This window comes from Chaetodon trifascialis, chromosome 17 (genome assembly GCF_039877785.1).
Source record: "Chaetodon trifascialis isolate fChaTrf1 chromosome 17, fChaTrf1.hap1, whole genome shotgun sequence".
Classification (NCBI taxonomy): Eukaryota; Metazoa; Chordata; class Actinopteri; order Chaetodontiformes; family Chaetodontidae; genus Chaetodon; species Chaetodon trifascialis.
Genome location: NC_092072.1, coordinates 21810108 through 21953501, shown reverse-complemented (window position 1 = coordinate 21953501; position 143394 = coordinate 21810108). Strand labels below are relative to the sequence as shown.

Here is a 143394-nt window from a genome sequence, read left to right as displayed (position 1 = left end):
AGAATGGTGTGAGTACAATGGGAACAAGCAAATCCTTCCTTATTGTGGCCGCAATATTACTAATTCAGTTCAATGTGTTATTTACATCAGTGGTTAAGGGAGAGTGGCAAATTGGCAGGAGCGCGCTATTTCACAGGGTTTAATTAATTGACAGCCACAGATGATTTTGTCACTGTTTTTGCTTTTCTTTTGAACATCGGACCACATTAATTTGTCAGTGAGGAAGGTGGTCCAGAGAGGAGAGGGAAAGCGATAAGAAGTGCAGAGCAAAAAGGAATGAGGAGGAGGGGATTTTCCTTTTTCTCTGTCAGGGTTTTTTTTGTCTAAATTAGTCACCCACTCAGTGATGCAACACAGCACAGCATAAGTAAGTATACATCTAATTTATTCCTCTTATGCAGGCATGACTACAAGTCACTCATCATTATGGGGAGGGAGTGTGCTGGGATCAATGTCCCAAGGACATCTGAGAGTTAAATTGGATTGTTTACGCTTGTGATGGATAAAGGGAGTTATGCATTTCACCCTTCACTTATAACGAGGATGCCTTCAGCCCTCACGCTCTGACACAATTTTCTTACACAGAGGTTCAAATCAGTCAAGGGACAAAAAGAGCAAGACAAGGCAAGACAATATTTAGTCACTCCTCCAGAAGGTTCAACATTCAGTTCTGAGTGATGAGGTCATATTTTATTTATTTACCATTAATTCTCATCAGTCTAATGCAAATATTGATGTTTGTAATGTAAGATATTCCCTGAGGGCTCTCTATAGTGTTATAACACCCCAATCCAATACACCCCCCCCCCCCACCCCCCCACCCCCCTTCCCCATGATCATATTATAGTCCATTACTGTGATTGACAGGGGCCCCAGACAGTGCGTGATGCAACTGTCTGTCGCATTTACATGACTGCAAACCTGACAAGAGTTAAGTTTGGGTGTGAACAGACCTGGTCTGGATTCATTAAACTGAAGTTAAAGCAAACAGGGCCATAGCTTCCACTGAAGACACCAAGGTCACGACATAATTCCAAAAAAGTATCAAGAAAAAGAAAAAGAAATAAATAAAATCAAACAGAAATGATCAAAAATCTTTTTTTCTGAGGGGAACAAGGATCATTTGAACTTTTGACCTCAGTATTTCTAGAATTCTGAGTAAGGCGAAGTGGTACTGATGCTGTTCAGTGGATAGATGAGCTGGTCTAAGAGGAGATTCAAACCCACATCTTTTCTTTGAAGGGCATAAAGTCAACTCATTCGTTGGACTGATGGGGAAAAGGAGCCAAGAGGAGCCAGGTGAGTTCAATTCAAGAAAAGCCACACCTTGTAGTTCTTACTTTATTCACAAAAGTAACAAAAGGACTAAATGTGTGCTAAAGCTAACAGACCTTCTCCCTCTGCAGACTCCTATGAGTGGAACACACTACAGACGTACAACAAGCGCCGCTAATCAGCCATCTCTTCTCCGGCCTGCCTCTCATCTAGCCATTCCTCATCCACAGGAGGGGATTCTTGATGTTGGTTTTGTTTTCTCCAAACTGTGTGTAGCTGTTAGTCAAATAAAATGATTCTGTTTCCACATTGTAGTGATTTAGCAGTGCTGTGCCTGTGCCAGTTTCATTTGTCCCGGCAGAAGCTGGATCAGGGGAGGGGAAATGGTGTCATTATCAATGTTAGTGTTTTCTGTGAGCGTTTCCAACCATCTGCCATGCTACAAAGACTAAATGTTGTTGTGGACCATCAAAGCAAGGCTATACTCGAGGGTATGCTGAAAATTGCACTGCCAAAGTCACTGTATAGTGCCTCATAACTGTTTAATTGCAACTGATTGTTCTATAAATAACATACTGGGACAGGTTCTCATTTTAGATTTCAAGTGAATTTAGATGAGCTGTCATGTCCTCAACCTGACAGGATACATGTGTGTTATAGTGGTTTATCAAATATTAAAATTATTTTCTTTACTGGTTCAACTTCAGCTTGCAAGTTGTGAATTCCTTGTGATGTTTCAGTGATCAGAGCGTCTTAAAAGGTGAGGTCAGGGCGAACTCTGGTGGACAGCAAAGGTACTACACAAAACGTTTCAGTGCCAAGAGGGGATTTTATTTTAGCAGCAGTTAGTATGAATAAATGACAGTAAGGAAAAAGCAAGTAAGACAGATAATGTAAATGAGAGGAGGTGGACAAAAGTACCAAATGAAAAATCAAATGCAATCCAATGAAATGGCCTTCCAGTAATTTATTTTCAGAACTGCAAAGTTTACAATGTTCAAGTTATCCTCGGGGTGTTGGGGGTTGCTGCTGTAGCTGGGGGCTACTGAATTGCAGTATATTGCCAGGCATTATTTTGTCCATTTCCTTTCATACACTCTCATATCTCAGCATCAAACTAGGGACAGGCGATATGGAAAATAATCTTCTGATTTGCGATCGTTAATTCTCCTCAAACTCAACTTTCTTCGTGTGTGTGTGTGTGTGTGTGTGTGTGTGTGTATATATATATATATATATATATATATATATATGCAACTTTAATACACTTGCAACAAATGTGTTTACATAGCCAGTGCTACCCAAACACCAACACAGAACAGCATTCTGTGGTGGCATTAATCAGTGTGAAAAGCCATGTCAGCTTCACTGACAATGTTCACACTTGAGTCACCTCAACCCATGACAAACTGTAAAGATGTTCTTCACACAAATTGTATAATCTACAAGTCAGCAAGCTGGAGCATCAGCCTCCTTGGTGTTTGCACTTTGAAATCCAGTCATTAGAGGTTCAGCTTCAAGCCAGCATAGATCCTTTTCCAAGAAATGAAGAGAGGCTGAATGATTAGGATGAAGTCAAGATAGTCTGAAGCTATTAAAATACATTTATCATCATGTCTATGGTCATTCATGAGGCCACAGTATCAGCAGGAAAATGCTACAGAACCTGACTGTTTAGTTGCAGTATAAAGACTGCAGAAGAACACACCACACTTGGAAGTCACAGGACTCGGACAGGACTGATGTAGTGTTGTCTTTAGATCCAGGATGTTGATATGGTAGCTTAGAATTATTCTTTTGCCCCTGAAAATAAAAATTAGAAAAATAAATACATTCTTGACACAACGAAAAAGCCGCTGTAACGTCATGTATCCCATGAGGCTGCAACTCAGACTCATGCTACTCAGAAGGCTTCTCTTTGGTGAGCAGCTCCTCAACGCAGCTGCTCCCTTAAATTTAGTACCATAATATATCTCATGGCACCCAAAAGATGAGGAGGTGTTTGCTGTGATAGATGATCTCCAGCTAGTTTCAAATCTCTGCCACTTCATATTCTCTACAGTAATGATGTGAACAGAAACCGATGGCTGCCCGGAAGGTTAGAAGTAGAACTCGTCATACACTGTATGATTTGGTAAATGGTTGACTAGAAAATACATTTGCAGTAAACGGGCTAAAACAACAACAACAACAAAAAAGGGATGGTCTTTTAAATACACTGCAAACAGTCAAACCCTCACTTTCAGTGAGTGTTAACTGGTCTTTGTCAAACTTTGATGGAGTTTGTCAGATTTAGCTGAAGGTTTGTGAAGAGCCAAATGTTTTCAAGTTACACTGATCTTTTGGCCACCTCACTGGCTACACTCTCACATACTGTAGATGGCACATGCTGCACCGTCTGTTTGTCCCGTTTAAACCTGGTATTCCAGCACAGTTGCAGATAAAGATGAAGCTGTAATAATGTTATCAGTATGGTACTACTTGTAGAATTAGATTGCAGTGGTGGCCGTGTAGGACTCTTCCTGACTCATGTGATCCAATTCAAAACTGAATGCCTACATGTTTATATGTTGACAGAAGTGACAAGTTAGATTAATGAAAGTTGACTGAATAAAAAAAGACTAACCCATTTTAAAATGATGATTCACTTATTCAACTTAAGCATTTTGTTTGAGGATTTTTTTTTAGGGTGATGACATCATAAATATGATGACAGACATTAATAGGAGCTGCAAATGTATAAAAAAAAATGGCATTCAGTACAGGCCTGCAGCCAACTGCACAAAGCGAGCAGCGTGTCCAATCATACTCGCTTGAATGTTTCTAAGCATCAGCCATACCTGACAGCGTTTGGCCGGAGGTGCAGCTCCTCTCATTCTGACATACAGAACGATGTGAAGCAGCAGTAACATAAGCTGACCCTCAGCTGCTTTGTCAAAGCAGCTGAACTCCCTGAACAGCTCTGACACGTCCTGTCAGCAGCTCTGACTAACTCCTTCACAGTGTGACTTCATGGAGGGTATGAAAAGATGAGTATGATTAATTCCAAATGAGTTCAGTCTGAGTTGACCGCAGGAAAGCTAATTAAGATGCATGTAGAGTGTTCTAAAAATCCCAACATATTTCTGACAGGCAGACAGAGACACACAGCTGTTCAGGAGCTGCTCACTGATCTTTCTCAGGTTTGTAGATGGACAGGGTCCGGGCCGATGGGTCAGTGGCGTTGATCCAGCGTGGCATCCAGTAATGGGAGAGCCACTTAGCTCGGCCTGGGTAGTGCTTCTCAAACACCTGCCGGTAGTAGTAGGCCTCTTTGGAGCATGGAGGGTTGAAAGGGAACGTCTTGTGAGCCTTCTCCATCTGGTCATCATTGACCTAAGAGAAGACACAGGGCAGGTCAGTGAGCTGATGGCGCTTTACCTGCTGGGCAGTGCAGAGGTGTCCCTCAGTGTGTACATAGAAAATGTCAACCAAGTGAAAAAAACGAATTTCCCCAAGAGGATGAATAAAGTAGTTCTACTTGATCCTATTCTATATATTATTGCTTTAAGTGGAAATTAAATAAAATCAGTAACGCCTCAGTGAAGAGATGACCTTAATTAAATGTGTCAACGTCCACATCCTCAGACTCGTAACGGGCACTTGGGCACTGTGGCAGTTACTGAAGCACAGCAGTAGCAGTAGCAGTAGCAGTAGTAGTAGTAGTAGTAGTGGTAGTAGTGGTAGCACACAAGTGGCACCCAAATACTCACAAACAGTACAAGTGAGAGTACTGGCACAGATCCGAAATGTGGAAACCTTCAGACAGGTTCAGACGTCATGTGTGTAGGGCTGTCCAAAGCCACGATTCATTAAGTCCAAGGGGACTTGATAGAGCCTCATGTGACTTTATCTGGTTTTATCTCAATCTTAGTCAGGATTCATATGACACACAAACTGTCAATGTGAATTCTGTATAAAAAAACACTACTAAACCATTGTATGTATAATAAACATGACAGTAGGATTTTCTAATGAACAAAGACCAGTTAGAAAACATTGATGATCATTTTGGTTTTCTTCCAACTTAACCTTCCTTCAGTTTGGGCCATTATTCCAATCTGTTAAGACAACACTGTATTCACCAAGAAAGAGAGCCAGACAACCAGACAACGGCATGTATCATTAAAATGGCTTTTGTGTTTGAGTGTTCATTGAATTGAGTCAATTTAACTGAACACTCGTTAAAAACAGACGAGTCACGGGTCGTTTCAGGTCTTGGTCGTACAGTGACATACCATAGACTCGAGGTGCTCCTGCAGGCAGGTGTACCAGGACTTCTTCACAGACATCACACCATCACTGAAGGCCTCTTTACGTCTCCACAGGATCTCATCAGGGATCAAGTTGAGACCTTTGAAGGAGTCCCTCAGAAGGTGCTTCTCCACTCCATTCTGTTCACACAGGACATACAGAACAAACCATCAGTACAAAGACCACTGCCTCCAAAGAGCCCTCCATGCTTTGGACAGTGAAGTGAACACTGGCTGTACAAGATCAAGAGACCTTGGGGACCCTCATCTCCTCGGGCAGAGAAAGGTAGTATGCTGTAAATCTGTGGTCCAGGAAAGGCACTCTGAGCTCCAGGCTGAAAGATAAGAAGGCACATCAGATCAGCTGAGACACATATACAACATGACAGTCCTCAATTCTTCATGTGATCACGGCAGAGGAAGAGGCGGGTTGAGTGCAGGACTTCCTGGAACAGACTAAAGCAAATGTTTGTTTCCCCCAGCGCTTCACTACCTATGATTCATCCACGGCTCTGTCTATAATGGTTAATAACTCCACTACCATCAATTATCAGTGTTCATCATTAGGGTAGTGCCTTGTACTACTAATACTTGCTCTAATTATAATGCATTATTTATTTTACCTCTGATGCTTCTCCATTATGTTGCTGTTGACCTCTTTATCTCTTTCCCTTTGTTACCTTAATGGTTAAAGACGAGATCTGAACAGCCTTCGGGCCTTTCATCAAGCCCACTGATAATTAACATTCCTAATAGCTGTTGCGCAATATTAATTAGTCTAATTTCAAATGTCAGTTCATTATGTCACTGTTTTTCTTCCCAATTCATAAACTGACTGGGTAAATAAAATCAAAACCAAAAAACAGAAAGTGCACTGAAAACTGGCATGATGGAGATATTCTACAGTTGCTGCTCGCATTCAAAGACAGAAAGCATCAGAGCTGAAACAATTTGGAGATCAATTATTCAACAGAACCTCCTCAACAGAAAAATAAAAAATTATTGAATTTTTAATTAATTGTTTTTTTTATGAGGAAATAATAATTGCTGTTTCCAGCTTCTGAAATTTGCACAGAAGGGAGGCGACATTTTCTTGTTGATGATGTTTGATGTTGATGTTGATGTTTATGTTTATGTTTCCGGTGTGACTCCGTTAGTGAGGGCGGTGGTGGATAATGAGGTGAGAGGTGTTACCCATGTGCAGCAGTGGTGCGATCAGCACGCAGGACATCAAACAGGTAGAGTTCCTTCATTAGTCGAACACTGTCCTCTGCAGCGGCTTTGGGAGTTGGAGCCTAGAGGAAGAACGTATGGAGAACACAGTCATCAAATCCTTTCACACGTGCACCCCTTTACATTCATCTGATGCCATTTAACATGTTCATGTCTCTCCTCAGATCACAGCCGATAATCAGATCACATGCATCCCCCATGGTGACTTGCACAAGAACACTTCTACATGTGGACAGGAGGAGGTGGGGATCCAACCACCAACCCTGTAGTCAGTGGACGGGCTGCTCTACGCCCTTCACAGAAGCTATACGAACTATTTAAAGACCAACTGTCTCTCCCAGTATTTTTCATGTTCACCCATGCTAACTGTATGGATGAATAAATGAATATCCAGCAAAACACCCTGCATGCAGCATGAAAGCTAATGGGAATAAAAGAGTCCAACTCAACAACCTGTCATTGTTGCTCTCTCTCTCTGTCATGTCTGATTAAAGCAGTGAGAACTATTAATGTAAAAGCCAGCAATGTTTCATATTCCAGGTCTGAAAAGCTAAACATATGGTTATTCTCACTGCACGTTAAACGCAGTGATTTGGTCAGGCCAACATGATAAAGTCCTTTATTAAAAATAAACTCCAACTGTGTCGTAGTGGCAGTCTAAAGAACAGACATGTACCTGCTCCGTCCCCAGACCAAACACCAGTGAAGTAAAAAAGCCTTCAGCCACTGGAGGTCAACAAACACAAGCTGAATAACCTTCAATACATTGCTACCTACTAAATATAAACATGATACACACATTACTCAAACATTAGTGTGACTGCTCTCGGGAAGACTTGCCTTGTGGAAGTAAATGTATCCCTGAGTCAGCTCATCAGAACCCTCTCCAGAGAAGATCACCACGCTGTCTGACTTCTCCCTGATGTACTTTGAAACCAGGTACATCCCTACAGGGGAAGAACAAGTGTTTAATTACACAGCAACAATCAAAAAAAATCACAACATGAATTTCTATAACTGAATAACGAAGGTGCCCAAATACAAACACACCACAGTGCTGTGCAGTTCTGAGGCTGATCTGAGCAGCTCAGACCAGGCTGACAGCTATTTGCTGTTGGGCTCATTTGTTAATGATTTGATATTATCGGCGCTTATTAGATTGTGGACTTTTAGCACTCATATGATGGGATGATTTCTGCAGCGCTGGGCTGCGGGACAGTAAATGTACTATATGTTGCCCCACCTGACCTCTTTGACCATTTATCTAATCTCACTGGCTTCCACTGTGATTCAAACAAGCCGGTCAGGTGGAAAAGGAATGCAGTTATGCAGCATATTCAGACACAGCTCTGTCACATCAGTGAGTCCATCAATCAGCAGAAACGTGGGGCCTTTGAGAGAGAGACCGCAGATGGACGTATTATTTCATGCCATTCTGCGAGTTCACTGGATTTTGGATCAGTGGTGTGCACGGATCCTGATTACTGAAACTTTTGGTTTGGTGAGCTGAATTAGCTGTCACGTCAAGGCTACAACTACCCTTATTTCTGCATGTTCAGCTAACTACTGTGCACCAAGAAAAAGGCTCTCTAGGCTTACACCAGCAAATAAAACCAATGAATTAACTCCAATGTAGAAAATGAATGAAACAAATAACATGCTATCAGTCAAATTCTAAGAGAATTACACACCTAGAAAACAGTGATTTGTATAATCAACCTGAAATAAATCATTAAAGTGAAGCAGTCTGTATGTATTCAACACGTTTCTAACACAAATGAACATTTGTTTATTCTGTGAAACAGGTGGAATTTTCACTTGTTATGTAAAACCTAAATGAGTCTGTTGAGGGAAATCAGGTTCCATATATTCCATTTTTATACGTCAAGAAAGATGAAATCTGGAACTTAGTGGTGTTTGTTTGTATTACTTTAAAAATGTACAGCAAATGTACTGTCATTAATAGAGAGAACATTTCATGACTTTCATCTGACCTCAGTGAGGTCAAACCACAACCTCCATCTCTGAACTTCCTGCTCCAGCCCACACTCACCCACAGAGGCACGAATGGTGGTGATGTCATAGGTCTCCAGGTGAAAGATGACTTCCTCTACAGCTTGGATGCCTTCTTCTGCTGTGAAGTTCACCTCGTGGTGTTCACAGCCAATGTGAGTTGCAACCTGACAAACACAAACCAAGTTCCTGAAAACTCACCAAACTGCATGTTTTCTTCCTCTCAGCACTGCTGACAGGGGAAACGTTATGGAGAACCTACCTTGCGAGCAGCTATGATGTCTGGACTGTCATCTGACCCGATCGAAAATGTCTGAATGGGATACTGCAGCTTCTCCTCCTTGGCCAGCTTCACCAGTGTAGCAGCAACCAAACTGGAGTCCAAACCACCTGAGGTTGACCAATACAAACCACATTCACTCCAACTGCTTTCAGTAAGGACACTTTCCAGAAAACACCTTCAGCTCAGGCTCAGCTGATGAAAACATGCACACTGATGATATGTTTACTGCACATGTTTAACATTAGCATGAGCCTGTCACAGTGTTGGACCTTCACAGTTAGCCGTACGGTAGGTCACACCAGCCTTTTAAACTGTGAGTGAAACTTTTGACCAAAAACAAACCGGCCAATGGGAATGCGAGAATGAGTGGATGTGTATTTTGACCACTTTTATTTGCCGTCACTGTCTTGTCATCACAGGAGATGCATAGACGGCAGAACGTTAGCTTACCTGACAGAAGACAGCCAATTCTCCTGTGAGCCATGAGACGTTTCCTGACAGCATTCTCAAACAGGGTTCTGATGTTGGCTTTCACTGTTTCCTCCTCAAAACCTGTGGGATGTCAGTGTTAGAGAACGCCAAACTAAATGCTTCCAAAAGGTGTCATGAACACAAGTTCAGAGTGAACAGCTTCTTACTCGTCGGCAGACTCTCCACAGTGTCGTAGATGGCATGAGCAGGCTCTTTTGTGCAGCAGTGAAACTGATCCATTTGAATGGACTGAACTTTGCCGTTCTGCTTCAAATCGAACACCTCAAAGTACCCAGGGGGGAATGGGACAATGTTGGGAGGGCTGTCCATGGTATGAGTAAGGTCTGTAAGGCCTTTGATCAGAAGAACAACAAATCAAGCAATGCTAAAAAGCTGGGAAACATTTCTCACAAGCGTATAAAAGAGGCAGATTCAGGGAGGGGTAATAAACTATCCCACTACCTTTGGCTTCTGAGCAGATTGCAAGGAATCCATTCTCTGTGAGGAACTTGAACAAAGGCCGAACACCATATGTGTCTCTTCCCAGAAAGACTTTCCTGTTGGCAGTGTCCAGCAGAATAAAAGCAAAGACACCATCCAGTAGAGACGCCATCTTCTGGATGCCAAAGCGGTCATACAGATGGAGCAAAATCTCCCCGTCCACTTTAGTCTGATAGTCAAACTCAAACTGCGTCCTCAGCTGGAAAAAAAATGGAGAAATAGCACAGACAGGGTTACACAGGTTTAATCCACACATTGGATTAAAAATGAACATAATTCTGAATTATATTATAAAATAATGTGACATAATTAAAGCTGAATGAAGAAAGGAATGTTTTTATCATAAAGTCTGCAGCCATGCTAACAGCGCTGAGAGGATGTACCTTTGCACAGTGGTGCTAATGCAACTGACACCGCTCACAGTGACAGTGTTAACACGCTGATGTTTGGAAGGTATCGTAATAGTTACCATCTTTACAATGTAAATTGTTAGCATACCAACACTGGTGCAGCTGAGGCTGATGGGAATATTTTTATTTTGCAGTTATTTGGTCATAACCAAATTTTAGTTCACATGTTCCCTTCAGGCACGGTAGCGCAGCAGGTAGTGCGCGTGCCTCACAGCAAGAAGGTTGCCGGTTCGATCCCCAGGTCAGGCGGGGCCTTTCTGTGTGAAGTTTGCATGTTCTTCCCGTGCATGCGTGGGTTCTCTCCGGGTACTCCGGCTTCCTCCCACAGACCAAAAACATGCTCATTAGGTTAATTGATGACTCTAAATTGTCCGTAGGTGTGAGTGTGAGTGTGAATGTTTGTTTGTTTGCATGTGGCCCTGCAATCGGCTGGCGACCGGTTCAGGGTGTACCCCGCCTCTCGCCCATTGTAGCTGGGATAGGCTCCAGCCCCCCGCAACCGAAAGGGATAGGCGGTATAGATAATGGATGGATGGATGTTCCCTTCAGGATGAAGTCTAGTCCCTTTGGTCACCTCTTTGCTGCCATCTTCTGGTCACATTCTCAATTTGTCCAATGCTTTGGTTTATGACCAAATACCAGCAAAACCAATGCCGTTCCCATCAGCCTCAGCTGTAGTTTGTGTTCAGAGCTACTTAAGAAATGTTAGAATGCTAACACACTAAACTAATATGCTGTAGTTCAGCCACTCCACAGCAAGTCAGGTCTTGATTCAGCCATCCCAAATAACTTAGGGCCAATTTCTAAGCTTTCTTTTTTTTTTCTAACATTTTAGATAAATACTTGTTTTTAACCAGACTTTGACATTTTTAAACCAAAACAATATTTCTGAGAGGTTTCAGAGTTCTGTGACTGTCACAGCACAAAGACAGCTCCTGAAGCTGCCCATTCACTGTGCAATTTCAGTCCATTTCAGATCCGATTTTCGAGCCTCACAGCTCATTCAGGACCGAATTTCAGCTTTGCTGGTCATTGTTTGTCGTGCAATGTACAGAGGGGAGTGAGGACGATCATAGGCCAATCCACTGCTTTAGACTGGCCCTCTGACATTCTGATGATTCCAAAATGCTAATTAAAAGGCAGGGCTTTTTCTGTGACAGCTCCTACGCCCTGCAATAAACTGCCGGAGGCCACTAAACAGGCTGAGTGAGTTCAATCTGTTTTTGTTTTCATCTGATTTTTTTGGTTTTAAGTCAAGTTTAAACTTATTTCTATTTTAATCTTGCTTTATTTCCACAACTTCTGTTATGCACACGCAGTATATGTCTTGTACATACATACACATATGTCTGCCTTTGTGAAGCACTTTGGTTAGCTTTTTAAAGTGCTATAAAAGCTTGAATTTGCTGAGAGGCCAGTGTGAGAAAGGTGTCCAAAATTTGTGAGACCCGTAGCAGATGCTGGCAGCATAGATTTTATCTTCAAGGTTTTTCAAGGCAGAGGTGATAACACAATATGTAGTCTAAATGCAGGCTGTAGAGTCTGTTTCAATGTGAGTCCATCCAAAACCAAACTAACCTGATGATCGTTAATCATGCTGGACGAAATCGTTCCAAAATCTATTCATTCGACCCATGACAGGAATTATGGGTGACAGTGTTCTCCTTGTGCCTGCACTGGTGACTCTAATTTGCCAGTAGGTCAAGTGATGTCAAGTTTACAACCAGAGCTGACCAAAGTTCTGTACAAATTAAACTGCACAACAAAGCAAATAAATTTCAATCAGTAAGTAGCAAAAAAGGCATAAGTTGATTGTCTTTCTTTATGTTTCAGCCCTGTGATACTGATGACCTGCTGCTCCCTGCAGCTTGCCCAGTCTGTGATGGTTTAGACTCCGTCCCCCGGCCTTATTTGTAAGCGTGCATGAAAAAACTGAATTACAGAATAGTGTTCTGTCTAACTTGATGCTCAGTGTCATTGACTCCAATTTGTTCCCGGAGATCTAGTTTATACCAGAGGCTTTTTACTTTAATGTCTTTTATATCTTTAACGCTGATGTGTCCTGTGGAGAACTGAACTTTGATCAACCTATAGTTTCCAGTGATATGACAACTGTTTAGATGTTTGAGAATTATAAAACAGAACAAAGGGATTGTGGATGTCCTCTTGAGACATTCACTCTATCCTTACCGTCTGATGGTTGTAAATCTCTCCATTGTAGCAGAGCCACAAGAAAGGAAACTTCTTGATACGCAAGGGCTGCATGCCATACAGCTGGTCCACAATAGCCAACCGGTGGAAGCCAAAACAGCAGTTGGTGAAGCCATTGACGTTCTCAAATCGAAAGGCATCAGGGCCCCTGTGAGCAATCTTCATGGCACTGGTGCACTGAACGGACAGGCACTCATCGCTGCCAAACAAAGCCCAGATCCCACACATTTTACAACTGTGGAAGCTGGATGGAAAAAAGAGAGACATGTACAGAGTTGAGTGCTATGCAGTTTATAACTATGCATTGAAATACTAGAGATTTGAAATGTAAAATCACTCTGTCATAACAACTAAATGGAGTCAAAGAACTGTTTGTTTTTATCATTTTATTTCCTAATCTGTCTGAAAATTTTGGATTTCTGTGAAACACCTGTTAAGTGAAACACAAAGTGTTCCATAGTGTGGCTGTTTAACCTGTTTACAATTGGTGGCTTACAGAGGATCAATTACACATTCTGTATAGACAGAACCTAAGGCATCCTGTTCCCTCTGGCTACAGTGAGGTGGAGGATTTATGTGTCCAAGGAAGAGAAAAGACTGGTATTGTTGACATACATAGCTACATTACTATTGTACAAGACACCCTGTGAAAAACTAAAAGCATTAACTGGTACTATAGATTTGTAAGAAATTCCTGCTGTCCGTGAAGGCAGCACTGCTAATAGGCTCCATTTGACGTCAAACCTGACTTCCTGATCATTGCAGGCAGGCAAACTTTTGAATTGGGGACAGGCCACGTGCGAAACCAAGCCTAACTTATAAGGCAAATCTAAACGTACCATATAACTACTGTCAATTAAGTTTTGTTTTACTTTTTTCCGTTCATATTCTAAACCAAGTTTTATTCAGTTAATAATGTCCTAAAGTTAATTCTTGATAAATGACGAAACAAACTGATGGGGTTGACTCATACTTTGTACCGCTAACGTTACCCCTCTGTCCACTGAAAGAATGAACGACCAAGTTTAACTTGGCTATTAATATTCATTCATTGTACACAATGCATTAAAGCTCAGTAACAACTTCGAACACTTGAATATGAGTTTTACCGTTAAAAAGGTAGAGCTGCCCAAATGTAACAACAGCTTTTCAGGTGCAGACTTTTCATTTAGCTAACATTTTCTCGTGTAATGAGTACCCAATACCAAACCGTATTTAAAATCCTACCAATTAAAATTGTGCTTAGCTAAGATCAAAATCTCGAACAGCGAACAACATGGTCAACACGGCTCTCATAAATTATTAGGCGGTATTGTTAAACTCGGTAAACGTTAGAGACCAAGAAGGACTCATTTTCTATAATGTCATACTGGCTTCATTCCCATCATCTTTTTTCTATTCCAGTCCGGGTCAGGCGAAGGCACTGTGTAGTGAAAATATCCCGCGAGAATTTCTGAACTGAGATGCTGTTGTAGTGGCTCACATATACGCCGAATTTTCGGAAACAACCTACTAATTCATAATTAGTCAATAGTAATGTTCTATGTGTGTGTATACGTTACTTTTCTGTAATAACCTATTCAATGGGTTTCAAAATTAAGGAGTTTTCGAAGCCGAATTCGTTAAAAAAAAACTCCATTCAAGTGAGAGCCAATATTTCTGTCCATTCCACGAAAATCTAAACCGATGAATGACATGTTTAGTCGTAGCCAAGCCGCTTACCTTGTTCCTCAAATGATTCCTGTGAAGATGATGACTGAGAGGGCACTGTCACTTCACTATACTGATGATACTGCAATGACAGACGTTAGGAAATACAAACGTGCCACCGGAATTAGTTTGTCTTCAAAATAAGAGCCTGCTGATGTACATCGTAGCCTAGCACTCAAGAAGAAAAAGCAACAATGTTGTAGCTAAAACTTGCTTTAAAACGCATTGTAAAATCGACAGAATATATTAAATAACAGTTCTTAAACAAAGACTCGGTAAAGATACAACAGTAGTTGTAGTTTGTCGTATGGCATCAGCTCAAATGTTGAAACTTGGCATGACATCCTATGACTATATATATAGAAGTATTTTCATGGCATATATAGTTACATTTCAATTAAATTCTATATATGGATGCGTTTAATTTTTGTCAACACACATTTTAATATGTAAATATAAAAAAAGCTTGAAATTATTCGATAAAATTGTTTTATTTTGAAGGTTACATTCACCAATTGTTATTTTAATTTTGCCTACTTGACGGTTCACATTCAACTGCAACATTAAGAACTGTTGCATCACCTATAGAGGTTTCATTACAGAATGTAGTTTTTTGATGTAAACATAGACACAAAGGCAATAGCCTAACCATGTTCCATTGAGTCATGTGTTTGGAGATGCCCAGTGGCCTCTCTGATAAACTGAACAGCTTTTTTATTTTAGATTTGTTCTACAAACTCTATATCAAACTATTTATTTTTACACATTTTCTTTATCAAATCTGGTAGAAAGTGTTTTGTTGTTAAGTTTATGTCCACATGCCCATGATTTTATCCCTGCCAACCTGACACTGAAAACCACCACGTGCAATGTTGCATCACCAGACGATATTGCATCATAGTGAAGCAAACTGTCGGTACAGAATCACTCACCAGTGATCTCTACACAGCATATGGTTATAATTGTCCTACTTGTTCCTTAATCATTCACCAATTCTTTCAGCCAAAAGGTGATAAGACCGTGGACATATGCTGGATTGTGTTTGAAGATGGTGTCCCTTCATTCTAATAGAAGTTTGCTACCCAGTACGTATGTACAGAGTGTTTTTCTTCCTGGTTGGCTCCAGCATTGTGCATGACATGCCGCATTTATTGATGCGCTATTGTCCCTTTTCCAGGTCCTGGCCCTGCCAACTCATATACTTACACTGTGATATTGTCTGATAAATAGTTTTCCTTCGCTCTGACAGTGTTTTAAATATATAAAATTTTCATGGTTTAGACATTCACAATACCAAAAATAATATTTTACAGTGTGAGCCATTTAAGGTGTCCTGTCAACAGTTTCATAGATATTTCTTTATAGTAATGGTCTATGACAAAAAATGTATTTTGGGTTGTATGGATTTTTTGGTTGCAGTACCACAACTGACAGTTGGAAAAAATGTCAGCAAGAGTGACTCTGCGGCACCGCAATTTTCTTAGTAGAGCCATGGTCAAGACTTTCACTTTCATTGTCTTAGTTCATATAGATAAAGTTTAGTTAACACAACCAAGAGACCAAAGAGACAGGCAGGAGGCAAATAATATGGTGTGATTTGCATAAAAACTACATTACAATGAATTGCACAGATTATATTATTTATGTATATACTGAAAAGAGAGGACCAAGAATGGATCCATGTGGGACACCTCTTCTAAACTCTTGACTTGGATTCATTAGTGCTTGAGTTCTTCCTGAGAGATAGCCCTAAAATCGCTTAATGGACCTGTCTTCTAATCCTAAAATGGATTCTAAACAAGGCATCAAAATGTTTATTACAAATAATGCAGCTGCTGTGCTGTGATGGTTTAAAGCTTGACTGCTGAGGATGTAAGGCATTATTTTGATTTGAGTGCACACACATTATACAAGGGACTTAATTTGTAGTTCAACAGAACCCTTTTGGGCAGCACTAACTAATAACTAAGTTATAAAGTTGTAATGGCAAACATGTTAGCAACAATTGCCCATTTACACTACCTGCTAAGGAGCAATATCAGCATTCATTTGGTGCCATATTTCTGACCACCTGACAAATGTAAGTCCAATCTTATCTCTTCTTTTTGTTTTTCATAACTCCTGAAATGCTGACATGTCTGTCTGCTCTGGTGCTGGGTGGATTTTGTGGTGTCCATTTGGAAGAGTTTTTTGTTTAAAACAGGTGCCTGATGCTGCAGGAAAAACATTGATGAGTGGTGGGACTGAACAAAACAGTAATGTTGAAGCCGGTAAAATCAAAACAATGGGAGGAACTGCAGAGTCAGTGGATTATTGTGTGAGAGTCACTGAGCGACCTCTTTCACATTGCATGCTGTCATTTGATCCATTGTCTATATGAAAATATTGGTAAGTGCAGCTTTAAGTAACCCTAGCAGCAACGACTTCTGAAAAGCCTGAAAGCTCTGCATGTAAAAACCAAAGCCTAATAAAGAACTCAGGACAAAGAACAAAGAAATAGTGCTAATATCCTGACAGCCCTTGCAAAGCACTCCTGAGTGTAAGACTCGGTTTGAAACCAAATCCTGGTTTCCCAGGAGGGTCATTGGCTTCCCTTTGAGAATCTCTCTCTCTCTCTCTCTCTCTCTCTCTTTTACTAACCCACACACACATTTACACAACTTTACAGGCATTGTCACACACACCTTAAAGGTGCAGATAGTGGCAGTATAACTCAGCTCGCCACCATCTTGTTGTCAGAGATGTGTATACATGTCCTCCATTGTGCTTCTCACATAAGAGTACATTATGTTACTTAAAATAGGTCAAACATGATTTTTGCTTCACATGGAACATGAACAGTGGTCTCCTGTGTGAAAGTCCTGTGTTTGTTTGACCCATCCATCCACCCCACCTTCCTCCATATGCAGACTGTCTTAGTCTTTATGCTACATCAACTGACTTCCTCCTTTGCTTCCGTTATAATTAGTACTTAGTAATTTATTAGTAATTAGATTAGATTCAGCTTTATTGTCTTCGTCAGAGTGCAGCAGGGAGACAACGAAATGCAGTTTAGCATCTAACTAGAAGTGCAAACAGTCATAATATTCAAAATATAAATACATACAGGTAGTGTGATTGGCATGAGGTATAAACAGTATGAGGTATGTGCAGGTGGTGCAAGTAATTTCTATGAAACTATCAAACATGACCAACATGGCATGTAAGCAAAACATAAGTGAACAGTATATACTGCCACTAGATGTCACAGCCTAACATAAATAACATAAATGTGGGTTGCAATAGTATATAAATAGTAATAATATAATCAGAATGTGGAATATTGGTTCAGGAGAAGATATTTTAATCCTGTGTAATCACTAAGATTTTGGTTAAAATTTGCTGCCAAAAAAAGATAACAAGCCTCAGTAATAACTATTACTGGCTGCTCTAATCAGAACACAGAACAACCTCTGCAAATACTGCAATATTGTTTTGTGCTATCACTGAAGTGGTTTTATTGTCTTTGATATTAGGATGTTGTCACCGTTTTTCTCTCTGGTCGTCTGTCTCTCAGTCTCACCAATTTGGCCTATCCAGTCTTTACCAGCGAGGGTAGAATGGAGTGTGAGATGGACAGACACAGTGGTGCAGTGTCAGCAGTAATGCATGCATTGCACTGGACTATCAGAATCAGAATCAGAAATACTTTATTGATCCCGGAGGGGAAAATGTCCTTTGTTTTGAACAATAGTAACATGATTATTGTATCAAGGCAACAGTGAACTGCAGTATAAATATGAATGATCTGACAGGGAGTGAAAAAGTGCAAGGGCCATTCAGAGGGAGGAGTTGTACAGGTTGATGGCCACAGGCAGGAAGATTTCCTGTGGCGTTCAGTCGTGCATTTTGGTTGGATGAGTCTCTCGCTGAAAGTACCCTTGTGCCTGACCAGCACATCATGAAGTGGGTGTGAGACACTGTCCAAGATAGTCCGTAGCTTAGTCAGCATCCTCCTTTCTGACACCACTATCAGTCACACTGCATTCTGTTGTGGTAGAAAGAATTCAATTTATTTTTGTATAGCGCCAAATCACAACAGAAGTTGTCTCAGGACACTTTCCATATAGAGCTGGTACAGACCAAGCTCTTTTATGAATCAGAATCAGAATCAGAATCAGAATTACTTTATTTATCCCCGAGGGGAAATTGTTTTTAGCACAATTTCCCCTCCCACAAGAAACCGAAGTTTCAAGCCACAAAGGACCAAAAATCAAAATTCAACAGTGACCAATGGTTCAAGGAAAAATCTTCTTGAGAGAGTTCAAAAATGATTAGCTGGAGACAGGATTCTGAAGAGCAAAAAAAGGCTTTATTGCCAGCAATAAGGAGAATAGTTCAGATAAGCACAAGGTACAAACCCAAAGGATTCTGAATTCCACTGGTCAATGCTCTCTTATATCTTATATCCAGTTGGTAAGGATCTGTTCCCGCCTCTGGGACCTCAATGTGTCTATGACCCTTAACATGTTTACTACAGCTTCATATTCACTACTACAGCTATTGATGACCATTAAGTACAGCTTTCCTTAAATCATCACATTTCTGTTAGGAAAAAATTATACTACAATTCCCGATTGACTATTATGGTGAAGAGGAAGCTCAGCTGGAGTATCTCCCAGGAGGAGTTGAAAAAAGTTCATCCCAGTCTGAGATTCCAAGCACTCTGGAAACTGCTTTTTACTCAGCATACTGTTCAACATCCACCTATCTCTCAATCCCAACTAGCCTCCCAGTGCGTCCCACGGCATGATGCTGCCACCGCTGTCCTCCTGTAAGGTTCACCTGTCTCCACAAAGGAATTCTGGATCTCATTCATAGTGAGCGTCTTGGACATTTTTAATGCTGCAGAAACTTTCTTGACATAATCCTGTCTCACAGTTTGCAATTCTTGCACTTTGCAAGTTGATAAGAACTAACCACAGTTTGCCCTTAATCTTGAATAATAAGACAAAATCATAAGTTAATCAAATGCAGCATCACATTCATTAGTTCCCTTTTTATTTATCATGAGAGTATTGTGTATTGGTTCTACACATTGGCTGCTTATGTCTGCTGTCAGTTTTCCATCCATCCATCCGCTTATCCCTTTCGGGTTCGCGGGGGGGCCAGAGCCTATCTCAGCTGTCAACGGGCGGGAGGCGGGGTACACCCTGGACCGGTCGTCAATCAATCACAGGGCAACATATACAGACATACAACCATTCACACTCACACTCAGGGGCAATTTTACAGTCACCAATCAACCTAACGAGCATGTTTTTGGTCTGTGGGAGGAAGCTGGAGTGCCCGGAGAGAACCCACGCATGCACGGGAAGAACATGCAAACTTCACACAGAAAGGCCTGACCCGGGAATCGAACCGGCGACCTTCTTGCAGTGCAGTTTTCTTTTGTCTCAATTTACTAAAGAATTCCTGTTCAAGACAACTCTGTACTTTATAATAAATGGTTGACAAAGACCTGTCTTTCAGGCTCTTCTATTTAAATTGATTGTGCTGCCAAAACCTGAAATTATATATAAACCAAAAGCATGGCAGATTAGTTTATATATAACATACATCTCATTGGTTCCTGTGTTCTTCCATACATGTATGCAACAGCCTATAATAATAATAACGATACATTATACTTATATAGCGGATTTCAGGACACTCAAAGATGCTTCACAAAGAGACCAAGAAAGGACAAAATAGACAGAACCCCACATACCATCTCCTATGCTGATCTGGATCAACAGCCTATATTCAGCCTATTCCACGTCTTGTATGGCTGTCCAAAAGGAAAGGGAGTGTACCATGTACCATGTACTGTATTAGTAAATGAACATTCATTTTGATTAAAGCCCAATAGTCACTCTCCTTTTAGTTGGGGTCGGGTCTCCACCAACTCCTATATAAAAAATAAAAATATCTGGCTCTTTAGTTGCTAAATCCTCCACTACTTTCACCAGCTAGTCCATGTCTGCTGTTTGGTGCTGACCCCAGAGTGTCCAGTGGGTTTATCAGAGCTTTTCCACTGAAAACAGCTGCCTGATGGTGCTCCTGGGATGAAGGCAATGAGAATGAACCAAAACAGTGAAGTTGTGGACTTTAAAGCCAAAGCAATGAGATAATAGACACTAACAAACTCTGAGGGGAACTGCAGATGGTGAGAATTCTTCTCGGTGAGCATCTATTTTCACAGTACATCTAACCATCTAATTTATTGTTGATATAAAATCATTGATGGATGCAGCTTTAATTTGGCGAGTGATAACTGCATAGATTGCATGATAGACAATAGCTGGATCTATATTACCCGCTGTTCTGTGAGAACTAGTTGAGTATTTTATAGACATACCTGCCTCTTCATGCACCCCCTGCACTACATTTATGTTGAATTCCTGATCCTTGCATCAGTCTGTGTCTCCTGGAACACCGCCCTCTGTGGTTGGAGCCAGGGAAAACAGACTTTGACAGAACACCAAGTGGCTCCACGTGCAGGAGTCCTGTTACTTTGACTGTCAGATGTACTGTAAGGCAGGTCCACGTCAGAATCACCTGCCACAGCAGCAACCTCTGCAACGTGTTTGTGATACTAGAGGTTTTGATAAAGCTCCATTCCTATACTCCTAATATTACAAATAAACAGAAATCATTACTTTGACTTGCTAGTATATAAAATTATGTTAAAATATCTAATAGCTTTCATTGTAAATCATTGTACATTCAATATGGCATTTCAATAAAATGACAGAGTACTTAGCATTAGTAACCTAATGCAGGCATTTATTGAAGTCTCGTTGATCTGCAAACACCTGACAAGCTGAAGAATTAAGTATCTGTTGAAACCACCCACATATTTCCTGCTCACTCATATTCTTCATAATGAAAATCTATGAAGAAACAATATGCCTTGTGAAGTTTTGTAAGTTTGTATTCATTATCACCATAAGTCATCTTTAACCGAAAAGAGGAACTCTGTCAAACTGAAACTTGCCAACACCCACCGGGTCACAGTAAAGTCTGTTACATGCTCTCAATAAGCAACACAAGGGGTGACATATCAGACTTCATATGTACAGCACCAGTCACTGTTTGGACACCTCCTCATCCAATGGTTCTTCTTTACCATTTTCTACATTGTAGATCAAAACTATGAAAGAACACGTGTGGAATTATGAAGAAAACAAAGTGTTAGAACTAAAATAGGTTTTATAAGAGAAACAACCCATCATTACCTTAACACACGACAGTCAGTTGAGCTGCAAAAACCATCAAATGTATGATGAAACTGGCTCTCATGAAGACTGCCCAGGAGAGGACGGACCAACAGTTACCTCTGCTGCCTCAGACACGACCCATTAACAGCACCTGAGATTAGAGCCTACAGAAATGTTTCACACAGTTCAAACAGCAGATACAGCTCATCAACTGTTCCAACAAGTGCTCAGCATATGTGGAAACTCTCTCAAGACGTTGGAAAAGCATTCCAGGTGAGGACCTCAAGAAGACGGTCGAGAGGATACCAACAGCGTAAGTGTTATATAATTTCAAATGTGTTCTTTCATAGTTTTCATGTCATTAGTATTAATATACAATATAGAAAATAAGAGATTCAGAAGAAACATTGAATGAGGAGAAGCAACTGAAATGTTGACTGGCACTGTTGTAATACCACATATTATGATATTAACACTTCAAGAGCAGCTACAAAACACAAAACAAAAACAACACACAAACACTACATCAACAAAGCAAATGCAATGCTCGATCCAAACAGCTTCCTTTGTGTAGACGAGGCACGTTTGTTTTAATCTTTTTTTCATCACACATAAATGCTGCCTGATAATCATAAATGCCAAACTGTGGCAAACAAAGCCAAAAGGTGTGTTCAAGGTGATTTACAGTGTTATTGTTACATAGTTTGTCAATCAGAGAGCACTGACAACTTTATTTTCCACCGTAAAATGTTCTGACGTGTACATACATAGGTCACAGGTCTAATAACAAAAATGGAACTCTTATCAAAAATGTTTGTTTGCATTTACATAAAATAATATACGCCAATATGTTGTTGGATTTTTAACTCTCAAATATCACTGTCTGTATAGCTTAGAACATGTAACAGACTTTACGCCGCACTGCTTCAACTTCCACACTCAAACAATTACAACAAACATTACAAACAGAATAAAACCTGGGGTATAACTAGTATCAAAAATCTGTGCAAGGCAATGAAGAAAAACCAGGTGAAAGTCATGCCACAAGTTAGAAAAGCTAATATATATGTAGAGAGAGTAAAAACTTACCAAAGGCATCAATCAGTATAGTTCTGTGCTGTCATGCAGGATAAGTGTGATAAAACTTTGGTGCTGTAAAATCAATCATTTTAACACCATTTATATACTGATTTCAGCACTGAAACCAAATAATTTAAAGCCATGCATTGTATGTGAAGGACACTAAATATTTGCATTGGCATAATAAAACAACAGCTCAACAAAATAACAGAGTATCAGACCAGTCTGGAAATGTATAAATGTAGTGCCAAACCCCAACTCCTACACAAAATACTGTACTGAAATGTTTCAAATGTATGGCTTTACGTACTTTCCTCTGATCTACAACTTGTGTTTGCTTACTTATCTCCTGTAAAACATCCACAAGTGGAAATATTTAACAATTCTTATATTGTATTGCACTTAGTGATTGCATGTGTCACTGATAATGACAGTCCAAAGATAGAAGGGCTGGTTGTGACGTAGTGCAGTAATTACAGCGGCCTGTGACAGGCGTCTGGCTGCCACATACGCAGATCCACCAGAATCTGGTTCAGTTTCTTCATCCACAGATTCCTCTCGTCCTTGGTGTCTGCACTCAGCCAGTTTCTGCACAGAAAAAACACTGTGTCCAGCAGTGCGGCAATATTTCTCAGCAAACTTTTCAAACTGACATACAAGGATATATGGACACATAAATGAAAGGGACTCACTTGGTGACACACATAGTGTTCTGACACTGACTGACGAGCGTCTCTTTGTCATCCTCTCTTTGGGGTCTGACTGTGATGAGCTCAAATGTGTTGGGTCTGGCACAGAACTCTCTGTTGACTGGTTCCACCTTTTTACTGGTGCAGTTAGACAGGTTGATGCGACCAATGGGATTCTGATAGAAGAGCCAAAGAAGAGGAGAAGTGAAGGGGAAGAAGAGGATGATGATTATTATCAACACAGTGTACCATGGCATTCCCCCTGACCCCATGCACATTCTCTAACAGACAGTGTACTGCTGCAGTATCTGGCTTGGCTGTCACAGCACAGCAGTTAGTCCAACATTACAGATGTGTTCTGCATGTGAAACAAATAAACTGATGGAACCATCATGAGCAATTTCAGCACAAATCCCGCCCGCCGTTACAATGGAGGGGGCGGGATTGTTTTTCCGGTGTTGGACGTCGCAGACCAGTGACGACACTCTCTGGCCAATCAGTGGCCGACAGGCTGTTGACGTCACACATATAGTATCGCTTCTACTTGCTTGGAACCTCGCCAGAGCAGGTACTAAAAATAGTATCGGGTACCAGGTACTATCCCTAATGGAAACACAAAACAACCGGGTAGAGTAGAGTCGAGTCAAGCCGTGCTAGTGGAGATGTGGCAATAGTCCACCAGAGATATTTTGGTTACAATTGCTTAAGAAGCAAGTTAAAGGAATTGTCATCAAAATGTTTCTATTAGGAATTGCACAGCAAACAGCCAAAGCTACAAGCTGCGTTTCCATTACCCCTAGAAATGCGCAAAACCTAAATATCGCAATAAAATACTGGTAATGGAAACACCTATATTCCGAAAATCCTCTCAAATATCGCAAAAACATTTTTACGCTCTCATGAGGTGGTTTTTCAGACGTGTTGATATAAAAGTGTATCGCAAAAGTGTAATGGAAACACTTTTTTCGCATTTACATGCGCTTCCGAGTAGGAACAGCCTCCCGGGGGCATGACACATCTGGTGCCACAAGAGGTTCAAGAACACCGCAAAGCTCGTTGAACGTGGCCCGGGTCATCCGAAAATGTTGTATCCACAGTTCGTCTGTGAATTCCTCATTTACAGTCTTCTCCCAGAAATCCCTTATTCTTGGCCGCTGCCACACATAAGGGCTTCGCCTTTGAACAGTTATACGTTGCCTCCGCCTTCTGTTCATAATAAGTACAGCAACAGCCGTAGCGGCTCCTGAGATCAGTGTACCGAGACGCATAACGCTTTCGGCCATCTTCCAGTCTCGCGGGACGGCCGAGAATTTACGAGAATTTCGGTTAGTTCGCAAAACACCGTTCAATGGAAACACCTGCAAGTAGCACTTGAACTTTGTCGAAATTTCAGAAATATCGCTTTTATTTTGCGAACAACTGTAATGGAAACGCAGCTACAGTCTCTCTTTAATGTCCTGCCATAGTCTATGAAAACTAATGAATAAAGTGAAATGAAATAAAGTGGTTTGCTGTAGAACAGCTCAGTTACCTTGCGTTTCTCATCGTCTGGGTAGGTCCAGTAGGAGATGCAGTACCCTGACAACACACACCACCTCCTGTGCCATGCTCCAAATCCACTAACATCCTCAAACATGGTCTAAGGAGGAGATTAAAATGACAACATCAGCAAACTGGCTGCCTCAGTGTTAATCTGTGGCGATGACGTGATCCGCTGCCACTCACCAGGAAGCCTTTCTCTTCCACCTTTGAGCCAACTTCACACTGCATCTTGAGATAGATGTGGCCCTCCAGAGGGCACAAGAACGGCACCTTGAATTCAAAGTACAGACACTTTATGAAAGAGTCACACGTTATAAAGTCACCAGATACGGTTAAACAAATGAAGGCTCCAATGCAAGCTGCCCTAAGATGTTAACTACTGTTGGTTAAAAACAGCTGACAATCCTAGACAGATGAAAGCAACTCACATTCCCTTTAGAGGACAGCTTTGTGATCAGATGAAGCTGACAATGTTAGTGGAACAACGCAGTGCAGAGTATTACTTGTTACAGTGTGTTCACCCTCCTTGCCACACAAACAGCACACAAGAAACATGCAATAGGACAAGTAGTAACCTTGGAATGAAACATGCCACTGAGTAGTTCTCCTTCATATTTGATCTAAAAGAAACATAGCAAGGCAGGTGAGTGAGTGCACAGGCAGAACATATGTTCCACGAGAACAAACAGGGTTACTGTGAGTCTCTGTAAAGCCTGCACACAAGCATATTATGATCCAAGTGAGGTATTTGTCAGTGTCGTACATACAGCAGACAAAGGCCAGGCACATACGAAACACAGAATAAAGAAGGAAACTAAAGTGCTCTAGAAGCATGTGTGTGTGGAAGAAAGATGAGGAGGATATGAAAAGGTGACATCTGCAGCTTTCTTTACCTTCTCCAAAGGAAATTTGGCCTTCCCAATAGAGGAGAGCGTGAGCTTGTGTGATCCGACCAGGATGAAATTACTGGTGCGAATAGCATTGGGGCCACCTGGACTGGCCACAACTACACGCAGAAAGAAAGACATCATCAATATCTCATATGGGGAAAACAGCACCCCATGGTTTACATTTACCACGTCCCTGAAGCTGTCTGTGAGATGCAAAAGCTTTCCATTGACTTGATGATGATTTCATATCTTTACATACCTGGTGTCTGAACACTCTTCTGCAAAACAAAAGATGAAAGGAACAAATTCAAAAACAAATTTAAGGAAGATGTGAAGTTACCTTAGATATAAAATTTATGAAGAAAATCTGAAATGATTGTTCAGCAGCAGAAAATACTTTTGAAATACTTACAGTGATGGCGAGGAATCTCTTTGGCGTGATAGCCTACAAAGATAAACGTACAGATTTTTGCCCAAAAAGGAAAGATGTGACAGTACAGTGTGTCTGAGGGATGTGTTTGTTGCTGCCCGGTTAGCATTCTTCTCCTCTAAATGAAATGAGCACCCAAAGCTCTGTACAGAAGCAGTTTCATAGTCGTGATATTCTTTAAAAGTAAATCTGCCCGCACAGTGCACACCCACCGACATGTGAGGGATCTGATACAGAAACTGTTCATACCGACATACACAGATCATGGGCCTCATGAACCTGTCTCCATATTATCTGGACACACACAGATGCACACTTTTTGAGTATTGACACATGCTCTGTCATTGTTTGGCAACGTGTTCTCCATTTGGTGTGGAGCTTTACCTTTGACTTGCTGGGTTTCTTCTTCTTGTCACTGCAGACCTCACGTTTCTGCACCTGAGGATGTCAGCAGTTAGGCATGTGTTAGGAATGAACCAGTAGTCAGTATTTCTAGATTACAACTCAAAGCATCAAGAATCATAGTTCCATTGTCATCTTAAGAAAAGTGCACAGGAAGAAATCAACATTAAACTGGAAAAAACAAGTATCTGTAATTTCTACTGGATGATGGTCCAAAATCTAGATCTGCAGAGATATAATTTTCCTAGACTTTCATTCATACTTCAACATTCATTCAAACGCAAGACGCAAAATCAGAAAATACTGTACAGTGCATACAGGATGTGTACAGAGCATCATTATTTTGGTATGTGTGAACCATGATGTCAGACACTCACCAGGCCATACACCTCAATGTCAACTTCAAAGTTACTGGAGACGTCAGAGCTGAAAGTGAAGAGGTGAGACGGGTAGTTTTTGTTAATATTCCGTAATGATCAACAGAAATCAGTTTGACCTATTCCCTGTTCAATACAGATGGTTAAAAACTTGCATTTTGGACTAAACTTTAGCAAACAACCACACTAAACACTATCATGTCAAAGGGAAATAACCATGTCTGAATCTCAATCAAATCATAATAAGTCATCATCATTATCATGTCGTGCATTTGTTTCTCGGAGCAGGAGAAGGAGCATGTGATTTACATGGTGAACTTTGTAGGGAAGGTGAGGGTGTCCCCACTGAGGCCGCGGTGGGTGCTGGCCAATGGTGTGGCCACAGTGTGCTCTGCTCCAGCACGAATCATGACAAAGAAGGAATATTTGGTTGCTTCTGAAATAATCAAAAGACAGAATGATGTTAACCATCAGTACAATAAATACTCAACAATACTGAGTGACAACTGATGTCTGTAGAAAACGTTGAACAGTGGAGTGCTTCTTTAAAATGATTGCACTGTGAGTCTACCTGGCTTGTTGGCAGTGGAGCAAGCAAAGTCTGCCTTGAGAGGCAGGCGTAACTCCTGCAGGGTGATGGAGCCCTTGGAGGCAGAAACGCTCAGAGGTTCTGGGGCTGCAGGGGCCTTTTTCTGGCCTGCTGGGTCTCCTTTCAGACGATCCAGCTCTGCCTTCAATGCTTCCCTCCTCTCAGCTTACAATGTTGAAAGAAAAGAAAGTCAAGCTTTGATACTTCCACTGGGAATCACCAAATCCTACAGAGAGAGGCCTTCAAAATAAATATGGACAAACTGAGGCAGTGCTGTGGCTTTATTATTTATGCAAAGCAGATGTCTAAAAGCCAGGTTTACACACAGTCTTGAAACGGCTTGTGTGTGTTGGCAAGTGTTGTGAAGCTGTGCACCAGAATCAAGGAGTAAAAACAAGACAGACGCTGCTATTGTGGCTGTTCTTCACCCAACATCATAGTTTTTACTGTTACTGTTTTTACTTCCACTCCACTCTTAAAAGCCTGACCAAACCAGTATGTTGGCATAGCAACGCATCAGTGTTGACTTAGAATGACATTAGACTCAAGTGAATACGCTGGTCTCTAGAGACCAGTTAGTGAAAAACGAATCCCCCTCCCCATGAAACCAGTTAGAGTGGAAGCAACTTCAGACTGAAGATGGAAACAGTGACATGAGATGACAAGTCTGTCTGATATCAGGCAAACATTTTATAAATGAAGCTGAATAACTTCTAAAACCACATGTAAGTGTGCCAAGCATGCGTCATGTATCGTCTGAAGAAACTCACTTGCCACCAACAGCAGCCTCTGTGCCTCAGCTTCCACCTGGGATCCTTTGCCGTGCTCTTCATCTGTGCAGCAGTTCAGGGCCTGACTGGCCTGATGAATAACGGTCTGCTGCAGGTTCATCTCATTCGTCAGAAACTACGGACACATACAGAGTGATAGAAACCTTGTCCTCCTTATGGTAAACTAAGCGGTTTGAAACTTGTTTTTGACACTCACAATGTGCATTTTCAGCAAATGTGTGATGTTTTTTTAATGTATAACCCCAATTCCCAAAAAGCTAGCATGCTGTGTAAATGCAGATAAAAACAGAATGCAGTGATTTGTAAATGTTTTTCAGCCTAAATTCAATTAAAAACAGTACAAAGACAAAGAGAGATATTTAATGTTCAAACCAATGACATTGGTGAGGTAAAACAGAATAAAAGTATTCTGATCTTGAACTGTTTTCAAATGAGTACATGTCAAAAAGGATCATCAAATCATCACATTCGATTTTATTTATGATTTCCACAACATCCCAACTTTTTGGAATCAGGGTTGGATGTGCAACATTATGCTTTACTGACATCTTCTGTTTACTCCGAAAAATGCAGGCTGAGAATTCACTTCTTTTTCAGCAAGTGGATCTTAATCTCCACTTGACAATGAGGAAAATGTAAATTCAATTTTTATTTCTGACATTTGGTAGGACTTAAATATAAGGTCTCTGTAGCATTTTCAATTGAAAATCAAGTCTATTTTTTTAAGTTCTTAATCTGGGTTGTGCATAAATCAAGTGAATAACAGAGTACATATAAAAACTTTACACTCATATGTAACCTGGCAAGAATCAAATTAAAGTATTTATTCCAAACCTTCATTTTCTGTTTGACATTGAAGAGACTGGACCCTCTAGGCTCCTCCGCTCTGTGAGAAACGTCCTCTTTTCTCACAATCACCTGTTTGACGTTGGGTCTCTCAGTCTCTTTCACCCTGGTGGACCTATATGCATCAATGCTAACACACACACCCACATAGAAGTTACACATTTACTGAAACAAGAACGACGGCAAGCTTTAATACATCCGAGTACTACATATAGAGCATATAGTAAGTTCTCCACTCACCTATATGGCAATTTGAGGTCCTCATTTGAGGCCTCAACACTGTCTGGGGAGCCGGTCCGTATCATGTTAGCACTCTGGAACTTGCTCGGTTTGGAAACACTGTCTGGAGTGTTGTTCTTTGTCAGGAATGAGCTGGCTGGAGTTGACGTCTGCAAAAAGACATGAAGAAAATGTTTTTGTCCAGCAGCTTCTGGCCATTTTGGCCTCACCAAGAAAGGTCCAACACTAACTCTTATAAAAGTGCATGTAAGTGGCAGAAAGACACATCATGTTGTTGCCTACCATCATTCTGCGTTCTGGACTCTTCACTACAGCTGCCACAGTCTCTGCTAGTGGAGCGAGGAGGGACATGGAGGAGATATTCAAAGCATCTTCCTCCTCGTCATCACTCTCATCTGCACTCTGCTCCAGGACACCGTCAAACAGCTCATTGATCACTGCAGAGTTGATGGACTGGTCCACATTCATCTCGATCTCCTTGACCACCTCCTTGTCTTCTGGGGTTTCCTCAGTAGTCTTCTCTATAGCATGGGTGAGCACCCTGAGAGGACTGGATGTTGAGGCTGGAGGGGAGACCATCAATCCATGACCTGTTATTAAAAAAAAAAAAAAAAAAAAAAAATATATATAAATATATAAATATATATATATATATATATATATATATATATATATATATATATGTGTGTGTGTGTGTGTGTGTGTGTGTGTGTGTGTGTGTGTGTGTGTGTGTGTGTATGTATGTATATGTATATATATGTGTGTGTGTGTGTGTGTGTGTGTGTGTTAGAAAATAACACATTTTCCCACTTCACTGACATTCAGCACCTCTATCCATTACAACTGAGGCTCACCTTTACCAGTGTTTGTAAACTCTCAAACCTGCTGCAACAGTCAAAGCCATCTGTTGCAATCAAGTTCAATTAAATTACTGATGCAGTTCAGCAGCAATGCAATTAACATCTTGCGGTTGTATTCACCTTCCAACCAAGATGCAGTGTACATCACTCTCCAGATTCATATATTATGTCGTAAAAACTTTGAGGGGAATTTAATAAAAGGTATTAAGTGTATTTTTTTGGTGAAACTGAAGTTCTCACGTTACTGACGTGTGAATAATTTCCATGTAGAAACATGCTGTCTTCACCTAGAGACTGTTTTTCCAGAGGAGAACAGAGGACTGATAGGGAGCTTCATCACATGGAGCAACAACAATCACCTGAAGCTCAATATCAGCAGAACCAATGAGTTTGTGTTTGACTACAATGCTTCAAAGAAGCTACAAATTCTAAAATGTGGATGCTTCACACACATCTTCAACTCAGCAGCAAAGAAAATCTAAACAATCAGCACAGTTTGAAGGCGGACACCCAAGATTAGAGTCCCCAGTTCAGCATCTGACCAAATATGAAACATGGTCACAGTCTCTCCTTCTGTTCCTGAGTTATGGAGCTGAATAATGGCCAGAATTATGGTTTATATATGCTCAAAAACTATAGATCCTCTTTGCACATAAATGACATTGATTCATTCTACACCTCATTACTTAAACATAATGTGTTATAATAGCCAGAAAGCCATTACACTAGAGTATTGTATTCAACAAAGAAATTCAAACGTTTTACTGTGGAGAAGGTTTGATAATGAACCTCAGAGATGCTGAGCTGAGCTAAAAATCAATTTGTAATCCTCATGCAGGAATCATCATCCCAAAAGTTCTTCAATTTGTAATCATGTTACTTTGCAAAACAGAGAGCATTGTATCTGTTGATCTATTATTGTAACTGATCACTCAAACATCTGGAAACAACCAAACAAAAGTGTTTAATCACCACTCTGAAACACTGTTGAATACCTGGAGACATGCACGTTACGGGTGGATCTGTGCTCTCAGTAGAGGGCGCTGTGGGTTCATCCTGCGGTTCAAGTGGGGCAACTTCAGCCTCCACAGGCTTGTGAAGCTGTTCCTAAAAAGCACATTATTTATTAGAATTTTGCACATTCTATGAAAACATGCCTATTTTGCGAGATGCTTTTTGACCAACCTTGATGTCCGTGGTTTTATTGGTTGCTACCACTTCATCTTTGTTTTTCCACATATTGTTCCCCTTCTGAAAGCGATTGCGAATCTGAGCCAGCTCAGACTCTCTCTCCTGAAATTAAGGGATTTTTTTTTTAAATCCCATTTTGGTTTTGTGATATCACACAAAATGATTGCAACAATAAGATGATGCACTATAGAATCTCTGACATCAACCTACCAGCTTCTGTCTTTGTGTGAGATCAGCACAGGTTGTGGTGGCAGCCTGAGCAGCTCTGAGCCTCTCCTGTACCAGCCTGGTGTTTGGTGTGACCGGTAATGGAGTTACAGAGGGTGTCTTGGCATGGTTAACACCCCCTGCTGGGGAGCTGTGGGTGGCACGCTCCTGGCACCTCTCTCCAAAGCGCTCAAGGAAAGATTTTACTCCTACAGTATAGAGGAATATACCATATACTCTGTCACACATTAGGAGGAAACTGATCAACATCAAACACTTAACAAAACCAGCTGTATTAAAAATACAAGGTTAAGTATAAATCTAAAATGAGGATAATTTTCAGCATATTTGGCCACAAAACCAAAGAGGACATATAGTTAATACATATTTTCTATAAACAGGCCAGAGTAAAACACAGCAAAGGAAGAGCTCAGGAAGGTGCTCCTGGTACATGTAATATATAGCATAACACCTTACGTTATACAACCTAATGTATTTACCCAAGTAATTCAGTTACTCTGATGGAGCACATCTAAATAACTAGGACATCACCCCTTATCCAATTTTCTAAAATATTTCCAAACTGAACTGTAACATGACTCACCGGGTGTTCCAGCAGTAGCCTTTTCCTGGTGGACAGGGGGGCCAGCAGTGGTGGGTTTGGCACGTAGTTCTGGTTTCTGTGGGCTGGAGGTGGGTTTGAGGTCCCGGGAGAGGCCCTGATTCTTCAGGGGACTTTGAAGCAATGATGTTGAGGAGGAAGGGCTGGCCTTCTGGGGACTAGAAGGCAAGGTCATCCCCTGGTTAGAACTCTTCTGAGGACTGGACTGGGGTGCTGGCCTGGTTGCAGGAATGTCAGCCTTCTGAGGGCTTGGGAGAACCACTCGGCTAGACTTCACTGGAGAATATGCAGCCTGCTAAAAAGACATACAATAGTTCCTTGATTAACAAAGAATGGACAAAAAATATATAAACTGGGGCATCCTGTTGGTCTAGAGGTCAAACTAAAAAGCTCTGTGTTAAAAGTGCAAGTTTGCAACTATCGCACTGAAAACCAGTAAGCTCCCACATTTGAGGACTTGGAACAAGCATGTGCTGCTTGAATGCTGCTGGAATGGTACACGTTGGATAAAATGAAAAGAGTAGGTAAATTCACCAAAGCAGACAATTCATATAATATCAGCTGGACAAAAAATGGTTAAGCTGAAGAATAAGACCATTTCAGATGAACATACCTGATGAGAGCTGGATGTGTTCTTGCTGCTTACAGCTGAACTGGCCACCACATGGCCTGCAGCACTTGATTTAGTGCTGGTAGCCACTGCAGCATCTCTGACTGCAAACTTGGGAACAGCTAAACCAGGCTTCGCTTTTGCATCCTCGCGGGGAATGTTAGCATGGCTTAGGTCGTCTTCCCAGGATCCAATGGTGGCAGCGAGGTTGGCCAGTCTGCCTTTCCTCCCCACAGGAGTTTGTGAGGACACAGTGGGGACGGTGGCTGGTGGGACCTCCGCATGTTTCTTCAACAGGGACAAAGGAGTGCAGTCTGACTCTGGATATGCATCAGAGGTGCCTGAAAAGGTAGTCATATGTTTGTCCAGGGGCAAACTATATTTGACATTTGTGAGAGTGAACATTGCACTCTTGACAATTAGCAATCTCAAATTTTGAATTCCTGAAACACCAAATGAGTGGCCCACAGTAAAATCAGAAACCCTTTCTGCTGCAGGAACAGACAGTACAACTACAGAAAAACAGGTGAAGCATTGTGGCCTTTTCTGTCTTTGGCACCTGACTCTTACTAGGATCATAATTAAAGATGTCAATGGTTAACCGTTAATTGGGTAACCACAGAGAATATTTTTGATGGGTTGTGCATGTTGGTCTGTGGGTTTAGTTATACACACCCACCTGTTAAGTTTTCATCATTTTTGGGGACAATACATAGACTTACATGCATTTCCTGGAGAGTTACCCTGACCATTACCATAACCACTACTTGCCTAACCCTAACCCTAACCCTTACTCTAACCTAACCTAATCCTTGCCTTAACCCAAGTCTTCATCTTAAAATTAACAATTTACTCATGCATGCGCCCGCATCCGCCCGCATGCACACCCACCCACCACCCTTTATCTGATAATAAAATTACTGCTTCTATGAATGGAGTCTAGTGGCTTTAGCGTGAGTAACATAGCTGCCGTTTCTGGTTAAACAAAAAAGAATCTTACTCTTTGACAAAAATATATCTCTGTTGAGATCCTTTCCATCATGTGATCAGACAGTTAGAATAACAGCCTGACCCTGTCAGTGGCAAAAACAGACACTTTCAGTGGAAGTATATTTAATGCACAGAGGGATTACTGCAGCCCGCTTAGTGGCTCGCTCAATACTCTACCAATTTCAAAAACAGAATGCAGAATTCCCCCCATTTGTCCAGGACACTGAAATCTTTCAGGACATGACTGACTGAGAAATCCCGTCCCACATGCTCCTCAACGCAAAATTAACTGGTTAGTTACCATTTAATGGCTGTCAGTCTATTAAAAGCAACATTAACTGAAAGTGACATGTTCTGACCCCATGTTTTGGTGTGAAGATTGTCCTTTGTTTAAAATGTGATCATGGATTATCTAAATATTGATTACTTACTTAAAATTATTTTATCTTAAAAGCTAAACAAATGAAATAAAATCTCACCAATCAGCACAAAGAAAATATTCTTACCACTCTCATCCCAATACTTTCTCTGCTCTGCTAGCCTCTGCAGACGAGACTTCATGCCAGCAGCAGATGGAGCTGGATCTTCCTCCAGGTCCTTCTTGTCCCTCTGCAGGACTGAACTGGCAGTCACCATGTCTGCTTCTCTGCTGTTTGGAGGATCAGGAGCAGGGGTGACAGCCATCTTCTCTGGCTCAGGCTGTGCAGTTTTCAGCTGTCCTGGCTGAGACTGGACAGCAGGCCGGGCAGCAGTCTTCTCCAGGGAGGAAGAATGTCGGATGCTGGCGGGGCCCACCGGGGGTTTCTTGTCTGTCAGAGGATCTGAGAGCATGGGTACCACAGGACATGTCAACACTGGCTCCTGGTTCTCCTCGCCAGCTGCAGGCTGAATATTTTCCCCTGAGCACCTGCGCTTGGACGGAGAAGGCTTGGATGACACCTGTGGAACTGGGAGGAAGTGGGGAAATGTAAGAAAAGAGTAGAACTGCAACTCGTTGGTCAAACTGAGAGGACAAGTCTCAGCACACAGCAATCCCACAGATATGTTTATACCTTTGTCAATGACAGGCTCACTGATCATAGTGTTGGTGTCAGCCAGTGGCTCTCTGGCCCTTTTGACCATTGGTCTGTTTGCTGCATTTGGTCTATCTGCCATTTTCTTCTGCAGGTTTTCTCTGCGAGCCCGAGTCCGCTCCAGCAGTTTCTGGTTTGATGAAAAACAGTTAAATTGTTACTCCAGCACCTGCTTTATACATATGGACAGAATAAAGCCATCGTGTGAGGAATGTTCTATTGCACAGTATCAGGTACAATACAACAGGGCTGCAACTGACGATTACTCTCATTGATTAATCTGCCAATTATTTTCACTAGTAACTGATTAGTCTATAAAATGTAAAAAAGAAAATGGTGAAAAATGCTTGCTCTTCAAATTGCTTCTTTTATCCAACCAACAGTCCAAAACTCAAAGACTCTTCATTTTCTATCATAAATGACAAAGAAAAGCAGCAAATCATTACATTTAAGAGACTGGAACCTGCAAATGTTTGACATTTTTGCTTGAACAATGACATTTTATCCATTATCAAAATAATTGGTAATTAATTTTCTTGCAATCGACTTCTCACTGCAGCTCTATAATACAATACCAAAGAATTTTAAATCTTGTCACCTTACATTATAAGTTGGAGAAAAGTGTTATTATAGCAGGATGATTGCATCGGATTACATTATTTTGTTGAACAGTGGGGTGTACTACAAAACAAGATCAATTGGTTAGCAAGGTATGTTGAGTCTATGGCCAGAGTTTCCAATGCCGTGAAGGTGGCTCTCTTTTAACCTGGCTAGATCACTATGGTAACTTATGCTACACATCTGTTCATAAAAAGTGTAAACTGTATGCATTGCACTTAAGAATTTACACATTTTTTTAACCAGGATTCCTCTCCTGCTTTACTTGCTGCAACAGTGTTGCCTTTTACTGCAATTTTATTTATGTTCTTCACAGCAGAAATGTTTTTATCCAAGCCAAGCTAAGGACTGTGCTCCCACAGCGAGTCAATACTATCACAGCAATTCAAAGCACCTGCTATTATGCTACAGGAATAACTAAAGGAGTCAGTTCAAAGCAACAAGTATGTATCCATGAATATGGAATTTCCTGTAGGCTTTAGTCGGTCTTCATGTCCTTTAAGGAATTGTTCAACATGTAGGGAAATATGGTTATTCACTTTCTTTTCTTGAGTGAGATGAGAAGATCGATACCAATGTTATGTTTCTGTGTTAAAGCTGGAAACTAAGTTGTACTTAATGCAAAGGGTTAGTAGCAGTAATAGTTCAGTGCTGGACTTGACCCACAAATACAACCACTGCAAAACAAGACAAAAAATTATAAAGCTATAATTATATTCCCACAGTAAGTGACTGTGTATACCATTCTTTATTTTCTATGTAATGTAGAGTGAGTGGGCTAAAGGCACACATACAGAAATGGAGCTGCATACACGTAACTTGTATTTATTTCATCATTTCTCATTCTTCTGAAGAGAAGACTACTCCTGTGCAGTCCCTGTTTTTAATGTCCATTCATTCACTGCGATGAAAGTAGTGAGCAGGACGTCTGCAGTGGAGACAGCTTTTCAAGATGTTGGTTAATGAAAAATGCCGAGCATTGCTTACCCCTACAGCAGCTCCATGTGTAGGCACAGAAGCTACTGTGCAGTGTAACCCTTATGCACAACCATAAATCAGAGAGTTTCACAGAGCTGGAGCCAGGAGGTGAATAGCCAGGCTGAGCATAAACACTGGAAGCAGGGGTAACGGCTATCATGGCTCTGGCCAAAGTTCAAAATACACCTTCCAACATCTAAAGTTAACTGGCAACCTTTCATGTTGTTGTTTAATCTATGCACAAACAGAATTATAAAAACAACAACTTAGGCTTTTAGGGGGAGCTGCATGCTCAAACTATTTCTTTGCAAACAACAGCATGTGCACTAATATTCCTGTCACCAGCTGGATTAAGAGCATCAGACAATTCCTCTAACTTTCCACAGCAGACAAATTGACATTCACATATGATTGGCCCACTGTGCTGAGATAAGGAGCCTGGGAGTCAGGGTGTGAACCTATCTCTAGCTCTCTTAATTCACTCTTGACACAACTATTTTTGTCACAGAAACAAAAACAAACAGATAAATAAATCACACAATGTTTTGCAATGGCAGAATCACAAATCCCCCCACAAATCCCAGACAGCTTCTAACTTTCCATAGATTTTGGTTCTGCAGCATAGCCTGTGACTTGAGATTTGTCCATGTTGTGACAACGAATCTGAGAGTCAAACCTATTTAGAATTACACTCCTGTTGTTGTGAGACTTGCAATTAGTCTGTGGCTTTTTCCAAATGGGCCAAAATGTGATGATTCGTTGCTGGATAATCTTCTGGAACAAGGCACGGCATATTGTCTGTCTTCATAATGGCTATTAACAAATAACGTAACAGCCTAAGACACACAAAGCAGCCCTTCTCCACCAGAGATAAAAAAGGGATGTGTCTGCTTGCCCTCTTTCCTTCCTCTTTCTTTTCACGACATTCCTCTGCCTTGGCCTCACACAATCTGATTTACTGTGCAGTGCGTTAACTTTGCAAGCTCCAACACATTCCTGCAGCTGTACCGCACCGCCTGCACCATTTCTCCAGGCGTTGTGGAAAACCTGAAGTCACATTTAGCAGCATTCCTGTGGAATGAGCCACTCCTGCTTGTAGTTCCTGGATTTGAAATTTCAAACTCTAACGTTATTGGCTCAGATACTGGAATTACAAAAACAGTTTTTAGGAATAAATCATTTCTAATTTCATTCCTTACATTAAGGCAAGGAGAGAAAATTAAGCAAAGAGGACCTAGTGTTGGACAAATTCCAGTGCTGACACGTATCATTTCCTTAAATGGAGATAAAGCTGTTTCAGTTGAATAGCGTTATGCTAAACAAATTTTGGTGTATTGAAACAGTGAACGGATGAAGTACAAGAATATCGATGCTATAATACTGTATAGGAAGCTGGTCAGTCAGCACTCTGAATAAATTACTTACCAACTGGTCAAACACGTAGTAGTTAACACACATAAGTTATATAACTTATATATATAAGTTAACCTTAGCCGTCAGATCTTTAAAATTCTACCTAAGCTAGTTGTTATTTCTGTTGCAGATTTGTGCTTGCTGACGACTGAAAAGACAAAGACACAACACGTGATATATTTTCATTGGTCTTGTATGAATGTCTTACCATACATTTCTGTATGCTAACGTTAGCTTACACTAAAGTACAACGGAAGTAAACAAGTGCGTCTGCTGGTGCATCTAACGTCTGTCTAATGACATTATAAAAATACTAAATGTTATGTTAGGTAGCTTAGCATTAGCAGATAACATTTAGCACTATTTTGACTCAACCCCCCATTAGCTACCATACCAGTGCGGACGATAGCAAACTAGCTAGTTGAGTTAGCTCACCCACTCACCTCAGTAAATGGATCCATTTTTGACAGTTTATCCGTAGACGCGCACTATTTTAAAAACTGGGTTTTTTAAAAGTCTTATACACCACTGTGTGTACACAAACAGGGTGTAATGAGGGGAGCTGAACGGCTCTCAGCTTCTGTTGTCCTCTTCTCGACTCTTCTCTCTGCACATAACAACTGCTGTTCAAATTTGAATTTCAGCGCTGCGCCTACTGCGCAGACTCCAACAGTTGAGCGAGTGCTTGAGATCCAATCAGAATCAACGAGCCGTGCTTACACTCGTTGAGCCAATCAAAACCTGGGCGTGTAGAAAGTGCTGTCACTTTACGAGGCACCAACTAGACCACAGACTACAATACACATCACTGTGTCAAGTGCTCCACATTTCTTTATGAATCAGACATCTGTGGATTCAGAAACAAGCGGTTAAAGCGTACACTGAGCTAATACACACATTCACTTTCCATTCATTACAATGAAAACCTGCATTTTTTCATTCTCAGTTCTGATTATTTGCCTTTCTATTAACCTATGAATTACATTGATTTATATCTCCGCCTTTTTACTGCAATCACTGTAATCATTCAATAATTTTGGAATTTCTCCTTGTGGAACAAATAAAGGTATATTGAACTGAAATTATTTTGAACCAAATTCATTTTGTTTCACACTCAATCCAGAAAGTAATACAATGGAAAAAAAAAATACAGGCTGAAATCTTATTGATACATGAATTATGGATCCAGAAATACATGCCTACAAAGACTACATCATCTATTAGTACAACAGGATTCAGAGACCTGTTTCTGACTCTCATCCTCTCAGGCTGCTATAGATTAGTTATCAATCACCCTATTACTATTGTCTCAGTTGTTGTGATTTACTATTTTACACATGGCCTAAAGAGTGTCCAGGTAGAGTGGTGACTGCTGATATTCTCTAACTTTTTCTATGGTACTATCTCATCCTCATCTGTAATGTGACCTGCAACTTTCACAGCACATACATTTCGTGGTGACTCTGTCAGTCATAATGCTAAAATATGCTAAAATTGTGAACCAAATACGGTTTCGCAGACGTGCCAAAAAAGATAGGACTTTATTGATCCCACACCGGGCAATTAAGTCATTACAGCCAGTAAGTATTACAAAAAGCAAAAACAGTGACACAATAATACTAATACAATAATACATAATAGAAAAACAACTATGTATACATTATGCACAGATTATACAAATACTGAATGCCATAAAAATCCTACTGCCATAGCAATTATTATTCTTATGAGAAAAAATTCTAATGTTATATGTTGTATTGCGCTTGGTAAAAGGGCTGTATTTTATTTATTTATTTATTTATTTATTTATTTATTTATTTATTTATTTATTTATTTATTTTAAGTTAATTGACCTAAAAGGTTTTCTCACATATTTCAATTATTAGAAGTGTATATGAATGACCTCAAATAAATACTTACTTGGATTATCATAGGTCATTTTACAAATGCCAGCAGGACAAAACTACTGGTTAGATATTCAGTTTATTGCTGACATAACACTGAATTGCTGCGGAGCATGGCTTCTTTACGGGTGGGTTGTGAACTCAAGACAGACGGTGCAACCAGTCCACAGAAAACTACAACCATGGCGTCTTATAGACCTTATTCACACAGCGGCGGTCATTTTCCTCTGACGTCACGCTCAGGGTGGGAGGCTCAAGTGCTGTTATCTAAAAATGTTGTACTGCCATGTATCAGGTTGTGAGTCAAATAAACGTAGGGAATCTGACAAATCTTTATCATTTCACCGCTCCCCGATTGATCAGCAACTGAAAAGACAATAGGTATAGAATATCCGGTGGGACATAGGGCCATGTTTCAAGGTAAAACAGCATATTTGATAACCCATTAGCTATACCGTTGGACAACAGCTAACCTTAGGATTTAACAACTTCCTAGCTAACATTACCATTTCATAGACGACACGATATGAAAGGCGTAAAATAACACTAGTTCTGAAATAGCTAAGCACATCTTGTACCCATTTTTTTTAAGACGGAAGTAAAACGCACGTAATCGAACTTGATGTAGTTAACGAAGAAGGCATGTCTCATGACACTTCATGCCACACAAAACGCTACACTGCTCGGAACACACTTCTATGTTGTATGTAATCCGTGTGAACATTACACAGAATTGTGTTCCAGTGAACACAATGTCATGACATAACGTTACTGATGAGATCTTTTCCGAGGTCAGCTAGAGAGACATTTAACATTACATTGAAAGTTTGATTACACCTGAATCCAAAGTTAGTGCATTTTAATTTAACGCTTAAAAAGTGTCAAAGATGTGCGTTGATATATCAGAATTAATGTATGCCTTTCCTACTGTATCGTGTAACTCTATCAAACGGTAACGTTAACCACGAAGCGGCTGAATGCTAAGGTTAGCTGCTCCAACAGTAGCTAACCGGTTATCGGATATGTTGTGTTACCTTGAAATATTGCCCAACCCCTCCGTATTTTTTCTATCAATAGGCTTTTCAGTTGCTCATCAATCGGGAAGCGGTGACATGATGACCATTTGTCAGACTCCGTTCGTTAATATGACTTTCATCCTGGAACACAGCAGTACGACGTTTTCATTTTGATAGAGCTGCACCTGAGCTTCCCACATTGAGTGTGACGTCAGAGGAAAATGACAGCTCTGTGAATATGATCTAATATATGAGCACTAAATTCAGTCCACTAACCATGTATATAAATGCTGAATTACAAATTATATATGATTCTCCAACCATTAAAAGACAAACCCTGATATTTTATACGGTGTCTCAACCTATTCTCAGAGGGACTGCATTTCCCATGAGCATCCATGTGTATTGCGTATTTGCCAATGAAACCATGGAAACAAATCAGTCAATGCACAGCCCGTTCCACCCGGACAGCTCAGCGCTTTGTCGTCAGTTTGGCAGAGGTTCAGTGTAGATGGGACGGATACCTCGGCTGTTATCCATTAAATTGTTTTTTTTGTTTTTGAAATTTTTCTACATGTTGTAATACGTAGCCACGACAGGTATCTCGCTTTCTCTTTTCTATTTGGTCAACATTAGCCGGCTAATTTAGCTAGGTTTACTTGTTTAGTAACGTTTGTATTGTTTGAACGCTGGTGTTTCAGGTTCAGCGTTACAGAGACCTTAACAGAGGATGCTGGAGTCCATAAAAGTAACAGGTAAAGTTAATGTTGGATTTCTGTTTCTCTTATTTTCCTGTGACTAGGTTGGAGCTCGTCTAACTTACTTAGCGGATTAATAGCATCAGGAACCTAACGTAACGTTAATAAGCACTTCATGTTAATATGATAATAACAGTAAGAATGGAAGCTTTCCTTAAAAGCACTGACGTGACACCACTTATCCCAGGTGGGAACTAGCTCAGCGTTAGCTCGGTTAAAGTTGGGCAAGGTGAAATTTAAAGTACAGTTAGCTGTAAAATTAACTCAATATTACGAGAGAAATATCAACGTAGACAAAAATCGAATATATTTTGGGAGAGCAGGAATTTGCTCATTATTCTCCGTTTATGTTTCGTTATTGTTGCCTACATCGTGTCTCATAATAGTCAACTTCCTGTGTCCTACGCATTTGCTTTGGAAAGACTCATGGCAGTGTGAAAAGCAGATATCTGGTGAACGTATTCTGTGCTGAATCATGCTCGTTATTGCCAATCGTATGGTTTAAATTAACATCAGTGCTTGATATTTTTATTAACATGATGGATGAGGTGGAGACGTTGAGCACTGATTAATTTTGTCTTGCAGCTGAATCAGTTTCTGGACTGGCTCCTAAACTAATTTTGTAAAACTTTAACACACCATGGTTCAGTAGACACTGGGGTTGATAACTTTTTTTTTATTTTTTATTTTTTTTGCTTACAGTATGATGTGATAGTAACCTCAGATGATGAGATATCCAGCTGATGTGTTAGGTAATAGTATTTGATTTGGTGGCTGAGCAAGCCAATGAAGCTCCAATTTGTACTTTCCCTCTTCCAATCATTGCTGTGCTGCTAAGGTCATTAATTTGTGCTGTCTGTCATTGCATGGATTCTGCCTCAGTGCTCCTGTCTGAACAGAGAGCCTGCTTGAGCTGTGATGATGATCCAGGTCTTCTTACAGGAAATCACAGAGCCCTGCACTCTGACTCCTTTGCTGTATTGCCAGTCTCTGGAGACATGAGAATAATATCCTGTGTGATAGCAGGATACTGACTCATTAAAGTGAATGGGTCATAGCCATGGACTGCTGACATAACAGAAGTTCAAGACAAGTGAAATAGCATCTATTTGAGACATATCACACTATTATGGTTGTAGAAATACAGATTGTGTTCCACTCATTTAGTACCTTTTTTTTTTTTTTTAGCTTGGCATTGGAATAGATCTAATTTTATCCTGCCTTGATAAGAGGATTAGTCTATGAAGTCTATCTATAAAAGGTCTGCACGTGAAGAGGAGTCTAAAGTAAACAGCAAACAGATTCACTGTCCTCCCTTACTGGTCTCTCATCTTCCTTCTTACAGAAAGACTCCACTGGCCAGAGGTAGAAATGTCCAAAAAGTATATCTTAAACTCTGCTGACAGGGCACTGAGTCCAAGCCAAGTATATCTGGACAAGATTTCTTCAGGTGTTCTCAAAGACCTCTTTAGCACTGACTCCAGCAGCTACAATGTCCTGCTGCAAGCTGAGGAAGAGGAGAAGAAGAGCCCCAAGCAGTCCCCCTACAGGAGGCCAAAAACATCAGTGAAATGTGGCACCACATTTAGTAAAAGAAACCGTCCAGGATTGGCTCCTAAAAAGGTGCGCACTCCAGAAGGCAGCAGTAAACCTGCACAGACGAATCGTGTCCTCTCAGGCAGCAACCCCAATCTCCCTAAACCAGCACGGAACATCGCAGTAGTGGGCAGCACCATCGGCCTGGCCCCTCGTACAGTTCCACATCACAGGAAGATATGCATCCCCAATTCCCCTCGCACTAAACTTCCTTCATTGCACAAAGCAGCAATAACGCGGGAAGTGGAAAATGCCAAGAAGCTCTGCATCCTTACGGCCATCAAGCCATCTAATGTTGAGCGAGAGAAGGCCAAGTTTTTTAAGTCTGACTTCAACTACAATCCCCAGTTTGAGTACAGCAACCCTGCCTCTGCACTTGTCCTGGCAAGGCATAACAATGCCTCAGACCGTTTTCTGACACAGGTAAGGGTGTGTTTGTGTTTGAAACAACAATTTAATTCTCATGGTTTGCTTCATTTGCCCAGGTGAGAGTAATAACATCTGCAGTGAATAACCTTCAGTGAAATGTGCTTGTTAGCTGTCTTGTTAGCTGCTATGTGATCAATCCAAACAATTATAACAAGGAAACTCAAAGCATAAAGGGTGTTAGGGTCCTATAAGCAGTGACTAATCCTTTGAAAACCTGGTAGAATATGGCTAGTGAAGGTAAGACTGACTAAACAAATTGTACATGCATCACACCAAAAATCTATCCTATATACACCTATATACACATATACATTCCTATATAAATTTTTAACATAGAGGATGCTGACAAAGTCATGTTTTCCTACAGCGAGTATATCTGCAACAGAGCTGTAGCTGTCATTAAGGACACTGACCAAATGTCTTATTTATTAAGTTTTTTCAGGGAACTTTACTAGCCTGTAGAAAATGTATATAATATGATTAAAACATCACACGTGGAATTTTTATAGGCTGAGTTTAGTATTTTTTTCATTTTTGTCTTTTTAATTTTAGTACTTTTATCAGTCAGTCCAAAAGCACAGACAGGTCATTCATCACGGCTGCAGCAGTGTCTTAAGTACACAAGCTTTGTGCTGAGCTGGCTGGTTTGGGATCAACAGCCTCATGCCAACAGTCAAGGTGGATGCTGTGATCAAGGACACCTGCTGACAAGGTTGTTTAGTGTCAGAGACACTCAGAGCTGAAGCAAGGTGAGTCTGCTGTCTCACTGCAAGTGGAAAGTGGCTGGGACTAAATAGTTAAGGAGACAAATGCACAAGACTTTGTTTAGCAAACACTAATGGATTAGTTTAAAACTGCCTCAGTCTGTCTGAAGTCAACATCAACAGTGTGAGGACATGTCCAGTGAGCATCACTGAAGCTGTAGAATAATCATACAGTATTGTAAGTTTTTGTTTTGTAAGAAGACAAGAATTCCAATTCATGTTTCCAACCAATCACCCCAGAAATGAGTAAATAAGGATATGAGGTCAGACATGTTTCAAGTGAACAGGACAGCATCCCTGTGGTGTTCTGTTCAGGTAATACAAGTATACAGATACTCAGGCAAGGAAAGAGTGAGTGAGCTCAACAGGAAATGCAGTAAAATGATCCTGTGTAGGTTGCCCTGGTTTGTTTTCTTTCTCTGTGATGAACTTTGAAAGTGGACCGTCACTTGATTCACATTTGTCTCACAGTATGACGTTTATGACATTTGTCTGGGAAAATGAAGGACGGTAGTATTAAGTAATATTTTGTTTGTTTTGTTTTGGTTTTGCTTTTTATCATTGCCACCTCTATAAGCTGAGAAGACTGGTCGTTAGCAAAGTGCACAGTTTACTGATAAGATGTTAGATGGTTTGTGGGTAATGAATTTGTCTGCCTGTCCAAAGCCTCAACAACAGAAGATGTCAAAGACAGTCATTAGTCATGGGCAGCCTTTGCATTATGAATTTCACGTCTCTTGCAGGCAGTGCATATCATGGAGCTTGCCCTGCAGCGATATGGCAGCTATGAGAAGTTTGAACAAGCCACCGGGGGCAACCTCCTCACCAAGAGTCGTATCTGGCACAATGTCAAGAAATACATGGAGAAGGAAGGCTGCTTGGGTGAGGTAAGAAGACAGAGGACTCAGGTTTATTTGCAGATGAAGAGGTTCATTGCTTTGTATGTGCACACTGTCATGATGTTGTAGTTGTAGATTTTTTCATCATTTGTTTCAAATACGGGCTGCACGGTGGCGCAGCAGGTAGTGCGGGTGCCTCACAGCAAGAAGGTTGCCGGTTCGATCCCCGGGTCAGGCGGGGCCTTTCTGTGTGAAGTTTGCATGTTCTTCCCGTGCATGCGTGGGTTCTCTCCGGGTACTCCGGCTTCCTCCCACAGACCAAAAACATGCTCATTAGGTTAATTGATGACTCTAAATTGTCCGTAGGTGTGAGTGTGAGTGTGAATGTTTGTTTGTCCTTACATGTGGCCCTGCAATCGGCTGGCGACCGGTTCAGGGTGTACCCCGCCTCTCGCCCATTGAAGCTGGGATAGGCTCCAGCCCCCCGCAACCCCGAAAGGGATAGGCGGTATAGATAATGGATGGATGGATGTTTCAAATACAACATAGTTGTTAGAGGTGAGGCAGAGCAGCCAGAGGAAATCAGAGGGAAAACCAGAAAATATTTCCCTCATAAAGTGTGATCCAATATCAGCCAAATCAGTGAATAAAGTTCCAAAGTAGTGTTTTTGTACAGTAATCAGTGAGGCCTAGCTCACCAAAACACTCTCCACTGTCCTATCTAAATCTTGTCTCATTTTTGGTCTGATAAACAGTAAACGTGAGAAAGTGTTTAATTGAGTCCAGAATTATTCTACACCCCCAAGTGCAGGATCAGTCAACACTTCTCTCGTTTTTCCAGGAAATTACAAACTCTTAAATACAATTAAGAATACCTATAAAACAATGTTTTTTTCATAATTGTTGAGCTTGATAGTGACATATAGGTAACAATCAGTGCAAGATATATGCCAAGGAAAAATGTAAACATCTGGTTTGATTTCATGGGAATTTCAAGCGCCTGGAGCCTTTTTTTGGAGGCTGGTATTTTTCTGTGGCTGCACTCTGCAGTGTGTGTCACATTGGATTTCTGCATCATCATTACAGAGCACCAGACAACAGGGCAACAAAGTGAGCGAGCTCCAGGGAAATAAGACCTTGAAAAAAGCCACCACTTCACTGAAGTCATCCTGCAGTTTGCTTGTGTGCTGCTGCGATTATGTAACCATCAACAAATACATGTTACATCATCAAGTTATTAATGTTCCACTGAACACATTACACCACTTATACATGCACCTTGCGTATGCTTGGTGAAGTCCTAATGGGTTTAGACATACAAGTGGAAAGAAAATACATGGGAGGGAAATTAAGGAGAAATCCACCCATAAACGGAGGTGGCCAGACAAGTATTAACCAGGCAAAATGTTCTCTTTTCACTCTTGCTATTGGACAGGAAGCAGTATGGGCAGAGTGATATAAGTGGCTGGATACACCAGGGTTAGCAGTCTTGTTAATGGTTAAAAAGAATGCATCTTTACGAACGATACACACCTAATGCTTTGATGGCATTCTGCCCCTTGAATGTCCTTGGATTCCCCTCCTGCCATGCAGCCTTGCTTGTTAATTGTCACTGTAATTATGTAAAAAACAATATAAATGATCAATACTTTCTGAAAAACAGGTCGTTCACACCATAAAGTCTGCTGCAACGTGACTTTCTTTCATTGAAAGTAATGGGGAGTCCCTTGCTTTTGATGCAGTTACCAAGGCTAGTGTTTTTGTTTTTGTTGTCACCAATTTCTTGGATTAGACAGGTGAAAGGAAAATACCCTGAAGATGTAAACAGCCAAAAAATAACACTGAGTTTTACCTGTACTGATAGATTGTAGTCCAGGTGACAGACGACCTCCTGTCCAGAGCGTCCATGACGGTGGTGAACAGCAGGCCCACACTGACCATCAATATCTCCACTGCCCGAGAGCACTGGCTCGAAGGCATGCTGAGGCATGAGATTGGTGGGTACAGTAGCTGTTGTGTTTTATTCTAAATGTGGGGATTTGGAGGTCACCAGCTAAATGTCATTTAAATTCAACTACAATGCAGTTTATCGGAAGATGGCATTGACTTTCAATGCCAACATTTACAGTCACTGTTTTAGCTCCATATCATCCAGTATCTACTAAGAGACTGAGAGTGTTATTGGTATCGATGCACCGATCAGTGAATCATTGCATGGATCTAGTTGATGGTGCTAATAAGGTTTGCATTTGGAACTCAAATACAACTATATAAATGGTCCTTGTCTCTGTTCGCCAGGCACACACTATTTCCGTGGCATCAACAACTGCCACCAACCATGGAGCAGCAGCATTGGCAGGAAGAAGCACAACCTGAAGCCTCTGAACCCTACAGAGGAAGGCCTGGCCAGCATCCATAGTGTCCTGTTCAGAAAAGACCCCACACTGTGGCGTGCCGCCCTACTCTACTACACTGTCTACCAAGCCAGTCACATGTCCTTCTCTCAGCTCTTCCACAACCTGGGACGCTTCGTCCAGGACCCCAACACCCGCTGGGACTACTGCGTCCGAGCCAAGAGAGGCCAGACTGATACCGCACAGCCAGGTCACTATGTCCTCAGACAGGGGTTAACATTCGAAAGAGAGTTTGCTGATATATGCAGCCAATGTTGGGATTACACATTTAATGGAGAATCAAAAATCCATCACTGGTTGGCTTAACCCGAATTGATACACATGTGATACGATCAAATTAGCATTTAAAATATTAAAACCAGCCTTGTAAAATTCATACTTCAGCTTCTTTTCTGACCTCTCTCATTGCAGGGTGCTTCAGTAAAGACCAGGTGTACCTGGATGGTATCCTGAAGATCCTGAGATACAGAGACAAAATCAACTTCCCACTACTGATGGCTCTAGGAAAGGTGATGCTGCTCAGCTGTCTCTGTTTGTTGGTATTGGTCAATTTACTGATTCACTAAGCAGTAGATGAATGACTACTTCCTTGATTATCCACGTGCTGTGAGGTACTGACATTTGGATTCAGCCACAATGTCCCATTCTTGGGACCACCTTCATACAAAGGTGTGCTCTTCTGAAGACTGATGACTAGTGGGCTAAGCTGATGCCTCCAAGTTTCACTGCCTAGAGACCAAAACAGATGCTGACCTGACCCGGATGGTGCTCACCTCCTGTTCTTTTTCCACCACGTATCCTGGTCTCAGTGGCGGCAGGCTAAGTAAGGTAGCACAGTCATCCTTCTCTCTAGGCACATCCTCGAGCTCTTCCTGTGGGATTCCAAGGTCTCCCCAGGGCCTCTTCCGGGGTCTCTCCCCAGTTGGACATGCTCAGAAAAAACACAAGTGTCTGCATAACTGCTGACATTAGGCTGACCAGTCTCACACTACATTCCCCTTTCTGAGCAAGTTCTGAATTTACCACCACAGCACTGCACACAACAGCCTGCAAGGTTGGAAATACTAGTAGTGAAGTTGTTCTCTTGATACCCTCCACTGCAAGACCTTTCTCTTTCCATCTTTTCTGGATGCAACCAGAGACTGATATTTGTACAGCTTCCCTTTTGAATGTGTTCAGCTCCAACATACGACAGTGATGATGGGTTCTCTGTATCAGAGGAGCAGATTAAGCTTCAGTGTTCGATGACTGTTCCGTTAGAATTTTCTCTATCTGACTTCTCAATCAGGTACGTTCCCTTTAAAAGCTATGTTCCTAGTTGTTTTTCTCGCTGCGTCAGACAAATAGTCCAGATGTCAGGGTCAGCGTCATGTTTCTAATGATGTCTCTGCTCTGCCAGTGTCTCTGCGATACCACTATTGTAGAAAGTAACAGCAATCATTTGTGACGTTCAGTCTCATGAAATGAAAGTTTAACTACACCAACGATGGCTACAGTTCAGACAGAGTGAAATGAATGGAAAGCAGGGCTGAATGCGGCTTATATAATAACCTCTCTAAGGAGTGAACAGACCGTGTTCTGCTTCACAGGAGCCGAAGGCACTGATGATTAGACAAGGTTCTCGTTCTCGCTCTAGATGCTGAACATGATGTAAGAAAGGATGTTTTTTTAATCTCACCAGTGGTTTGAAGGCAGAACATACAGATTGACTGTCATCAGATGATGAAATTAAACGAAAACCTACTAATGAGCAAAGTGTGACAATCCATGTTATTGCTCACTTTTTCACATAACACAAATTCATTTTATTTTGAACTGAAGGTACTTTAGCCATGACTCCTCTGTGCATCTAGGGATGACAACAATCAGGCATTTCTCCATTTTGGTTCAGACTTTTTTGATTTTTTTGATTTGCAGTGCAGCAGGTTGCTAATTCTTCCTCTTCTGTTTTTCTGTGGGCTCAGGTGTCATTTGAAGATGTTGACCGCCTGAAAGCACTGGCTCAGATGGAGCACGTCCGCATCCCACACTTCATGCAGGACCAGGCGAGGTACGCCGAGCAGCTGACAAAAATTATGGCAGTCAACCAGCTTACTGACGAGGAGCTTAAGACCATCATCTGAGTCTACTGCACAAACCTGACCACGCCTGAATAAAACCTGTCACACCACTGCCAGCCAGGCCTGCACGCCTCAACGGCATCTTTGTGCATAGTAACAGAGTGTGTGACTAGTGCAGCGAGCTGTATTGCATGTCGTGTAGAGTTGTGTTAGACAGAATTAGTTAGAATAGTTTAATCTGATATTGGCTTTCAGTACAGCGCCTGTTATTTTACCTGGTCGTTTCTCCACTGATAGAGAAGCAATCACCCAGAGAATCATTGCAGTGTGTTGTGTTCAGGGCTGGGTTTGTTTGGTTTTTTTGGATTAGTGCCAATACAATACCTGGATTGCTGTATCACTAAACTGACACTTTTTCATTACCTTGCTTTACTTTTCTGTAACATTTACCAAGCACTTGGTGCCAACTGTTTTTTTTTTTTACTTGTTTCTGATGCTCAGTTTAATTTGTCGTAGTTTGGGAGGATTTTCAGTAATAGCTACATTAGCATGGTTTTCAAAACATCCCAGGATTAACATCCCATTATGACCTAAATTCGAGCCTGAATGATATTGGATGTTTTAGGTTTATATTGAAATTTGATACTTAAAAATCTGATACATGTATGTCCACTGATATTTGTTTATTTCAAGGGAAACATATCACATAAACAAACGATGATGATTGATGAGGATCCCTTAAATTGTGACCAAGATATACACTGAATGGAGATTTTACAGTTGAAAAATAGACTTGCCAGTGCTTTGTGGTGGACAAACTATGTTTTAACTGACTTCTAACATACCGTAGAGATTTGTGTGATCCTGTTTCTTGTTATTTATCAGCCATCATACACTGATAAGACTGTCACTTTCAATTCAAAATTCAAACCATCCTTCAAATGTGGGGAAAAAAGCATAAAGACTAATACTAATTGTAGAAGACGCTGTGATTTTGACCCATTGCATGCTGTTACCTATTGTTCTCTTTGCTAACATAAAATACAGAAAACTAATGAGCCGTGCAGAACAGATAGTCACACCAAAGCATCTGAGACATAGTGTGACAAAACATTTTGCGATTAACATGGTGAAGGTGAAGCTGTTTGCTGACTTTTCAAAGGCAACTGACTTACAGTAGCATTAGCTTGTTACTTAGTGAGGCAGCAGAGGCACCGTGAAGGAACTGAACATGAATTCGTGTGTTTTAGCATTAGGCTAAGTGGGTTGCATTCAGTGTATCTGTGATAAGCTAAAGCAGCAGGTGAAAGTGGACGTGAGCATGCATCCGTCAGGCTCTAATCTAAATGCTGCCCCAGCGCAGTTTCAACCTGACAATGAAATTCTTGGAGAATACCTGAATGCATTTTGTTGTGGGCTTTTGTGCATGAATAGAGTTAAATTTAGATGTGGAATATCCATTAGTTTTAGCATAAGCCATCAAAAAGTTATTGATCTAGTTCTAATATAAGGATGTTTTTCTCATGCACCGGTGATCTAAGTGTACTTACCCAGTGTTTTATACGTGTCACATTCTTGCACTTTGTTTCCTCCTGATACTACTAAAAGTTAATATTCTTGTAGTACAGATTTCAGGCATTAGAGATGAGAGTTGTTCATGAGAAAGATGGTGAGAGCCGGATGGTTCAGGGCAGCTCTGTCTTACGAGAGGGAGATGGACAGATAACTGTAGAAGTGCTACATCAGCGTTGTCACACACAGGCTAATTAAAGCTGAGCCTGTCAGCTTTGTTCTACATTGCCTGAAAACTGACTTGAAGCCCTGTTAGACTGTTTGCACTTTGTTACCTTCGATCTACCTTTTCAGCTGCACTGATATGGGCAGTTACTGTGTTGATGTCATTTATACAGTTTGGTGTATTTACGTTTTACAAACCAAATCAAATGCCTCGTGGTTTTACGGTGATACTTGATGAGTTTCTGTGTTGTTAATACCAAGAATGACCTAATATCAGGAGCATGCGTGCTGCTCTGTGTCCTCAAAGAGCCCTTAAATGGTACAGTTTAATAACATGGCATTTCTATGCGATGTTTTCTATTTGAATGACTTTGTGATATTCATAGATACAATCTTCAATAAAAGTAAATAAAGTAATAAAGTGTACTCCCTGAAAATGAGTTATGTGCTTTGTATCTCCCTATGTGTTGGATGTGCATGTTCAAACTATAAGCCTTAATGTTCATGTTTTTGAACCTAAATCTCGTTCCCAAGCACACTAAAATCCTCCAGCAGTTTCATTCCCCCATGATCCAACAATGATTAGTGGGTTTCTTGTTCTTTTGCATGAAAATTGCCTAATGTAGAGCAGATTTTTCTGTGGTGCTTTTTTATACGTGTCTAATTTCCCAACAATTTCCTGGAAGTTCCCTGAAAAGAGCTATGTAATTTAGAGGTGTCCTGTGGCCTCCTGCTTTAAGACATATAACATTTAACTGCAACAAACCTGGTGGGATTCTTCTAATATGTCCTCCCTCTCTCTCCTGTCTGCTTCTCCACTGTAAACTCTAGAGTCAGTATTACACTTGGAATTAATTAGTTACAATTAATTTCCAGCTTTATCTGCAGAGTCTTTTGGTCTGTGGTCAGCAGAAGATAAGCTGAACACACAAAAATAACATTTGAAAAATAAATAGAGGGAAGAAGTCATTAGACACTTTTCTTTTAGTTCTGGTTTAGTCTCCACCACACACACACACACACACGTGTGTGAGTGTGTGTGTGTGTGTGTATATATATATATATATATATATATATATATATAAGATTATTATTTATTTATTTATTTATTTATTTATTTTTTGGACCTTTACTTGCTTATGAGCTAGTTGTCTGCTAACTGCTGTCGGTGCTGAGCAGGTGGTGAAACACTGAAAACAGCTGCTTGCTGCTGCTGGAAACAAGGCTGTCGAGAGTATGCAGGTCAGAAATCTATCCGATGCTGAGGCCAGACCCAGTTTCTGAAGGATTACGGTACAGTACCAAATGGATAAAAACGCTAGCTGATATCAGAGAGTTACAAAGCCTATAATGCTAACAGAATACAGGCTTAGTATTTGGAGCTCTTCTCAGTGTCACACATCAACGAGGAGAGTTTCCTGAGCTGAATGAGCTGACCCACAATCTGAGTGAACTCAGTAACCAAATCTGTCGAACACACACTGCTGGCCTCTCCAAACCCTGTCCAGAGGTGTCACACGTCCCATTCACCAGCATCTTGTTTCACTGGGAAACTGGAAACCATTGAGGGTTCGAGTGGTGACTGACAGCTACAAGCAGTGACATGCTGGACAATAGCGATCAGTCTACAGTACACAGCAGTCACACACAGACAGTCTGGCCTGGAGACCTGGCTGTGCTATGATGAGCACAAAACACAGTCCAATGCACTCTCCTTAGGATCTTTGTTGGACATGCTTGTCCCCACTGCACTCATTTACTTTTTGACAAATAGATCTCTGTATGTTGAAGCAAACTCTATTGTTAAGTCAGATACAATAGTCACTAAGGCTAAATAGTCAAACTTGCAGATGACACAGCCCTGATAGCAGTGATCGTTAATGACCATAGAAGTTATAATTATCAAGAAATTAACTCATTCGTAATGTATTGTGACACAAACTTCCAACAGTTGATGACTGGCGAGACAAAAGATGGTCGCTGATTTCTGTAAACAACAATAATGCTGAGCCCTGTCAAGTGTTGATAGAGGACATGGAGCGATCACATGGATCATGTGTTAGAAACCACATTCAAACACCCCCAAACTGCTGTATTGGACGTAGCAGCAGGGTCAGACCATTTAAACCACACACTAAACTATCCTCTGTCTCTTTCATCTCTCAGGGGATTGATAAGCAAGCAGTCAACTTTAAGCTTGTTATTTAGACAACCTGTCCAGCTGAATTAAGATGAGGAAACAGCTGAAATGGTTGTTGTGAAAAGGGGTCTTGTGTCCACTAGAGGTCAGTAGCACACAAAGCATTTACAGGAGGTGACCCACAGCAGCAGAGCCAATCCAGAGCGATCCTGCACACCTGTGGGTCAAAGACAGTCAAAATCTGCCATGTACAACTGATGATTGTAAACATCAGATGACATTTCACTCCCAGCTGAGAGCAGGACACATAAAATACGTGTCAATAATGGACTATAAATGTTAATATAGACTATATGACCAAATGTGTGTGTGGCTGTGTGAAGAGTGGGGGGGGGGGGGGGGGATAAAAAGGGTGCCAGCTGCATGTGGTGGCCTTAGTATGACTACTACACCTGTGTAATAAAAAGACAGGGAAGCATGAACTATTCAAGCATTTAGGGGCATGTAGAGGCCAACTCATCTTCTTTTTATAATGTGTGCTGCAGACTGCAACATCTGTATGTTTTGAATAATGGTGAATGACATACATTGACAAATATACTCTGTGCAGATCATTTACATATACAGCCATATGTCAGATGTTTTTGAGACAATAGTGTGTTTTCAAATTTGGGTTTGTACAAAGTCCTTTCCATAAAGAAACGGTTATGTGGACAGAGCCACAGAGCCCTGACTCAACCCCATCCATCACCTTAACTGGACTGGAGCAGTGACTGAGAGCCGAACCATCACCCAGCTTCAGTGTTGGACCTCACTAATACTCTTGTGGCTAAATGGGAGTAAATTCATATAGACCACCTCACCACCTTTACAACATGTCAGAGTTGTCAGGTATTCTGCATATTGTAGTACCAACAAGAGGACTTTGAATAATTTAGCACTGCATTGTTTTGGCCTTGTGATGATTTTCAAAAGCATTCAAAGCTGCGCTGCTGCTTGAATACATGTACTGCACATTTTATTAATGTGAACATTAAAAAATACATCTACCAGCACCTTTAAACCTTTAAAGTGACAAGCAGCAGTTTATCCATCTGCCCAGTGTTTCTGTGCTGCAACTCCACTAACTCCTGACCTCGAGCCCTGACACCATACTTAACACACTGGTGAGAGATTAACATTGACATCAGTGTCTACCACAAGCAGGAAAGCATCATGGAGACAAAAAAACCTCGAAGGAAGCTCAAAAAAATGCTGATTTTGTTTAATGTTCCAGCACAAATAATATCTCAAGACTCCTCCCAGAGACAAATCCTGAACTACACATTGAATTGTATAAAATATGTTAACACTTTAAGTAATGAATTGTAGAGTCTGCTGACCTGTTGATGTCACACAGACATTTACACACAGATAAACAGACACACGTGTCAGCAGATACTCGGTACTTTTTAGTAGCCTAACACATTCACAGCTTTTTATCCATGCAATGTAAAAATAGCTCTGCTTTGTCACCAGAGGGCGTATTTCTGTTTTCCTTTTAAAGAAAAGTATGTCTGGGCTGCACGGTGGGAACAGATCAGACAAGACAAGTGAACTTTTTTTTTTTTTTTTTCAATTCTGTCAATCACCCAGCAGAGTTCATGGCAAATTCGGAGCAGTTTTGGTTTATGCGATGTCTTGTGGTTCAGTTGCCTTGGGGTCAGTGAATAAGGCTATGTTGTGAACAGTTACTTAGAATATAATGTAAAGCCAGAGACATATATCATTAAACAGACACACAGGTCAGCACATATCTGGATAGTTGCTTCCATTCTGCAGCACTGTGACAGTTCATCAGGTTCATCAGTGTTATTTACTTACATGCATTTGCAATTGGCGGAGAAAATAAATATTGCACAATGGTATTCAAACAGATGTTTGACAAAGTATCATAGGGCTTATTAAGATTTTTTATTTAAAACTTCTTTTAGAGTTTAATACAAATGGTCCTAACATGTGTCCAAATACTATGTGTTTTGCTATTTTGAGATGAGGATGAGTCTGTAAGGAGCTCACAGTTCACATGGCCAATCTGTCCATCAGAGGACAAACTCATCCTCCTTGGCCTGTTTTTTGCACAGTTTATTAATCTATACTGTAATAATAATAATAGCTGTGGATGAATGTGTCCTCCATGTGGGCCATTTCCCCTCATTTTCTATAAAATGAATGAATAATAAAGAATTATCAATATATTGGTTGTGGTACATTTATTAAAATGTTATTTGTTTGGAAAACATGTCAATATATAGCCTATTCTGTCACCTGAAAACATATTTCTATTTTATTTGAAAGAAAAGTATGTTTATCCAAATGAAGAACGTAAGTACACAATTAAAATGCGTCAACAATACCTGAAATGTTTGCAGGCTACTAAAAGGAGCATGACTAAGCCACTCAGGGGCCTCATGCGCTGCACCATGGGTAACAGATCATGGGCAGGTTCTTAGAACAGGGACTTGAGAACTGCCCTGTGTACTGTTGGGGTAAATGAGCAAAAGACCAAAGGACATGTGGGGTGTGCAGGGGCGAGCAGGATTAGATGACTGGTAAAGGGCAGGGAACTCTGAGGGCATCTGGTGGAGAGATGGGATATGATCACAATGAGACAACTAAGAATAGAGGCACTAGAGGGAGGAAGATAGAGGCAGAGCAGGTGTCACCATGACACGAATAATCATGCTCCCAATGCAGCACTGAGCAGGTATTCACAGTGTATCAAACACCCCGTCACTGTATGGAACCTTTTAGCCTCTACCAGCTCATTGGTTAAGTTTCATGGCTCTGGACTCTGCTCTCATCAGCCCTCCAGCAGCAACAGTCATCTGATTTCTGTGGATAAACCCGCTGTGCACTGCCTGCCCAGCACCAAACAGCACACAGACTAACCATGTGGTGAACAGTGGAGCATTTAGCAGATAAAGAGACAGATATGTTTTAGTCAGTAGAGACCAAAGCATTGATAAAATGAGAGATAATGTTGGACTTACAATTATCAGTTACACTTTAAATAAATGCTAATGCTGCTCAGATGTAAAAATGGGCAATTGCTTGCTAACATGTTTGCCAAATCCATTCTACAAGGTGATGTTTTCATCTTGTTCCACAGCTCCAAGTGGCCAAAAACTGTGAATGTGGGGCCCCAGGGCTGGTGCCTGTTTTGCCTGGTTCATAAACCAGCCAAGGGAAGAACAGAGGTCTGTATATTCACAGTATGTCTGCAGTCAAACGCAATGATCAGCTCTCCATCCACCAAAAGTGAAGTCAGCTGCACTCAGTTAATTATACCCTGCCCATTGGATATCTCTATTCCCTTCCAGTTCAAGACGGCCAACAGATTATGAATATTCTCTGACAGGTTTTCTTTTCCATTGGTTGTCTTTGTTGTAATGTGTATCTATCAATGATTGAGTGATAAGCTCAGTTTTTGTCCCTTTAAAAGCATCACTGCGGAGCTGCTTGATGAGCAGCTGAGGCAGCAGCACTGTCCTCTGGTGGCACTCTGCCGTGGACCTCTTTTCCATAACACAGGAAGATGGCAGCACACACGTGCACACAGAGGCCGGCTTACATAATTTAAGAGCTCTACAGCTAAGATATTATGATCCTTTCAACTGAGCAGTACAGCACAGCCTGTGGAGAGCTGGGTCGCTCACATGACTCTGATTAGATACAGCACTTCTTTGCATAAATAAGAGTTCAAACACAGCTGCAACATTTATTAATTTCTCTTTATTTTATGTACATATAGAAAATGTTTGGCACATTTCTTTTTAAAGAACATTATATATATTTTATCTGAACATTTTTATGGCTCTATGACTTACCAGCTAGTATTATACATTGATAAATTGAAACCCGAAAGGCAATCTTGGCACTTCTTCACATTCATCAGGAAACTCTTTGCTCCATGGCTAACCAAGACAAAGCAGCATCCAGGCAGGAAAAAGTCTGATGTCTTTTCTGTGACTGTGGATGTCGTCACCGCTCATGTTTGGGCATAATGTCTCCTCTGTCCACCACTGCCATACCAGGCCTGCTTAGCTCCTTTGGGGAAACATCTGCATAAAATTCAGCCACCACGGGGCAGTGATCTGATGCCACGCCACCCCATGACCAGTTGTCAGGGATCCAGGGGTTGGTCAAACCCTCCCGCACTACCACACAGTGACCTGTTGGGTGAGAAGACACAACGAGATGGGAAGGCAGCAGACATGAAGACTGCATGCAACTTAGACATGTATCAATAGATAATATCCATATAGACAATAAAAAAGGAATGAAAGCAACGAGCAGATCTTGAATGTTTAATTATCAGGCTGATGCACTGAGGATGCTCGGTCTCAGTTATGTAAGAAACTCATACCTATGAAATGATTCAAATGCCCTGTCATTGTCATTTTCACAGTCCTGAAAGACTCCTCTCCACTTGACTTCAGAGTCGTTTTAGACTGGACTTGTTCTTGTCTCAAATAACTTGAGCCTCAACATTCACTTGTCTGGACTAACTTGAGACTTGATTTTAAGTAATCTTGAGTCAACCAAAACTTGGCTTGGAGTTAATAATCTGACACCTCACTGAGACTAGTGTGAACTGACTTCAACTTCAGCATTGACTTGGACTTGTCTCAAATGACTCAAGTCTCAGTGTTGGAAGTGAACCTTTCCTACTCACCACCATATTGTAATCACACTTTTGTGTGTTCAATTTTGTGTGACATTAGTCTTGCTTGGTTGCATTTGGCCGATGGTGGGTGGACTAGTCGTGAATGACGTGAGACTGGACTTGGATTTTACTTGAATAATTCAAGACTGGACTTGGATTACCTTGAATAACTCGAGACTCCACTAAAACTTGTTTCAACTGACTTTGCCTTGTCCAGACTCATTTCAAGGTTTAACTTGGACTTCCCTCAGATAACTTGAGAATTGACTTGGCTTGTCTCTACTGAGTTTGAATTGACTTAGACTTGTCCAAATGTCTCAAGACTTGACTTTTCTTGATTTGTCCTGATTGATTGACTTGAGACCACTGTCCAAAAGCCCCCATGCAGTGCACTTACCAGAATAGATCTTCTTGAGGGAGCGGCTGAGCCAGATGTTGTCCAGACATCGGGTGCCCTGTGGTGAGCGTGTGCTGATGTTGGTGAACTGGGTGGATGGTAACAGAGCACAGAGCTTTTCCTTTCTCAGTATGTCCAGGTCTGAGCTCTGAGGGGGGGAGCCAAAGTCTCCCAGCACCACCAACTCCTTCTCACCTGCAGAGAAGCATATGGAGAAAACAGGTGAGAATGGAATAATCCACCTTTAGGCAGAGGACACACGGACATGATGTCAGTCTGCCATCACTTAGTGCCCGCCACATGACGTGATGTGTAGAGGAGGTGACTCACTGGTCTAACCTGATGGACTGACCTTTGAGTGTTTCCTGGATACTGGGGGGGAGACGCTGACACTTGGCTTCATCTGTGTTGTGGTTCTTGCCGTTGGACTCTGATGCAGCTGTGGCCTGAATGTGGACGTTTACCACCGTCAGCTCGTATGAACCAACCTAATGGGAAAAGTCAGTCATTTGATTCTGCTCAGAATCCAGTTAGCAACAAAACAAAACTCGCTGAGCTATCTGTTAGCATTGTACGAACACGAGTTAAGAAATCTGCCGTTGTTGTGCAGTGACCATAGGTTTGTAGTTTCATATGAGATATGGAGGGAGATTAAAGGATAATCACAGATTATTATAATTTGGGTCTTACTTTGATTGTTTTTTGCCATCATTCCTATCAATAGTGAAACCATTTACAATCTGTCTGCCCTATACTGCTCGCCTGACTTCTTTTTTGCAATGTCTCCATATTCCCAGATTTAAGTGATTGCTTTGGTTGGTTCAATGTTATCATAATAGAAATAATCACCAAAACTACAAAAAATAAGAAAAATAAAAAGTGTTGGGCAAAATTAGAAGAGGTGACCTATTAAGGTCAAATGAATGCAGCTTTGTCTGAGAAAAGAACTATTGGTTTAGTGGAAGCTACATTTACACATAAGAACAACAGAAAGCCTTCACTAAAATGTATAATGTCAGCAGAGGTCAGCCTATGTCCGGTTACATATCTGGATCTGAGATTTCCACCTCCACCTCCACAATGGAGGTGAAAATATCTGCCCATCTCTTTTCATCAGGACTTCTTCAAAAGAAACTCTTTCCATTAAAATTGTTGAAAGTTAATTTTGTTGTGGATTATATATTCACTTCAATTCTATTTGGCACTGGTTTAGGAAAGATGTCCTGAATTTTAAATGGTTTATCTAAATGCTTTGAGCTCCACAAGAGAAATTCTGTATGGACAGATGCCACTAGAGGCTATTTCAAAAATAGTCATTTTAGCAGTAATCTTAGCAAAGTGACCCTTTAAATAACCTGGCAGGAGAGAGGCTTTGGTGTATTTAAGGGAAGAAAAATTAACCTCCGTGAAGCATAAAGTCCAACAACACAACTGGTGTGTTTCCATCAACCCATTTTTACACATATTGTGATATTTTGCTATTTACTTTAATTATTAGAGGCCATGTCCTGTATATGGCAATGCATCCTTGCACACAATAATGGTACTACTACACTACTACAAATACTGTGCACATTCTGTGACAGGATAGGAAACTATTTTCCAAACAGTGGGAACGCTGCAGTCTGTTTTGGGAATCAATCAGTACTTACAGAAAAGTGAGCCAGGTACAGTCGAGGGTAGGTATGATTCCCATTGCCATTGACAACAGGAGACTCCAGCACTGCAGCATCCCTCAAGTCAATACCACACGAACTGTCCCACAGGAAGCCAGAGTAGCTTGTTCCCTGAGAAGAACAGGATCATGGGTAATGGAGTCAAGGCATTTTTAAGATTTTCATACCCACTACTTAAATAGCCTCAAACCCATTACTAATGAATATGTTATGACCACTTCTTGCATTACAATATTTCAATATGAACTATCTGTAGGCATATTAAACGACAACATTTAATCGTTTACAGCACGGTAAGCAGCACCCATGAACATTGATGATGGTATATGATCACCTGTAATTTAAGGCTGAATTATGATTAATTATCAGTCCATTATAGAGACAGCAGGAAGCACATTCATTAATCTCTATTAACAATTTGAATGTGAATGCAGAACCTTTAGGCATGGGACAAGATTCTGGTACCAGAAGCATTCTGCTTTCTGTTTGCAGTCCGTTCGTCATCCAAATAGTAGTGGCCAATCATGTTTAATTGAGAGCAAAAGAGGTGGAACTCACTGGCAAAAGTGCAATCTCGGAACAGATTTATGTCACTATGTTTTCTTTATTTATCTGCAATCACATTCAGATATGTGTTTATATAGATGAGCCATTTAAAGTGTCTAATTGGACAGATTGGGACCTGTTGGCCTGGATATCCATTATCTGGATATCTGCTGGCCTCATCGTCAGACGGTAGCTGATGGGTTCTGAAACTGCACATTCGTTGAAATGCAAATGTTACATGGATTTCCTGATCATGGCTTAATTGGATTCTTTTCTACAGTACCGAATGAGCCTTGAGATAATTCTTGGCTGGGTAACAGCAGTATGCTGTGACAGAAGGCCTAATTTCAGACCTAGCGATTCAAGTATTATAAGATGAAAGATCAGCCAACAAGGCTTAGTCACAGTTATCAAACTGCTTTATTTTCTGCTAATTAAAAAGACAGTTTGGTAACCGAAAATATTCAGACATAAAATGAAGCTTTAGTGATCTCTGTGGGGAAACCTCTGCTTTGCATTAGTAAGGAAGAATAGAACATGAGTTTGAATAAGACAGAGAATGAAGACAGAGTAACTTTTCAAGAACACTGCTGTGTTCATGAATAATATGAGTGTTCAACATAACAGCACACGGCGCACTGAGCACAAGACTGTAAAACGTTTTCATTATTTGAATTTTATTTCTTTCTATTTATTCAGTTGTGTTATATTATAGGTGCCAGAATGCTTATTGGATGGTGAAAAAAGCTTCGTAAGGCCCCGACCCCGGCACCTTTCCACTGTCGGATTGATTTCTGACACAACACACAAACCAACATTTCAAGCTATTAGATCTAGTTCCAAAGTCCTCAAAACACTGTCTAGAAAAAAAAATGGTGAGAGAATTCTGAATCCAGCAGTTCTGAAAGATGACAGACAGTTTAAAAAAAGAGCATCTTTTGGGACTTCAATGGTTCTCTAAATGGTTATTTTTGTTGGTCTGAAAGTAGTCAAACTTAATCATACAAAATCTAAAAAAAACCTATAATTGCAGAATATATGTAAACTCCCCCTGATGATAAACTACCGTACAAACGAACCCTGCTGTCACGCTGTCAGAACGCTGCGCCGTCAGAGGTGGCAGGGTGTTTTAAAAGCTTGCTGTTATTTCAACCATCCGTCTTACGTGACTGAGGCCACTGACATGCAGCTGACCCTGCTCAAGCTTCTATCAGGCGTTCATCTACTGGCTGGTCTCCACTGAGAACAAACAGCACTGCTGTGTGCTCAGCGTGTTCCTGATGTCAGAGCTGATACCGCACAGGAGACACAACCTCTATGAGCTGAAGAAATCCACCAGGCTTAGTTTTACTGGGTGGCCCATGTCTTTGAAAGCAACACCAAACTGCCTTTTTATCGTGAGAGAGGGAATAAACCTGCTGTCAGGTTTGAAGTTAAACATTTGGAGATGAGAAGGTGGATTTGGGTACTTGAGGACTGCTGATATCGTTGCTTGTGAAATGAAGTTGTATCAGCTGATGGTCAATACAGCAATGCATCAGCAGTTTGACGTCCGAAGCCGCTCAACCTTATTTAAAGATCAACGAAAGCAAAGATACCCATGCTGGTAAAGATGGCGGCCATACCTTGGTGGAGTGTCCAGTGGGTTTTTCAGACACAACACTCTTCCACAGCCCTCGAGGCCATTTCCACTTGCGTACGCTGGCCAGCGTTCCCTGGTTTAGCTCCACACAGAACTGCAACACACAACAGACGGAGGACATGCTGTCAGCGCTGTGCACATGATTTTTGTTACTTTCACTTCTTCATTCGGCTGTGATGTAAATGTTGATTGTAATGTTAGTCCTGCTGACACCTCTGACAGGGAGATCCACAGTCTTTTGAAAAAAACAAACAAACAAACAAAAAAACCCCGCATAATTTGTGTAAATACCTGAATTGTAGCTAGTATGTAAAATGTTGAAGCTTTAATAAAATCACTCATACAGTCAGTACAGGCTGTGGCAAAGTGGCATATTAACCAAACAGCTTCAGTATAACATAGCTAGACCTTCCAACTTAAGCTAGCCATGCTAACGTACAAGTAGAGAGTCATTCCTGACTTTCGCTGCTTTCATCAATCTTTCTGAAAAGCTAAAGTTAATATTGAGATATTCTGGTCAAATGATTTGCTAAATGGAATGACTCATGCACTTATTCAAACATTTAAGCAGTTACTTCGTTAGCAAAAGCTAAAGTCAGTGGTCCTTAAGTGAAAATTTTGCCAGATTTTCCCAACAATTCTGTGAGCATTTCCATAAATACAGCTGAAGGTTTGTCTGGAGGTGGGTTTCAACTTTTAACAACACAGGCTGCAACGTGTGCATTCAGGGATGAGTTATTATTGTGTGTGTGTGTGTATATATATGTATGTATGTATGTATGTATGTATGTATGTATGTATGTATGTATGTATGTATGTATGTATGTATATGTGTATGTGTGTGTGTGTGTGTGTGTGTGTATTATATATATATATATATATATATATGTGTGTGTGTGTGTGTGTGTGTGTGTGTGTATATATATTTTTTTTTTAATACACACACACACACACACACACACACACACACACACACACACACACACACATATATACATACATACATACATACATATATAAACATCAGCAACAGTGTTGTGTATGGCTACAACTCGGAACTGTGTATTATACAACATCATAAGTACCTCGTCTCACACACTGAACATAAAAGGACTAAGTATTAAGTTTGAAAACATCTCCTGATGTTTATCTGATAATTAAATGCCAGCATCACTTTATCTTTGTCTCCATCTGAACTTCTAATCTCAAAATGTCTCAAATACATGAAACAGCTCAGTTCACATGGAGCCATGTGCTTTGTTCCAACACTTAGGGGCAGATTAACTGGTTGTCAGCAAAAAGGTTTCGCTTAACAGTCACAGAGAAACAATACAGGGTTCAGTGAACTCAAATAGCCTCATCTCATCTCTCAGAGGAAATACAGTGAGAAAGAGGAAGCCTCCTCTGTCGACATCACAGAGAGGGGGCGAAGCGAGTGGAGGGGTAATGCTCTCTCCAGAGTCTGGAGAACAGGCAAAGTTAACTTGGTGAGGAAATAAAAGAAGTGGGAAAAAAAAAAAAAAAGAAAGAAATAGAGCAGGGCTGCCCAAAGTGGGACCCCTGGGCCAAACTTGGCCCCCCCAGATGTTTCTAGTGTCTACTGTTTATGATGTTTTGTTTTTCTGAGGTTAAAATGCTCTTTGAATACGCAGGATGCCTAATTATTAATTCTTTTTCATAATATAAGTGAAGGAGGCAGACTGACACTTTGAAATCAGTCACTTAAGGGAACTTGGGATCCTTGTCCCATTTAGGATCTTAACAGTACAATAGGTGTTTGCTTTTGGCCCGTGGCCCACCATTATGTTTGGCCGCACAGGGGAAAAAGTTTGGGCACTCGTGAAGTAGAGGGAGCTGTACAGAGGAACATGCTCATGAAGGCTCAGGTTGCTGCTCTGGCTGACCTGCCACTGACTCTAAATTTAACCTGAGAGGCTCCCTGTGGGACACCGGGAGAGTCAGAGGAAGCCCACCTAGTACACACACACGACCTCTCCATGACCACGCTGACGTGACATCCACTCAACAATCTGCAGCAATTTCATAAGAAACAGAATAATATTTAGAACTTTGACTTATATGGTTACTACAGTAGCCATATATTTACAAAATCAACGAAGCTGATGAGTAAAACATCAAATACATTGTCTTTGAACTGTTTTCAATATGAGTCAAAAAGGATTCCAAAATCCCAAATGTCATGCATAATCAGTTACCATATGGTAGTAATTCTATAACTTCAATGCTTGGCATCCATCAAGAGGTTGTTTTAACCTCCTGTCTCAGAAACGAATGCAAGGCAATGCACCGTTTTGAACAGAGGAATGAAAATATGGACTAGTTTGCAATCAGACATCCTATTAAACAATGTTGTGACATCTTAGTTTGATATCCCTTAAACACATTAAGAGATTATTTTAAGGGGGGGGGCTTTTCATTTTTCCTTGGACCTGGGCTCGAAGGACTGTTGTACCAGTCTGTAATGCTTTTAGAAAAATAATCTCTAATTTGTGGTAAGGCTATTTGACTGAACACAACTTTATTGAGGAATAAACACCACGTGAGCACAAGATAAACTGAAATAACTGCCATCTTAAAACTGCATTTTCACACAGGGCATTTTTCCTAGAAACAGCTGCAAGATCGGTGGATGATACAGGACGTCCCTTGGTTGATAGTGTGCTTTACCAGAGCAAAGTCCTTTGCACATAATCAAATTAGGGGCTACTAAGTGACGCACTTGAACTTTGCACCTGAATGCAACCACTGTGTGAGCAAAAAAACGATCATCTGTTTGAGATATTTCTGTTGGAATTTAAGAAAAGAGATGGATGAAAATTAAAATGAAATGTATGACAAGAAAGTTACAGACATCAGTCTCAGGTACTTGTAACATATTGTGAAACATAGACTGCAAAGTTTTGGGGGACACTGTTGGACAGATCTCTGGAGGCTACTTGATATATATTGTCCTCACAGGGACTGAAGCATAAACCATTGCGGTTTAACAAGAGCAGCACAATACTAGAAACATTAATTAACACTGAAGAAGTGTTAGAAAGGCTATCAGGTCACCTCACAGTGCTACCACAGCTCCATCAGACTGCAGTGAGACACCCATTCACTGTGACCTGTGCTGTGCTTTCACTGGCTCACTGCTGACTACGTAATAATATTATTAATAAAGCAATTTCTGACTGTCTGAAGATTCACTTTACGTTGTAGTCCCCAAGGGCCACTGACGCTGTGAAGTGTACAAGGATGAATGGCTCGCAAGTATAACTTTGCCAAAACACAAATCACCCTCATAATTCAGCCTGTGAGGACCAAAGTGTGGGGCCCAGCATGAAGTCAAAGCCCTGGCAAGGAGCCCAGGCTGGAAGGAATCACCTGGCAGAGCCGGAGAGTCTGACTGTGACACCTGGTTTAGACCAGGTAGAAGAAAAACACTGAAGCACAGGCCCATTTCTCACTGCCAAGGGTTTAATGATGTGATCAGTAGATGGAGTGTTAATCAGCAGTCCAGGCAGAGGATGTAAAACCCTCTCACTGTGCTCTCTCATGTAGAACACAGAGTTTCTACTAAAGCCTGAGAAAATGAACTTGTCAGCAGGGTTATCTTACTTTGAGCTTGAAGACGAAACGTTTACAGAAAGCCTGTGTTTCAAACTGCAGGCGAGCAGTAAAGTCAGGGTGTCTCAGCTTCTGCTGCATCGATTTGGACTATCCACTTTGAAATCTGTTTTTCACAGGCCTTCCAATCTCAGGGAAGCGTAATTCCAAATCTCAGGAAAGCTCTTTTCTAAATCATTGTTCACTGGCTCTGTATCTTTAACTCCATTAAGCGCCAAATCACAAGTTGGTTGATTGGTTTTTACTGGTTACAACTGGCTTGTGCCTCTAATGGGACAAACTACCATGCAAATGAGTCAGTAAATAGGCTACTTGCTGAGTTACACACCCAGCAGACTCAGAGCAACATTAGCATTCATCATGTTTCCGTCCATCTCATGAATGTCTCTCACAAAGAAATCTGAATCTCATCAGGCTGGAATTAGCAAGCTGTGTGCCTGAAGCTTCTTTCACTTCCTCAGGTGAAAACCAGCCACGGTCACTCTGACCAAAATATGAGCTACAACTGCAAAGTGAACTAGAATAGCTTACGGTTGTGTGCCTCCAATAAACAGTCAAGTTGCAGTTTCCATCCACGTCTGTCCAGACTCATGTAAAGTATGTAGTGAAGACTTTGAAAGAACTGAATATAAGGTCTTAAGTGAACCTTTTGGTTAAATGGAAGTTCTCACTATATTGACACATGTGATTCAGTGTTTCTGACGACCGTTATGATGTCACAGTGAAGTTGGCATTTGACCTTTTGGTTATAAAGTGTCATCACTTCAGCATTTTATCCTATGAGACATTTGTGTGAAATTCTGTCATAATCAGCAAATGAATTCTTGTGTTATGGCAAGATTTGGAGGTCACAGCAACCTTTTACCACCTAAATCTAATCAGTTCATCCTCAAGTCCAAGTGGATGATTGTGCCAGGTGTAGTAAAATTCCCTGAAGGTGTCGGTGACATATCGCCTTCATGAGAATGGGACAGATGGATGGACAGACAACGTGAAGACATAACAGCTCCGTTCACGGCTGTCGACAGCACAGAGGCATAAAAACTGAACTGCCTCTTCAAAGCAGGATGGACAAAGGAAGAAATTTAGGAGCAAACAACAGTGAACTCACTGAACCTTCAGAGGGGTGCCAGATGACGGTCTGGGGCTGCCAGTATCCACACAACACAGAACAACAAGAAGTGTGTGTGTGTGTGTGTGTGTGTGTGTGTGTGTTTGAAGTGTTTAGCCAGGATGAGTTTGAAGCGGACCCACAGACAGAGGGTTCCTTCATGACAAAACAGAGGGCAACAGTCTAAAAACTGGCCCACGCTCTATGTGTGACTAATCACAATACACATCCACTAAAAGGTGCAGTGGAACGCTGTCACAGACATTTAAACTTCCTCACATTTAACAGAGGGATGCAGTGGAGGGTATGTCCACCAAAGGTCAGGATGTATCTGTGCATCTTTATGTCAAACTTATGACAGGATCTTCTGACAGGCTCTTCAGCCATGGTGGCTGCAGCCTGCGCGTCCCAGCTCAGCTCCACTGCCTCCTTTCCAAATTTGAATTTCATAGCTTCAGCAACTACAAGATAAAGGCTAACTTCAAGCTTAAGACTGTAGGCGACGGACTGGAGAAGAGACTATGCAAAACTGCAATGCTGTATTCAGCTTCAGGTGAAGGAAGGCCATTGTATGGCTGATAGAACACCATGACAGAGTGCAGTCTCTAACTATAGCCAAGCATAAACCTGTGGAATATTCATTTTGGAATACAGCCCATTTGCATTAATAAAACATGTCTCCCTCTGTTCTTCAGACTCCTCTGTTTATGTGGTAGGATTTGACACATCCCCCGTCCATAATTTCAATGGGAACTGCTGAATTTGTTGTATGAAATCACTGGTAGACTGTTTTAGATTACAGCAACAGATGGATATCCATTTGCAAATACATGCAGAAGCATGAACAATAGTCAAACTGATGTTCAATACAATAAAATGCCTTCCACTGTTTCTCATTATGAAACCAAACTCATATGTTCATATTTAAAGCAGGAATTTTATAAAACTAGACATTTGACTACAGTACATTATCACTAAATGATTCCAGTCAATGTTGCTTAATGCTCATACTGAATTATGGCTAATAATTCAATCATCACATCATGCTATCTTTAGATATGACATTTGAATGCAGACAGAGGTATACGTAAGAGTTCCTGTGCACAGTGTAAAGTCCCACTAAACATCATTTAGCTCATCATCTGTCCATAAACTCTGCAGTGAAACATTCTTGGTATTCTTTTCATGTTGGCAGCTCTTTAATGTCGAGTTAGCCAGTACTCACACTCTACTACAGCCAAAGTAATGCAAAGCAGGTTAAAGACTTTCATTTGAAAATGTGCCTTTTCAAGGCCTCAAACAGAAAGCTTGAGTTTTGAACAAAATGCAAAAACTAAGGCATAGAATGTAGTTTGGCGAGCTGCAGCGCACCGAGTGAAGTGAAAGATCTGAGAGAGAATGAGGAACATTTCTCATTCACTCTGCAGGAAGAGACTCTGCAGGCAGAGCAGATGAAAAGAGAGGCTGCTAATGACTCAGACAAGACAGAAGAGATTGGAAACCAGGCAGAAAATCAGTGTGGGAGGCTGGCAGGAGTGAAAACACTGCAATGTGGGCTAGCACTGTCCAGAGGTAACTCATCTTCCCACCACCTCCCTCTCTCTGTCCAAAATACTCTGCAGCTGACCTACTTCCCTTTCCACAGAGCTCTGATTCCTCTGCCCAGGATCCATCTGGCAGCCAATACCGAAAGTGACATTGCGCGTATGCAAAGAAGTGTAGGCTGAACAGGAACACATCACACTGCTCAGAGCACGCTGCTGAACTCTGACATTTCATGGATACACTGACACCTGTGCGTTAACGCAGGCGACCTACATCGCTGCTCAGGAGGAAGAGGCTGATCTCACTCAACAGCACACTTCCTGTGTTAGTGCTTCTGTTTGTGAGTTTATCCAGTGTTTTCCTCTGCGATCACATGGGCTGGCTGACTTCCCAAAATTCCATGTCCCCAATTTCACAGCAAGATCAGTTCATTTCAATAGAATGGTTGCAGTCAGAGCTGTTGCTCTCGGGGGCAATCTTGAGACAGTGTCGACCTTCAAGGGAACACAGGGTCGGAGAGCTCGATGCTATCGTAGCATGTTAGCTGTTGCATTACTCACTTTTATTTAACATCTGTTGCAGCAGTCATTGATTTATATACAATTAGGAGACAGAGGTCAACGCCACACATGCATCTTTTAAACAAATGGTGTGAATTTATTGTCTCATTAGTGACCAAGCTAATAAATTTGCTAACTGACTGACAAAGCTAGTCACTTCATCCCACCACACTGCTAGCAGGGTTTATTTCATGAGGAGGTGTGGAGCAGCTTTTTCCAACAACACTCCATGTACAACAAGAGACAATGATCTATGCACGAGATGAAAAAAGTGGTTGATCGAAAAATAAGTTCTTGACTTGCTTTTGATCTTGACTTAAACTGGGATATAATGAATATGGATTACCACTGATATTGTGAGATAAGAACTAGTGTACTTAAAGTGACAGTGGTGAGTGCAATGCTTTTTCTTTAAGATGTAACACTGACACAAGGACTTAATGCTGGAATTCTGAACATCAGTCCACCAGATCAGCCGAGTATAACGTCATGTAATGATGTAACTGAATATTTCAAGACAGATCTTGATCTAAATATGCAGTAGATATGTGAAGAAGCTTAAGTTTATTAACTGTAGTATATTTAATATAATATCAGAGCAAATCATGGAGTGATCAGGTTTAACACGATGAACTAGAAGGCCGTCCAACACAAATATCCTTGAGTGCTAAAAACGTGGAAAGCTACAGGTTTATGTTTCTGTGTAGTTTGCTCTCTGGGAAATCAGTCAGAGCTCCCAGATGACAGCCAAAATGCATCTTTTTGCTAAAATGTTTCGTACTTTTAAAAAAGAATGTGAATCAAAGATGAATGTATCCTGATTACTGACGCTGCTGCAGAGGACACCCTCTAACCCATAGCAACCACTGTCATATTTATAGTCATGAAAGCACAGGAGAGCGCTAACACAGTTCAAACCCAAATGCGAGCCTAGAAATAGAAGACATTTACACTCTGGAGACAGGCAGAGAGAGCGAGAGAGAGAGTGGAAGAAAAGAGGGAACATTTGCATAACAGCAACACATTAAATAAATGGGAAACACTGAGTGAGACTTTCTGAGTGCTTTTCCCTGAGAAGAGTCATCTCATTTACAGAGCTGCGAATCAAAACAGCTTTCCACACGTACAGTAACGATGCTCTCAATCAACCAGTGTGACTCCAGCAGATTTTACCTTATCAAGAGCCTCCCGCTCCAGCAGGTCCTGCACTGCCAGTAACTTGATGCTGGAAACAGAAAGAGAGGATGAGTTTACATTTACATGTTCACATTTTGACTGTATGTATACCAACGTTTCCACATCAAGCAGCTGACCTCCACACAACACAACCTGCTTCACTGGCTGGATGTTACTGACTGCTGTGACCACCATTGAGCTTAAGTAAAACTGGTTAAAGTCACTACTGCCATTTTTCTGTACTTATAGCATCTGATGGATGCTAGATAAATGTTTGCAGAACAATGAGACAGTCCTGCCGCAGCTGGCACAGTCTATGTTTGTGGGATAGCTGTGTGCATCGCTGGCGAAAACATGGTCTTATTTGATGACACCACTGGGGGATGCCAAAGCCAGAAATCTAAAAATCTTCACGTGGTCACTTTAAAAGGACACTATGCGACTTTTGAACAGCTCCCAGCTTCCACATTTACCTTTTACATGCTAAAACAGTAAACCAAGTATAAGTTAGCTTTAAAGTCTTTGAGTGTGGTGAAGACAGCAAGGGTGTGTTTTGTTGCTTATAAAATGTTAAGAGGTTGAGTCATTTCCTGTTTCAAAAAATTACAGTCTTACTTTATATCCAGCTATTTTAGTGCAAATACTTTGTGAAAACATCCTGTTTTGCATTTGTTCAAGCTTCAATAAATCCATCAATATCCAACTGAATTGCCAAAATGTTAACTTTCTGAACAAACTGAAAACCTGTCCTTCAGCATTTAGATCTCAGCAATACAAAGAACCAGAAAAAAATTGTATTATCTAAATAAACTCATATTAAAATTCACACAATCCACAGAGAAGATGTGTCAGTACTGCCCACGCTGTTTGATTCATGGATGGTTTCTAGGACACAACAGCACTGAGTGCTCAGCATCAAAGATGGAGACTAGAAGCAATCAGGATCTTTTGGATCAACACTCTAAAGACATTTTCTCAATTTATTCTAGTGGTATCCAGACATACAGATACGATAGCTGTGGTATTATTGAATTTAACATGTCTGTTACGGGGATTTCTGCCTATACTCCAACACACTGAGAAGAATAGAATTTTCTCAGTGGTGCTCACTGCAATGAAAATTTAGATTTACAAATTCAACGGCAGCATTAGTCCAAAGTGCTCACTGTGAATGGTCTTCAGAGGAGCTACTGAAGAAATAGCGTTCTGCAAGTTGAGTCGACTGAACTGTTAGAACTGGAGTAAGTAGTTTATTTTAGAAGCACGTTCTCTGTATTTGTCAAAATTCTCTTCACATCCTGACAGCAATCAATAAATCAAATGCTGTGACAAAAAAGGACAAAAAAAAAAACAAAACTGGAGTCTGTCGCTGTTGCAGGCCTGTAATGAACCTAGCCAATCATTTCATTTGGGCATATTGAAATGATTGGATGGTTTACCTGTCTACCTGCATACACACCTGCCTACCTGCATGCACTGTGCCGTGCACTCATTTTGCATTGCTGGAGTCTTCCACAAGGCTATCGCTGTAGTGAGCTAATCCCACAGGAATGGCAGAGACAGAGCAGCCCAAATGCGCAAAAGCTAACATGTTAGCTTGACAGCTGTGAGCATTAACTTTAGTCATGTTTGTCGTTCTTTATGATAATGTCAGCTGTTTTCTTACATGGAAATAAGATGTGGGGTAGTTGGATTCAGTACACACCCACTGTGCCAACAGACTGCGGTTCAGCAGCTAACCCATTAGCACAAAGCAAACACCCACACGTTCATGTGTTTTGAGGGAGTGGCATTGGAGAGAGGCATGATGGGATTTTTGGCGTACTTTTGAAATCTATCTTATTCTTGCTGGTTTCTCCAACTGATACAAAGACAGAAAGTGAACAATTGAGGCCACTAGTTTTAATAGCAATTTTTAATCAATCCTCACAATAAAGTGACCTAAATGTTTGCCAGACCTTCCACATTCCATCCAAATGTTGGATTTCTATAGTGTTTCACATAAACAGTAATGTTTTGTAATGTTAAAACCAGGGCTTTATTCTATTATCATGCACACAGTAATGAGTCAGATAGTGTTGACACAACAGATAAAAGTGGCACTACCCAAACTGGATCCTCAACATAATAAACAGCACAGTTCCTCAGGGCAAATTCAATGTTTTTTTTTTAACTGGCAGAGAGCTGAGAAAATCTGACTAACTCTTAGCGAGGGAGTTTGGACTGGTGTCCTAAATTCTATCTGCCAACACGTTATTGCGCTGTGAAGGATCGGCCTTTACAGCCCAATAAGCATTTATCTGTTTACTTTTTAAATGATTTTCCAGACCAACAGTCAGCACAATAAAAAGCAATAGATTTCTGAGAGGCACCAGCGCTTTTCCTCCAGCCTCCATTTGGCTCCGGAGAGGAACTGCTTTGCAATGTAATTAGCGACAGAGGCGAGGAAAGCATTCCTCACTATTTCATTTGGATTAACGTCTTTTACTAATGGCCTCTGCACATGAAGAAAATCTGGTGTAGTAATAAGAAGGAAATCAAATAAGTTCCTGAAATCCTGCTAGTTGACACCCACAGTCTTCACGAGCTCAGTCTGAGCGGCTTATTATATTAGAGCAAGAGGTGAAAAACTGCTGCCTCACCGAGTTACACGAGGCATGATTCTAATACACACACTCTCAGCTCAGTCTGCAGGACCATATGCTAAACTGATTCACTGTGGTGCAACACAATGAAATGAAGTTGGTGGCAATGCTTTGACCTCATTCACCTCTAACCTACTGTACCAATCTGAAAACAGCCGCACAGAAAATCACATTGCATAACAGTCTTTTTCTATTTGTGAAGTGCTGCTGATGCTGCTGTTACAGGAGCTCTGTTAGCACTCCAGACTGACTCGCATTCACTGAGCGGTGTTCCGCTGAGGCTCAGTGACCAGCACCAGCAGCACGTGTAATCCAGGCAGTCAGCACTAGAAGAGTTACAACACAAATCCTCTACGTGGTCACACACATGCTGCAAAGGCTGTGAAGCCGTCAAGGGTAAATTCAGCCATGAGGAGACTGGCGGACCAACCGCCATGTTGATTCTGTTGTGCAGCATTCAGGTCATACGGGAAAGATGGCAGACACCTCTCTGTCTGAGGATATCATTCACCTCATCTTCAAGGTTTTACAGAAAGTGGAAACAACTTCTTCAGTGCAACATGGCATCATGTCATTTGATAGCTATGAGAGCCAAGAAGAGTCAATCCATGGAGCAAATAGGCTCCAGCAAGTAACAGTGGCTTTGACTTATGCTTGTGGTGCAAATTTCTAAATGTAGGGTAACTAGAAGTGCAGGTGAATTTTGATTCTGTTTAAGAAGTTTTGTGTGTGTAGTTACACTCGCCTAACATACAGCAGCAGGACAACATTAAGCCTTATCAAGTCTACAGCAAATCATGACACATGGAAACAGGACAGTAGTGTATCCTGATGTGTCAGTGTGACTCATCTTGTGATGATTTTTGATAAGATGTCACCTCAGAAGACTGTAGGTGTGGTTGTTTTCATACAGCACCAGTCTCTGTTGCTCTTTGGATTTCTGGCTAAACACCAGTACGCACTGCATGGTGTAATTAGGACTTGTAAGAAAGCTTACTACAATCACATATTTGACTTTGGACTCTAGGTATGTCAACCTTAATCCTAAACACATCCACTCCCCCATTCACTGTGACTGGAATTGGAATCAATTAAAGCAGCTGCTGATGCATATTCAGCACACAGCTAGTCCAAAAAGTGAAGGATACAGGGATGTGGAGGTGAAGTGAAGGGAAAAGATGTGTGAAAAGTCTATTTAGACACCTCTTGAAGGTGAACAGGCTGAGCCTTACACATCCTGTGCTGGGCCTGGCTGATATGCTGGTGTGCAAGTCAGTGGATTTAATGCTGTAGTCATGAGAAAAGGGAACGTCCAGCTTTCAAGTAGTCATAAATTCCAATTAGTTTGTTCTTACTCAACATGCATGTACTTTATAAATGACGTTTGACTTCAGATTTTCCAGCAAATCCCAAACTAAATCATACAAATAAAGCCTGCTAGTCAAGACACTAATGTTCAGCACAGCCCACATTACAAGACAAACAGCATACTGACGACTTTGCAGGTCTTCCTCATCAGCAGTCGGGCAACAAAGGTTTGTCTTGAAGGTGGTGATGCAGGTAATGCAGTCATTAAAATCAAGGTTCATCCTTCGGGGAACATGAATGAGCTCAGTGAAATTAAATTCTGGTAAGAAGGTCAGGGGATATCTTGGAAGCATTGAGGACTTTCTGAAAAAAGGATGGCGCTAACTGTCCAAAATAGAGGTTGATCCTCTGGGAACCATAAAGGTTTCATGGTAACATGCAAGTTAAGATTTTTATTTTACGGAACTACAGCCATCCACCAATAATCAAATAGAAAAACTGTGTGCAACTTCATTGCATTAAGTCTAAAGAGGTTTTCAACCAACAACTACTCAAAATGAACTGTTACAATGGAAGCAGCAACAATGGATGGCCAGCAAAGACCAAGTGTCTTCAGGTTTTAGGAGCAGTGTATAAATCTTGCTATGCATTGGGGAGCTTTGATAATTAAAGGTACCCTGTGAACTTTTTGGTCACTAGCAAATGTCTGTTAGGCCTCAAGGCAACACTGAATATAAACATTATTGTGTTTGTTTACAAAAAAACTAACACAGCTTTATTTCCTAGTTAACTTGTCAATGGACATTAGCTAATGTTAGCTAACCGTTACAATTAACTGTGTACATTTGATTTCTATTAGCAGATATGTGTTTGAAATGTACTGCTGGCCACAAGGTAGTCATCACTGATTCGAGAGAAATAAAAAGCCTTGCGAGGCTGAGGCACTTCTCACAGAGCTGGAAAACACTACCATGTCCAGCAGTGAGGCTAACCTCATGTTTCTGCATGTGCTGTTAGTACTGTAATGTTCTGATTGTGTTTAAAAAGTTTGGTGTAAGAACAAAATTGTGTGAAGCTAAGGTGGTTATATAGTTTCTGTCTGTAATGCTGATGTAAGACACATCCAGACTTGATTATCTACAGTATCCAGAAAAGCCAAAGTCATATCAAGCCCACAGCAAATGGTACAGCAACTCTTTACATAACAATACCATTGAAACTCTATTTACAAATGGACCTCTAGTATCAATAATCCACATTTCAGTTTTCCTACAAATCCACATTTCTCCTGCTTGACCATGCTGCTCCACAACAGCTTCACATTACATAACACTGACAGTCGGTGAAATCACAAGCAGAAACTTTGTCGCCTTTGCAATCAGCGAGACCGCAGATCCTGTTTTCAGAACAAACAGGCCTGCAGTCACAGAGACAATACCCCTTTCCTCTCCCGTAGGTGTGATCACTCTGCACAATGAGAGAAACCCTCACAGACTCCCCGCTGGCTAAGATCCTGATCCTCCTGTTTCTACTGGCAGAGATTCAATCCCAGCACACCCTGAGCTGACCTGAGGTTCAGCCATGTCATCAGGACATGGAGGATAATGCCAAGTCAATGATGAAGCTAGTGCTGATTGTTCTTTCAGGTCTTCAGAGGCCTTACAGGACATAAGACTGATGTAAGTGATCATTAAGAAGTGATGGGACTTGGCAAAGACACACATAAGTCAGGAATACAACCAAAGGTTGCAGAAACACAGTGTGACATCAAGGCTTATTCTACAGTGTCACCGTGACAACAGAGGCTGACATTGATGCAGTGAATTTCTAGGCTCCATATCAGCTTCTGCTTTGCAGACATGAACAGAACGTGATGGAACAAAACCGAGTGTCTGCTTCAGCATTTGTCAGATTAAGGCAAATCTGAGGGCAGACACAAGGTTGCATAATCAGAAGCGATGAGCAGCAGCAGCGCAGATGACCTTGAACATAAATAACGCCTCTGTGGAATTTTCTAGCCCTGAATGAGAAAAAGGCTCCAGGCTGCAGTTCGCCTCAGCACATATAAAGAGCACACAGCCTGATGGGGTGCTGACGGTGGTGATACATGCACTTGTGTTTTGGGTGGTTCATTTCAGACCACTGCTGTTCCGTGGAAATTGTCACTTTGGTTTTGGTTCTTCTATCGGCTGTGCAACCCATAGCTTTGGTCGTTGTAAGGTGAAAATCTTTTGTATTTAACATCAATCAGTGACAAAGATATACAGCTACGAACATACAGAAATGAAAGGATTTAATGAACTCATCCTTAGATCAAGTATTCAGCATGGCAATCTCTGTATTTCACACTGACCCATAAATCTCCAGTCTCTCCGGTGTTTCATGCATCTTTTGTTTCAATCTCACTGATTAAAGTGAAGTTGCATTTAGCTTACAAGTGACCACAGTAAGTCAGTTTGATTAACTGCTGCAGGACACAAACAAGCCCAAATCAGCTTCGCTTAGCAAAAGAAACAGTGCTGGGAGCACTGTATTGGCCCGAGTGACTCCTGGCTGGCAGGACTTGCTGGGCAATGCCCCTAACTCACTGTCCACCCACAATAAAATGCTGCGCCAATGGAAATTTCCACATGAGCACCCAACACCCTGCGTCAGCTCAGCACAGACCTCCTTTCCTGCACCCTGTCCTCGTGACCTCAGCATCCACACTGGTCTCAACCTCACTGGATGCCTTCAGCGAATCAGATTGTCTCAGTGAGCTTCAAGCACTGTGCTCTAACTTCACTGAAAATGTGAATAGCCATCATGTTTATGATAGTTCTGTCAGTCTGCGAAGGGATTAAAAGAGTGTGTGACGCTGCTGCCAAACTCTGTGCCTGCCTTATCTCATAATCCAGGCCTGTTGTATAAACCACAGATGTTGGGTAAATCATCTCAACAGCTGCACTGGGCTTGAGTACGCTGCAGTCAACGGGCAGATTTGGAACCTCAGACATGCAAACATAGACGTACACAGTCTTGTTCAGTTCTAAAGCCTTGGAGAGGCACTGCGGTGGGTGAAAATGGATTTTGTGCTATGAAACAATTCCTGTTAAGATGTGAGACAGTGGTTAATGAAGACCAGCCATTTAAAGATATTTTGTGAAATGCATTAACTGCTTCCTTCCACTTCCAGCTCCATACTAAAAAAAACAGACATGAGATTAGAGTCTATCTTCTCTTCTCACATCTCAGCATCTAAGCATGTTTGCAAAAATGCTGAATTATTCCTTCAAGGTGACAGTTAAGACCTATGGGGTGAGTGGACATTTCAAAGCTCAAAAAACTATAAAATCACAGAGGCCATTCATCTTCAAGCAGGAACCAACCTGCCTCTATGTTTCTCCACTGATGTTCTGCATACAGTACAGCAGTGCATTTAACAACCTCTGAACAGCTGAAAGAAACTGTAGATGTAATAAAATCTTTATCTATTATGCATTATCAAATCATGGCTCATTAATCATTAGATTTTGAAACTATAAATGTAACAGTTCAAATGAACCAGAACTGGACAGCATGTATGATGTCCAAATTGTGTTGTTGGCATGTTAGATTTTCTTCCATCCTCTATGGCTTTATGGTGTGTTCACGAGCCAAATGCTTTTCATTTCTGAGAAGCTGGCCTGCACTGGATGCCACCATTGTTAGTTTAATGCTGACATTTCTACTGAAGAGCTGTTCAGACCTTTATGCAGTCAAAAACAATGTCAACGTGACTTTCAAATGTAGTCTTTAATGAAGACATTTAATGAAGAACAAAAGTTCTTGGGGATTCACTGGAAGTGCTTCTTTCCTCTCAATCCTCTACGTGGGCCTGTCAGTGTGTAGTGGGACATGGAAAACAAAGAAAGCATATTTGTGCTGGTCACTAACTTACAGGCCAGACTGGATTTTGTTCGCAGTGGTATCAAACCATTAGGACCACAGCATTCAGAATATCCACTGAGAGGTCCAGCAGGTATGTTTTTCAGCTGTTCAATGTGCTACAGCTGGCTGGCAAGCTAATTAGCTACATACCTGCACACTGGTGCTGGAGGTGCACCTTTCCCTCTAAACCAAGAGCAGACGCAGATCTGATTAGGCAATATAATTGACAAGAGTGATGACAGCAGCTGCCATCTGTATGCCTGTCACTCAAAGAGCAAGCAACTCATTATCATATTATTGGCTTTCTGGCTGCCTTGTAAACACAGCACGCTGGACTATCCTCTGTTAGCCACCTCTGCTAAATGAAGAAATGGTGCAGATATGAAACAGGACAGGCAGGAGAGCATTTTAAAGGCTTTCCTCATCTGTGCTTAAATACATGGTTTGATAGCATGTACTCTGCAAACACGATTACTAATCTGTCAGATACACAACTGAGTTATCATTAAGCAAATAAAACCTAACGCAGAGCCAACGAACCCACAGCCTGCTGTGAGGCTGCACTGGCTGACTCTATGAGGATGTAGATTTCTCGTGTCTCGTGTTTCTTGCCTTCTCACTCTGTGCTGTTCTGAGGAACTACTGCTAGCTTTTGGTAGGAACTCTGCTCTCTGTGTGTGATGTCAGCTGGCCATCCCCTACCATCATCAGCACTGTCAGCAAGGTCAGGGGTTGACCACAGACACAGAACTGCTGAAAACAAACCCCTGTGACTTGACATTGTGCTGAAAAACGTAAAAACAGCCTTGAGTTACCTTGTGCCTTTAAGGTTGAGCTCCAGAAACTGAGCGTTCCACCTACATGATCTAAATGCAAGCTTGCTTCTCCTTAACTCACTTTTCAATGAGGCAAAATCAGCTATTCTCACAGTACATCACATAGCAAGAAGAGGAAGCTGAACGTGTTAAAGTTGGAAAATTTGTGGGAGCCATTTTTGTCTAATTAATTGTATTAGCTGCCAGGTTTTTGGTAAATGACACTAGCAGACTTTGTCAGGATCTTAATTTTAGCAAGACTTCCTCATTTTTCTGTTTTAATTATTCATTTCCTGTGTGCATTTAAGTGTCAGGTCGGCAGAATTGTAAACTGGATGAATTGAAGCTGTCACACTGTGGGGATGCTCTCTCTTACTGTCCTGCTTTACAATTTGGACAATGACGATGGGTGTTGTTTCTTGCATAAAACTCTTGCTTAATGCGGCTTCTAAGTTGCATAGCGCTGCAAAACACATTAGGTGCCATGTAAATGTTTCAACATTGCGAGAGCCAAATTCTTCTGTGTGACACAAGACAAGAAGCAGACTGGCGAAGCACTAAAAAACCTGAGCGAACGCTCCAGAAACAGAAACGTTCTCCTGCAAACTGTCATGAGGAAAGAGAGGATCCCTGGAGCAGATCTGACAGCAACACAGCTTTTCACTACTGCCACCACATTTGCCAGCTCACACCTACACCCTGATCCATATTAACCCCGCTGTTGAGAGCGAATGGCGGCTCTTTCGCTTCCTGTCAGTCCCGTGTGTGAGGCTGACTAATGGCTGGCTGATGACTAACATCAGCAGGCCCAGGAGGCTGTGGTGGCTGAGCGCAGTTTGCTGTGTAACCTTTGGTAAGTGGGAGTTCATTGAACTCTAGTAGCTCTCTGCTTGTGCCTGGAGGAAAGCCAGGAAGTGTGTAAGCTCAGCCTGGATCTTGTGATTGCTCAAACAGCGGCACCCAAGCACTGTGCAAACACATCGTATCTCCTCCACAGCCTCCTCCACCATAACAATGATCCCTCCAATATCACCATTAAGGCTGTTACCCATAGCTTGGGAACACAGGAAGCCGGAGGCATGAGTGAGGGAAGCGGTGGAGATTTATTAGAGGGTGGGTGGGTTTGGTGGGAGATGGAAGGGAGGCAGATCTAAGATGGAGTCAGAGATAACCAAAAGCTCTAATCAGAACAATCACTCCTTGATCAAATGAATCTGTCATGTGAGGCTCCAGCCCGACTGCACTGGGTGTGGTGAAACTTTATGGGTGGCTTAATAAATACTGATGATTACAATCATGTTATATGTATAAAGGAAATGTCACACACCAAACTCTTCAGTAAATTCAACATTTTGTGTGCCTTCGCTATCAGCACGTCTGCAGCTGGCCAGAGGCATAAAGGCCTCAGTATGCGTCAAAGGCCCTGTTTACACCTGGGATTAACATGCGTTTGGGTGATCCAATCAGAGGTGGACGGCTCTAAATACGTCAGTTATCATTTCTGTTTGCCAAGACAACATGCATTGTTGTTTTTAAGAGATGGGAGGCAGCAATGCACTTCCTGTGCCTAGTCTGCCGGAAATTAAAAGAAGAAGTAGTTGCGATATGAATCATACAGTTTCTGGTTTCCAAACAGAAATCAGACAGTGTCTTTTGTGTGTCCACAACAATCTATTTTGCCTGTTGCTGCGGCCTCTTCTTGTTTCGCACTTTAATACGACGGCGCTGGTGGGCAAATGAGTACGTACCTCCACTTACACAAAGGACCTCAGTGGAGAAGGTTGTCCTTCAGCGTGGCCCAGGACACAATCTGAGGTCTGAGTGATCTGCTCCTTGATGCGCCTTCGGTACATTCACACCTTTACTATTGTCCCACTTGTGATTGGCTCTCCTAAGACACCTTTTAATGCCGGTGTAAACAGGGCTAAAGAAAGGGCTGGTTGAATTGTTTATCAGCATCCGGCGATTTTTGTACCTCTCAGAAACAGATAACATGTCAGTTACGTCCACCTCACTCAGTCCCAGGTGTGTGGAGGTATGGAAGTAGTCAGGGTTTGAACTTCTCTCTCAAGCTTTCTTTTTTATTCATCACACACCACTTCTGTCACTTTCACAAGCAAACCCATGTGCAACACCGTTTGCAGGAGGAACAGACTTTTCACCAACTGAAGCATACCGGACCCTTAACGGTCCTGCATAAAAAGCCAGCTTGTTGTGCACTCCACAGCTGGATGAAGGAAGCCTGCTCTCCTAGAGACATGAAAGGCACACTGAATTCTCTCCTCAGAAACATTCTTGGTGTTACACTTAGTTAGTATGAGAATAAAAAAGCTCGAAAGGGAAGTTCACAGCCCGCCGTGTTTCATGTGACCCTGCACCTGACCAATCACATTGGGACATGGTTGAATGATCTGGTTGGTGAAGTTACACAAACTGTCAGAAAAGAGACTATAAGGAAATCTCACAAGCAGTTTGTTCAAAGACCACAAAGACCTTTAGGTTGCATCATATCACCTCTTGTTACCTCAAACAGTCTGTTAAAGTTGCATGTGAACACACCACCAAGACTCCAACCACCTGCTAAGCTGCACGTCAACATGCATCTATGTTCTGTGCCTGCATCAAAGAAAATAACTAGTATTATTCTGTATTTTTACTCCAAGACAAAAAGAAGATAAAAATACTGAGAGTGTCCTAAATGGGTGAAATCAGTGTCTTACAGGCTGAACTGCCGCTCAGGCATCTTCCTCTCATCGATTCAATGTGTTGAATCTGCAGGGCAGCCCCTGATGAGGGCAAACAAGAGCAGCACCTCAGGGCTCCACAGTGACCAGGAGGCCCCACAAACATGCATGAAAAAGATAGTTTGGATGTATTTTTTTGTGCAGATGCCTGACAGAAGTGATTTGTAATATCTCCAAAGAAGGATATCAAAATTACCTGAAGAGCACTGAAACATTCAACTTCAGCCATTAAGAACAAGGAGGATGTTATAATCACGTGTTGGCTGTAGCTACCAAGCTAACTTCATGTCAGTTGGTGATCTGATGATATGTTGGAGAATGTGGCTCTAAGCAGAATCACAGGTACAGACACTGAAGTCACAATAAGGTCGACTTAGTGTCTTTGACATATGAACTGATGATCAACTGATGATGACAGCAGACGATTTGACAAAGACCTTCAGTCTTATCCAGTAAAGCATATTTTCCTTTCAGCAAAGTAACATTAAAATCACAGATTTTACCGGCGGTGATACCTTCAGATGTAACAGCATTTCAACACTTCCTGCAGGAATGCCCTCCCATGGCCCCCGCCTCGCCTTCCAAGCAGGTCAGGGCTCACCATGCAAGCAGGGCACTGCACAGCTTCAGGCGGCTCATCTGGCAAACCCAGCAAGTATAACCTGGTGCCAACAGACACTCAGAGAGTCTGGTTACACCTTGCTCAAGAAGTGTGTGTTCTGAACAAAGATTCACGAAAGGACATGGCGGCCATGTGAGCAGTCATGTGAGCAGAACAAAGTAAGCATCTTGTATGTTATGTCATACTGAGCTATCTCGAGCCTGAGCTAATAGAGCTTTTAGGCAAGGTGAGCTGAGCAGCTTGTTGTCAAGCAAACACATGTCAAATCCATTTGAAGTAATCTCGTTATTTATTGACAGTGAAGCCGGACACTGAAACTCTGTTCTCTGAGTTTATCTGGGCAGATTAACCTGGATTCACAGAGGCCTATTTTTCTGTTATCTGTGCAAATATTGCACTCGGGGCAAAGGAGCAGGGTCGGTGCTCTCACTGCTCTTCATCCATTTCATTACAAGTGTCAAAAACAATGCGGTAGATCAAAGAATCGGAAATGCTGCATCAGACTCAAAGCTTGTCCCTGTTACTTCAAATCAGGTTTGGCCCAGAAACCTGCTGGTTTCATATCTGTGGACAGTTGCCTTGTGAGCTTATAATGGAAATTTCACTCTGTTCTACTACATTAACGTCACCTTTTCTTGCTTTTTGTGCGTGTTAGATTAAATTATACTGGCTTTATACACTATTTATTGTCATGATGATGGTTTCATGACCAGGTCTGATTGGAAATACTACTTCTCAAACAGCCGTGCATGGACCAGTTAGGTCTGAGTAAAATATATGTAGGAGACACTTGTGCCATGTTTAGGGTGTAGCTTACTGGATTTTAAAAAGGATCAGTTCACTGAACCCACAGCCAGTCTGAACGCTTTGAGCCCCAGTTACAACCAGAGGGTCTGGTCCCCTAACGAGAATTTCAAGTCTCTTTGGATTTTCCTGTTCATTTTTTGACATTAAAATGAAAAAGATGAGTAACGTGGTTTCCATTAGGGTTTTGGTTATTTTTACTTTTTCTAAAAACGATTTCACTGATTTTTTTTGTTGTTGGATATTTTAAAAAGTTATTTTCTTTTCTTTCTTCCAGTAACTTCATTTGAACTTGTATTTTTTTAACACAGTTTTTTTTATTTGTTTTAAAAATTCTTGCTGCAAAGTCGATTTAGAACAGCGAAAAGCCACTGCCCTCCGACAGTTAGTGCTGTGTGTACATACTCTGTCATGTCAAAGTTCTCATAAAGTACGGTACACACAAACCAACAAGTACTCATATCAGCTGAAGTAAAACTGCTGACAGGTTTTCTCAGCATTAGTTACTTTGTATTTAATGATATACACCTTTATGTAGGAATTGGCACCATGTGAGCAGAATATCAACTAAAAAAGGTCTTAAAAGGATTTAGACACAGGGGCCCTCTGCAACACAGGGCCCACAAGATTAACTAATAATCTTGGACCTTTAGGTAATGTTGTACTTTAATTGATTAATCAATTAAAGTCACCCTTGGTCAAACATTTAGATTTCTCCTTGCTCCTGCAGTTTAATGTTGGTGCTTCACTGTGCTGAATGATGTCAGTGCTAAGTCTGACACTAGAAGACTGTTTTCACATTCACTGCTGAAAGTGTGAATGTTCTCTGTGCTAACTGAAAAAAAAATCAGATTTTTGCCAGTTTATGAAGAGTCTTAAAACGTGAACAACTAGTAGTTGGAAGTCACTATGCTATCAGTTGACAACACAAATAAGGATTGCTTTAGTATGTATTACACTTATTTTCCACGTGCATCAGCAGACTGAACTGGTTCCCATATGGCTTCTAGATGGCACTGCCTACACTGTCACACTGTTTACACTGGCATCTGTGCCAGGAATGGACCAAGAATGGCCCTTAAGGAACCATATGAAAGATGGCAAGCACAACATGAAGTGTTAGCTGATGGGCCGCAACATCAAATTTGACCAGTTTGCCATGTAAGCTTATATTTTAGATCAATTTTCTGAATCTGTATGGAATTGAATCAGCACAAACTCCAAACATCTGTACTGTTGGTCTACAATCAGCACATTTTAGAAATAGAATCAGTTCTGTGGGCAATACTGACAATGAATACTATGTTTTTAATGTGTGTGCACAGTGTTTTTAGTAGACTGTAAATTCCTAAGGTGTAAACCAGAAGTGTCTCCAATACATCACCAGCACTGGATTAAAAGGACGTACAGGCGTACTGCTGTCTCATTGTTTTCACACTTACTGAGCTGTTTTATTAAATACTTTGGTCATCCATGACATATCAGTAAAAGAGAATTGAAATGATTTCCTCATATTAATGAATGGCTTTTACTCACTCATTCTCCAGCAGGGTCATGCACACCACCTCTTTGACCCCCGGGTTGTTGGCCTTATCGCAGGAGCAGCCCTGCAGGCTCCAGGTGGCCAGGCGCACCACGGGCTTCCCGTCCCGCAGGCCCGGCGGGGGCTCCATGTTGGGCCGCACGGAGATGATCTGGGTCGGTCCACCGGGCGGGAGGTCCAGGTCGTCGCTCATGAGACTGAATGAAGTCGGGCTGGGGTGGGACTTGGTGGTGCAGGTCAACCCTCCATTGGTGTTGGTGGACGGCGCCCTGGAGCGCTCCACGAACACCTGGAAGCGGATTTTGTCCAGCAGGGAGCTGTTGATGTGGTTGACCCTCACCAGGTCTTCGATGCTTTTGAACGGGCCGTGCTCCGCCCGGTACGCAACGATGTTTTTGGCTATTTTCTCCGTGATGCCTCGGATGCTCATGAGCTGCGCCGGGGTGGCGGTGTTAATGTTCATCCCGGTGCACGACTGGTGATCCAGATCTTTGCGCAGGGAGGACGGGGAGTGCTGGGACGAACTGGTCCTGCTGGAGACGCATATTTCCAGTTTGATCACCTCCAGTTTGGTGGCCCCGATCCCGCTCACCAGAGCCAGATCCTCCACCTTTTTAAACCCCCCGATACAGTCCCGGTACTCCACGATATTCTGCGCAACAGTGCGGTTGACTCCCGGTAGAGTCATGAGTTCTTCCTCGGTGGCTGTGTTGATGTTCAGCCGCTCCTGGTTCACCAGAATGTGGCCGAAGTTACACGCAGCGCTGAATTTGCGCTTGCCACAGCTGAAGTCCGTGGGGTCCTTGGGGATGGAGCGGTGGCAGCCCAGACTCCCACCCATGACTCCAGCCGGTGACCGGGGCTCGGATCAGTGCAGCGGGCGGCAGCAGACGGTGGGCCACGGCAGAGAGAACAGGCTGAAACACCAACCACCACAGAGAGTGACAGTCACACACATTTACACGTCCGAACACACAAATATCTCCCTTTCATCACACGCTGCTTCGTTTAACATGACATTAGACATACGCACCACACAGCGGTCGTCCTCAGTGCGGGCTACATGCTGCGTGTGTCCCGCACACCGGCTGTCCGTGCAGCTGCAGCCTGTCTGTGGCTCGTCTGTGGCAGGTAAGAGCTGGATAAACAGGCTTCACTGTCAACTTTGCCGTGACTGGCCACAGGTCGGCCTCCACACACACTCTACTGACGGGGACACGCCAGCGCTCACACCAATACAAACCAATGCTCCCAGCGCGCGTCAAGTTACACAGGTTCAGACAGGCACCGGAAGATTGAGAATTAGGCTTCAAAATAAAAGTAGAATGAGTTAAAGGACGAAGAATGCCAGTAAGATAAACTGAGTAATGTCAACTGTTATTTATTTTCATGTGTTCATTTTAAAATGTATTGAATTCCACATATTCCACATATATTTTTAATGTTAGATTTGTGTTTCTATTTTTATATACAATAAATGGGAAAACAGTAGTATTTCTTAATTGAACTTAAAATGCATCTGTTTTTTGTTTTTTTTTTAATTTAAATTAATTCATACATTTTTGACATATAACCCACATGATTACAATGGATATATTTATTTACTTCCGGTGTACCATTTGGGACCCGGTGATAGACGAATATAGTCTTCATGTACGTATAATATCGCCATAAAATGTAGATTTTACTTATCTTGTTTAAAAACAAGAAGTGTCTTTTATTTTGAAACCAAACACTCTCCTCTCTTGTCACGCGCGCTGCTTCCTCCTTTATGACTGGAGGCGTGGCTCTAAAAATAACAACCAAATGAGGAGCTGCTCATGTGTAATCCAAATGTAGTTTTTGTTTTACTTTTGGTTAGCAATTAATCGCTCATGGTTGATGACTGATGTTCTGATGTAACAACAAGCATAAACCAGGATAACAAGGCTATGAAATTTAATTTCATTCATGTCCAGTTTGCTTATCAGTATTTGACCTTTCACACTAAAACTTAAGGTGTTGTGGACTGCACTCTAATCTATATTAAGTTTTCAGTTTTAAATGGAGTCGGAATAGCAGACAGTGACATGCAGTTTCTCCACTCACCCATTCTGTAAATTAAAAGCGTGGTTTTTGCAGAGGTTAGGAAGAAGGGAATTTCCACCAATATATCTGTAACTAAGAGCTTCTGGGGGTTCAAGGAACTAACAAAGATGCTTTATATAAATACAGATATTTTAAAATGAATTTCTGAACTGAACAAAGCTGTGAAATGTAGGACTAGTATGTAAAAAGTGGTCAAAGCATGCAGTGTTTGCCTGTGGCCTCCATCAATGGAAGGATGTAATTATCACTGTGGCTCCTTCTGCTCTGATCCTACCTCATTGAATTATCATAGCATTATAATTTCAGATAAGACACATGCTTTGGTTTCATTCTTTATGACAAAGCCCGTGATTATCCATTGATCTTACACTTTCTCTCTTCTGTAATGGTGTTGAAAAGCTCCTCATTCATTAAATGTGTTCTTTCCAAATGGAAATAAGAAGCACAGTCTCAGAGGTCATTTATATGGACACCCACTCCAGGACTAATAAATATCGGCATCATCATTGATGTCAGTGCAAAGAGAGCATTATAGCATAAGTATTAATAGTTATAATACACTGCATATATAATATGCCACACCAGGAATTTTCAAAGAGGGATACAGAGACCACTAGGAGTTCTTGATGTGGTTCCAGTGGTTGTTTAGTGAATTTTAAGGGGTACTATGGGGCCACAAGAAGATTGAAAGAGCTCCATGTTTTTTTTCCCCAAAGTTCTTTAAGGGGTTCTATGGATCCTGTGAGATCACAGTAACACAGTAATGGGGGGATTCTTGATGGAGCTCTGTGCAATGTTATATGAATCTCTGTATGGTCTTGGGTTGCTCCACGGATTGTTGAGGGTCTCCAGCGATGCGAGAGGGCTTTTAGGAGGTGATTTAAAAGGAGTTCTAGAAATTCTTGTTTGGGGTCACAAGGGTTTCTGATGGGGGAATTCTTGAATGAACACAAACACTACTTGATAGTGTTTTGGGGGGTTCCATAATAAAGGGTGCTCTAAGGATTCTCGGGGGAGTCATGGGTTGATTCCACAAGTTCTTAGAAAGATTCCAAGATTGTAGAAGTTGCTAAAGATCTTTGAGGTGTTTTCTGGGATCCTTCTCCTGGTCTTACCTAGCATGGCGTGTGTGCATGTTGTGTAGTGTGTAATGAATAAAGGATGTTTTTCTTTCTTTCTTTCTTTCTTTCTTTCTTTCTTTCTTTCTTTCTTTCTTTCTTTCTTTCTTTCTTTCTTTCTTTCTTTCTTTCTTTCTTTCTTTAAATGGTTCTGCACCGGGGTCTTAAAAGGTTCCAGGTTATCCTTAGGGTTCTCGGGCCCTTGGTAAGGTTCCAGCGATTCTTGATACACTCATGTGGGTTCTTGAGAGGGTTTCAGGGAGTCTAAACCAGACTTAATCTGACAGCTGTATAATTATATATCTTTTCCACCACAAGAGTATGTAGGATTATTATTTTGATCATAGGTATCATGGTTAGCACTGTGTTCTCCACAGACAGTTATGGTTGAAAAATGCAAATTCTCTCACATGGTGCTCTGTTTGCTCTGTCAAAAGTGTTTAATATTCATTGAGTAACCACTGACATGGATCTCTGGCCCTGACAGACAGTGTGGTGCAGACAGTCAGCTGTATGCCAGGATCCTCTGGTAGTGAAAGGATAAGCCACTGTTCACATCACAGCTCTATTTACAGCCAGGTTGCCCCATGGCATAAATACTGGACAGGGTCACCTCTTCTTGACCTCAGCTCTTATGCAACATGGATAAAACGGAAGATCCCAAGCACCATTACGATCCAATAAGATAATACAAGAAAGGATTCCAACCTGAAGGCATCAACATCCCTAAAAAAGGCAAATGGAAGGCAGGAATGATTCTGGAGTCTGATCCAAATCAGTTATGAGGATTTTTATGAGGATTTAGATTTCACAGTGATATGACTTTGAAAAACAAGACAGTGGCATAGGATTCATGTTCTCTGATGATATCTTCCCAAGTCTGTTATCTAAGAGTACTAATCCAGGGGTTCTTCGCAGTCTCAGTTCTTGACTATTGACCTGGTAACTGAAGCCTCATGTTAGTCTATGGAGCGAGGCCAGAGATCAGATGTTGCGCATTGACCGGTCAGTCGATTTGTATTTCATAATAAATACGTGTCCCTGTTGACATGTCCTTGTTTTATCTCCATATCCTCTTCAGTCTTCACACTTTTACAGAGGCCACGCTTGTACATGGATCGAGGTACGGTAATATTTGTCTGTCAGTCGGTTCACCACTTTGGTCCAGACCAAAATATTTCAGATATTGAATGAATTGCCATGAAATTTTGGATGAACAGTGATGATTCCAGAGGATGAATTCCAATGGTGTCGTGATCCTCTGATGTTTCCTCCAGCACCACCATGATCTTTGGTGAAAATGTCCTGACAAGGCCCCACATGCTCCCCATAAATATATACACAATAAATAGCATGCTTTGTCTGAAGTATATGAAAACAGATTCAGACAGCATGTTCACAGCCTCAGTGACATATTTGCTACAGTCTTGTGATTTTGCCCAGGGCTGAAGCTAACCCAGAAACACTGCGATGCTCAGTGAACCGGGTCAATGTCATTGTCATAACAGCATTTAAACTACAGGGAAGTATGGTGAGTTATTCACCTTCCATTGACATTATTGTAATGCAGTCATGTCTGGTCCCAGTCTTTCTAGGGGGGCCATAGGCATAATTAGATTTCTGACCAGTTCTTGTCTTGTCATGGGCTGACACATGGGATTTCAGTGTAGACCTCTGTAACTGGCTGAGGGTGTTTTCCCCTGGGTGACCCAAAGGCACAGCCAGCCAATCAGCAAGGGGAGAGGTCGAAGCTGGCTAGTTGTCAGACTGGGAAGGTTGTGGCGTGATGCTGGACAACAGCAGGATGTGTGTTTTGTACTCTACATAATGACTGGGAGTCCAAAGTGTCCAGGTTTTGTTTGAATAAGCCAGAGGAAAAGACCAGTTTAAGGTTACGTCAATAATTGGGGCTAATACATTTTTTTTTTTTTTACTGAAAACCTTTTGACCATATCTATTATGGACATAATACAGGTTGACTAATTTATTGTGGAATGGATAGATATGTTGGCTGTCTGTGGGAAAGTCTCACTCAATGGGCTTACACTCATGTTTTCTTGCAGTGCTGGCTTAAGTCAACAGTGGACAGGAAGTAAATCTAGACCCAATCTATTTAATAGCAATATAATTCATGAGACACTCCTTGTCCATTTCACAGGTTTAAGCAGGGAGTGTCCATGAACAGCCTAGATGCAGTTAAACCTTTCCTTCCCCACAAGAACAATACACTGACAGATACTGATGATGAGCAATATTAATCACATTTTTGTGAGGTGAAATTTAGAATATTATGCATTTTTTTAATTTAGTCCTTTCAGTTGGCTATCAAAAGACGGCTAACTTCTGCAATCTAATATATAATATGAGCATGTGTCTGGAAACTGTAAAAGTTAGTGCTTTTATAAAATGGTTGCCACATATTAAAGCAGTTGAACAACAACAACAACTTTATGTGAAGAGGAAGAAAGTTTGACACTTGGAGGTTTATGCGCATCTGTAAGGAAGGCCTAATTGCAAATAGCTATGGGATCATTCATGATAGAAAGAAAAGAAAATGACACATACTATGGTCTAGAAAAATTCTTATTGTTAAATTATTTTATGTATGTTTGGAAATGATTCACTGTTATCTTTTAAAGTGATCTTAAGAACCCCAGAAACTCCTTAAGGTCTGCTGGACTCTTCTCAGTAATACCTGAAACATCCTTATAATCCCTGGGATCCTTCAAGAAATCAAGAGGCCCCTTAAGAACCTCCAGAACCCCTTTGAGAACTCAAGAAGCTCCATCAAGAAGACAACATTACCCATGTGGTAATCTCATAAGAATCCCGATCAAAAATCCCACAATTCTCTTAGGCATCCTTTAGATTCCTAAAAAGAACCTCTATAATCCTTTCAAGATACATTAGAACCCACTTAATAAGCCTTGGAATCTCTTCAGTGACCTCTGAAACCTCTTCAAGAATCCCTGGAATGCCTCAAGATTCACACAGATTCCTGTCAAGAACCCCTGTAATTCTATTAAGTGCACCTGGAATCATGTCATCAATCCAAGGAGGCCTGATGCCACAAAAAGAACCCAGAGATCTGCATCAAAACTTTGAATAGAATCTTTTCAATGACTACACAACTCCCGAAGAATTCACCCCCTAAGAATCTAAAAAGAGAGCTTAAGAGTTCAATGGCCATCAAGAATCCTCTGTTACCCCTGTAATGCTAACAAGACCTGAAGAATTACAAGAATAATAATTACTCCAAGAGCTCCTTCAAGAATGCTCTATTACTCATGTGACCCTTACAGGGAACCCAGGAACTACCCCAAGAACCACGTGCATCTGGAATCCTCTCATGAGCCCCCAAAACATACTTAAGTTGTCCTGACATCCTCAAAAGAACCCTCCCAACCCCTTAGACTAAGAACCCCTGGAATGTCATCAGTGATTCCAGAAATCTCCTCAAAATTCCCTGGGCCTCATCACAAATTTGAACAATGCATCAAGGACATCTAGAGTCTCCCAAAGAGCCCCTGAAACTCCCATAATAACCCAAGGAGCTCCTTCAGGAACCCCCTGTAAACCACATGTGCCTCAAAAGGATGTCCTCCTGTATCTCAGGAATCCTCTAGTAGGCCCCCAAGGAAACCTGGAAAACCATCAACAACTGCTGGCAACCCCTCAAAAGCCCACAGTGGTCCTAGAATTCCACAAACAACCCACCAACATTAATGCTGAAAGCATAAAAAACAAAAAACAAGCTTACTTCAAACTAAAAATCAGGCAGCTGTGACCAAAATGGCTGTCAGACTGAGGTGCACTGTATTCCTGATAGTCTCTAATCTAACTGGTCAAGGCAGAACACAGGAGGTAAGAGAGAAAAATCTTTTCAGTGGGTGAAAGGCTATGACAACACAATCTAGCAGTGAATCCTTTACTAAGCACAATTAGGGCTTTAAATACATCAAGACAAAAACAGCTGGGTCATGGTGAAAGTCCAGAGAGACACCGATAAGGCTGATCAAAAGCATGCGAAGTCTCTGAACCTGTCAGCAAGAGGCACTTCAGTATAGTCTTTTGCTGCCACCTATTGGAAGTAAACATCATTAAGGATCAATTCAAACTTGAGAATTCTTCACTGAAATGTTGTCAAAGTTGAACTTTGAAATTCCAAATGATCACATTTATAATTGTCTCCCTGTTGCACATCCTGTTTCTTGAACACTTCAAGAAATCTTAGTACTTCTAAGACTAACTGCTGCCTTCTTACATGACATGACAAATATGTGGACATCCTAATCTAATACCTTTGGTCTGGGGCTGACTTTCTCATGCTTAATGTGCTAGACACGTATCCTTATATACCATTTTTTCACTTACTAAACAAGAAACCAACATACTTTACTGTTTTATACTAACTGCAACATGTTTTTTCCAAAATTTTTTGTTTGTTTTTTAGATGTTTGTGAGAATATTTCACAACCATCAATTCTTTTCCAGCTGTAAGCAACTCTGCCAAGTCCTTTGTGCTTTGCATTGCTGTGGATTAGTGTACACTAGCATTTGATAATGCACAGCTGGGTCAAAGATATTTTTTGGACCCTTAACTCCAATAAAGGTAAACCTTCATGCTACAGCACACAGTAATATAGTTTACTTCAAACTTTATGGCAACAATTTGGTGGTGGAAAGCCTGAAACCAGAAAAGCGGTGAATGCAGCAGATTGATGCCCAAGTTCACCAGTAACATACAGGTGCAACGTTCAGGTATCCCCATGCTTCATCACATAGTATTTGTTTTTCAAACATCTAGACAAGATCATCTGTGTCTTTCCCCATCACAATTTTATTGTGTGATTTTGTACAATAAAAACAAGACATTACAAAATACAGATGCAGTACACCAACAGTGCTAAATGTGATGTAAAGAAAGCCAGCTTGGCACAGTTATTGGGTTGGCTGCTGTTTAACTGACTGAAGCATCTCAGCTCCAGCAACCAACATCCAACACAAGCATTCTACATCCTGCCCTCAGAAAGGTTTGATTCTGTTGGAAAACATTTTTATATAGAATCTGCACAAGAAGTTAAAATAGACTCACCTAAAAGCACTTCAAGAGCAGTTTCTTTACATTGTTACACTCAGCATGAGTGAAGTCAGGAATACATGTTTGGTTTCCAAGAGCAGGGCTAGAAAACACTGGCTATGATACACTAAATGAACACAATTCGTATGCCAGTGCCAATACAAAAAACCAAAACTGAACAAAAAGTAAGAAAATGTTACACATGACTGAAGTTAAACACTGCAGTTCGTTGTTATACAATTTACATTACAGGAGATGGAAGAGCATAACATTTTGGGAGGAAATTAAATGTGATACCTAAATAAGTCAACCGAAAGATGCATATACATAAAAAAACAACAACAACAAAAAAACAAAAAACAGTGCCTGAGGTGAGCTTCAGCCTGACGCCGTCTGCCAGTGTGCAGGAAGTGAAAGGCTGACCCCTTTGTTTGTTTTTTGGCATTAAAAGGATGAGCACAGAGCACTGCAGCATCCAACATTCCCAAAGTAGAAGAAGAAAAGAGGAAAGAATGTCTGAACTCTGAACGCTGCCCTCCAGTTTGTCCTGAAGGAACATCACGTTTTCTTTGTGAATATACATGTTTTTCTGAGCGCTGACTCAAAACAGGACAGTACACTGAATCCACACAGAGATGTTAACAGGAGGAACATGAGGACGAGCAGAGAGCAGGCGGTTAAATTCAGATTCCAGACAATACTGCCCCCTGGCTTTCACTTGATTATTACACAGTAATATGGTCAAACAGCGGATGAAGGTGACTGACAGATGTCCTGACAATCAAGGCTGGCAGGCTGGCAAAAAATAATACACTGTAAGATCAGGAAAGTCATCCAGAGTTATTAAAATATCTTCTTCTTTTTGTTCTTTTCCAAGGTCCTGTAAACACAAGAGGACAGAGTCAAAAAATGGTCTCCATGACAACTTAAAATTGTCTCTTTCAATTTGCATGAGAGATAAAAAATGAGATAGAAACACGTTTAAGTGATCTTAGAGGGCAGAACATGACGAGCATCTCTCCATGTGTTTAACCTGACACCTGACACATTTGAAGGTGATATGGAAATGTTGCTATCTTCAGACTGCCATGGTAACTTTTATGTAAAAGCGGTTTGGGCACTTATTCAGACAAGAAACCACTATGTGAAATCATACCATCATATTTATACACTGTACTAGTTACTGTGCATCAACACGCTGCTTTCTGTTGCCATAAAAGAGCATGAATACTCAGCCAAGCTACCCTTTAAATAAAGATTACACAAAGGTGTTGCCTCTGAAAGAATCTCTTAATCAGCCCTCTGTAAAAAAGGATCCAGAGGATGATCAGAACTCTAATATGCCTCTATCAGTCCTGAAGAGTGTTTCCTATTATGGGAGCAGACCAGTCAAAGCCTAGGAAGAAATCTTAACTACAGCCAAAGACGTCATGAAGAGAAAGAAAGACCTCTTCAATTTAGCCTTTAATTAGCTACAACTTGCCTGATACAGGCCTGAATCTTTTGTTTATTCTTTGTCTCGCACTGCTGCACCTCTTTTCAAATTTCATGTATTCTATTTTAACTTCATCTTTATTGTTATAATTCAGTGGGTTTTGTTTTCTGTCTGATTTTATGCATTCTCTCTATTCTATGTTCACCCTTATTTTTTTAATCAAATTTCTACTTTATTATCACCAAGTGTGTTTTATTCTCCATCTTACTGTACATTCATTTTTTTATCCCTGCTTTTATGTTCATTCTGTGTCTCTTTTATGTGAAGCTCGATGTGTGTAATTTCTACTTTGAGCTTGTATTAGAGGTACATAAAGCTTATTATTATTATAATTATAATAATAACATATTATCATTATTATTTTCTTTATATTCTGAGTAGTGTTCATGAAAAGGTACAATTTAAAACAATGAAATATTATAAAAGTACTAGAACAGTTAGAAATATTGTAATGAAAAGAAAAAAGTCCCCTCAGGAGCAGCAGTGGACATCATGTCCAGGCCATGAAACTGTCCACACACTGATGTGTTGTGCTTTTGACTTGCCCACACCATAAAATGACCACAGTGTAAGAGCTGTGAAGAAAGACAATCCACTGAGAACTTGTGTGTGATGGTTAGCGAAGGCACTACAACCAGTGTTATATCACCCCTCTGCCAAGAAATCCATTCCCAAGTCATGAAAGAGAGGAAATCAAAGAAGTAGCACTGTGGAATACTGAAGGGGCTTCTGTTTTTATTATTTATGTTGGATCTTTGTCTTATTACTCCCTATTGTACTGAGGGAATTCAATCAGAATTGTCAGTTTTTAATGTTCACAATGTTCACACATCACATTTTCTAGTTGCTGATACACAGTCTATAGTCAAGTTTTCCTCCACAGTTGTCAGTAAGCAATGCTAAGATTTAAGCTGCAAGTCTACAGTCTGTATTTCCTTCTCTTCAACTCTGAGACCCATAATTGACCATTGTGTGATGGTGTGTTTACCTGGAGGCATCTAGTTTCTGTTGTTCCAGAATCCTCTGCTGGGCCTCCCAGTTGGCCTTCTCCTCCTCATGTTGGCGACGCTTCTCTTCCAGTTCTTTGTGCTGGGCCTCCAGGTTCTTTTTCATTTGCTCGTGACGCCTCTGGAGCTGCAGGGACAGCAGGGTACAGTACCGGGTTAACCAAGCATTCACAATGGAACACAGACTAAGAAACAACAAAGAGCCCCTCATTAGCTCACCTCTGTCTCAGAGTCTCTGAGCTTCTGGAGCTTCTCTTTGACCTTCATCTCAAACACTTGTTCCATTTCTTGCTCCATCTTCTTCATCTTGGACACGTGCTCCCGTCGCTCCTCCTCCATCTGGGCCAGAGGACTCCTGGAAACACAAGGCAGTGTTCATACAGACAACACACTGTGGAGGGTATGTGGATAGTCACACATCCGTGACACCCCAAGTTGGACATTACTCGAGCAGACATGTGCTTCCAACCCCCCCGACCCTCCCCCCAGGTCTTTGTGATGAAAAGGAGAGGAGGCAGGATGAGGGAAGGAGGACAGGCCGGGCTTGCTTGCCGTCCCTGGAAGCCTTCTGTAATCGACGGCTTCCAGTGAGGGTTGTCGCTGGGAGGTGACAGCGGCTTGTCAGGAGAACAGTTAAAGAGAAGAAACCCTGATTGTGATACCAACCCTGACCTGTAAAATGATGTCCTAACAAGCTAGACAAGCTGTCCAGCTGAAAAACAAACTTTACTGAGCCATGTTGGAGCTCTGCAGCTCATCTTTTATGTGAATATAACCTTTCCTGATATGCTAATGAGAAATGTAAGTGAGGACTAATAAAAGCAAACTAACTTAGCCTTTTGGCAAGTTAGCTGGCTTAATTAGCTCATCAGCTGTGTAGAGGTGAGGGCGACTGGCAGCTCAGCGTACAGCTTCCCAAACACAAATGAACCTTATCAGACCGTTTACCATGATCTTTTATCTACTGTAGTGGCAGGACTTAAGCAGCCTTTCGGGAAAAAAAAAAAAAATTATCATATGACATTTTTGTTGTGGTTAGTTAAAAAGTGAATTTAATTTTAATCAGCTGAATTGATTGTATTGGTGTATTATGTTTAGTTACAGTATAACTGCAAGCAATGGACGCTTTGCTGCTATTTTGCAGCATGTTAGCTGACGTTCTTTTGGCCAAGTGAAAGCTGCCCCTTTAACACCAATCATGATCCTATCACCTGCTACCAATGAACCTGTTTACCTGTGGAATGTTAGGAAAAAGAAACAACTCTCCCAGTCTTTAGTTGCTCCTGTCCAAACTTGTTTGAAAGGTGTTGCTGCATCAAATTCAAAATAAGCAGATATTTACTAAAATTGGTGAAGTTGGTGAGTAAAACATTAGATATATTGTATTTGCACTGTTTTCAATTGACTATATGCCAAAAAGGATTAGGAAATGATCACATTCTGTTTTATTCACGTTTTACACAGAGTGACAGCGTCGACTCTGGGTTGCAGTGTTTAGCTGTTAGTTGCACAGGAGCAGCTCTGGAAGTGCTTAAAGGTGTTTAAGACATGTGTAACGAAACTGCAAAGCAAGCAGCCAAGCCAGCTGATAAATTATGATATTTTTGATGGTACTAGCAGTCTCTAGGATATGATGTAAGATGTGGCCAAACAGGATCACTAAATGTAACATAATTCTTTAATGATTCAAGTACACACAGGGGGTGCAGGTGGAAAAAATAAATCCTATGAGGCAGGGAAACTGGAAAAGGTCAGAGACAGGAGAGAAAATGAATTGTTTGGAGAGGTTTTAAAGAAGTGAAGTAACACTTACATGCCGTCAGCCGTCTCAGGTCTAAAAACAAACAAATGCAGACACTTAGCATGCTTCCATGAATCATGCATTAGTTTGTGAGAGTGCTGGTGATTACTGACAGCTGCAGCCGGTGGATTAGAAGTCAGATGGTGCCTCAGTTAGTATGGTCGGAGTAGACACCAATGATACTGGTGGTCAGTTAGTTGGGGGGTTAGTTTGGCTTGTTTGGGCCAGGAATGGGTTGGACTGCCTAAAAGACAGCTTCCCAACTTTAATGTGTAGGTCAATCGCCACAGACTTTGACCTCTGAACTGTTGTAGTTTCCTCCATGGTGACACAGTGAAAGAGCTGCTGGAGGGTCCTGATGGAGCCAGCAGCCAAATCAGCAACATTGTCCCATCTGTTCAAACTGTTTAAAGTTCATTTCAGCAGCATGAACACCACTGTTGTGTGCATACCGTGCAGGTGAACTTACTTGGTTAGCTGTCCCTTGTTCTTGTTGTTGTCCACACCATTGTAGGTGACCGCAGCAAGTTTCCTGCTCCGGTAGTTTTCATAGTGAACATTGTTTGTCACATCCTTCAGGTCCTGCATGTGTGTCCTGGAAAAGAGTCAAGTGAAACAGCACTTTTACTCTCAGCGGATGTATGAATGAGCAAGAAACACACACTTATCTTTGTGAGGTGCTGGCTCATAGATAGACATGATAGCAGACATAGATTCATAAATCTGATGTAGCTTTTTCTATTTTCAACTTTAGTGGAGTCAATGGGAAAGCACTACAGATAACAGGGATTCATTCTCCACATGGTCATGCCAGGCATCAGGCACTGATGAAGAAGAGACGAAGTGCTTTTGCTCACCTGATGAGCATGTTACGGAGGATTGTGAAATCACAGTGCTCTCCATTTTCCACTGTAACAAGAGACAAACAGAGCAGTTTAAATACAATGAGCATAACTGACAATATAGCGACATACTAAAACTCTTCTTATAACAACTGCGTTTGTATTTTCACAGCTCTACGCACCGGTTTAATCAGTTATAATAATTATGACATTAAGTGATTGTTCTTGGAATATGGCTCTATTACTAAAAATAGGTCTGATGGGGCAACACACACAGACAGTCACATCCACAAAGCTGACTCACTCTGAAATTTTTCTCCAGCCTGTCTGATCCTTTTACTGCTCTATTTCATGCCCCACTGAACTTCTTTTTAGTGACACTGCAAGATTCTGAGGTCTCAGCAGTTCAGTACAGTGTTATCAAAACCAAAAGAACCAATGACCAGAGCTCAAAAAACAGAACCTGAGCTGTAAAGACCACAGAATTCATTTCATTTAAACTATAATGACTTCAAACTGTTTGTCTTCTCTTTTTATCTTTCACTAGCTGTTTTTTTGTTTGTTTGTTTCAGCACACACTGAATCATTTATCTATTCCCTATTTTACCCAGGCGACATTACTTAATATCCTCACAATGTTTCCAATTCTCCTTAACAGTTTCTTTTATTTGACTAACTGGATTATTTATTGATGCATTTGGTCTCATTGATCACTTCTGGTCTTTTGTTGGTTTTGGTGGCTCCACAGCTAATTTGTCTCGACTCCATCATGCATTTCAGATCCCTGCAGGCGCCCAGCAGCAGCACTGATGTGGACGGCTGTCGTACCAGAAGCCACCAGCAGATGGCATCATGCCTCCCTCCTGCAGTAAAGCTCACCACAGTCCCCTGAGGTTTCTCTGGACTGCTGTGGCAGAGAGGCTCGCATAGCTTCTCAGGGACCTTGCCCTCTCTCTTTCCCGCCCTCTCTCCATATTTATGCTGACATGGAGCCAAAAACATTTGCGGTATTCCAAAACTCACTCCCCATGGATGGCAACCACCGGTGGCAAACGACTTTCATAGTAGCACTCCTCCAAGTCATCCACCAGGCTGTACAGTCCTCAGTCCTTTGGCTGTTGTTTTTCTCTGAGAGGTGGAATGTTCCCCTCACTGTCTCCAATTCATTAGCTACAGCAAAAACCTCTGAGCTCAGTCACATTCACACTGCGGCTTTGTCCTCATCGCTTTAATCTGCTGTCATGTTTCATACATCTCGCCACACTTTGACAGCAACTTCCTGTCAGGTCAAACAGGACTCTCATATCCTGTGCTCAACACTGTTTTTTGTTTTGTATGATCAGTTTTGCTTGCTTGTGTTTTCTTCATTGAGGTTTATTTCGTTCGTGAGAAGTCGTTCAACTGGCAGAGGAAGAAACAGAAGCCAGTTCACACAAATATGACTGAAGAGTGCATGAACTGTGTTTATAATGAGGCGTTTCATCAGTCATTTAGGAGTTAAGCAGATTAGATACACGTGTATTAAAGGTACCTTGTGGAGTAATCTTATAATCTTCTTGTGATTCAAACACAGTTCTGTTTACATTCAGTGTTGCTCACGGAAACACTGACAGTATCCTTGAGGCCTATCAAATGTGTTCAGTGCATCCATTGAATCCTCGTTCTGAGTGGCAAGCGGACAACGAATTGACCCCACACTGCTAAAAGTCGAGCGATCTGCCAACACAGAGCTGATGGTGAGCTGCTGCCCGCCTGCTCGATGGGGGCTCTCCTATGTTTCATGTTATCTTGTTATTCTGGAAATTCTATATACATTCTTAAAGTAAATATAAAATTGGTGAGCTCCCATTTTCTCCTCCTAGATATGAACTTTATTTTGAAAAATGTAATTGCCATATTTCAGAATTAGTAGAACTTGTGCACAGTTTGTTTGGTGCATGCTTCATACTTTCTTTGTGTTTATTTGTTCTTCATTCATATGTAAGCTTCATGTGAGATGTGTATTTTATGTCATATGTCACACTAATAGCATCAGCATTCAATGCACTTTGATACAGAGAATAAATAAAGAGCTATCTCTAAAATGTTTTGGTCTCTTGTCTAGTATCACAGTGTGCGCTGTGCTTACACAATAACACAGTTCCACTGTGTGTGTGTGTGTGTGTGCGTGTGCATTGAATATTGGAATGACAGCAAAACAGGAGCACATGGATTGTGTTACTGCTTTGCAAATCATCTCCACGTGACGCCTGCTCAACAATTCAATAACTGTGGTAATATTGTGTGTTCGCATGTGCGTCTCAGAGAGCAAGAGATTTCACTTAGCCGATCAATTCACAGGCTGGGATCAGTTGACCTTCGACCTCTCACCTTCAGCCACACCCCAGGGGTACTGTCTCCCGCGCACTCGCTTTCCATTGACCTCGATAATGGTGTTGCTACCGACTACAGCCAAGGGTAAACGATCCTGCAGAGAGGAGGGAGGGGACACAACTGTTGCATTGCTCACGCACAATGGCTAAAAATATACTGTGGGCTGAGGCTGTGTCCTAGAGTGTGTGTGTGTGCGTACGCACGCACGCACACACACACAGTATGAGCATCAACCAAAAGAGCACAAAAACCCACAACGACCATTTCATTTAGCGCTTCATGGAGTGCTGCTTTAGCAGAACAGACCTTGATTTTCCTGACCATCTTCATCTCCTCCTCATCATCTGTCTCCGGGAACTCGTAGATTTTGATTTTGTGCTCCTGGATTTCTTTCATGATCTGCACACAGCACAGAGGAAACAGGAAGAGGCAAATGGAAAACCAGCATGAGAGGTGATGCAGTAGAGTGAGCTGTATGTGGGACAAACAGGACCAGAAGCATCAATAGTCACACTGGAGGTTAGTCGATAACACACAGGAGGAACCTACTGACAGTATACATTAAACACATGCACACACACACACACACACACACACACACACACACACACACACACACACACACACACACACACACACACACACACACACACACACACACACACACACACACACACACACACACACACACACACACACACACACACACACACACACACACACACACACAGTATGACTGTATTGATGCACTATCAATAGTGTGCTATACTTACACAGCTCTCTGAAATCAAACATTTGTCTTCAACAACACTAAATATTCTAAATGGTGTCTACACACAAACAGCTTTACAAGAACTTTGCCTCCATAAAATTAGGATTTCATAAATCAAACACCAGATCAATGTTCAGACAGACATGAGCAGTGCATGAAATACACCACAGCTCACTAAGTCATCATCATCAACATCATCCAGCTGAACGCTGTGGTAGCAAATCACACGTGTACAGGCAGGGACTGTACTGTTTGTCGTTGAAACAGAGGATGTCCCAAGAATTATTTGGGCAGTATTTTGGTGTCTGACAAGCCTTCAAACTCATGGATCTGTTTCTCAAACTGAACTTCTGGACTGCATTTCATCATTTCACCAAAACCTAAAACAACAGGCCTCCACAAACCTGAGGTTTTCTTTTAACCCAGCACTGCTTTTGGTCTGAATACCCATTAAGTCTTTGATCCAGTGTTCAATGGCAATTTTAGATACCTGACAGCATTCAGTATTCAGATTTTATACCTAGCAAAACCCAGTAGTGGTAATTAGCAGTAAAAAAAGCAAGTAAGTACATAAAGCCATCATAGAGGCTGTAAGTAAGCACGGGTTCATAGTCAATACTGATTAAATATTAAGGCTGTTTTGAGGGCAGTGGATAGCAAAACAGTAGACTCCAACTACAAATAGAGCCCCAACAATATGAATAAGAAATGAACTGTATTCAATGAAGCAGACAGGACGCCGACTGTACTTTACAGTGGGTATGCACTGAAAAGGACCCCTGTCATTGAGTCATCTAGCCACATGAACAGAATACTCTGATCAAGCAACATCTGAACACATCGTGCTTGATATGTGTGGATACATATCCATTCAGTTAGAAGTGACACACACCTGTTTCTTGAACTGCTGGCACTCCTCAGGAGTCAGTGTGTCAGCTTTGGCGATGAGGGGGATGATGTTTACTTTTTCATGTAACCGTTTCATGAACTCAATGTCGAGGGGCTTCAGTCTGGGGAAGAAGCACAGAGAAGCGGCAGCTGAAAGGTCAGAGTGTCGGTGTGAGGCTCTGGTGTAAGAGGAGCTGCAGGGCTGGGTGAAGCAGAGAGCTGCTAGCACACACAGCTGAAGGTCATGTTTCATGGCTTGGCTGACCTCCGACTGAACATCTGGACGGACCAGACAGCATTATAAATCTGTTTGGACTCAGAAAATCCTCTTTCAAATTATGATTTACAATGCTTTACTACTTGTGTGTGACTGAAAAGGTTTTTGAGGTCTGATACAAACAGCTTTCACATTTAACCTGCTGGTAGTTGATATTGGTGCCATTACATATGTAAAGGAATAGAATACACAAATTTGCCATGTCAACAGAGCTGGTGACAGACCGTGGTTAGCTTAGCTTAGCATAATGACTGGAAGTAGGGGAAAACCACTAGCCTGGCTCTGTCCAAATTCAAAAAATGGCTAAAATAAAGAGGGTCTGTTGTTTTGTAATTACTGCAATTTTCCACAATAATCCAGGACACCAGTGATAACAAAACCAACCCTTGACCACCAACAATTTGTGGGATATTGTTTCCCCATGAGTTGCCTTCTAAGACAAAGCTTGGTGTGTATGTTACATACACATGTGTATGTTAAAGTAAGTCTTTAAGCTCCACACAAATGTAATCCAATGCACACGCATTAGGTGTATACTTTGTGCGGAATGGACCCCTACACACTAAAGAGACGAGTTTATCAAAGATTTATTAAAAGATTTATTTATTAAAAGAGAAAAGCAGAAGAAAATGTGATTAGATGATAATGTACCTGATCCATACACATAATAAAATACATATATTGAAAGTCTTAAAATGTTGCAAGGGCCCGGATTAAAGTAATAACCCCCTGCAGTGTGTACTGTTAATTTCACACATGTTAAAATGCCAGTGCTGGTCGCTGACACGCTTACAAATACACACAGCTCCAGGCTAGGTGTTGAAAATGAATGGGTCCATATAGTGCTTTTCATCTGCCAAGAGAGACATCAAAGCTGCGATCAGTAATCCACACTGGGTCACTGTGGGCCAACAGGCTCAATAGCAAAAACCAGGTTTTTTTGTAGGCAGCACAGTGTGGCCTAGAGTGTGAAAGCAGCCAGGCCAACTGTGTGTGTGTGTGTGTGTGTGTGTGTGTGTGTGTGTGTGTATGCTTGGCAGTGGCCAGAGCCAAGACACAGATGGGAGGAATGGGGTCTCCAGGTCAACAAGCTCAGGACAGATTACTCCAGTGTTATTCCTGCTTGGTAGCCTGGTAGGAGGCCACAGGCAGAGCTGGCTGGGTCTGGACTGCTTAACTGCTGGCCAGACAATGAGGCAGCAGGGGAGCAAGACTGAAACACAACAGCTGAAATCAGCAGGTCTGTTGTTTATTTCTTCCCATGTGTGAGGTGAGAGGGAAGCCACAGCCTCATAATGAAAGTCCCTGATCTCTTTATCTTTCTGACAGATAATTTGGCCAATTTCTCAGCCTCAATAGCTGGTATGTCCTGTGGGGTTCTCCAAAGATCTATCCTGGGCCCTGCTGTCGTTTCCCCATAAATGCATTCACATAGAATATTTAATAGGCCAGTCACTTTCTCCAGCTAAACAAAGCCACACACTGGCTCTCAAGACTCCTTTTGTATTTTGAATTCAGCTGCGAGAAGCAAATCAATTCAGTAGTTAGTTCTAGTTTAGTGCAACTGCAAACAATATTCAGAATCAAGTCTTTCTTGCTTCTTCTGCATTCGAACATGCACAAGTCTCTGTTACGTCCCAGTGTTTGTGTTCTGTATCTGTGTTGCTTGTTTTTACACCTTTGGTTTTTTACCTTATGAAGCTCTTTGGTCAACTTCTGTCATTTTTAAATGTACTGCATAAATGGAGTGACTTGAACCTATTCACCACACGCAACCCAACAACATTTTTAGTTTGTTCCATTTGCACTACTGTCTCTTAATTTCCACTCACTATCTCTGTCCATAGTAAAGACACATGAGCTGTCTCGGTGCTGACTCGTTGTTCCTTCATCAGGGCAATTTTCTAGGTAGGCTGGCAAGCAAGTCACCTTTATTTTTTCCTGAGCACAGAATTTCTTCTGGCTGTTATGTAGTCTAACTTAACGGTGGCGTGTCAGGAGCCTTCTAAAACCTAAAGACTTCAGCAAGATTTTCAAAACTATCTCAAAATGCCCCAATAAGTTTAAAGCAGTTAATTATCAGGCTTCCACACTAAACCAGTTGTTTATCATCTAATATAAGTGAAACAAGTCCAAACATAGGTTGCTATATTGTATTGAAGTGGCTGGGGTGTGGAGTAAAGTACAGCTTTAAAAATTCCATGACGTTTAAGAGATTCCATCATGAGTGGGATCCCTGTAGTACCTACCCATGCCCAGACGGAGCGATGAAATACAAGCAGCACTGCACTCTGCTGTCTGGCATCTGCCGTCTGTTGACCCGGGACTCTGCATTGAGGTAATCCTCAAACTTACTGTCGATGTAATCAATGACTGGCTGCCAGCTGAGGACCATGCAAAATTCATATCAATGTCAGGTACAGTGATACAATTATTGTGTATTACAGTACCTTGTAATATCCAATGTCAGATGGCTGAGCTCACCAGTTGCTGTTGTCAACTGCGTCACCAAAGCCGGGAGTGTCAACGATGGTGAGCAGAAGATGCACTCCTCCTTCCTTTACCAGAACCTTGGACTGTTCCACCTGCAGTGAAGAATGTCACAAATCAGTCTAGAAATGTGCAAATTCTGTCTTAAGCATAGTGCTGGGCGGTATGACCAAAAATGTATATCACAGTATTTTTCAAAATTATAACGGTTTCACGGTATATGACAGTATTTTTTTTTCTTTCATCTGGAAGACATGTTTTAACACAGGTATATCCAGGCTTTCATCTGGGCAGAGTACAATTATCTCGTACAAGCATACAGAGAAACTCCTCTTTTTCATCCTTTTTTTCTGCTTGCTATTGTTCTTATCTCTCAGAAAAGGACGAAATGCAAATAAAACGGTAAAATAACACGTCAGGCTGGTCGACAGTGTCCTCTGTTAGCGCTCTGCTCATCCATGAGTAAACGAGAGGGAGCGGTGAAACTCACTGCGCAGTTGGATAGCTCAGTGACCAATTGGTCAATTCTGATGATCGACACCTCTACTGACCAGTCAGAGTCAAGAGATTCGAGGGGCAGCACCCAAATTCACCATAGTAACACCAATGACGATCCAGAAGGAAGTAAGCCCAGAGATAGTATATCGCATGAAGAGCGCTCCCACCACTCTAGAAACCCCCTTCTCTTTATGTAAACAACCAGGACCTTAGTGACTGATCTCAAACTAACACAGAGTCATAGGAGGAGACGTTAGCAGCGTTTTTCCGAGCTAGAATATAACTTTTGACCACAAAACAGCAAAGGTAAGACATACTGTATGCTTTAGCAAAGTTTTTTTCTGCTACTGTTTGGCTGCTGGCTCGCAGATTTTCCATCGCACAGTGAGGAGGCAGACATCTTCATGATCAGCAAACTCTCTGCTTTCATATGATAACAGGCTTGTGTGGTTTGCATGACGTGGCAACATCAGCAGACGCTCTAAAGTGGACATACGCTATTTTCGTCTTTTTGTTACATGCGCATGTAATTTATTTCTGTATGAATTATGTTTCGTTTGGGTGGCAATGCTTGGTAAAGGCTTTTAACTGAGATTCTCCCCGTCATTCTGATATGCTACACATTAGGATTGGTGCTTCCTAGCGTGAGCAATGACCGTCTGAACTGGAGCAAATTGTTCATGTTGCCGATCCGATGACGACTTTAGCCTGACAAAAAAAAAGCAGCAGACATGGCTCCTCTTTTTAGCACAAGTTCTTGTGTGTCATCATGTTCTACTAGTTCTGCAGCTTCGATTTCGGAACATTCAATGTCTGTCCCATCCATCTTCACTGTAACGTAACACCAGAGCATCACAGTTTACCCTCACGACGCCCCGCACCATGCCTGTTGAAAAGCGCAACATTGAAAACGGTCCCGTCTGAAACTGTCATGCGGCGCAGCGTTCCGGACGTTGTGTAATCACATACACAGTGTGGCGGTATATTAAAAATTCATATCATAAGAAAAATATACACCGGTATTAGGTGTGAACCGGTATACCGCCCAGCCCTACTTAAACATGCAATTACAATGGTCAGTTGCTGTTTATTTACTTTTACAATACAGCCAATTCCATCAACTGACTCATGCTTAAAACCCATTTATCGCCATGCTTGTTTGCTTGGTTGAAGGAAAGAAAGAGTATGGTTGAAAAAAAGACTTCACATGTTGGCAGCCTGAAATGACAACATGAGTAAATCTATTTAGAAAACTGTGAGTGTAACAAAGTTTCCACACTGTCTTTGGCACTGAAGTCACACTGAAGTAGAAAGTTAGCTGAAAGAATCAGTCGGCTTTCTGTGGTGAAAGCAAGATCATTGTGTACATGTATAACTTGAGTGTCTCAGTGAGTGTGGGACACCTCAACTGGCTACTTCTTTATTTACTCAGTGTACTTATACAAATACACAGACTACAGAGCAGAGCTAAAACAGCTCTGCAAACTAATAAACCACAGTGAGCCAACACTATTATTATCCACTAAGCATCCAATCAGAGATAAGTGCAGAGCATTGGACAGATAAAGAACGTGTTGAACAATGCCGCCTCTGAACACATGAGACTGGCCAGAAGGCCGGGGCTTTGATCAGTGTGGGGTTGAGGCAAAACTCGTGATAAGCAGATGAATTTTAATTTAATCAGTAGATCTGAATCAACCTTGTGTGCCACAGACTGAGTGATGAGAAACCCTCACCGAGGTTAAGCTAGGTCCACACAGCAGTTAGCAAACAGACAACACTGACATCACAACACCATGTACAACCTTTGATTCAGTCCAAGTTTGAACATTTTCTTAAGCTGATGGCCAAAGAGAAAAATGAGTGCTTTGAAGGAGTGTCTGTGTAGTGATGTAGAATACTTAAAGAAGCAGCTAGTTTCCCTGAGGGATAGCCATATAGAAGTTTGAAGGAGCTAAACAGTACCAATACCTTAGGCTGAAGCAGCACTGCAGAGGGCCCACAGTATGCTCACTGACTGGGGCTGAGCTGCACTCTCACTACACACACATCAGCCACACAGAAAAACCAGTGTCTCACAGCACAACAAACAAGGACACGTGAGTCGAATAGCAAGTTGTGCACAAGAACCTTGGTTCTGAGAATCTCTGTGATTAAATGAATCATTTCTGTGCAGATGTTTTTGTTTGGGTGTAGTAATATGGATTAAGTCTAGGGCTGCTCCCCAAACATCAATGATTCCACTCATCGGTCGACAAGCCTCCGAGTCTAATCTCATATTGTCTGTGGAATCACTACACTTTGTTTGCATACAGAGAAACACCCTCACACAGGAGAGTCTCTGTGGTGAGTGAGGCTTTTTCTTGTAGACAGAGAAACACAAGGTACTTATACAAAGGAGGTCTTATCTCAAAATTGCCTTATTGCAAAATGATCTTTAATGGAAATAGAGGAGGGTGATGGAACAAAGCATAGCACAACATGTTTCTGTTCTGAAACTATAAATACAATTATTACTGGTTAGCTGCAGGTTCACTGTTCTTCAGCATCTGCTCCAACTCTGTTCTTCCATCGATCACAGAAACAAGATTCCCAAGCAATCCCACCCACTACTATATATGGCAGTCAGGCTGTCTATAAACTGACCTCTGACCTGTGGCGCTGCTACTGGGAGGTGCACCAGGGCTAACCAGACTGACACCAACAAATGACTATCATACACTGAGTGCAAGTTCAACTGACAAACTTTTTCTAAATCATTCATTTTATGCACAAACTAAACTAACGTGACAATGAAAGCTACCGCAGGGTGGCTGGACCATGCTGAGTCTATGTGACTCAATGGGAAGAGAAAAGTGTCAGAAAAATGTGTAGTATTTTAAATACCTTTAAAACCACGTGACTGTGACAGAATGTGTCTTGATTTTCAAGAAATGTCCACACAGATCTAGACAGACTGGTATAAATAAGAACATGTTGCACATGTAGAATGACCAAGTGGGGAAATGCTGTGTCTGAGATAGTCAGATGACGCTATACAGCACACTTTAAGTTAAAAGTGTAGGACTGCTGAGTGGGCAACACTAAAGAATGCTGCAGTGTTTCTCTTTTTCTACTGCATAACAGGATGAGTCAAGGCACAGACATGCCTATTAACCAGACAGGCTGCCCACAGACAGTGAGCTCATGGGAAAAGGAAAAACAACACTAGGCTACACCATGTCTCACAGGGACAGTAATGTAAGACATCAGGACCACGGCCACTGACAGCGTTTGACTGGATCACAGGACTGCAAGCTTATTTACTTGGAATAACAACATTTGTAGTAAACAAACTGCACATGATAGACTCAGGGTGCACTTCTGTCCTTCCATCCAGCCAATCTGCTTTACTCATTCATTTCTGCTGCAGCCCAAATTCAAATATGTGTTTCCTGTTTTGATGCAATCTCCAGCCTCACTGGTTTGACCTTTGTGTAACTTTGATCTGCATGTTCTGCATGATCTGCAATACAAGCCATGACTCTAATGCTAAGCCATCACCCTATTTAAGACAACATGACGCAACCAGACTACCAACTGCACCACTGCTCTAAGTTTGTAATCACTCTGCTCAGTATTTACTGCATCCTGTCAATACTGAGATGTAATATCCTGTTTCGAGACTGAAGCAGACCAGTTTCACTGACAGCTCATGTCACCACAGCTTAACAATAGCTGAATCTCAGCTGCTCAGAAGTAAAAGCATTAGATTTTCAATTATGTTTGCTTTATAAATTTGAATAAAAATGTTTACTGTTCAAAAATATAGTTGTTGTTGTTTAGTATGATATCGAACCAAAATGGAGGTAATGTCTTGTCTCTATGCTTGTCTGTATTTATGTCTGTCCTTCAATTTTCTCAACAGCCGTTCATCTGATCAACTTCACACTTGGAGGGTGTATTGCACAGGTCTCAAACTCATTCCACAAAGGGCCGAGTGGCTGAAGGTTTTCTTTCCAACCAAGCAGCAGCACACCAGACTTGACCCATTTCATTAGCTGATTTCAGTCTTCAGGCAGCTGATTGGTCAGACTGCGTGCTCTTGATTGGTTGGAGGAAAAGCCTGCAGCCACACGGCCCTTTGTGGAATGAGTTTGTCATGCTGGTGTATTGGGTTCAGGACCCAGTAAAGTGCAATATCGAGTGTGAAGTACTGTGGACGAGTGGTTCTCCAGAAAGATAAAAAGAGTTCTAATGTTAACATTTATAGCCCCATGCAGTGGTTAACTTCATGTCATTAAGCTAATGTTAGCTAGCTAACTTTAATGAATAATGTCAGCCTATCCTTTGTAACAGCCTGAGAAGCAGCTACAATCAAAGGCAGCTGAGCAGCTTCAGCATGAATTCATGAACTTTATCAACAGTAATGATAAACTGTAAGGATTTCATTCAGTCACTGTTACATCTGCATGAAAAACGTCTCCAGAGTTAGACTTCAGTGGCAGGGCTTTTCTTTCTCAATGCTGATGACGTTAGTATAGAACTGCATTTTTTAACTGAGTATTTAGACTCTGGAACTGCAGGGGCTCTCCAGCTCTCCAGGTCATGATAGTGAGGAAGCTGCAAGCAGCAGTACTGGAGACCAAGCAATCGGCCTGCTCTGAAGAGGCACTGTGGCACAAGTACTCTGTATGATAACAGGATTATATGATGTCACTTTACATCTGTATATACAAAACACATGATATTGTAAAACACTTGTTGGAGCATTTTTTTTATAGCAACAGGAAATAAGAGGAGAGAGAGAGACGGGGGGGATGACATGCGGCTTAAGTCCCAGCCAGATGTGAACCAGTGTGAACCACAAACACCGAAAAACAAATGGAAATCGAATGAAAAAAAGGAATTTCATCTGTTGATGAAGTCTGTAAGATGTGACTAAAAGCTCCAGAAAAAGCTATTGAGTCAGCCTTTAGTTAAGTCAAACTATTTCTGGATTAGTTGAACAGACCAGAACACGCCTTTTTGGTTAATCCAGTGAATTAAAGTCCTGACGAGTCAAGCTGCTTCTTTACTTTGATGCCATTCTCACTATAGACAAACATGGTATCCCATGGCATTTATTGTCACTTTACCCAACACTACTGTACCAGAAACATGACAGTAAAAACTATTATTAACTGTTATGTGACTGTTAAACAAAGGTAAACCCCATCAAATTACAAATACACTGTATAATTACATTTTTTCCATGTTTTCACTTCGCACTCTGTATTTTCATTGTGTCATACAGCAACAGCAACAGAGTCTGAAACTACAATTAGTGACAAAAACGACTGATCTAGATGAGACACAACCTTTCAAACAGGGTTTGCTGAGAATAAGAGATGCCCTGCCTTCTGACTCCATCATTTTATCTTGTTATTTTGATCTCTACAGTTCCCCTGAAGCAGGAGCAAGTGTCTGGTATAAAAAATGAGGCATGTCTGTGCGCTGGCAGGACAAGACTGAGCTCAGTGCATAAGGCAGTTTTCTGGCTAATCACCAAGTCCCTGTCCTCGTATGCTCTGCAGTCTCACTGAGGATTATTAGCGAGGAATAACAGGCATCTTCCCTGGCCGATCACCTCTAACAGTTAACATCCACTCTGTCCACACGGCTGTCATCATCATCATCATCTTCTTCTTTTTTTTTAAACAATAAATTGGATTCTATTACACACAAAGCATTCCTCGGGGCTTAATCACATTCTCTGGCTTGACTTGGAAAAAAATGGCCACAATTTTTTTTTTGCTATGTAATTAGTTTGTGGTTCCTGGAGAGACAAAAAGAAGAACTCTGTTCTCCATATTTACTGTCTTCTTGAAATGCTAAACAATGAGACACACACAAATTTCACATTTCATTTTAACCATGTATTTCAGCTCTCGATTTCTCCCTTTGGGACTGGCAACCTTGAGGAACCCTCAAACATTCATTCTGGGAGCCAACATAAGCATGCACACACAACATCTAAATCTCATTTAAACGTTTAATAAGAGCTGAGGAGGTGTAATAGGCAGGTAAACAAATTGGAAGTAGCAGTGGGGCGAGGAGAGACAGAGCCCCTCATTGTGTTGCCAGGGATTAGAGGAGATTTAAAGCAAAGTAGCAGATCAAAAGGAACAGGTGAAGGAAGATCCTCATCATGCAGCTGATGTACGGTACACTGGCCAAACTGAACACTTCTAATTCCCCGCTACAGGACGAGGACAGGAAAGAAGCCTGTTGGAGCTCCTTCACACCAACAGTATCAACTTTCACTCTTCAAAAGGAAGCTCCAGTCAAACTATGCAGCTGTGCGCTCTATTTGAGGAAAGTGCCAAACCCTAATCGTCACTGCAAACAGCATCAAATGTTGACGACTCGGGATGCATAAACCACATGCCTCACACATTCTGCTTCACTCCTGGAAGCAACTTCATTCTTGGCAGTCATATCTGCAGCTTTGATGTCTGTAATTGATTGATTTAACATGGCAATTATTCAGCCTATAGTGAGCTCATGAAAGCGTCAACATTTGCTATTGTAAGCGGATGTCTGGTAGGGAAAATCAGATTTGTTGGGAATTAACTAAAAATGGGTAGCTAGCAGAGCTGGGTGTAGTTTGAAATGACTGTTAATGGGTTATTTGAGTTGCACCAATCGAAGAATAAATTTAAACTCAGTACAAATTTATCTTTAAAGCACTATATCATGGTTTTCAAGGATTCTTATGCAGCACATCACAAAGTGATTCACAGGAAGTGACACACACGAGGGCCAATGTGAAGTAATAATCAGCCATCGCAGAGTCACGCGTTGTCATATATTAAGAGGAAGCATCTTGTCTTGGAATGTGGAGAGCAGTGTTCTGTATACTAGGACGCGTGCCTTGTTTTATCAGCACATCATCACAGGAAGTTATCTGTTTGTTTTGGGTTTTGTAGTACACACTTTAATGAGGTGTATGAGATCTCCTATCATTGAGACACAGGAAGTACAGCGCCAGTCAGCACACTGCTTAAATCTAAGCAGTGAAATTAAGGCAGCTGTAGCTCTGAGGCCATTTCCAACATGTTTCTGAATACATGAGGTCAGTAAGGGTCTCTTTTCAAGCATTAGACACCTGTCAGTGGTGTTAAGAAGTGTTAAGTTAAACCCAAATGGACTCACCAGTGTTTCAGGGATATAAGCACCATGTTGATGAGCATGAGTAATTCAAAAATGCTTTGGATTACACAGGAAGTATAAAGTAGCATGGACTTAAGTTGCTTCCACCCCATTTTTTACTTAACATTTCCTACAGTTTGTGACACAAATCTGGTTCAAAGGGTTAATAAAGAAAACTGGGGGAGATAATCAATGTCTTTGACACGGTAATACAAACACATGGTTGACTGCATTGCACAGAAAAGTGCCCACTTGTCTTCATGCATGCATTTACAATCTTTTGCATTCGGATTTGAAATCCACACGTGTAATCACAGGATGAGAGATGCTGGTTCGTTAAGAGAAGCTAAGTCAGCATAGCCACTGGCCATCTCTGCTCATACTAAATTCTCACCACTGGCACAGGCATGTCTTTCCATTAAAATGTTTACATGTGACCCATGCACCTTCACTCCCTCACTTCATCTGTATGCACATGCCTTCCCTTTCAGCACAACAGTATATGCTCAATCATTAAGAGTTATGTTATTCAAGAGAAACCTAATTTAATCTTTCACCTGCTTCTTCTTTTGTGATCCACATAATGCAGCCTGACTGCAGCACCACCTCATTCATTCACACATTCATGGAGGGAGCCCACACACTTCCAGAAACCAACAGTATCAATCAATAAGGTGGCCTTCTTCACACCACACCACATCTATCTGTTGTTATTTACTCTGCACAAATTTCTGGTTCCCTCTTCATCCATACTCCAGCCAATATAAAGAGCTTCTGTGGGGGCTGTCGAGTCAGCCCACTGAAGCATGGCTTCGCTGCAGCCATGGGCCTCCAAACTCCACACAGTGAGAGCCAGAGTGGTCCTGCTGAAGCTGCCATAGGAGGAAGCATCGTGACAGCTGCTTGAGGAGGTTTTATTCAGTCATTACTGATCAGTTATTACTGTAACGATAGCGATTGGCAGCAATAATTATGCTATGGGATTTTCAGAAATATAGCGTTTGGTCCCACAATTTGAATTACATAGCAGTAACAATGATTTTCAACTTCTGCTTGCACTAATTTATGGTGCATAATGCACCCCAGCTCAATATGGAGATGAAAAACGGTTAAAAATTTTAGAAATAAATAAATAAATATAGAAAATATGAAATGAATAATCATGTGAATGAATGCAGACACAATATGCAATACTGTTATCAAATTGTGAAACGCTCCAATACATTTTATGGTTTACACACATACAACCCATGATTATGAAATGTTGTTAAACTTCACGCAGCTTATTTTCATAGTAACAGCTTATTTCAGAGTTTTTTTTTCCAGCAGTTTTATTTAAGAATGTCCTATTCCCACAGAGTGACATCATCAGTCTTTCAAAGACCATTTAATGCCTCTTTCCATCACAAAGTGAAGACAGAAAAAGAATGACTGTGTGTTGCTTTGGTGTGAATGAGCTGACATTTTAAATTCATTGGATTATTCACAGTTTCACTGCTCATTTCATATTTTGTCTGTATTTAGTTCTAAGATTATTTATTTCATACATTTGTAATTATATATGTATCTGATGTGTGACCACTCTGGGTCTCCATAGATTAAAACCATGTCAAATTCTAAATGAAAATGTGATTGGCCATCCTGGGCCTTGTGTTTCTGTCCAAATATCTCAGGGTTGTACATGGCTACAATGCTACGTGAATTTTTCACTGTCAAAGGATTAGCTGTAGGAATTCCATTCAGATGATACCATCAAAAGTTTTAGATAAGCAGGTTCAAGTGTGCAGATCATGTCTGTGTAAACATCACTGGAAAATCTCAGGCCTCTTTTGGGGTAAATTTTGTGTTAAATACTGTCAGAATAATAATGTCAGAGATGTTAACTTGCACAAAGGCAACCATGTAAAAAGCAACTTTATGCAGGGAAGTGTTACAGCTGTAAAAATTAGGTAATTACATTACCTAATTTGAAATCCTAACACATCTTTGCCTTTGGCCAACGAACTATCCCTTTTGTTCGAGCAGATGAACCGGTTTCACTGTCTAACACAAACACATGGGTGGCAACAGCCAGGAGGAGCAGCCTCACAAAAGAAGATCTCACACAGCAACTATTCAGTCGATGACTGCAACGCTGAGACACTAAAAAAAGGCTAAGGCACACCTGTGCTCCAGCAGCCTCGGGCTCTGACGCTTCACCTGGCCAGTGTCAGGGCGAAGGAAACCTATCACGTTTCTATTAACAGACAAACCTTTGGTCCCTTTGGAGATTAAAAATTCACTCAGTGGCTCAGTCATACCAAGAGAAAGGGTGCATCCGCAGTGAACAAAGAAAAGTTACTGCAGTGCTGACACTTGATGGCATGGAGGGTGTGTTCTATTTCTGAGGAAAAACAATTACCTGTACAGTTTTTTTGATTCTATGTGAAGGACCCGGGTATTCAGGGGAGTACAGGTCTGTCAGAAAGAGTGAGTTGATCAGCGTCGACTTCCCCAGCCCAGATTCCCCTGAAAGACAAAGACAGAGCCAGAGTGAGTGGGTGGGAGTGAACTCAACAGATGAATTTCACGCTATACTTGTTTTCTAATCGGCTTTTTCATGGCAGACTGAGGCGCAACATGACACAATCATCAGATGTTTATCGCCTCCACTTCTAATGCAGTCACTGTTTGACATTCTTTACATGTTTCAGATTCAAACCCCTTTTTTCAGACAGGAAATGGCTCCTTTTAACCCCCTTTTTAAAACAGGCCAGCGTTAACATGAGACGAAGGAGGAGACAGACAGGGTGGAAGTTCTGTCCTCCCAAATTCTTTTCCTGTCTGCATTTCAGGAATCTAATCGGAGAATCATGGGAAGGGAGGAGAGGGGAAGGAAGATTTTCAACCACCACAGTCATCATGAATTTTCAGTCTAACAAAAGAGTGAAAACAGAAATCACGACACAGATTTCAGTGTACTGGAAGACATGTGAGACACACGGAGCAATCACGCAGCTGACGCTGTAATTCACTCCATTACTATAAAAACGAGTCTCTACAGAGTGACAGAGTGGCTAAATCTTCTCATACTGGTCCATTCTTTCACTTCACTACTGACTTTGATCCTTTGAAATTCAGCTCATTCTGAACTTCACTTCATGATAATTTACTGTTTTGAAAAAAAAAGTTGTTTTTCAGCCTTATTTTCTTATTTCCTGTTCATACTAGCTACAATAACATTTTACTCTCCAGCTCCTTTTTTTTAAAGATTTCTCAGGCAGAGACAGAGAACAAGGCACTTATTTTCAACAACAAAATACCAAATGGTTAGGCAGGACTGGGTATCAAATCTCAGCGACCAAACTGTGTCCATAAAATAGTCAAAACACTCAAGAACTCAAAGCTGGTGTCAAGCATCAGCCCAGATTCATAATGTTTGCCTATGTTTATCTGTGTGCATAGTGTGGAGGAGCAGCCAGCTGCATTTCATTGTATAATGACAAATCATGACACTTATGAGATCAGTCAATCAATGTCACCATCCGGATGAGTCAGACAGATCCTGACACATCTCGTCTCTGGATCAGATAACTTACTAGATGATGTTAACCCTTGAGGCTTAATATATTTCCAGTGTTTCCCTCCACCATAAGAACCTCCACTGATTCTAAGCCTGTTAATGGTTAACGGAGCTCGCTGTCGGTGCTGCACAGCATGGTAACTAATTAGATGCTCCCTCTTGGCTTTGGTAGTGATCCTAGTGTTAGGTAGTAGAATAATTACTGTAGCTAGGTATGCTAACATTATTATTAGCTAGCATTAGCTGACTTTAGAGCAGATAATAAGTCTTTTCTTTTGTTTGTCTTTTCTTTTTTGGTAGAAATAAACCTTGAATAAACACTCAAAAATAAATAAATAAAATAAATTAGTCATTTTTCAAGCAAAAAAGCCAGACATACAGTGGCCACAGCATCTCAGGTATGGTTATTAGCTGCTTTTCTGTTTTGTAAACAATATATAAAGTGGCAGAGGACTGTTACTCATACAAAACAAGTCATATGAAGATGCCAACTTAGACTCTCAGAAAGTGTGAAGGGCGTGAAATTGAGCACAATTTTTCAGGAGCTTCAAGAGTCGCAAACATTTCTGCAAGAACCTGGAGGGCCTGACTGTGGTAATCCAATACCATCAGCAGTGTGCCTGTTGAGATCGGGGTGAGTGGAGGGCAACAAGGAGCTGCTGAACAAAGGCCTCAGTGTGAGAGAAGAGGCAGTCATACGCCGGCCTGGCACTGCAGCCAAAGAGCTGCTCCTGACCTTTACAAGTAGCCAGGGCCAGAATGGGCCGCCGCTGCCAACAACTCAGCCACTCGACACTCCAGCAGGGAGGAGGACGGCAAGATGAAGAAAACAGCACACAAAAGGATCCTTCACTCGACACGCTCGCACAGTCATAAATATTTTCCTAAGCGGGCAGAGCCACATTTATCTTGCGATCTCAACAGAAATGTTTCAGCGATTGTAGCTGGTCTGTGATGAAACATGCAAGACCGCTGTAAACATTTCTTCAAGGCTGAAAGGGAATGGAGCGCTCTTATGCACTGAAGGCTGATGGGTACCCAGGGAAGGCTGTGGTTTTGTGCAAGCTGTGGGTGAAATATGCGATAAAAATGTCATCTTGAATTAGGGAAGCTGAAAGCTGACAAGAACAGCAGGACCAAGGAGACGCGGGGAGGTCCAGGTCCAAGTCTCAGCCCAGTGTGAGGAGAGGAAGATGAGGAGCTCTGGTTTCAAGAGAACCAAACTCATGAAGCTCGGTTATGATGGTGGTGGCGGTGGCGGGTTGAGTGAACATACTCGTCATGGTTGGTCAGAGCTGTGGCTGCTTGTTTGGATGGGAGAGGGTCGTGAATCTGACTAAAGCTGAACCATTCTACATAAATGTGATCAGATGATAACAGGCTTTGACTGACTGATAAATATTCACCACCCTCCCTGCTGCTCTGGGAGTCAGAATACCACAATATATGAAGTTATATGAAGTTTCACCGATAACTCACCCAGTGCTGGTTTAGAAAATTCAGTCTTTGGGGACAAACTGTGGCTTCCTGTGAATTTTGGTAGTCTTAGTAAGCCAAGTTTTGAAGTAGGGCACATAATTAGTCTAAATTATACAAAATTAAGTAATACATAATTGGTCTTAGCCAGGATGTGATTTTTGGAAGCAAAACATCACAAAATCATTTTCTCATATTGAAAAAAAAAAAAATGTGTTGTGCTACAAATTCCTAAAATTGTAGGTGTAGTGCTGGTTAAGTTGTACTTTGTAACCAAATAAAAAAGAAAAAGAACTTGCAGAAAGATGCAGATGCTGTATAAATGGTTAAATTGTCCAAACTGAATTTTTTAATAGGGCTGTTCCAGAACTAAAACCATAAAGTCAAATCTTTTTAGTTTGGTCTAATGTTTGGATATTTGGGTGGAGGGAGTTGACACAGGAAGTGCACCCACAGAGCATCTTTACACAGCAACCAAACCTGTGGAATCAGGGTTGTAAGAGACATGAAAACATCAGATTATAACACAATAAAAGAAATAAAAATGTTTACTTCCTAATTATAAAACAGTAAGCGCCTCTCAGTCACTGCCAACAGCACTGTGAGCAAAGTGGCAATCGCACTGCTGGATGGCAGCAGGGGAAGCTGTACCAGAGTCCTCTCTGGTTCAGGAGCAGCTTAGCGAACCTCACTAGCATTCAGCCCCATGGCTGAGAGTTTCCAGTGGCAGGAGATGAAGGTGAAGAAACAGGGCGTGCATCGTGCTGCTCTGCCCTCCTTTTCCATCAGCCTTCTTCTGCCTTCCATTACAGACGGGTTTTCCAGTTAGGTCATTTTGAGACAAGACTACTTTTGAAAAACTGTGTAACCTGCTGTTATCCTGTGTTGTTCTGTGCGATGACACAACAAGAAACAACATGCTCCTCAGTTGATGATCCGTCTTTTTCGGGGGCAGCCCTAATTTAAAGATTAGACATCATTACTGTGAGGAACTAGTGCACTACTGGGTGCTCACTTGAAAGCCATATCAGTCTTCTGCATTACTGAGCACAAATACAGTGATGAAGGCTCCCTGCTATTCAGGACTTTCATTAAAATCCTCCAAGCAGGATTTATAAAGACGTCACTCAGTGTCATTACACTCGGGCATCCCAACTACAGCACCAGAGGACCACTCTCACTGAGTTGGCCCACCAAGCCGGGCTCGCTGCTTGGCTCATTCAGCAGCCAACACACTTCCTTTAAAGGAAATTTCCAGCAGCTGTGTAAACCATGGGGGTTTATTCAAAGGCACTTCCCACCGCATACGAGAGGCTGGTGGAGGGGAAGCAGGAAAAGTTTGGCTTGTGAGGGGGAGCCTGCGTTGGGTTAATTCATTTGACAGGGCTTCCAAGACACTGGGCTAATAATGTGCACGTCTGTTCGTTTGTCAGAGGGAAATTCTGTATGTTCAACATTAGCGTTTGAAAGCAGTCATCTTCTTTCTACTACTCTGTGTTTATGGATGGGACTTTCCCTTGAAAAGGGGGCAGGAGACAGTAAAAGTTTAACACGTCTCGAGAACGACAAAAGGGTCGTTCTCAACATATATCTGTTGGCAAAGCCATCAATTTCCTTCTGCCCGTTTCGTCTCCTCCTAAAAGCTCCTCTTGTTTATGTGAGGTGGTTCTTTCCAGCAGGGATACAACAGAGCTCATTCAACTCTCTGTCAACCAGAACCAAACACAATGAGCTGCAGCTACAGAAGCCAACACCAAGGTCAGTTCCTGCCAATGTGCAAATCACTGCCAAATATTGACTTTGACCAACAAATGGCTCTGGCCCACTTCCACAACAGCACCCCCCCCCCCCCCCCCCCCCACACACACACGCACACACACACACACACACACATACTACATCCACACTAACACTAGTGTTTACTTAAACCTATATACATTTTTAAAAATTCACTGGGTTATATGGGCTCCCACTATGGCTCTGACATTTGATTTCCATTTTTCTCGCACTACTGGCAGCTAGGAAATGCATTACCATCCACTGGAGATCTATTTATTTGCCACCCCTCTTTCATAGTGGTGAACTGAGCTCTTAAACTGTTTAGTTCCTTCCAACATTGACTGGAAATTTAGCATTTTTCTATATGAAACTATTTGAGAAACTATTCTAAAAAGAGATGATGAAAAAAATTAATAAATAAAAAAAATGCATGCAACCAGACCTGAGTTGAATCACCTCTTTAATCCTTATTCAAAGATATTCTTGGCTTTGGGATCAGTCCAGGTCAGTGAGCCTTTCCTCGAAAATAGCACTGTGTCCTCGGACCATGTTATAGGTCACTGCAAGTCCAGTTGTTTGTATTTTTTGTGTTTGTATGTGTGGATCTGAGTACAATTCATTTCATTTTAGTGTCTAGATTCCTTTTGTCACACTCTTTACCTTATACTTTCTGTCATGCAAGCTACAATACAGATGTGACTATCAAACAAGCTCAATAACGGGTGGGTACTGGGTGTGTACTAGTTGAGTATGAGGTATATGCACATAAGACAGAGGCCCAAGAAAAAACTGTGGTCATTCCTGGTGTGTTCATACTTTCCTGAGGGTGTGAGCAGTCTGGTTTCTACCCTATTTCTATTAAAACGCTGTAATGTCTCATAAAGTGAGCCCTAAAATACAGTGCAAAAAGTAACCTGATTGCAACATAAATTCCCTCACTTCACAGCTGTCTCTTCCTGAAATATGCCTGGAGAAATCCCATTATATCCCATAAATTCTGGTGGTGCGTCCCCACTGGGTAAATGTGTTTTATAACACTACCATCAACCCCTTCAAAATTAAGGAAAAGCACACACTATCTGACACTTCATCTACTCCAGTGTGACAAGCGCTTGACTTTGCCAATTACCCTGCTATTCTAATTACATGCTGCACACAAAATTGCTACATAACAGCCTCCTTCCTGAGAGCACAAAGTAGGGGGAAACTCCAGGGCGTGACTACATGGACGAAGACAGAAGGGAGAAGGGTGATCTGATTGCCATGGAGACAGGCTCTTTAGGCTTGGAGGCAGGTAGGCACAGAAAGCCATGAACCCAGGGGCCAGGACATGACATCATGCAGACATTCAGAGCAGCTTCCTGCTCAGGTACCGCTGGACAACGTGTAGCAGAGAGGAAAGGCAGGGTCCTATGGGTGCGCCTCCCTTCCAATCAGCTGCTCAGGCTTTTGACTTTGGCTGCATGAATGGAATGACAGGAAACCTCCTCCCACCACATAATCCAAAAGACACAAGCGACGCACACACAAGCACAAACGCACGCATGCAGCAGAAGTGGGCTGCCTGTGCTGCTGAACAGCAAACATTTGTTTTAAATATGGAGTTTTGTTTTACGTGTGACTTATCCTCCTCAATGAAAACCATCTCTAACGCCAGCTGCTCGCGCTTTCGGCCATGACGTTTCAGTGAAACTCTATCCTGCTCAGCACATGCACAGTACAGTAGGAGCTTCTTCCACAGACACAGGTTTACTGTATGTACATGTACCAACATCTTTTAAGGCCTTCACACTTGAATAAGCAAACAGATTGGGAAACCGTAGGCCTCTCAGTGTTTGTTCAGATGAATGCCTGGTTGTGTCATAGACTGAGGAGAAGCAAGGAGAATTACTCACCCACTACCATGAGCGTGAACTCGAATCCTCTCTTGACAGATTTTCTGTAAACTTGGTTGGGAAGATTTGCAAAGCCCACATAGCCCTCCAGGTTTTTCTGTTGCTGTGGATCAAAAATAAAACATAGCTGATACTTTTGTCCAGTGGACACAACACTGTTGTACAAATGAGCACAGATTGTGGTGGACAGTAACGCTGGTAAGCTCAGATGTCAGAAAGCACTTTGAAGACCACGTAATGCTACTGTGGTGCCACAATCACAACATTATTATTATCTAATTGATAACCTGAATCCTTTATTCTTATGAATTGCCTTAACCATTGCTGCCTGAACATCAATAACTGAATAGTAGCCTACAATTGTGCCTACTGACAGATCTTCACACATCTAAACATACGATTTTAGATTAGAGTCGACTTTGTGATTATTAACTGCCACTAACTCATCAGTTTATCACATCAGCTGTTTGCCCCTTTACTGGTAATATTAAGTGGAGTCTTTAACAAGGCTAATCACACCCACTGTGAGCTACTGCTACAAAAGCTGAACATTTCATGTCACGTTACGCTCCATTTGATTTTAATAATGCAGCATTGCATTTGAAGAGACAATGACAGTAAAAGTACTGCTGTTTGAAGCACTGTATTTGACTCCCATAGGGCTGGGCTCACATTCAGTGTTTTGACCCTGGCTTCCCATAGATTATTATCCGACCCTCTCAACAATGTCCAATGTCCATTTGAGACCAGTGCTCCTTGCCAAAGTCAAATCACAAACCTTAAACCATTGCAGATAAAACAAACAAGTGTGAACATCAATTTTAGCAATGGAACTAAACACACTAACCAATCACAGTTACGCACCAGCAGTGACTACTACAGTCAGATTACTGCTACATTAGCAAGACAATGTAACTTTGATTATTCAGAGTTTGAGACACTTAATTGTAATGTCATTGAATCGAAACTATCATTTGAACTTTAATATGATCCTGAACATAACTTTTGGGAAGCTCTAGTACTTCATTCTCAGCTTGAGGAAAATAGCAGAATGTTGCGTAAATTTTCATAACATTTGACTTTTTCCTCTCATTTTCCATGTGTTTTCCATGGCTGGAAAATTGGAACAGAGGCAGTGAGGCAAAGGTCACTTTTGTGCCCGTTGATTCCACTCATAATTTTTCCTGTCTTCTAGAGGACATCCACATTCACGTCCAGTTTCGTCACCTGTAGCTCAAACGACGCCGTGCGGTAGGAAAGGGCCTTATACTCTGACATGCAAGCCAAAAACTGCAGACTGAACGGCTGTTGTTGCGTTTATTTCTGCTGTGTGATAGGCTGTCAAATATATCCATTTCAAGTAAAAATGTCCAAAGCTTATCACTGCTATCGATGAAAAGGTCTGCTACTGAGATCATTGATCGTCCAGCCCTACCTGAGTTAAGATTTTTTTTTTCTTGTAGCGGTGCGATGAGGCATCAGTATTGTTTCCAAGGTCAACAGTAATCTTTCACATTCAAATGTATAACAATGCATATCATGGTGCTGAAAAGAGGGTCGAAACATCAATTAAGTCTTATCAGTTGGCTGCGTGCTATGGAATGTTTTTAGGTTACCTATTTTACACCATGTGTTTGTCTAGATTCAAATGACTCAATTCTAAAAATAGAGGAAAAATAAAGAAAACTGCACTTCTAAGCATTTGGTGAACAGTGAATTTTATATGAGTCATTTGACTACAATCTGTTTTGCCCAGAGGCCCTGCAGGCTGACGATAAATAAGCAGAGTACTCACAGCTGGGTTGGACAGCAGACAGGTTGTCAAGATGATAAAATAATTGACGTGGGAAGGCAGCAGTCAAAGACGGCAGGTCCATCAGGCAGGAAGAGAAGAGAACCAGAGAGACAAATTAGTAAAAGGACACTTTCAATGAAACAACAATTCTCTTTCAGCCTTGCTCATGTGCTGGCAGATTTGCTACCTCTTTGTCATATTGAGTTACTGTAGGCACAACCTAGACAAGCATGGACTATCCTGTTTCACCTAACAGCAGACAGAAGACACAGATGTACAGTACTATGAATATGGAAAGCAAGTCTTGGTCTTTTTTTAAAACGCCAGTTAACAGACATGAAACATCCACAAAACAAAGGACTTTTCTTAATTATTATAGCAGCAACTACAGAGGCTCAGTCATGTGCATGCTGCATGTATTAGCAGGTCATGTTCATGCAAAGCACCCTCTATATTCGCGTTGAAGTATAATATTTCTATCGTATCTACGAGGTCATTTTTGAGAATAAGTTCAGTTAAGTGGGCCAAACTAAAATAACCAACTTCCTGTTATACTGACAGGTGTTTCAATTATTTGTCCATCGCCTTTATAGCAGTAAGAGTAGGCTACATAACAGAACCGCCTCTCTGCATAAAGCATAACAGTTCAACAGCACTACAAACTAAGTGTTCCAAAATCACACACGTGATTGACCATCTCTCTGAAACGGTTTCAACAAAAACTGAACATGATAGCCCTCATGACGGGAAGAGTCATTGCAGGACTGTTGTATTAGTCTGCAGAAGTTTTAGCTAGATGTACCTGATAAATCACCTGTCAGACTGCCACGCTTACCACCTCAGCTAACCAAGTTTCAGGAGGGAACCATGAAAAATACTGCATATGACAGAGTCTGATTGGAAGGAAGCTTCAGCCAACGAACACTGCTGAAAGCGACTGTTAGCACATCACATTATTACAAGGCTATGGGGAGAAAAAGCCAGACCCACAGGAGAGCAACTGGACAGTATCATAAAACACTTATTTCCTGTGTGTTTATACGAACTGTCACCAGTTAATCTGAACACTGACGATGCATCCTCCACTCATCACACTGGTCTCACTGTAACTACACACACACACATTTCTGACACACTTGCAGCCTACTGGCTTACATCCACGAGCCCTCTCCTAACTGCTTCCCATGCTGGAGACAGTTGACAAAAACCAGAGCAGTCAGACATTCAGCCTGAAACAATGTGCAAACAGCTGCAGTGTAGCGAAGGGATACACAGAACACACAATAACACTGTGTGACTAATGGCCAGACACTGAAGTCAAAAGCTCTGGTCTTCATTGCACTGAAAGTGATATCTTTGTGCAACGCTGGGTACTTTCACATATGTTACACACAAAGCATTAGCAGCCACTGAACTGCTATATTGTGATGCTTTGTAGATGAGGTGCTATTATTGACAGGAGAGGTGTCACACACACTGAGGTAGGTTGCAATTTCCCAGCCAAACTGTAACCACGCATGTACACAAATTAAAGCCTGTTGTAACTCTGTGCAGAATATAAATGAAACATGATGTGATCATTTGCTAATTCTTTTTGACATATACTCAACTCAAAACAATACAAAGACAATCTATCTAATGTTTTACTCATCTACTTCATTGATTTTTGTAAACGCTTGTTCTAAATTTGATGCAGCAACACGTTTCAAACAAGTTGGGACAGGAGCAACTAAAGACTGAGAAAGATGTGAATGCTCCAAAAACACCTGTTTGGATCATTCCACAGGTAAACAGGTTGATTGGTAACAGGTGATAGTATCATGACTGGGTATGAAAGGAGCAACCGAAGGGTCAGCTGATCACAAGCAAGGATGGAGCGAGGTTCAGCACTTTGTGAAATACGACTGTATAAAGGATGTTACTCATGGACTCAGGAAGGAAACACAGTTAATCTGCAAAGGACTGATCTGTTTCTATTCACGTTTTACACGGCACCCCAACCTTTTTGAAATCTGGGTTGTATTTCAGAAAATAGCTTGTTGAATTTGGCTCTGTTTGTGCATCAACTTTCAGTTACAAGCAGACACGTCTTACTTCTAGGTCTATTTGGTTCTACACTGTCATTACAGAAGTGAGAATTGAGGCAACTTGTTTGTGGTAATTACAGTTGCCCTACACACAGTCAATGTCAAAAGGAAGAGAAAGAATGTTTTATTACTTGCTGCCATACTGAGAGGTGTTAACCAAATGATGGCAGAGCTTTTTTTAAAAAAATCAGCATTCATTCAATAATTATGACGCCATTGCAAAAGAGGCAACAAGTTCCATTCTCAAAGAGGACTAACATCTGTGTCTTTATCTTAAGGGCCAAGCCAGTGTCACTAACATCTGAAATCACTGCAGGAAAGCAATATAACAGTAACAGACAGAAAAATGCACGGTGCACTCTGCTGTATGCTCAACTACCGGAAACAATGTGGTGAGCCTCCAGGAAGCTGGGGTTACTAGGAGGTTCAACTAGCCCAGAGGCAGGACTGTCAGAGTACGAATTCAAGAGCACTGAGGATACCAGTGCTTTTTGACAAACCCCTTCCCACGACCTTACGAGAGCTCAGACATTTCATGCATCATCCCACACTGTTGTTCTGACAAATGTCTGTGTTGATTTGACTTGGCTCCATTTATACTGCGTCTAAAGAAAGTCCCCAATTAGATTTTTTCTCCTCACATGGGAATAGGCAGAGTTTCAAAGACAGTTGCCAGCAAATTCCTTAAAACTGTTTACAGCAAGTTTAAGATGAGCAATTTTTCCATCTGAACCCATTTTAATACAAAATATTAAAGGTGGTCAGTGAGTTCAATCTATAGTCTCCATGCCAGAGCTAAGATGACCCTGATGACATCATAAGGGTCATTTAGTCTCACTTCATGCATTAATCAGTTTCAATCAAATCTGCAGACTAGAGGGGCACTTGGAGAGCACAGACCTCCACCAAAGCCAACAGTCCACTCTTCTATGAGATGCAAATCTACAAGTGCAAACTTCCCCGTCAATAATACTGCTTGTTCTCGTGAGGCTTAAGGCTCAGACATTTTTCCATAATATCTCTGGTGGAGTTCAGTGCAGACAATTTGCATTTGGATGTGAGTAAGAGTTTAATTATTTGCATGATTTGGGTGTATTTATGTTTCCATAGCCATACCTTAGTTTGAGAAAAAACACGTCATTACAATTGTGGTTATGTTATAATTGTACTGGTTCTGCCATGAAACAACTGTCCCTGAGTGTCCCGTGATGACTGCTTTCTGTATGAACTTTGAGCAGTGGTATGTACAGACTACCCCAGAGGATTATTGGCACCCATGAATGTGGGCTGTGACACAGGGTCATTGTATTTTTCTACAGCTGGCAATATTTTGTTGATACTGAACATTACTAGCATCTACTGCATTTTAAGATGCATGCCATTTATTTTGCCAATGCCAAATGCCTTATCTTGCTATGTCCATGCAACAAGCTCCTGAAAATCATGCCAGCAGCTTTACCGCAATCCTGCTGATAAACAGGCAAACAAACTGGATTGAAAATAACCTCCTTAGCTGAGGTAATAAACGTCAGTATGCTGTTTCATGGTAACAGTGCATCTTGCATGCACTTTGTACCTTTGCACTTTTCCCCACGTATGCAGTGCGATCACCACATGAAAAGCCATTGTAGGCAGGTGTTGAATGCTGCTTTTCAGGTAGCTAAATTAGCAGGACTAGCTGTGACAAATTACCAGCCCTGTATAGCAAGCATGGTGAGTGTAGCCTTGGACAAAGTTAGCTGTAAGGCGAGTAGTGCATAATGTCAGTGTTTCAATGTATTATGTGCTGTCACCATTCACCATTTTGCTTCATGGTAACACGGTGTCACATCCTGCATGTGACATACATTCTAACCTCACATGTGCGGTGCACTTTTCACATGAACAGATGTTTCTCAGCTTCTCATACACTAAGTGCTACAAGGCCACAGGGCAGCATCACATGAATCCTAATGGATAATGCATTTAGTCATGTTTTGATTGTATCACTGGAATAAGTGTATTTGTTGATGGTACACGTCGACTCTTAAGATAGTTCAAATCCTGTTGAGCTTCATTTTTATTTGCCTAAGATGACAGAAACTGTCTTCATATTACATAGTAAATAGTACATGTGCAAATAATCCCTACAACATCCATTTTGTCATTGTTCCAGTCACATAATGAGTGAAATTCTTCACATGATAGTTTCTATGTGCTAACAACGCATCCCAAAATACATATGATGTTCTGTCACATGTTGCGCTTTCAAAATCTAATCTCAACCCCAGACTGTATGCTGGAAGATCAGACGTGAAGGCATAACAACAAACTCACAGTCATTTCAATGCACACACTGGAGCATACTGAAGCTGACAGCACTGCACTGACAATAAATTATTCTCCATTTGCAACAGAGCAAACATTGCAAAACAGAAGACTGCACTTCTAGTCATAGAAATATAACAAAATTTCATCAGAGCTAGATCACATGCTAAACAAATGGCCAAAGCAGATGTGACACTCTGTGCATGTGTTTATTTTTCAACACCTCTGTGAAGATAAGGACAATTCAATTTAGACCTGTGGTGTAATTACAGACTTGTGACCCTCTCACTGAATGTAGAGAAGTGATGATAATGTATTCTCTTAGAAATGACATGGCTAAACTCTATTACGCTCACACCTGAACAAACTGAGAACACACTCACACACAGCTCGGTCATCACAGACTTCCCTGCTATTTGAATGCCACGCCATCTGACACTCTCTGTCTGTCTGTCTGGCTGAATGCCTGACCTGCCCATCTGTGCTATGTCAGTGCCACTATGCAAACAGTGCAGGCAACATGCCACTTGGCTCTGACGGCGAGATACCATCAATGCTACTGCCATGATGAGAGGTTTAATTACTGCATCTAACGTTACTTATACCCCCACTTCTCTGGGTGGCATGGCGAACGGCTGCAACGGTATATAACATATGCAAAACCAATTAGATGTGAATGTTGTGAGTCTGGGTCTAACTTTGATGACCAGGACTGTAACATGAGTCATTTTGCACCAAACATGTCACACTGTAAGCCAACCACCCGCAAACAGGAACAGAGGTGAAATCAATGACGCTATCGATCCACAATGCAATAGGATTGCAGACAGACCTGTTTTAGGATGACACTGACCTATGTAGCTAAGTTTACTCGCACTCAGCTATTCAACTCTGTTTCAGCGTTAACAGTCTCACTGTTTTAGATACTCTTGATGAGTTTGATTGCCAAAACAGAAAGTCTAACTTAGCGTTAGCTCCACTTGTAATGAGCAGGCTTGACTGAAGTTGCGTAGCTAACTTTACTCACTCACGACAAAAAAAACATAGGAAATGCCCGGCTAACGTAGAAACCAACTACGGCAGTAGTTGAAGTGATAATGTCAACTTCTATTGTTGAACGCTACTTAGAGAGCTGCCAGCCAAACTCCATTCATGCATTTGAAGATCGTGCTGTCCTGGAACGTGTAACATTACGTTAAGTGCTAATCGTTGTCTTAGCACAATGTAACGTTAAGTCAGTCTGGCACAGCAGATGCACTTTTCAATTTGGCATAACATTACGTCGACAGTATCAAGCAACACACACAGCTGGGGATTTTCAACTTTTAGACATACTCTTCTACAACGTTAGCCCGACGAATAAGGCGCATAATGTTAAGAGTAATTCCCAAGTTACAGCATAACACAGCATGGTGGGCGGCAGCGACCAGGGTGACCGAGGTTAAATTTGCTTCTAAAATGAGTGCTAAGGTTATGCACCGAAATTACCGGAAGACCACAAAGATTTCCGAGGTGTGTGCTGTTCGCTACGATGAACGAAAAAGCAGTGAAACATTAAACGATCATATTTCTACATGAGGTTTGCTGTGACATTCCCCTACGAGAGTGGTTACCCGGGGCTATGCTAACGTTAAACACTGAATAACTATTCCCGACTTTATCGCCAAGCAACTTTAGACAGATCGTTAGACAGAAATGGTTAGCTGAACAAAAGTCTACTGCTCAACAACTTAACTTCGGACAGCGAAGCGAAGAGAGCAGGAAATTTGACAAATGTGAGAAAACTCACCCATCATGCCGCCGTTCCCGTCTGCTTCACTAACAAATGTTTCTCCGCCTGACATTCCCTCTCACAAACTCAGCACTCAACTCAACTAAAGTAGTAATAGTAGTTGTAGGTGGGATACGCACATTATTGCACGTAATCGTGTGTGATTGACGCAAGAACGTCAAAGCAAAAGGCGTACGTTGTCCTTGGAGAATACCGACTGCGACACATCGCGAGATTTGTGTAGAATTAAGTATTTACAAATTACGTCCTCATATTACAGTCACTTATAATACTAATAGGTCTACTAATACTGATATTATTAATTAGAAAAACTGCAGCTAAATTCGGACAATATGTGACCGATAAAGACTCGCAAAAGACCACACTTCTGTAATGATGACTGATGACAAAATGTTAATGGGACATGCATATACATCGGCTTACACCACACTAATTGTATAGCCTCAGTACAGTGATTACAGTGGACAGAATGCATAACGCCAGTGCTGTCTCTTGGGAAATGAGCAAGTCAACAGTGCCATCTACAGGACATTTAAATTTAATACGAGTTTCTCTGTGGTTCCATGTTTATTTTTTATTTTTCAGACTGAAAGCAATATGTATCTAGCTAGGGGTTTAATATAAGTTTTCTAAACAAAAATAACATTGTGTCTTGCTTTATGTCACTTTCCATTTTGACTTTATGCAATATTTTACTTTATTTCATGTGTTTTATTTATTAGTTGTTTTTTTTTCTTTTTTTTCTTTTTTTCTTGTATGGTGTTGCTTTATTGAACACTCCCAAAAAGAGTACCAAAACTAAATAAATCCCCATTAACAGAGATCTGGGGTCAAAAAGAAGTCAATAAATTTTTCCTACATTAAATATGGGGATGTAAAAAAAATGAAGATTTTAAACTTGGTTAAACACCTGCAGGGGATGTAGACGTGTGAATGAAAACAAGATCTTGAGAGAGAAGTTCACACCTCGACTCCTTTCTGACCTTCACACACCTGACCAGCTGTGTGAGTGCATGTACTTGTTGGATTGCTGGTTTTGAAAAAAAGTAGCAAAAATTGTCAGACACAGCACTCCAAATTCTGATGCTGGGGTGGTGTCAGGGGAGAAAGTGTCAGACAATCCAACGAGCACTCTGTTTGATGAAGCCTTTGCATTTGGCATTTCTGGACATCTTGTGGTCACCCTGTGAGCCTCAGCTTGACATTGTCATCCAACTTAGGCTCAGCTGGACGTTTAGCTTAACATTTATTCTGACATATTCAAGTAGAAGCATTAAATCAGAGTACACCCAAGGCCGGCAGTCACTCCCCCTTTCATTCTGGAGGTATCCTGTGAGAAATTGAAGTGTTGGACTAGTGGACTGTGGTAAAGTCAGCTGAAGTTATTAAGATTCCTGCTTTTGTAATCATGAATGTTTATTCCACATTTAAAGTCAGATTCAAGATTTTTTGTCATCTGTATAGGAACCACAGAAATCTATACAATGGAATGATTGTGCTAAGGCACTCTCCATATAAAACACAGAAACACACAACAATACACATAGTATACAGTATAAATCTACACTAACCACAAGTGTGAATTAGTGTATGTGCGCCTGTGTGTGCGATCTGTTAATCGGTCTAATTTCTAATGACAATCCATCCATCGATCCAATAGCTGTTAAGTTATTTCACTCTGGGCCTGAATGTTGGACTTCTGACAAGCTGCTAGTGTGGCTAAAATTGCACTTGAATTTCATCTGAGCTTAATTAATTAGACCAAAGAAAGAAAGAATAAAACAAAGGCAGTCAGAAAGATACAGTAGATCTGCAGAATGCTGCACAGGATCAACCAGCAGAGAGCACAGAAGACATGAACCATCCTACGCAAGTCTCAGTAAAATCAATGCACAGAGCCTGAGCAGCCTCACTGAGCTGCATATACGTGCACGACAGCCTTGGGCTGGGAAATCAAATGAAATGGAGTGTGGCAAAGAGGAGAATGAGCATGTCGCATCACATTATATGAAGCTGGCAGCTGATGCACACAAAGCTTTACATGGGCCACCTGCGGCTCTGTGTTGCTCAGTGTTATTGCTATGTACAGCTGATTAAGCTGTTGTGTCGCAGATGCTGGAACTGTTGAAGAATAGCTGCTCAGAGACTGTAAATGATATGATTACACTGTTCTCAGCTTGATTAATATAACCCATTGTGGTTTTACATTCATAGCGACAGGAAAAGTTTGCCTTCATGTTGTTGGTAGAGCTCCACATCATCTACATAAACATACAAACTGCTGTTGCAGGAGATTAACATGGAATGTGCTTCACTCAAAATACAAACTAATTGCAGTATATTTATCTGTTAATAGAAATAGCCGCTGTATGAGTATTTGCTGTTAACAGTCTTAAAGAGAAGGAGAAATTTTTGACACCACCAGTGACTAAGATAGTGTGCTCAGATGTTTGATGTGCATGCACATGTCATGTCATGGGTTAATTTAAGGTCTTCCTGTATAATTACAGCCAACACGTTTAAATATAATGCAGGCGACCACCACAAACTACAAGCTCAATAATACTGAAACAGTGTCAGTCATTATCTTTGTGAAACTACACTTTATGGATGAGCTGTTGTATTCGAAAGCTGATCTTGATCACATGTAGAATACACTGAAGTATGGTGGTATGTGGTAGTATGTGGCAGAAAGGCCCCTGCCATGAGTTATATGTTATTGGTTTGTATTAAGTAGCTGCTACTTTACTGTGTAAGCTGCAATATTTTATGGTAGCTTGTTAGGGTGCAGCTAATTTAAAGTGCACTATATACTGTTGGGGGATGAATCCATAACAATGCATGGAATGTATTTTATTAGCTGATCATATGTTTGCAGGTTAAGTCTTGATCGTCAAAGTCAAATAAATGTAGTGTAGTATAAAAGACAATCAAGTGGAGGCTCTGAACTACAAGTGCAAGTACCTTAAAATTTTACTTAAGTACAGTACTTGAGTACATATACTTAATTACTTTGTTTCACCTGCACTGTTTGTATGTATGTGCTGTATGTACTTGTGTTATGACAGAGATCCTTCCAGCTGCCCTGCTTCCTGTTCCTCAAGCTGTAACACAAGGCACACACAAGGTGTCAGTGTGGGTAATATAATACAACAGGCATGAGCTTGGTTTATTTTGTCAATAATGACGTAATTACGTAAGAAAACATGTACCCCATTCTTGATTATTTTACTGAAAAGCCCAAAATCTAAGCGAGGAAGAATCACAATGAATTTAAATGTATTGTGTATGGAACAAGCACCATGATGGCACAGCATGAGATTTAATACCAGCACTGAGATGAAATGCAAATAGTCTTTTCACGAATCTAGTTTAAAATCGAAGAGATGCAATTATTATTCAGCGTCGATGCACAATTCTAATTCCACCATCAGGGAGGTCATTTGCTTTCTCAGGTGTTTTGGATCTCATTGGCTGAGATGGGACAGTATTATATACCTGCCTGTATCGCTAATCAAATGACTCAACTTATGCCAATGCTCCATTTATTTTTTCTGGTCTGTTATTTTGCAGCGGCAACAAATAGCAGCTTCCCTCTGTGTTTCATCAACACTGTTTGTCTTCATTCAGCAGCAAACAATCAGCCCTTTGGGTTTGCTCAGTGCTCATTTTATGCACTGCATCTATTTACTGTCCCTTTGTAGCAGAGGGCTCGCAGAGCGGCTGTGCATATGTGCTCATGCATGAGCTACATGGGCATGCAGTGTAGTCGGTGTGTATGAGAGAATAATGATTGGTGCTGGTGGAGGAGCTGCCTGTCATCTCCAGCAGCAGGTCATTAGGAAGAAGAAGAAAAAATGAGCTCTTCCCCCCAGAGCAGACTAAGGAAAACTGGAGGCCTGAAGCCATCCAACAGCCCTCTCACTTAACTGAACATTTTAATATACGTAACCTCAAGAGACAGCAAGGGGAGTTCATATTCCATTTGATTTTTTTATCGTGGCCACAGAGACTGCAGACCAGTCTTTTTCATTACACCAAAGAAAAGGCTGTGAATTAAGCGCATTTATTGTGGATCTCTGAGAGAATTAATTTGATTCTTCGGGTTAATTTGGTGGACACCAAAATCAAGGGCATCAAATGATGGAAAGCAGAGATCAAGGGGAAATCATCATAACACATTTAGAAAACATCTGAAAAGAAAGCACATCAGTGGAGCACGCTAAGCTGATGGTTTTGTGCTTCATGGTTCAAATTCCTAAGAATTTGCATCCAGTAATATCCTGTTGCTTATCACTGAGGCAGAAGCATCTCAATCCACATTACCTGTTCCTTGCTGTTATACAATATAGGCAACTTTAAGAAAAATGCAGTCACTGCAGTACAGTATATTAAAGCAGAGTTGTCCTATCAACAAACATCCCTGTTAAGTGAGGCAAACATGTAGGCTGCAGGAAGCCATTCATACATTTTCAGCAGATCAGTGGTTCTGGTGCTCCATGCTAACCTCTTGCATACACTGGCATCACTGTACTGTAAGCAGGAAAATCCCAAGTGCAATTAATAACATGAACAAATGCTCTGTTACATTTAGGTGTCAGTTAACACAATGACATGACTTTGGAACAGCTATGACGAATGTCTGTTGGTCCCACTCATGTGGGAAGACAGTGAGGTAATGCGTGTTTGTAGCTGCACTGGTTGGAATCAAGGGGGTGGGATCAGTTGGGGACAGTGTGAACCTTTGTGTACGTTATGTTCTCTAACTTTGGAGCAGGCAGGTAAAAAGAGGTGGTTGGTGATTCCATGTGTATCAGAGACATTGGTCATTCCAAGGGGAAAAATCCACATGCATGTGTGTACTATGCTGCATGTCAGAGTCTGCTGATAGACAGCAAGTCTACAAAAGAAATGACATCATGTGTGCCAACTTTCACATCCTGACTCTCCAAAAGCAGAGGAGAAGAAAATGAGTTGATGATGATAATCATATGCAGATTATTTTTCTCATAAAAAACAAGTGTGTGTACTTTTTAATCATAATTATCATCACATATGCACATCATGTTATTCTGAGTGCAAAAAAAACAACCCCCCCCAAAAAAATTAAAAAATCTTGCAGCTAAAATACTGCTGTAATCATCCATTATATATTTTTGTGGCATAGAAGCTCTCTTTTAAACCCAGAGTGCACATGAAATGAGTGATTTTACTGATCTAAATTGCTTGTCATTAGTTATCACTTTATTGTGAAGTCGTAATTTTGTCCCTGTCAGGATGTGATGACTGATTTTTTTCTGTGAGATAATTGGTTTGTAGTCAGGCTGTTGACAGGTGTTAATCTGATCCCCTGAAGTTAACCTGTTCTGTGCAGCCTAGGTTACCATGGCGATCCACCTTGTTTAAAAGTGAGCCAGCCTTGTGATGCCAGGAAACCTGAAGCCAAAGATAGCTGGATAACCCCTTAATCTTGCATTGTCTTCATACCAAATAAGAAAAATATGTAATGTCCAATCTCTCAGTACCATAACATACCAGATGCCAGAATAATTTTTGAAAGACGAGGTGACTGTTCCCTATTCATCTGCTGCACAGTGACCTTTAGGCCCTCATGATCTCCCACCGAATTTCTATCTTTTATGTTCAAAACAGATTGTTGTAGCCAGTAGCTTCATGTGCAAACTACCCCACTTCCAAAAAAGTTGGAACTGTGTTGGGATTGCAATCTGCATAGAGATCAAGATGAGGACAAATCCTCAGTGACTGGAAGTTTCACTCAACCTTGATTCCAAAAGGTTGGGACAGTGTGTAAAATATAAATGAAACAGAATGTGATCATTTGTTAATCCTTTTTGACATCTACTCAACTGAAAACAGTACAAAAACAATATATTTAATCTCAGATCTCATCAAATTGATTGACTTTTGTATCTGCTTGTTCTGAATTTGATGAATTTGATGCATGTTTCAAACAAGTTGGGACAGGAGCAACTAAAGACTGGGAAAGATGTGGAATGCTCCAAAAACACCTTTGGAACACGTTTGGAACATTCAATGGGTAAACAGGTTCACTGGTAACAGGTGATAGTATCATGATTGGGTATGAAAGGAGCATCCTAGAAAGGCTCAGTGGTTCACAAGCAAGGACGGAGCGAGGTTCACCACTTTGTGAAATACAACTGTATAAAGGATGTTACTCACGGGCTCAGGAAGGAAACACAGTTAATCTGCAAATGACAGTATTCTGTTTTTGTTAACATTTTACACAGCATTCCATGTTTAGGGGAATTAGGTCATTAAACCTTTGGGTTTAATATTTGCACTCGTTAATACAGAAAAGGGCACCAACCTTCACAAACCTCCAAAAGTTGATGATCGTATGGCAAAACTTCTCGGTTAATAATAATAAAGTTTAGAATACTTTCGATGGCCGGTCGAAAATATCTACAAAAATATTATTATGTGATTGCCTGAACGGTAAATGAACGGTTTTAAATTTGAAAAAAGTTATGCGGTTTAACGTGGCAAGCAAAAATTGAAGTTACAAAAAGACTGGAAAAAGAACTAGCAAAAACATTTTTCTGAAGAGAAGAGGAAAACAACTAAACATGGAGTAAACACAACTGAAGTCAAGAGGAAAGTGTTTGCTGTGGGCTGCAGGGAAGCTACAAGCTAGAAACACGGGAAAAGCATTGACACCATACAAATTATGAGTTTAGTGCTGTGGGAACATCCAAAGTTGAATCAAACATGTCGTTTGCGTTGTCCTGATGTGGTAGAAAAGAAAGCACACAGACGCACAAAACAGTTTGCTACAAGAATGTCTGATTTACAACTTTTAAGTGTTGTCCGGTTGAGACTTGTTAATCGGTTTGACGGTTTTAATGCCTTCATCTGGTGTGGAGCTGGAAGAGAGGATTAGCATCTCCATGAAAAACAGTGTAACTGATAGGTAACCCTTTGCAGTTGAAATGTCTTTTCCAGCTCTCCTGAAGGAATGTGGGGGGGTTAGATGAAGGTCTCTTGTTCTTGCTGACCTGTTCAGGAGGACAGATGGCATACAGCAGCATTTGATCAGAGCTGATATCCTTTTCAATGTGTTCTATGGATCTACATATTGGTATAGCAGCTTTTGATGAGACTATATAAAGCTAAAAGGGATTAACTGTCCACTGAGGATCCAATGTCACGCAGCATATCTGATGTTAATGTGCTAATTGTGTGTGAGCATAGTCAACTTGCACTACAGAAGAGGAGAATTTACAGCTTGAAGCGTCTGGTTCAAAGCCATGCTATGGATGTTTACAACCAAAAAGGTACGCTGTACCGTCTGTCCTGTGGTTTGGAATTGTTTCTGCTGTTCGTTGATCTGTGTCCTTATGTCTGGAATTTCAGCTTGAATTCACCTATGTGTCGTTTGACTGTAGCCAAACTGACTGCGTTAACTGATGAGAGTCCAATGCTGAAAAGAATTAGCAACTCCATGAAAAACGGTCTGATAGATAACCCTTTGTAGTTGAAATGTCTTTTCTCCTCAGCTCTCCTGAAGGAATGTGGGGGGCTGGGGGGGTTAGATGAAGGTCTCTTGTTCTCCTACACGTTTTGTGGAATTGAGGTTGTCCTCTTTGCATGGAGCCACACATGTTGATAGAGGAGGCTATGTATGAATTTATTATATAACATTTATGTCTGTATGCACTCTGCATATTTGTATTGCATGTATTTGAAGTTGTATTTGTGGGAGAAAGTGCAGCGTTAGTGAAAGAGCTGGAACAATTATGGAACGGTGTGTTTACAGGACGACAACATTCAAATGCAATGCATTGCTATTGCAGTTCTGGTTATTCTAATTCATTTGTAAGCATGATGCAATGTTAGAAACATTTTCGTAAAGTATTATCACTGTTTTAGAATTATTGCTCATTTTATAATGTACTAATATGCAATGGTACTTTCATCATATATTCCATATGCTCCATTTGAAGAAAAAACCCTGCATATGAAAATACATATGTCACCACAGCTCATATCTGGCTCCACATTCCACCGACATTACTCTCTTTGATGTCCCTGCGAGTTTGACAGAGAAAAGCCTCACTGTCTTCATTTATTTCCATTTGAAAGTGTATTTCTGTTTCATCTCCCATCCTCCACAACACAAACCCATGGGCTGTGCTGCTGTTACAGGCACAACCTCGTCCAATCGACTCAGAGATTCAGTTCACATCAAAACTTCCAGAGAAAAGCACTGATACCAACCACACTCAGGTACTGAACATAAGGAACCCCCCAATAAAGCTGTTCCAGACTTCTTGAAAAAATAATTGAACACATCCATTCTTTGGGGAGATTTATAGCATTTTCTTCTTCTTTTTCACTTTTATCTCCGGGCTGATGTGCCTCAGTGTGGGAAGTCCAATTACTGGAAAGTGAAAATTTCCAGCCCTGAGGTTGGAATTATACTTCTTTCTGTAGACATTACTATCAGGACAAGTAAGCAAGAACTACTGAGTGGCTTCTCCATTTATCAGCCTCCACAAAGAGCTGAAAAAATCACATATGACCAGAGGAGAAGAGACGGGAGGCCTGCATGTGATGATTGTGTGTGTGTGTGTGTGTGTGTGTGTGTGTGTGTGTGTGTGTGTGTGTGTGTGTGTGTGTGTGTGTGTGTGTGTGTGTGTGTGTGTGTGTGTGTGTCTGGGTACAGTCTTTTCTCTTCTTTGCTCATATGTGAAAACCAGAGCTCAGATTTACCCCATCTGTTGCTACATGGTGTTGATCCCTACAGCAATGTGAGCAAGTGAGAGAATTCAGCCCAAGCTCGTGCACACACAGGAGGTACACACATGCACGCAGCACTTGCTCTAAAGACATCACACATGACCAGTTACATAATCGCTATAAAATAAGTAACATGAATATTGAGTGAAAGAACATGTCAGCCACATGGGCTGCAGACAGCAAGATACATGCTCAGCTGAGTGCTAGGCCACACGCAGAGCACACAGGATAGTTGATTCCCACCCGCACTGATAAAAAGAGAATGTGTGCTCTGTTTACAGACTGAATGATTAGGAGAGAGTGGAAGTGGACAGTAAAAGAAAGAAGGAAGAAAGGAAGGAAAATGAGTGGGAGTGAGAGACCGCTTTGGCTAAGAGAGAGTGGTGAACAAAACAACAGAGCACTGATTCACAAAGCTCGACTTTTAGCATATGTATTGACATATGAGTGTATTGTATATAGGCAACAGATGGGAGTATATATTTACATATAAGTGCATATAATTATATTAATGTGTATTGATATGAGTGCGTATATACTGACACATGTGTGTGAATATTATGTGTGTATACGTTGACATTTGATTGAATATATTGATGTTAGTGTGTATATCCTCACATGTAACTTTATTTATTGATTTGTCCAATACATGTTACATACCACAGCATTTAAAGTTATTCTGCAGTGCCTGTCCTCCAATGAGACTTTATGCAAAAGCATAACTTTATAGGGAAACACACAGGTCAGTATGAATGACAAAAAAAAGAATATAAACTAAATAAAAGGCATCTCATACATCTACGCCTATGTGACCGATCCACCGCTAAAAAATGTGTCATGTTCCATTTAAAATAATCTCAGTCATAATCCATTTTAATATCTATGGGAATGAAGTTCAACATTTCTGAATAGAAAGCTGTCTTTCCAGTGTTTTGTGAAAGGGCACCTAGATGCACCTTGAGTTACTGAGCAGTGCCAGTGAGCTCCTGAGGAGCCTTGTTCAATTTATGGATGGGTCTATTATTATCAAATGATATCTGAACTAAATACTCTCTCAGAACCAGAATCAGAATTGGTATGTGTTGAAACATTACACTCAATGTACTTGCACAGGAAAAAGGCCATACAGCTCATATCAGTGGATCTGAAATGGTTCTGGATACCTCTACAGTATGTAACACAGTGTAATTACAGTTAACACAAAATGACATTAGTCTGTATGAAATTAGCCACTGAGCGCAAACCTAAGAATTTTGGCCAAGCTGTGTATTTGTGCTATGTCTAAAAGCCTATGATTATCTTATTTGTATATAGATGTTCCAGTATTTTTTTCTGTGTGTTAAATTGATAGTGGTGAAATCTGAGAAGAACCCATGTTTATCACTAACATTAATTAAAGTTAAATGAAGATATATCATATGCAGCCTCCCACTACTAACAGATTAAGAATGAATCAAACTCACGATCACACTCAGCTCTCAGCTAACAAGCCTCCCAAGTATCACCAATAATTCTCTGTGTTCCTCTGTTTGCAGCCACACATAGTGAGAGCATGCAGTGTGCTGACTTACACAGTGGAACTTCCACTCACAAAGTCAGAGCAGCAAACAGGAGTGCTGTCCAGATGGTTACTGTCAGGAAAGTGTCAAAACCAGGTCCTTCACAAAGCCCTGCTAGTTTTTATACATTTTATTGGAGTTGAGAGGAACTGGCATTTTTCCCATGACTCCCTCCACTCTCAAAACTACAGCAAACAAGCAGAGCTCAGTGAGATCTGCTGAAAAAGTGGGATTTCTTTGAAACCACCTACTCAGTCCTACACAAGAGGAGGCTGCAAGTTAAAGATTTTGTGAGGTGGTCGCAAATAAACAAACTTTCACAATAATAGCATGAGGCATTCTCTTTTCTCAAAGCACAAGCAAAACAAAGAGGCTTTCAGTGGAAGTCAGCTTTGATTACTCTGTCCATGACTCAGACTTACCGACAGGGAAATACAGATTTGAGAAAAGGTGGAGGGAAGATTTGGAAGTTTCTTTCATGTTTCCAGTGTTTCCCTTCATGACTCATGTGTCTTGATTGGCTGAGTTTTTCAGAAATGTGAACCAGACTTTTTTTTAGCAGATTTCAGGGCTGGAATGCCAAAGCTGTATTGCCTGTGTGGCAGAAGATTACTTTGATTATTGCAGAAACATTAAAGGACCTAGTGTGTGTTTATTCTTCTGACTCATCTGCAGACGACACACAAGTTTGATTCCTCAAGGGTCAGGAGGTGAGTCATTCCCAGCCTGGTGACATCCATGGCTGCACATCCTGTGAACATTCCTTCATTAATACAGTACAGTAAGGAAACAGGAACAGGGGAAATAACTTGACTCCTTTTAATACATGCCATCGTCCATTCACACCAAAATGTCATGTGAGTTTATACAACAGCAAGTCTGCGTTTTTCAGTTCTTTTTTCTTAATGAGGTTTCACACCTCTTAGTTTACCTGGATCCTCCAGGGAATTGAGGAAATGATTGTTACAGGAGTGAGAGAAACAATTGAGCGTCAACAGTCATCAGGTGTGAAAGTGACTAAAAACAGATTGTCTTCACAGGCGTGCAGTGCGCAGGCTCCTCCGGGTCAACCCACATACTGTACAGCATGCAAGAACAAGAGCTGTGACCTCATATGCAGGAGAAAGCATGTTTGTAGTGTTAAAAACAACTACAATAAGCAGCAGAGGTAAAAGCAGAAGCATTGTGGGAGTTATTATGGCCTCACCTTCTCAGGATCAACACAGATGTTTCCACAGGCCGAGCATCACCTCGGTTTTATGTAATTCTGACACCAAATGTAAGAGTACTGCATGAAGTGTGTACCATACTTTATAAGGAAAATGCAAAAATCCATGACAGGTGTGAACAAGAGGGACTTTTTGTTTATCAAATCATACAAGAGTTTGACTAAACTGAATACTTCAACCATACAGAATGTATCCATTTTAAGGCTGAAAAACTCTGGACTGGCAATGGGTGTTTTTGGACAACCAGGTTAATTAAAGCTTCATTAATCAATATTTTTATATCAACAAAGGATTAAATGGTGTATTTTAGCCTCTTTCAGCTCTCATCAGTTCTGTTTCCAGCAGCTGTTTTCAGCAACAATGCTCTACAAACCAACTGTGCACTACCTGTCCAGCACCAAACAGCAGACAGACACAGATAACCTCTAGCTGGTCCACATACTGGAGATCAAAACAAGATGAAAGGTCAACATGTCAAAGTTTTGTTGTAGCATTCAAGAACAGCTCCCATGACTCAATGGATACTCAAGATACTGTATGCATCACTGCCATATCATTGTTAAAGCAATGAGCTGTTTGCAAATTGTATTCTCAAGTAGAAACCACTCATTTGACCTGGACGGATGGATGGACCTCAGGATCATGTTTCAGCTTTTCACCAAAAAACCCCTCTGTAAAAACATTTGGTGGAAAGCTAGCTAAGAGCAAGTGGAACACAGGCTGGTCTACTATACAGCAGTGCTGTTGCTCTTCAACATATGCCATTCTGGCAAAGGTCAAATTGGTCATTTTCAAAGATGGAGTGTATCTCAGGTCGCCTTTTACAATGAGATCTTAAGTTTCAATGGGACTTGCCTCATTGACTAAAGGATATCTAGAATTTTCTAGAATTATATAGGAAGCACCAAGTGTTTTCCAGGATCTATGGGGGGACTGCGATGGGTCTATGAATTAGGCAGCAAATCAAATTAGGATCAGTGATTACATTTAATGTAAGTGTGCAGCTTGTACATCAAATCTTTTTTTGTCCAAACGTTTTAGTCTTTTTCTCTGTATTTCAATTTTACTGACTTAAGTCAGAAACAAATGGGTTAAGAAAGTCAAAAATATAATGTTAGTGCACTAAAGGCTCAGATATTTTTTTTCCAAGGTGGTGGAGACCAACCCAGAGCTAAAAGTAGAGTGAATAAGGGACAAACATTCAAACAGGAAACAGACACAATTTCAAATGCTGATCATTGCATGTCTGCAGGGAGTGGAAGTAGGCTGCTAGCTGGTAGGTTAGCTGTGACAACTTTAACTGTCTTGCTTTGACACTTTTCTGTGTCCTGGTGTCTTAACATTGATTAATGTGTCTTTCAGGTAATGTTCTAACTATACAGGATGTTCTCAAAAAACAGATTGTTTCAATATGAGTGCACATGAGATAATTTGGCTTTGCAATAATAGGGTTTATGTAACAATAATTATGAAAATCACATCCCCAAAGACATTAGCTTTTTATTTTAAGTGAAAAGGAAGTGAAGAATTACAGGGAGCAATGGGACCACCAGCATGGTTTAACAACACAACAGACACAACATGGGAAAAATTGGTTTGTCATCCCGATGAGCAGCAGCAAATTAAAAACAGTTTTAATTAAACTGCATGTGCATTATGATAATCTTTCATCTGAGGGAAAAAATTGAGTTTATTCACAGTTTTCTGGGTTCTGTCCTAAATTTAACAATTCCTTATGAAGGCATCGTTGTCAGAGCTGAGTCATCTGGTCAGTGAGGTAATGATTTGTGTGAGGAGAAATTGCTTGCTTCATGACATCATCAACTTAAATAATATTTCAGGATGGTCCATATTGTCCCTTTGTAAGGCAGAATGGGCGCGCTGCCTTTGAGCTCTGCTTAATTTCTTATTGTAGACAGAGCAGAAAGGCAGCCTGCAACAGAGCCAATGAACTGATAATGGTCATGTCAAAACACAATACTGTCACACAAAATGCAGTCAGGAGAGGCAGCACAGGCAGAATCTGAAGCCATTCAATAAATCTTTAGAGGATATTTTCAGTGTGATCATGATGGCATTTAAAGCTGTAAGCCTTCCACTTTGGCTATTGA

At 41.2% G+C, this 143394-nt stretch overlaps 6 protein-coding genes across 8 annotated transcripts in view; 2 read left to right on the top strand and 4 right to left on the bottom strand.

Moving 5' to 3' along the window:
- The window catches only part of tac1 (tachykinin precursor 1), a 4647-nt gene extending 2671 nt beyond the window's left edge, over positions 1–1976 (top strand). For both annotated transcript variants that reach the window (XM_070985423.1, XM_070985422.1), the window contains 2 exons: positions 1243–1299; positions 1407–1976. In XM_070985423.1, the coding sequence (XP_070841524.1) occupies positions 1243–1299; positions 1407–1453 (104 nt within the window). In that variant the 3' untranslated portion in view covers positions 1454–1976. The remainder of the gene's footprint in view (positions 1–1242; positions 1300–1406) is intronic.
- Positions 1977–3961: 1985 nt separating this feature from the next.
- Positions 3962–14495, bottom strand: asns (asparagine synthetase). Its single transcript, XM_070984984.1, has 12 exons — positions 14412–14495; positions 12669–12933; positions 10030–10267; positions 9735–9920; positions 9547–9648; positions 9076–9203; positions 8854–8980; positions 7641–7747; positions 6762–6862; positions 5821–5902; positions 5553–5708; positions 3962–4650 (listed from the first exon to the last, which is right to left on the bottom strand). Exons 2-12 carry the CDS (start codon positions 12915–12917, stop codon positions 4441–4443), a joined length of 1686 nt encoding a protein of 561 aa, XP_070841085.1. The 5' UTR covers positions 12918–12933; positions 14412–14495; the 3' UTR covers positions 3962–4440.
- Positions 14496–22434: 7939 nt separating this feature from the next.
- anln (anillin, actin binding protein) lies at positions 22435–38539 on the bottom strand. The gene is made up of 23 exons (XM_070985121.1): positions 38522–38539; positions 35049–35199; positions 34503–34943; positions 33010–33347; positions 32379–32691; positions 31778–31983; positions 31562–31669; positions 31372–31483; positions 29799–30106; positions 29517–29665; positions 29265–29406; positions 28410–28545; positions 27622–27804; positions 27360–27486; positions 27051–27099; positions 26656–26709; positions 26254–26286; positions 26101–26119; positions 25845–25957; positions 25135–25221; positions 24941–25048; positions 23413–23585; positions 22435–23308 (listed from the first exon to the last, which is right to left on the bottom strand). Exons 1-23 carry the CDS (start codon positions 38537–38539, stop codon positions 23194–23196), a joined length of 3483 nt encoding a protein of 1160 aa, XP_070841222.1. The 3' UTR covers positions 22435–23193.
- A 2874-nt stretch (positions 38540–41413) lies between these two features.
- Positions 41414–52028, top strand: matcap2 (microtubule associated tyrosine carboxypeptidase 2). Its single transcript, XM_070985153.1, has 8 exons — positions 41414–41597; positions 41700–41753; positions 43102–43775; positions 45289–45432; positions 47249–47381; positions 47683–47988; positions 48210–48307; positions 49763–52028. Exons 2-8 carry the CDS (start codon positions 41729–41731, stop codon positions 49919–49921), a joined length of 1539 nt encoding a protein of 512 aa, XP_070841254.1. The 5' UTR covers positions 41414–41597; positions 41700–41728; the 3' UTR covers positions 49922–52028.
- Positions 52029–57490: 5462 nt separating this feature from the next.
- On the bottom strand, positions 57491–86397 carry eepd1 (endonuclease/exonuclease/phosphatase family domain containing 1). The gene is made up of 8 exons (XM_070985426.1): positions 86153–86397; positions 85113–86036; positions 70727–70778; positions 62688–62798; positions 60493–60627; positions 59193–59328; positions 58841–59035; positions 57491–57949 (listed from the first exon to the last, which is right to left on the bottom strand). The coding sequence occupies exons 2-8, from the start codon at positions 85958–85960 to the stop codon at positions 57759–57761; spliced, it is 1668 nt and encodes a 555-aa protein (XP_070841527.1). The 5' UTR covers positions 85961–86036; positions 86153–86397; the 3' UTR covers positions 57491–57758.
- A 6774-nt stretch (positions 86398–93171) lies between these two features.
- Positions 93172–121830, bottom strand: septin7a (septin 7a). Of its 2 annotated transcripts, XM_070984394.1 has the most exons (13): positions 121734–121830; positions 115423–115529; positions 105345–105445; positions 105110–105244; positions 102588–102705; positions 101230–101322; positions 100921–101017; positions 98566–98617; positions 98178–98303; positions 97721–97741; positions 96127–96262; positions 95889–96034; positions 93172–94285 (listed from the first exon to the last, which is right to left on the bottom strand). In XM_070984394.1, the coding sequence occupies exons 1-13, from the start codon at positions 121741–121743 to the stop codon at positions 94249–94251; spliced, it is 1179 nt and encodes a 392-aa protein (XP_070840495.1). In that variant the 5' UTR covers positions 121744–121830; the 3' UTR covers positions 93172–94248. The 2 variants fall into 2 exon arrangements, with proteins under 2 accessions (XP_070840495.1, XP_070840496.1); XM_070984395.1 differs by lacking the exon at positions 97721–97741.
- Positions 121831–143394: the final 21564 nt, after the last annotated feature.

Coding starts and splice junctions, on each gene's coding strand:
- asns (XM_070984984.1), bottom strand. CDS start 12,917: ATGTGTGGGATCTGGGCTTTGTTTGGCAGCGATGAGTGCCTGTCCGTT. Junction 10,268..12,668: donor AGATTTACAACCATCAGACG/GTAAGGATAGAG, acceptor TTTTTTTTCCAG/CTGAGGACGCAGTTTGAGTT. Junction 7,748..8,853: donor CACCATTCGTGCCTCTGTGG/GTGAGTGTGGGC, acceptor CTTCCCCTGTAG/GGATGTACCTGGTTTCAAAG.
- septin7a (XM_070984394.1), bottom strand. Junction 105,446..115,422: donor GAATCAAAAAAACTGTACAG/GTAATTGTTTTT, acceptor TCTTCACTGCAG/GTGGAACAGTCCAAGGTTCT. Junction 94,286..95,888: donor CAGAAACTAGATGCCTCCAG/GTAAACACACCA, acceptor TTGTGTTTACAG/GACCTTGGAAAAGAACAAAA.
- anln (XM_070985121.1), bottom strand. Junction 34,944..35,048: donor TGAGCCTGTCATTGACAAAG/GTATAAACATAT, acceptor ACTTCCTCCCAG/TTCCACAGGTGTCATCCAAG. Junction 27,100..27,359: donor TTCCCTACAAAGTTCACCAT/GTAAATCACATG, acceptor CTTCACTTTCAG/CTCTGACGTCTCCAGTAACT.
- eepd1 (XM_070985426.1), bottom strand. CDS start 85,960: ATGGGTGGGAGTCTGGGCTGCCACCGCTCCATCCCCAAGGACCCCACG. Junction 62,799..70,726: donor AGCGGGAGGCTCTTGATAAG/GTAAAATCTGCT, acceptor TGTGTGTTGCAG/TTCTGTGTGGAGCTAAACCA. Junction 57,950..58,840: donor CCTCAAGAAGATCTATTCTG/GTAAGTGCACTG, acceptor CTCACCCAACAG/GTCACTGTGTGGTAGTGCGG.
- matcap2 (XM_070985153.1), top strand. CDS start 41,729: ATGCTGGAGTCCATAAAAGTAACAG. Junction 47,989..48,209: donor GACTGATACCGCACAGCCAG/GTCACTATGTCC, acceptor CTCTCATTGCAG/GGTGCTTCAGTAAAGACCAG. Junction 48,308..49,762: donor TACTGATGGCTCTAGGAAAG/GTGATGCTGCTC, acceptor CTGTGGGCTCAG/GTGTCATTTGAAGATGTTGA.